Source organism: Aythya marila (genome assembly GCF_965140915.1).
Source record: "Aythya marila genome assembly, chromosome: 5".
NCBI classification, from domain to species: Eukaryota; Metazoa; Chordata; class Aves; order Anseriformes; family Anatidae; genus Aythya; species Aythya marila.
In genome coordinates this window covers 30,438,387-30,582,565 of record NC_139046.1, presented here as the reverse complement: position 1 = coordinate 30,582,565, position 144,179 = coordinate 30,438,387, and positions in this window count along the sequence as shown.

Sequence of the window (144,179 nt, the reverse complement as noted above, 5' to 3'; positions counted from 1 at the left end):
TATCACTTTAAATTCCAGCCAAGGTTTTTTGTTTGTTTGTTTGTTTTTGTTTGTTTTTGTTGTTGTTTGTTTTTGTTTTTGTTTTTGTTTTCGTTTTCCCCCAAAAAACAGTAAAATATGTCTGTTTCTGGCCTCATTGTCTCTCAGATGTACACATTGTGAAGATATTACATAAGGTTGGTTGACTTAATTATTTAATTGTGATGATTAAATGTTCATTTATACCTATAAAGAAAATGTGTGTGTCTTCCAATATATATATACATTTATATATATAGCTCTTGTGTTTGTTTTAATCAAATGATACAATAAAAACTAAAGCATAAACTTCAGCCATCACTTAAAGGACTTAACTGTCAGCTATTGATAAGCTACTGTCAGGGTAAGGTCAGGATGTTGTAAATGGAAGATTTACACTGCCTAACCTCTCTGGGTCCAGTTGGTCAGCTTCCAGTTGCAAAATTAATATAACAAATTATGATCTATTATAAAGTAAGCAAATATGATGACCTACCTTAAACATTTTTTTTTTTTTTTTTGGGGGGGGGGGGGGTATAATATTGTTCTACTGTTCAGATTGGAGTTCTATAGCCATTCTAGTTCTGTAGTTCCTCTGTCAGAACAAAATTCCACTGAACTTTATCTCTCATCAATTATTTCAAAAAGATTTAAAAATAATCTATCTTTAATAAAGAATATATTTCTCTAATAAAGCATGCATAATTCTTCCATGTGACTTGGTAATAGATCAGTCTGAATACCTCAAAATTAATTTTTCATTTTTTACCCCTACCGTGATATTTTGTGGGTTATTTTTAGCTTTAAGAGTTCCAAAAAGGCCATTTAGTACTATTCTCATCAGAGTTTCTCTTTATGACTTTAAAATGTCATAGCTGTGATCATGTGTACTATGTGTAGTAATGAGACCATTTTCTTAACGATGTGTGTTAAACAGCAGGGGGGGACAGCTGATTACTACATTTTTATACATGGGTGTATGTCTATATATATACCTACAAACCCGCACATACCTCTGTGCACACACACGTATATATATATGCATGTAAACTGCTAGATTAGACTTTAGATAAAGGCTGTAATTTCATCTGCGGGTTTACTCCCAAAATTTATGCCATCACTGCCCTCCACTGAAACTAGAGTCTCAAGTTAACATGGTGGTAACATTTGATTTTGCACTTTAGCAGCCAAGATAGCTGGCCCTCAGACAATCTCTTTTTTTTTTTTTCTTCATGTTTACATCAACACCACTGAGATAAATGTATACGTTAGGCCAGTTTTCCTTTTCTCTGGATTATGTTCTAAACCCTTTTTTTTTTTTTTTTTTTTAAAAATCTTATGAGACAAATTTCCACTATTTCAGATTATGTTAATTCACTGCAGCTGAAACTTGAAAGTTTGTAGCAATTTGCACATGCTAATGGTTTATCTCTGACATGCTAATGTTTTATTTATGTTGCTCTTTAAAAAGTGTCCACAAGGTAGAAAATAAGTGAATACAGTCAGCCATTCTGAGACACAAGGAGACAAAAAATAAGGGAATATTTCTGAATGCTCTGTGCAATAAAAATCTAATAAAAACCCAGCCCATATTTACATTGACTTCTGAAAAAAGTTCCAGAAATGTAGCAAAGATGTCTTTAAAAACATTTAATTTAGAGTTTCATCAAGACAGTTCTTTGAAAATAAGTTTTTGTATTCCTACTAATAGGTTTCAAAAGAAGCTGTATGTCCAGAAATTGAAAGCTCATAAATTCACGTTAGAAACCTGAACTGATGCAAACTCTATGACTCTAATATCCAATAAAAATAACCCACCAACCTACCTCAATAACTGAATATCAGCTACTTTGTATTTACTTATAATAAGTATTTTGGACTAAGACCATCTGCAGTTCTGCAGTATATACATACAAATAAATGGATGAATGAGGAAATAAATGAGTAAATACTACTTGCCACATTTGGCAGGCCAAATAGGATTGTTTAAATGTAGGCTGAGAGGCACATCGATTGTGCAAATGTAAGAAAATTTAAGGTTTTGCCAAAATCTAAATAAATTCAGAAGATGATTTGGTTTCAAGTTCACAGGATACACACCAAAATAAGAAGAAAAGGAGGAGGAGAAGGTATTTTCCTTGTGAAGAGCAGGGTTGGTAGCTGTGTCTTCATTATGATTTCAACAAGCCTTCCCTCAAACACCGTGAATCTGGAACAGGTAACAAAATACCATGTGTTGAATTGTCATGGGTTCAACTCATCGTCATCAAGATTATTCTGTGTGAGTTCTACAAAGAGAAAAAGAGGTTTTTAAAACTCTTTCTAGCCTTTTCTAGATATCACTAGGGGATATTGCATATAATGTAACTTTGAAAGCTGAAAAAAGCAGGGGGAGGAGGGAAAGAAATCAAAGACACTTTACACCAATGCAGTGTCAAAGTTAGACTAGGAGTATTAAAAAACTTTTTCCATGAGTAAAAAATAAATTATTTTTATCAGATGAGATATGAAAAGAATAGCAAGATGGTATTTGTTTCTGCAACACACAGCTTTCTCACATCACTGTGTGAATCTTTCAGAGTGATAGATGTGTGCTCACATGTAACAATTAAAACATCGGGGTGTTACCAGCACTCTTCTCATCCTAAGCCAAAACATAGCATTCTACCAGCTACTAGGAAGAAAATTAACTCTGTTCTAACTGAAACCAGGACAATAGTTCTTTCTTTAAGTCTCCTTCAACTTCAGATGAGAGAACAAGCATAGTATTTTTTACTTGAAAAATCTAGGAATACCCCTTTTAGAATTCATTTGGCTTGACAGAATGCTAGTTCCTTCATTGCACAGCCTAGGTTGGTGTGAGAGGAAAGGGGCCAAAGTCAGTAGGATAAGAAGTCAACAGCTCCAATGTACAAAATAGAATTAGCCATCACCAAAACAGTTTTTAAAAATAAATAGCCCAATGTGAACCATATACTAGTTGTCAAGTAAATTTAACCCCCACACTGACAAGTTATGTGTATTTTCACTTGCTAATTTACCCATTCAATTAAAAAATAATAATAACTGAATAGTCCAGTGTGTATCCTTGTCTAGTTCCCAAGCAACTCAACTTACTCAGTGGCAAGTTATGTGAGTTTTACCATTTAAAAGCCTGTTTAGTAGCCCTGGTTTCAAATTACATGCAGAAATAACACAATAAATGACCTCATATGTGTACCATAAATCTTAACTCTGTTTGCCAAAACTGAAGAAAAAGAGAATCAATGCAGAAACTGATCCTTTACATTATGGTTAAATAAAAGCCGTAGACCAAGAACGACAAAACCAGTCCTGCCCACCTCTGAGGAAAAACTGGCACCAGGATGACTTCATAACAACAGTTTGAATATCCATGGGCTTCTCAATTAAGAACATCAGAGACTTCTTTAAAGAAGGATGTAGAAATGTAAAGTTATTAATGTAAAATGCTTCGATCAAGGAAAGAGAAAATCTAAAAGCAGGTTATTTAAGTTAGCCTCTGCTTTCTTTTTCTGTATTTTTTAAATGTTAGAATTGTATTTCAAGCTGGCCCATAGATGAGATATCTATAAATAAATAAATAAAAAATAATGAAAAATTTTGTTCTAAAGAGTTTTTTGTTAATAAAGCAACCCAGAATTATTTTGTAGAAAAGAATACAACTACTAATAAAGCTAAAATACATAATAACAATAAAATGATTACATCAGCTGATTAGTCAGAATGAAAGGAACTGGATCTCCTTTAAGAGATCTCCTTTAAGAGATCCTAAGATAAAGTAGCAACTTAAAGGGAAAAAAAAATCTCCATCCTCTTCTCCATCCTCCCAAAAGAAGAAAAAAAAAAAAGAAAAAGAAAAAAAAAAGAGAGAGAGAAGAGAAGTTAGTAATTAATTTTTTCCATAATACAGAGACCCATCTGTTTTGAACATACACATTTGTCAGGAAGCTTTAGAGAGTGAGGGGTAAGAGTGACTCTTCATGACTCTGGCTCACAGTCATGAAAAAGGGTCAACATATTCAAACATTCTTCTATTCTGATGTCAGTAGGCTGTGAAATACAGGTGATCTGTATAATTAAATTCTGAGATGTTGTTTTCCTCTGAATATGGACATTTACTTATCCTATTTTTTTTTTCCATGAGATATCAATTACTTTTTAGATGCATTATTTTCTTAAGGAAGACCTTATCATTTCTATCAAGATTCCAGGTTCTTCAGTAAAGTGACATCAATACATTAATTACAGGATGTATTTTATTCCCATCAAGACTGCATGATGTACCTGTGAAACACTATTGCTCCCCCCAGAAAGCACTCTGAGTTGTTCCAGAAGACTTTGAAATCAGGACATATTATGCAATTAAAAAATTTTAATAAATAAAATAAAATTGAGCATAATTCAACATAAATAAAAAGTTGTTCCATAATCAATATTAGGTTGTATCTACAAATAAACTAGAAAAAAAAAAAAAAAAAAAAAAAAAAAAAAGTCCAGGTTTACCTACTAAAACAGCTGGATCATGAAAAAGGTGAACCTCGCAGCTCCAAAAAAAAATAAATTCAAGACTTCTGTGTCTTTCTGAAAACTCTCCCTCAGTTAGAACAATAGGGGCATCCTCCTGATTTTAAAAGAAGGTTGGATTTGTTTTTCCTGATGTCTAAATCATGCTAACAACAATGTAACTGTTTTTTCATTACTGGGAAATTTTTGAAAGATGAGGCTCTAAGCAGATGTTCATTCTGTAAATACCTGTAGTGTCTGAAGATAACAACCTTCAGCTTCTTGCTATCTAATCTTCTGTGAGAAATTCTCTTTCTCTCACACTATTGTTGATGGAGAAATGCATGTGAGCACTACTGCTTCAAGTCAGATCTAGATAGTTTACTTAGTTCTGTAACCTATCTAATCCTATTTACACAAAATGTATGTCTTTCAAAGACACTGACTGCTCCAAGAAAGAAGACACTTAACAGAACTAGAACTGTGACAATGACTATTACATGTACCTGTTTCCCCCCACCCCTCCAACCCCAGTAATCTAGTGCTGTTTCTATCATACCTTTTTTGGGGGGGGTTGGATACTATAGGTTTAAGCCAAACTTACATTCATCTTGTTCCAAGGTTATCAGTAAATATGGATCAAATTCAGTAGCTATAGTGATATATTTAAAGAATGTTTGTAATCTCTAACCCTTCTACTGTTAAATATAATTCAGAGGATATGACTCAATGTCTAATTCTTTGTTATGCTACTGTGAGGAAAACCAGGCTGTGTTAAAATCAATAAAATAATGTTACTGACTCATTCTATGTTATGCCATTTCATGTCATTCCAAAGTGACATTGAAATACCACTAATGGAACAGTGAAGCTATTTTGTAATTATAGTAATGGTAACAGCTACTGGTTGGAACAATTTGAGAGAATTTGGAAGGCACTTCTGCAGTTATTAAGCACTGCCACATTCCTTCCAAATAGTGATGATGGTATTAATTTAGTTCTATTCACCTCACAATAATGATATCCAGATAAGCCATTTTCAAGCCCAACAATTCAGGCTCAGCATTTCTGGAAGTAACACTGAAGTGTGGAATGGACTGATTAGGCTGGTCTTGAAACACTTGCAGAAAGAACTAGTTCCATAAATAGGTCTTTTAAAAACAATGTGCTCACATGCTAAACAGATTATCATCAGGAAACATGCATGGGTAGATTGCATTCCAGCTGTCATCTTGACTCTATTTTGGGATAAAGTTTTCTCCTTCTGGACTAATTTCTCATTCTAGAAGTAACTGTGGTTCAATAAACATACATATCACCTAGCCAAAAAGGTCAGTGAAGATACAAGAAATTAGTAGAATTTTGTGCTCTCTGTAGGAAGGACCCAGACTCCAGACAACTGCATTCCAGTCCTATCTTTGCAGCTTCTGTGTCACCATGGCAAGACACATTTCCTGTGTATTGACTGGCATTCACTTACCTTCAAAATGAATTAATTATGCTGACATTATTTGTAAAGAGCTTCAATTTCTGCTTATGAAAATAGTATTCAGCTTGCCAATAGCTATTATAAGTACATACAATGAAATGCTCTGTGGTCACCAGTGTCCTATTAGAAGATTGGTAAGTTTGTCTAAGGACAGATTGCTATCAAGTACTGACATTGTGCATGAAAACTTTGAGTATTTTAGTCACTCTGCTTTGTTTGACACAAGAAATAGGAATATTAAACATAGAATCACAGAATATCCTGAGGATACCATTAGCCCTTTTGACTGCCAGGGCACACTGTTGACTCGTATTCAACTTTCTGTCCACCAAACCCAACATATCTCTTTCTGTGGCGCTGCTCTCCAGCCTCTCATCCCCCATCTGTATGTACAGCTAGAGTTGCGCCTTCCCAGGTGCAGAATTTGGCACTTGCCCTTGCTATACTTCATATTGTTGATGATTGTCAAGTCCTCTATTTTGCCAGGATCTCTCTGCAAGGTCTCTCTACCCTTGAGAGAGTTAACAGCTACTCCCATTTTAGTGACATCCACAAACTTAGTATGCCTTCAAGTCTTGCTTACAAGTGATTTATGAAAACACTAAAGATAACTAGTCCTAAAATTGAAGGCCTGAAAACCCCAATAATAACTGGATGCCAGCCTGATGTAACCCCATTTACTATAACTCTTTGAGCCCAACCCATCAGCCAGATGTTATGTATTTACCTTGTTGTATGCCGTATATTTTGTCAAGAAGGATATTGTGAGAAACAGTATTGAAGACTTTGCTGAAAACCAAAAAGATTACATCAGCTGGCTTCCCTTGGTCAATTAGGTGGGTGACCTTGTCACAGAAGGAAATTATATTTGTTAATCAGGACTTTCCCCTTGTTAACCCACGTTGGCTATGAACAATTACTGCATTGTCTTTCAGGTATTTTTCAATCACTCTCAGAATAATCTTCTATATAATTTTATGAGGCACTGAAGTGAGACTGACAGGCCTGTAATTACCAGGGTCTTCTTTCCTGCACTTCTTGAAAATTGGAATGTTTGTTAGCTTTCAGTGAACTGGGACCTTTCCAGATTCTCAAGACTTTTGCAAAATAATTGAGAGAGGTCTCATGATGACATCAGCCAGGTCGCTGAGTACCCTAAGGTTTGGGCCTCATAGACTTATATGCATCCAGCTGGAGTGGCAAATCCCAAACACAAGTTCAAGGTTGGCTTGAAGTTTATCATTCCCACAGTCAAGGTCCTCATACTCAAGGCTCCAACAGTCTCAGAGTCCACCATCAGTGTTGAAGACAGAGACAAAGAATGTATTAAACATCTCTGCTTTGTCTGTCTGTATTTTTGAAGTGATCATCTTCATCAAGTAATGGACTTTAACAGGACAGGATTAATAGGCAGGTGTATCTTTTCATTCCATAGGTCTTTCTTGGAAAATGTTCATAAGAACTGTTGATGATTAGGTCTTCATCTGCCAAAGTGGCCACTCAGGGCAGGTGGAGTTGGATGTCTGGACACCAGCACCAGCTTAGCTCAAGTCCTTGTTGCACTGCCTGGCTCCTTGCAAAGTTGACCTGTCGTTGATCCTACAGCATCTTCCTACAACATATAACTTAGATTACAGATTAGTTTTCTCTCAATGTCAAATCTCCTTGAGGCACACACTTGATATCCCCATTCTTTTGCATGACCCACCCGGTATACCCTGGTCCTTGGGCGAAGACAATCCCACGAGTAGGTTTGCCTTTTCCCGAGGCAGGAGAAACCCACACTGCCTTCCCCATCGACCTTCCTACATGTACTAAGGGAACTTTAGCTCCTTTCACAGTGTGTAGGGGTTTTGTTTCGGCAGGACCAGCACGGCTGTCAGATCCCCTATTGTTAACTAGCCAAGTGGTTTCTGGTAGATTTGTGTCCCATTGTTTCCACGTCCCAGCACCTAATGCTCGTAACATAGTCTTTAACAGTCCATTGTACCTCTCAACCTTCCCAGAGGCTTGTGGGTGATAAGGGATGTGGTACACCCACTCAATACCATGCCTCTGCCCAGGAGGTAACAAGATTGTTTCAGAAATGACTCCCATTGTCAGACTCAATTCTCTCTGGTGTACCATGACGCCACAATACTTGTCTTTCCAGGCCCAAGATAGTGTTTCGGGCTGTGGCATGGTTTACAGGGTGTTTCCAGCCACCCAGTAGTTGCTTCTACCATGTATCGTTTGCCTTGGCGGGTTTGTGGGAGTGGTCCGATATAGTCAATTTGCCAGGCCTCACCATATTGAAACCCTAGCCATCAACCCCTGTTCCAGGGAGATTTTACTTTCATGGCTTTCTTGATTTCAGCACAGGTCTCACACTCATGGGTAACCTGTGTGATGGCCTCAATGGTCAAGTCCACCCCTCGATCACGAGCCCATCTGTAAGTGGCATCCCTCCCCAGATGTCCTGGTGTTTCATGGGCCCATTGAGCTACAAACAGCTCACCCTTATGTTCCCAGTCTAGGTCCACCTGAGCCACTTCAATTTTTGAAGCTCAATCTACTTCTTTGTTGTTCTGATGTTCTTCAGCACCACAACTCTTGGGCATGTGGGCATCTACATGACGTACTTTAACATCCAGGTTTTCTACCCGGGCAGCAATATCTTGCCACAGGGTAGTAGCCCAGATAGGTTTACCTCTGCGCTGCCAGTTGCTCTGTTTCCATTGCTGCAGCCACCCCCACAGAGCATTTGCCACCATCCATGAGTCAGTATAAAGATACAATGCTGGCCATTTTTCTCTTTCAGCGATCTCTAGGGCTAGTTGTATGGCTTTTACTTCTGCATACTGACTCGACTCACCTTCCCCTTCCATGGCCTCCACAACCCGTCATGTGGCACTCCACACAGCAGCTTTCCATTTCCAATGGCTCCCTACCACACGGCAGGATCCGTCAGTAAACAACACATACTGCTTTCTGTCTTCTGGCAACTCATTGTATGGTGGTGCCTCTTCAGCACGGGTTACCTCTTCTGTTGGCACTCTGAAATCTCTGCCTTCCAGCCAGTCCATAATCTCTTCCAGGATTCTTGGATGATTAGGTTTTCCCATTCAAGCCCGCTGTGTAATTAACGTTATCCACTTACTCCATGTAGCATCAGTTTCATGGTGTGTAGTGGGAATTTTCTCTTTGAACATCTAATGTAACACAGGTAGCCGCGGTGCCAAGAGGAGCTGTGCTTCTGTACCCACAACTTCTGAAGCAGCTCAAACACCCTCATGTGCTGTGAGTATTTCTTTTTCAGTTGGGGTGTAATTGGCTTCTGATCCTCGATAGCCCCGACTCCAGAAGCCCAGAGGTCAACCTCGAGTTTCTTCTGGGGTTTTCTGCCAAAGGCTCCAGGTGAGGCCATGCTCCCCAGCTGCAGTGTAAAGTATGTTTTGCACAGCTGGTCCAGTATGGACAGGCCCAAGGGCTACTGCACGAGCTATTTCTTGTTTGATTTGTTCAAATGCCTGTTGTTGCTCAGGGTGCCACTTGAAATAGTTTCTCTTTCGAGTCACTCGGTATAGAGGACTCACAAGCTGACTATAGCCTGGCACATGCATTCTCCAGAATCCCACGAGGCCTAGGAAAGCTTGCGTTTCTTTTTTGCTAGTTGGCAGAGACATTGCTGTTATTTTATTGATCACATCCATTGGAATATGGCGACGTCCATCCTGCCATTTTACCCCCAAGAACTGGATTTACTGTGCAGGCCCCTTGACCTTGCTCTGTTTAATGGCAAAACCAGCTTTCAGGAGAATTTGGATTACTTTCTTCCCTTTCTCAAAAACTTCTTCTGCTGTGTTGCCCCACGTTGGGCACCAAAAAGGACTGTGGTGGTTTTACCATGCTGGGCAGCTAAACCCCACAACCGCTCTCTCACTCCCCCTCTTTTAGATGAGGAGGGGGAGAAGTAAAGCAAAGAACAACTCACGGGTTGAGATAAGGATAATTTAATTTAAGGGAAATAATAATAATAATTAAATAAAGATTATTATGAACTAAACAATTTAACTAAGGGGAAATAAAAAGGGAAAGGGGAAAAGGGAGGGGAAAAGGGAAAATAAAAAGAAGGGAGGAAAACAAACAAATAAAATAAATGAAGGTTATATGGAAGTGCAGAGGAAAGAAATTACTCTCTACTTCCCACAAATGAGCGATGATTGACCACGTCCTTGAAGCAAGGCCTCAACGCACGTAGCCGGTGTTCGAGAGGAGAAACGACATTTTCCCAACGAGAGCCCACCCCTCCCCTCTTCTTCCTGTTTCCACCTTTTATTGCTGAGTGTGACATCACATGGTATGGAATATCCCTTTGATTGGTTTAGGTCAGCTGCCCTAGTGATGTTTCTCTCCTCACTTTTTGCCCACCCCCTAGGAGGGTTAGAGAGAGGCCTGATGCTGTGCCACTGCTGCTCAGCAGTAGACACAACACTGGTGTGATAACACTGCTGTTCCATCTACAAGTGCAGAGTACGGCACTGTATGGGCTGCTGCAGGTAAAGTTAACATTCCAGCCAGACCCAGTACATGGACAAATGTTGTCTCTGATTCCCCTTTTGCTGTTATTATATTAAAACAAACAAACAAACAAAAAAAACCACCTTTTTATTGTCCCTCACAATTTTGTCTAGTTTCACCTCTAATTGAGCTTTCACCACACAGATTTTGTCCCTACAATAGAAAAACTGTATCTCCATAGTCCTTCCATGTTGCTCAGCCTTGCTTCCAGTTGTCTTATACTTCCTAATTCTGCCCAAAACCCTGGAAGAAGTTCTCTGCTTGGCCAAGCCACACTTGCTTGACTTTCTTCCACACTTACTTGACTTCTGGCATTTTGGAATGGTCTAATCTTTTGTTCTTAACAGAAGGTACTTTTAAGAAAGACCATCACTGATGGACCCCAATGTCTTCAAAAGCAGTTTCCCAGGGGACCTTACAAACAAGTTCCCCAAGCAGCCTGAAGTCTTCTCTCCCCATATCCAGGGTATAAGTTTTGGTGGCAGTTTTCCACCTATAAGCAAAAGTTATAAATTCAACTACTTCATGGTCACTATGGCCAAGACAGCCACTGGTTGACACTTCACCCATGAGACCATCTCTGCTTACAAGCAAAAAATCTAGGAGAGATCCTATTCCTAGTCAGATCCCTTAGTATCTGTACCAAGAAGATATCAAGGTGTTTTAGGAATCTCCTGGAATTGTTTGTATCAATTGTGTGGTATTTCCAGTTTACATCTGGCAAGCTGATGTCCCTCAGAAGGACAAGGGTGGCTGATCTAGAGTTATCCTTAGAGAATAATTCATCAGTGTCATTGTCCTGAATGAGTGGTCTGTAGTAGACTCCCACAGTGATGTCCACTTTATTTGCTTATCCCTTAATCCTTACCCAGAGTCTGAACTGTGTCATTGCCGACTGCAACCTGCTTACAGTCCAGCCCCTCCATTATATATAGTCCCTACACTTCCACCGCTCTCCCCCACTTCTCCTGTTCTACACCTTCTGAAGAGCCTATAACCACCCCTCATAACACATCAGTGACAGGACTCTTCCCACCAGGTTTCGCTTATACCAATGATGTCATAGCTTGGGGACTGAGCCAAGGCTTCTATCTCCTCTTTCTTGTTCTTTTTGCTGTGTGTAATGGTGTAAAAACATTTCAAATGTGTTTCATTGAACCCAGAACCTTCTTAGAGAAGACTGAAGGATCTCACTAGCATGTAGTCCCTCAAATTTTGTCTTGCTCTTCCACAGCTTTTCACCAGCAAGCCTGGTTTTATCCCTTTCTCCCTTCAAATCTAGTTTAAAAATGTATCAAATAGCCCTGCTAACACCTGCACAAAAATACTTTTTCCCCTCTGAGAGAAGTGTATCCTATCAGACTACAGCAGGCCCAGTGTTGCCCATTCCTTCATGAGGAAACTCAAAATTCTGCTGTAGAAACCCACCTTGGGCAGACACATCTTTGATCAGCTGTGTCTGCCTCTTCTTTTCAATATTGTTCCTTGCTACTATCCTTCCTTGTTGGAAGGATAGAGAAAAATACTACTTGTGCCCCTGATCTTTTAACTAATTGTCCCAAGGTTTTGTAATCTCTTTTGATTGCCCTTTTACTTCTCTTTGCTACTTCATAGCTGCTGTTATGAAAAAACTATAATAGATAATAATCAGAAGGTCATACCAGGCTAGTGAGTTTTCTAATGAAGTCTCTTACTCAGACCCCAGGGAGGCAGCAGACTTCCCTATGGGTTGGGTCCAGTTGGAATAGCAGGCCCTCTCTTTCCTCAAAATTGAGTCACCCTTTCTGGACTTTTTTCCACATTATCACTTGCCTGTTCATCAAGTTCCAGAGGCTCATACCTGTTGTGTAAGGGCACATGGGAAGGTGAGTTAGGCAGGAAGGGTATTCACCTGTCACCCTGAGCAGAAATCTACCTGCATTCCACCCTGTCTCTTAGGTCCCCTCCTACTGCCTGGTGACAAGAAGGTAGGGGATCATTCATTTCTTGTGGCTGGCTGACAAATCTGCCTTAGGGATGGTAGAATTTATTTCACCTGTCAATCTTTTTTAATATTTAAACTAGAACATGACATGAAAAATTATTGCATTACTTAAAAACAAAACCAACCAACCAACCAACCAAGTCTATAAATATATAACACTAACATGACATTTTTAGTAGCAATTTTTAATTTTACCTTCTCAGTGTTTCCTGGGACACCATTGTCTATAATCTGATTGTATTTCCCTGGCAAAGGATAATTTTGTGATGAATTATCTGTGCAAGGTTATCATGAAGTAGGAACATAACTTGGAGCATAACAGAAAGTAATGAGTTATATGAGCATGCATCAAAAATTTTGGAGTGAGCAAGTTGGATATCTTAATACAGTTAACAAAATGAGAAAACTACTGCACTCTACTGGCTGAATTCAGACCTGATCAGATGGGTGATATAGTCCTATTAATAAATGAATCTAATCCATCTAAAACCAATCTAATCCATTTAGTGGATCAATACTCCATAGGTTTTTTGTCCTCCAAAAATTGTTCTACTTTATCTTTTATTAGGCACTGGGAGTCCATGATATACAGTTCAATTATTAGTCATAAAGAAAATTTAGTTCAGTTTTGATGTTGATTTATTGTCACACTTTTTTTTTTTTTTTTTTTAATCTTTAGCTCACTCTGTATCTTGTGTATAAATTAGTTGCTCATTCAATAGCTTATGTAAATAATTTTCATTCTACAGAATGTATATAAGCAGTTCATACTATTCCTAGATTGCATTGCAAAAGTTTATTAACTTCATGTCAGGTGTTTTGCTTGTTTCTTTTTGATAAGGACATGGCCATGTTGAACATAAAAATAGCAAAGAGAAAAAAATAATGCAACATAAAGAAATATGAATAGTTTTCTCAAAGATCCTTCAAAATTTCTTCAATGGTACCATTTCTTCAATGGTACCATTTTCTTCAGTGGTACCATTTCAAAGGAAGAGTAGAATTTAGAAGAGTAGAAATATTTAAAATCTAGTGATTTTAAATAGCGATCTCGTTAGAAAATCAGGTCAATGATACCACTGTTGTAATGTGGTCACAAATACTTAGGGGTCCGTCAAATGGTTCTTACTCTTCCTTAGCCTGATTTCACAGTGGATCATAGTCAGTGGAATACATATGCTTCATTGAAAAATAATGAATGTGGGATATATACAGCATAACATTTTACTATTCATATTGTCCTAAGTCTGCATAATTTTATTTATTTATATTTCATTTATTTAATTATTTTTAGCAAAGTAATGTCTTCAAGCATTTTCTCCAGCGACAAATATATAACAAAAGATATATAACATAATCAATTCCATTATAAATACATTATTCCATTATAAATACATTACATTATAAATAGCATAATTGTTATTATATATTATATGTAATATATATTATATTATATATATATCAATATACATTTTATTTTTATATAATATATATAATATTTTATATAATATAAAATTATATATTAATATATAATATATTATATATTTAATTATATATATTATATTTATAATTATATTTAATTAATAATTAATTATATTTAATTAATAATATATATTAAATAAAATTATATAAAATATATAATATTTTAATAATATATAAAATATATAATATTTTAATAATATATAAAATATTATATATTTGCCCTTTGTTTTTCCTTTGTTATGCATCTTTGTTATGCATTTAAAGACAAGCATATTGTTCTTATTGATAGTAGAAATAGGAAACAGAGGAAATCTTTTTCTTCTTGTATCTCTGAAAATTTTTGAATGTAGCTTGATTTCTCGCTATAGGATTTATCTCTTTTTATATTTGAAGTTTATTCACTACTGTCAGAGTCTACGTTGTTCGTTACTTTAAGGTAATATGGTAATCTACTTAACACAGGCTCTGTAGCAACTCTCTCCATGAAAAGGGTCAGTGTAATCAATATAACTATTTGAAGTGGAAACCATTCCTTTGAAAGTATTAAAGTAGCAAAAAACAGTCCTTATTTAAAATCCTGTCTAGGTGTGTTCTTAGCATGCTCTAGTGTCAAGCCAATCACACAGATAAAAGCATTGTTGCAATAGGTTTAACAAAGCATTTAATAACATAAATTATTTGTTCTGTCCCCAAAGAATTAGCACTTAATCCTTTACAAACTCTGCAATCACAGAAATCATGTAATCTGTCATGTGCATGGCATAATACATTCTGTAAAAATGACTTCACATTCCTTCATGTTCATTTGAGAATGACCAATGATTATGGACTACATGCACAGAAAATTAATAATCAGTCTTTATTTTCACTGTTGATATCTATGATAGTCATAGCCAAATAAATCATGTGTACTCAGCTCTATGTATACCTAGGAAATCAAATGGACTGAACTCACTTAATGTGCTACAAAAACTTCCTTATGTATGCATATCAACTGTATAGACTATTAATCTTTCATGCACAGTTGTCATTTTTCCTACCGGTTGCTGAAGATTTTAAAACAAGCAGTTTTCATGAAAATATAGGCATAGCTGTATCCTATTAATAGAGTGACTGCATCAGTTGACAAGGGAAGGCTGACCAATATCATCTATCTGGACTTCTGTAAGGCCTTTGACACTGTTGACATGACATTCTGATCTCCAAATTGAAGATATATCAATTTGATGAGTACACCATTCAGTGGATAAGGAATTGGCTGAAGGCTGCACCCAGAGACATGTGGTCAATGGTATTGTGTCTAGATGAAAGCTGGTGACAAGTGCTGTCCCTCAGGGGTCTTGTTCTGGGACCAGTACAGTTTATTATCTTTATCAACAACATAGACAGTGGGATCGAGTACACCCTCAGCAAGTTTGCAGATGACATCAAGCTGCGTGGTGTAGTTGATACAACAGAAAGAAGTGATGCCATTCAAGGGGACCTGGAAAAGCTTGAGAGTGGTCCCATGTGACCTTAATGTGACCTCATGTGACCTCAACAAGTCCAAGTGCAAGGTGCTACACCCGGGTCAAGACAACTCCAGAGGAGAGTATAGACTGGGAAAAGAACTCATTGAGAGGAGCCCTGCAGTGAAGGACTTGGAGTTCTGGTGGGTGAAACACTTGACATAAACCAGAAGTGTGTGCTTGCAGCTCAGAAGGCCAACTGCATCCTGAGCTGCATCAAAAAAGGAGTGTCCAACAGGTCACTCAGTTTAAATCTTCAGTTTAGAATTTATGGTGAGAGAAGGAGCCTGCCACCAAAACTTCAGCCCCAGATATGGGGAAAGCAGACTTCAGCCTGATCAGGGAACTAGTCAGCAAGGTCCCCTGTTGTTTTTGAAGGCATTGGCGTCCATCAGTGCTGGTCAAACTTTAAGCACTGCCTCCTAAAAGCACAAGATCAGGCAATTCCAAAATATTGGAAGGCAGGCAGAAGGGGCAGAAGGTCAGCCTGGCTGACCAGGTATCTTCTACTGGAGCTTAGATGGAAAAAGAAAGTGTATGGCTGCTGGAAGGAGTGTCAGGCGACAAGGAAAGAATACAGGGATGCTGTTCGTGTTTGCAGGGAGAAAATTCATGGGGCCAAAGCCCAACTAGAGTTGAAGCTGGCCTTTTCTGTGAGAGACAATAAAAAAGTGTTTTTTTAGATATGTTAACAGAAAAAGGAGAACCAAAGAAAACATAGGTATGCTACTTGACGGAGAAGGTCTCACAGACAATGACATAGGCAAAGCAGAGACGTTTCGTACCTTCTTTACCTCTGACTTCAATACTGATGATGGGCTTTGGGACTCTGGATGCCCTGAGCAGGAGGACCATGATGGTGGGAATGACAAACTCCCAAGTGACCCTGAACATGTGTGGGATTTGCTGATCCACCTGGATCCATACAAGTCCATGGGTCTGGATGGGATCCATCCCAGGGTGCTTAAAGAGCTGGCTGATGTCATCACAGGATCTCTCTCAATTATTTTTCAACAATCTTAGCAATCTGGAGAGGTCCCAGTAGGCTGGAAGCTGGCAAATGTTGTCCCAATTTTCAAGAAGGGTAAGAAAGAAGACCCTAGCAATTACAGGCCTGTCAGTCTCATGTCAGTGCCTGGTAGAAGATGATTCTTGAGGTTATTGAGACGCACCTGGGGGACAATGCAGTCATTGGTCCCAGCCAACATGGGTTCATGAAGGGTAGGTCCTGCCTAACAAATTTGGTTTCCTTTTGTGATAAGATCACCCATCTAGTTGACCAAGGGAAGCCAGCTGATATGATCTTTTTGGACTTCAGCAAGGCTTTTGACACGGTTTCCCATAGGATCCTACTGGACAAAATGTCCAGCATACAACTTAATAAAAATATCATATGATGGGCGAGCAACTGCCTGATGGGCAGGGCTCAAAGGATTGTGGCTAATGGGGTCACATCTGGCTGGCGGATGGTCACTAGTGGGGTCCCTCAAGGCTCCATTTTAGGGCCAGTCCTCTTCAACGTCTTTATAAATGATTTGGATGTAAGACTAGAAGGTGTTCTGGGCAAATTTGCCAACGACACCAAACTTGAAGGAGTTGTGGACTCTGATGAGGGTGGAAAGGCCTTGCAGAGAGATCTGGACAGATTGGAGAACTGGGCAATAACCAACCGCATGAAGTTTAACAAAGGCAAGTGCCGGGTCCTGCACCTGGGATGGGGCAACCCTGACTATATGTACAGACCAGGCAACAAGATGCTGGAGAGCAGCCCCGTAGAGAGGGATCTGGGGGTTGTGGTTGACCGTAAGTTGAATATGAGCCAGCAGTGTGCCCTGGCAGCCAGGAAGGCCAACCTTATTTTGGGATGCATCAAGAATGGCATTGGTAGTCAGTCGAGGGAGGTGATTGTCCCACTCTACTCTGTGCTGGTGTGGCCTCACCTCGAGTACTGTGTGCAGTTCTGGGCACCACAGTACAAAAAGGACATTAAACTGTTGGAGAGTGTCCAGAGGAGGGCGACAAAGATGGTGAAGGGCCTAGAGGGGAAGACGTATGAGGTGTGGCTGAGGTTACTTGGCCTGTTCAGCCTGGAAAAGAGGAGGCTGAGGGGGGACCTCATTGCGGTCTACAACTTCCTCGCGAAGGGGAGTGGAGAGGCAGGTGGCCTATTCTCTGTAAACACCAGTGATAGGGCCTGCGGGAATGGTGTTAAGCTGAGGCAGGGGAAGTTTAGGCTTGACATCAGGAAGAGGTTCTTCACTGAGAGGGTGGTTGCACGCTGGAAAAAGCTCCCCAGGGACGGAGTCACTGCAAAAAGCCTGTCTGAATTTAAAAAGCAATTGGAATGTGCACTTAGTCACATGGTCTAAACTTTTGGGCAGACCTGTGTGGTGCCAGGAGTTGGACTTGATGATCCTTATGGGTCCCTTCCAACTCGGGATATTCTTTGATTCTATGGTTCTATGATAAGATCAAGGGAGGGAATTGTGCCCCTCTACTCTGTTCTTGTGAGTCCCCACTTGTAGTACTGCATCCAGGTCTGGGGCCCACTGCACAAGAAGGATGTTGATCTGTTAGAATGGGTCCATGTTGGTGATATGTACAGTAGCATTGAGTGCCTCCTCAGCAGATTTGCTGATGACACCAAGCTGTGTGGTGAGGTTGACATGACAGAGGGAAGGGATGCCATCCAGAGGAACCTTGATAGGCTTGACAGCTGTGTCTGTACAAACCTCATGAAATTCAACAAAGCCAAGTGGAAGGTCCAAGTGAAAAAAAAGGAAAAGGCTTTGCCTAGTGGTGAGATCCAGGAAGAAAGATGCAAGATTGAGTTAATCTGGGTTTAGGCAAACAAAAAAAGTTACTGTAGGGAGGTAACAACTCTCTGTATGGTTTTACACTGTAATATCAGCTACTCTGAACTGAGAGCAAAATATCACAAGTTATGATCATTTTCTGGGGAATTCACTATAAGTAAATGAATCACCTAAAGTTCATATTGACTTAGCTTAAACTTGTTTGCAAGATAATACTGTAAATGAACCTTCAACCCCAAGTGCGACATTTTAAATCACTTTTTTTATATTTCTAGTTAATTAAAAGGTTTTGTGTCAGTATTTTATTAATGGGAAATGGACTAAAGTCCACCAGCGAAAGAATTATAGAGCTTGCACTGGTGTTACTAAAAGCTTTAATTTATTACAGGTGATTATTTATTTATTTATTTATTTGGTCTTTTCAAATCAAATATGTTACAGATATTTCTGTTGTTCACAGAAACTAGTAGAAATACTTTTTTGTTCTTGTTTTGTATTGTGTTTTTCAAAGAAACATGGTCTAGAAATTTGTTGCTTGATATTGCACATTTGGAACTTTGTTATCCATTGTTTTAATCCTGAAATATATTTTAACGGAATGAAAATGATTTACAGGGCAATACACACTGGTAATTTTATATTTTTTCATTTATGGCTCTACCTGATAGACCTTGAAAATTACATAGCATCCATAAAATGGTAAAATTTTCTTTAACTTGAATTCAACCTTACCAACAAAAAAACTGTGCAAAATAAAGCCTTGAAAAAAGAGCTGTTAAATTAATCATATGAATATAGAATAATAAACTGATTAGCATGATTGCATTATTTCCTCAAATGCAACAACTAAAACTTCCATTATGGTGGTGTTTTTTTTGCTTGTTTGTTTGTTTTAATGGCCAGATATTAGCACATTTAGACTTCTATTTTACAAGAAATGACTGGAGTCTGCTTAGTCAAAGACTAACATGCACACTAATGTAGAGTAATTAGTATTATAAGTACTAACGTAATACTAATTTATTCTTGTTTTTGATGATTTAATATGATTTAGTAAAAAAAAAAAAAAAAGAAAAAAGAAAGACAAGAATGACACATCAGGGTTAATACAATAATTTTTAATAATAAGAGTGCATTTCTCTGGTGAAAAGAAATATAAAGAAATAAAATTATCGTTTTTACTAAAAAAATATCCAATATTATTAAAGCTTCTCAGGCAATTACAAGGAGATACATGGATCCAAAATCAGCATCTTCTCTTCTATTCTTTATATGATATTAGCTGTTCCTTTTTTACTAAAAAAAAAAATAATTAGCAGTAAGTAAGAATTATTAACCCTACTCTTTCATACATGCCAAGAAATAATTAATCCTCTATTTTAGTTTTATTTGGTATATAAAGAGAATGTAAATTTTCTTGCAGAAAATAGTGTTACTATTTAGTAGTAACCACGTTTTTAGTGGTAACCACTACTGCCATAGATTACTAACACACCTACCGTATCTTCCATAATGGTCCAAAATTAAGACTTATTTCCAGATTTATAACTAGTCCTATGTGTAAGATCTTATATACACATGTATAAGTATATATACATATATACTTATATATAAATATGTAATATGCATATATGTATATATACATATATATATGTGTAAGATTTTACGTATGTGATATACAAATATACACATGGATATGTGTGTTCCAAGGCTGTACTCTTTTACAGGATTTTTATTTTATTTTTTTTTGGTATATTCTTCTTATTTTTCATACATTCTGTGATCCCATTCAGTTATCGTTTCAGTGACAGTGTTTAAAAAAATAAAAAAATAATAAAAAAAATGTTTATTTATCTACTTACTTACTTATGCTTGAAAGATTCGCTTGTGGCCAGACTAATGTCATGCAAATGGAGATTCAAAGAGAGCAAATTTAGGTGTGGCTGAAGCATGCAGGACTGAATGTGGCTAACCCGTTGGGCTGCCATTGCAAAATGATATGTACAGCCTATCTTCAGTCAGTACACAATTAGTAGATGTAATGAAAACATCAGGGATAGGAAGATGTGCTTAAAACTGCTCCAGAGCCTCTTCACTCAGCACTGGATTTCTAGTACAGAATTTCCCAAACAGAACATTTAATCAACTTTTTATTCCTAAGTGATTTTTAGTATGACTAAATTAAAATGTTCATTCATCTGTGACCTTTTTTCTCCCCATCATTTAAGTTCTGTACTCTCTGTGCACTCTACATACCTAGGCTCAGAGCAGTCCATCATACAAGCCCTAAAAAAGACCTTACATTCACACTTAGATTACTGATATAATATCAACTAATATTGGGCAGCAATAATATTATCAGTCCACAATAATCGTTAAGAACAACCTATAAATCTGTGTGCTGATAATTTTAATCTCCAAAACATATCTGCAATGCAGATTTTAAAATGAGTATGTCATTAAATCAAATGGATTTGAAGGTTGTATTTTCACATTACAATCATATCTCAGTACCTATTTTTGAGACTATAATCTCACCCAAGAAATCTGACAAATTATGAAGAATATTTTTATATAATTTCTTGCAAAATCTTCCTTGCACATATCTATAAACTGGTAATAAACTGATTGTCCTTTCATTTTGGTTCTTTCAGTGACTCAGTGAAAAAATGGGTGAAACTGAAGTCACATGTACATAGATTTTGTTGTTTAAATACATCACATGGTATTATCAATATTAAGAATTTAAGTCTGCAGAAAGTAGGTTTGCTCACATTGGTTCTCCATTTTCTCATGAGATTCATTAGATTTTTCCCTGAGATGGGACATTCCAGCCTTTTATTTGTAAATCATGTAAATGTTGATCATAATGAAGCAGCATGGCTGGTGAATTTCTGGTACACATTGCCAGCAGAGTCATTAAAACTTGCAAAATAGTAGTAAGTCCTTAGATGAACAAGAAGTGAAAACACTGGGAGGTAATTTTCATGGGTTCATGAATTATTGGCTTCTGTAGATAAAAATGTAATAGGAAAGTTGGCACATTATTACACGTATTTCAAAGTTTAAGAAAATAAAGAAATTGCCTTGCCAAATTTGTTTATATAGAGATTTTCTCCTCAGTGTGTCCCCATGGATAAAACTTGGGGATAAAAAGAAGTTAAATCAAGACCTGTTGATGTTGCATTTTATACATTATGTTTCAGAAATATTTTTTCAGGTCCTTTGTAATCATTCAGAAATTATTCTGAACACATTATTTAAACTGTTGTTTTTTTGTTTGTTTTTCTCTTATTATTGCCAATGTATCTTCAGGCAGACTTTGTTTAAACTCTGTACAAAGGTGGCATAAGGGGAAAACAGTGCTTATTCTGTGCTCCTGCCTGGGATTGCCATTACCCAGGTGCAGCACCTTGCACTTGGACTTGCTGAGCTTCATTAGAGTCACATGGGCCCACTTCTCAAGCTTGTCCAGGTAAAGAGTATGTCTTCAAAAGCTCACACATAGAGCAAAACTGCACTACAGGTTTCACTGCACTATTATGAATGGCATTCAAGGATAGTATCGTCCAATTGGAGTTGTTTTTCAGAACCATGGAAAATAGTGCAAATATAATCACTTGACCCCACTGAAAAAGTCTTTTATAAGAAAAGCAAGTCTTCTGTAGTCTACCTTCCAGAAGTGTTTGCTGCGAAATAGGAAAAGAAACATTGTATTTTAGGTTTGCCGATGATAAAGAGTTATCAGATATGATTGTCTCATAATAGCAAGGAAATACACCAAAAGAGTATTACTGCATCCCAAATCTTTGTTCCAAAAGAAGAAACTTTTACTAACACTTGTAACTATGTTTAGTCTAATGGAGTCAGCCCAGAGAAAATAAAGAAAATGGGATGGCAGTTATGCAAGAATTATGTGATACATTCTATGTATTTTGGATTTTCTGCTTTCACTAATATAATAATTCAAAATAAAATAAAACAAAACAAAATAAAATAAAATAAAATGAAAACCAATTGCGTGGAGAAAGTAGAAAAGAAGGAGAGATGATTTCAGGATTTTCAAGGAAGACAGCTCTAAAACAGAAGCAATCTCTATGAATAAGTATTTTAAATAACTACATTTAGCATGAATCCTACTAAATGTGTATTTCTTGCAATTGTCTCTTGAAAGGGAGTAAAATCATTTTTTTCCAATCACTGCTGTTGAGCAGCACATTATTCTAGTTGTCACCTTTCATTAGTCATTCATTGCTTATTTCAACATCAATGGCAGCAAATCTGTCCAGATGAAAGACTGCAGTGTAGTCTTTAATTTAACTAGACTTCACAAAGATGTTCCTGTCTGCTCTGCCTGTATGCCCATCTAAAACCTAAAATACAGCTTCCATCATTTGCCTTCCATTGTTTATCTCAGCCATTTACTTTCCACAATCCATAACATACAGAAGATAAAAACATATTTAATAATATGCAGATCATGAAACCGTTAGAAAGGTTACATGGAGACAGTTTCATATTTATCTGGGCCTAAAAATCAATTAGTTAAGATTCCTGAAAAACATTTGTGTTGTTGTAGAACTCTGAGCCTGAACACATCTAACAGTCAGCTTCCAGGCTAATTGATATGTTTGTCCTCATGCTGTGTCTGAATATTAAGAATGAAAGATGGACAGCTTCCGTGATTCCTTTTTACATTGCATACATGGACTGTGGTAAAAGCATCAGGCCAGTTACTGATTACTCTTGTCAATTTCATTCTACAGGATGATGAAGTTGCCCAGAGACTGCCGTTCATACTGTTATTTGGAAAAATGGAAACTGGGACTGGAGTGTGAGTCAAGACACACCCACTTCTCCATGTTATCCACAAAATGCTTTGTTTGTCTGGTTTAGCTTTTGCATTGAATCAAATCACCAGCAATTGTGGTGTACTGTACTTTATATTCATACTTCTGTGTTGAGAAATCTAAAAATGCACAGGCAGTTCTACAATACAAGTGCCAAGGGAAAACAATAATTGCTCTTCTGTGAATGCCAATTAAAAAACAGTTCAAGGCAAATATTTAAAATATTTTTACTTTGCTCAAAGCATATAATAATTTCACTAGTTACCTTATTTGGAGCTTCAAGAAATGGGAGCAAATTGCCAGTAAGAACTAGACTTGATTCTTTTTCCCCAATTTTTGTTTTAATAATTAATATTATCAATGAAAGAAAATAAGAATATAATTGCTGTGCAATTATATTCTTTTTACTGAAAATCCAATATAATAAAATATTTTCTACAGATGTTGTGGGTAAGTACTTATTTAGAACAAATTCTCTCCTCTCAAAGTGAAGAGTTACTCTTGAGGCCAAAAGAAAATTAAAAGCTTTTAGTCAACAAGAGCTGTACCAGGAATATACTTACACAAGTAATCCATTTGAATCAATAAAGCAATTTGTTTATGTACATTTGTAATACATTTAATTCATTGTATTAAAAGACTGTAGAAATTTATCCAAAAATAGTTTCCAAAGATGTCCTCTATTTAGTTTGTTAGGTAAATACTAATAAGAATTGGGAGAATTCATATATCCCCGTCACCAGTTGAATGATATTTTAGTAATATTTTCAAATGGTTTCAGACAAGTACAAGAAATGCAGCAATGGGAATCAGCAAGATTGCATTCCATACTTCCAATGGCATAAATGCATTTGGCAGTCTCACTAACTTTTTTTTTTTTTTTTTTTTTCTGTCTGTGAACTTAGTTCTAGATTCAGAAAATATAAGGAAATTCCTTTCTATAACATATATTAATCATTCGTCTAAGTTCTTGCCTGAGTCATCTGAAATCTTGTTCTGTCTTAAGAAAATTGAACTCTCATGTCTCATTTAACAAAAGACCTTAACAGTCAGCAGTCCATAGGAAATTTATTTATAAGACATGAAAAAAAAAAAAAAAAGAAATCAGGAAAGGCAAAAGGAGAAAAGAAAAAGAAAAAGAAAAAGAAAAAGAAAAAGAAAAAGAAAAAGAAAAAGAAAAAGAAAAAGAAAAAGAAAAAGAAAAAGAAAAAGGAGAAAAGAAAAATAAAAGAAAAAGGAGAAAAGAAATAGAAAAAGAAAAAAAGAAAAAGAAAAAGAGAAAAAGAAATAGAAATAGAATAAGAGAAAAAGAAGAAAAAGAAAAAGAAGAAGAAGAAGAAGAAGAAAAGGAAAAGGAAAAGGAGAAGGAGAAGGAGAAGGAGAAGGAGAAGGAGAAGGAGAAGGAGAAGGAGAAGGAGAAGGAGAAGGAAAAGGAAAAGGAAAAGGAAAAGGAAAAGGAAAAGGAAATACTACTATTAACAATTCCATAAATGTTGGAATGGGATGCAGAGAAATGTAGTGCTGTCCCTTTCCTTGGAGATTTTCAATACACAGCTGGACCATGAGTAGCCTGGTCTGGTTCTATGCTGCTGCTGCTGCTGTGAAGTTGATTGAGAGGTATTAAAGGTATTAACAATAATTTTAATTATTCTGTTCAAATAATTATAATCCTAATTCTAATTTTATTCATCCATAATCTGCAATGTATAAATTGTCATTTGGAAGACAGAATAAACATTTTTTAATCCATATACAGATACAATTCTCATCTGGGAGGCCTGTATTTTAGTCCCAACTTCATTAGGTATTTATCATAGCAAAACATGAACAAAACACTTTAGTTTCGACACTTATTCTGAAGAAAACCACTAATTTTGGGCTGCTCTTGAGAGGTGTAACATGAGGATTTAAATACGCTCATACATTTTCTGTACATCTTCAGTATTTGGAGAAAATGCAGTTTCCTGTCCAGAGGACTTGTTGGGGAAAATATTAGCAGCAGTCACACTTATAGGGGATCAAAAATAAAACACAGACTTTAGTAACCAAGAATTTGTTGTGCACTTCTTTTCATTATAAAAATGAAAACCAAAATTTCACTTCATCTGACATGATTGCTGGTTTTTACCCTAATTGCATCTTGAACTGTTTGGAAAATTTGATTTAGAAGGTGTTCACTTATGAAAGATGTATTTTCTGCAAAGTCTTATTTATCTCCAATAGTTAAATCAAAATAATATATTTTGTTTCACATCAGGAAACTTTGAATTGAGATGTCTTCTTAGGGAATAATCAAGCACTAATCTGCAGTGATGTTTCAAAGGAGTTTGAAAAGTAGATGCTTCATAAGTGTTGCTTCATCTTATTGTCTCCTCTATTTTGGGCATCATCAGTTTCTTATTCTCTTATGACGGAGCTGTGTTAATAAAACTTATGACTCTTATATATTCTAGGAGATATAGCAGTCTGAAATTTCATCCTATATTAGAAATGAGAAAATAAGGTATCATTATTTCAGCTTTTGTAAAGCAATAATATAAACAATATGCAAAACAACTTCATGGTGAGGGTGATGGAGCACTGAAACAGGCTGCCCAGAGAGGTTGTGGAGTCTCCTTCTCTGGAGATAGTCAAGACCCGTCTGCATGCCTACCTGTGCAACCTGCTCTAGGGAACCTGCTTGGGCAGGGAGGTTGGTCCCAATGGTCTCTTGTGGTCCCTTCTACCTGTACAATTCTATGATTCTGTAATCTAAGCCAATACCTCAATCTTATATCAAATTGAAAACGTACATTAAAGCCCTGTTAAAATTGTCAAGATTTCTGTACTATAACTACTTCTATTAAAAAAAAATAATCATATGCAATATTTTTTTTTCTTCTCAGTTTGGCTAGGAAGCCTGGAAATATTAGAAATTTCTAAAAAATACAAAAAATTCTAAAAAATACAATTTTAAAAATTCTCACAGGAAGGTAAAAAGAGAAATCATGTGCCTAGAAAGTTAGCTTTCTGGGAAAATTTCACCAGTGGAAGTAAAGAACTATGGAAAGAAAGAGGACTTTGCAACAGTTATAAAAGCTAAGCAATAATTTTCAGGCTTGTAACTTTGCCAGTACTCATTTTAATAGTAAAGTGTTCTTACACCCTAAATGTCCTTGCATTAGTCTTTATCTTGTAACAGCATTGACTGTCTTCTCTCTACTCTTCTAGTGACATTCTTACACTAAACCTTTATAAGTTTCTAGAAGTCAAAGACACTGTCAACTACTGGAGGCATTAGAAAATGGTGTAAGTGTCTTGCAAATCAATGATTTAAAATCCATTTAGACTATCATCATTATGTTAATGAGGAAAATCTTTATAATTCAATTATTAAATGTTATTTTTTTCTTCTCATTTCCAAATTCTGTACAGAACAACACAGCAGGAATTGTTCCTCAACCAAAAGGTACTTAATTATATTATGCATAGAAGAAAGAAACTGACAAGACAAAACAAAACAAATTAAGAAATTCTCCATCCCTATATAACTCATTCACCAGATAAAGTTCAAGTCTGTACTGAAAATACATTGTGCTGACACAAACTTTCAGTAAATAACCTTTTATGAGAGAAGATAACAGCTTCTGTATCTGCCTCTTAAATTCCAGTTTCTCCCCCACTAATTATAGAAAATTGATCTCCTGACCCATGTGTGGATAGTCACTTCATCAGCAGTTAAATCTGTTTACAAATGTTTTTCATCACCCTTGGAAAATCTGTAGCAGAGTTGTAGTGCATAGTTGGGTAGAAAAAGCAAAGGTTGAACAATAATTGAAGTCTTCTCGTCTCCCCCTCAGTTGTTCTATTCAACTGTAGAAGAGGTGATAATTCCATACAGTCTACAGCCCACTCAAGCTGAAAATGCTAGTAGTGAATAAAACTTCTGAAGATCACTATCAACTACTTTGAATAATGTGGAAAGAGGATGGTGTGAAAACATCAAATGTCGGTCCAGACAGTATGACTTTTCTGTAGCTCTTTCTGTACAGCATGCAAAGGTGAAATATTAAGTACTCAAAGGTTACAATAATATTGAACCATTTAAGAAAAGGTTAAAGTCAATTCCACGTCTGTAGGATGTGTCAGATCAACTGTTCTGCAGATCAAAGTAAATTTTTGAATTGCTGCCACCAGAGCAACTACCTAGTTCTGGTGAAATGCCCAGTTCAAAACCATAAGGCTCACTTCTTTAGTGACAAGCATTAGGTGAAAACATGCAGTGTATGGCTGAGACACAGGCTATTTACACAGGCTGTTAAATTGTCCAGTTTTCTGAGCCTGACATGTAATGTTTATCTGCAGGTAATTGCACAATAATCCCAATAGCAATCTTACAGACAACCTTGATGAGTGATAGACTACGATGAAGTACTTATGAAGTGATACAAGAAAAATATTGGAGGGAAGAAATGGTGCAATTAAGACTATAAATTGTAAGGACTATTTCTTAAATGAAAAATTCCCTAATATCTATGTTGTGTAAGGTTTTGTTTTTGATTTGTTTTGTTTTGTTTTGTTTTGTTTTAAGCGAACATCTTCCAGTACATATGGAGGTTGCATTTCTTCAACACCTAGTATTTTTTCTCTTAACTGAGAGACAGAAGAGTTTGCTGAGGTCAGGGGCAAAATTGTACAATCGGCTTCTGAGATTTGAGTATAGGAATATGCTTTCCTCATGTGAAAAAGAGAAGAATCACCAGAAATGGTCAGAGATACTTCTTTCTAGCCAGAAGGGAAACACTGGATGAGAGCCCTCAGCACAGAATCAGCTCTCTGTGACTGTCTTTTGTTTATGAACAATTTGTTAGATGAATTCTCAGTAATTGATCAAGTGGAAACATGTGATGCCTGTTCAGTTTAAAATCCATTCTGCTCTATTAAGCCAGACAGAAGTCTAAACGTACCTGGTGTTTAATTAATTTTGCTTTCTTTCTGGAGAGTGAGCCTGAAGAAACAGTGTTCTGAATAATTAGAGAGGCACACCAAAATAGAAGCAAAATGGAGGGCTGGAGTAAAACTAATTAAATATTGCTCTCTTCTATGAATTCTTGTGACACGTATAATAAAACCTGTTATTTTGATATTATCTTTAACTCTCTGTTCTAATGACAAATAATAACAGGACACATACTTGTAACTGATTTTCAAGTAGTTGTGTTGCTTTTAATATTTTCAGGAAAATATCGTCAATCATATGTCCCTATCATAAGGTAAACAAGTAAAATAAAAAATAAAAAAAAAAAATACCCTGTGAGAATATGTTTTAACACTTCCTGAGTTAGAGATAGCTTGCTACTTGCATCCCCCATTTCACATTAAACATTTCTCATTAGAACAACCTGTGATCACAGGGCAAACATGCTATATCAAACTCTAAATGCAGAGACACAATGATACTTTTTCTATCTACAAGCAAAAGGGAGGGAGCAGGGCAGTGGCAAAAATCTCTAGAGAGGAACTTGTAAGGGTGTAAGGGGGACTTATGTCATTCCTTCTTGCCATCAGAATCTGCAGTCTGAGCAGATCTTGCAACAATTACATGATGTGGAGATTCTGTCTCTATGTTAAGGAAAAAGAAAGTGTTTACCTAAAAATTCACGTTTAGGATTTTCTGTGAAAACTCTGCAACTTGTACATCACAAATTCAATGACAGCTAGCAGCAGAAGCATGTTAGCAAGGCTGTATAAACTGAGTAGATAATGAGAATCCTGTCTAGAATCCCAAGGGACATATCAATGAGGTATATCACTGAGATAAATCAGGAATTCATGAGAAGAATGTAGTCCCTGCTTTGTGTCTGAACAAACATTTCTTCCCTGTAATATGCGTGGCTTGCTGCACTGCCTTCTTCCCACCACTTGCTCCTTCTTATTTCCTTCTCTCTGCAGGCTACAGAAGTGTATGCTTATAGCCTTGCCATTGCAAGCTCTGACTTTTCAAATATGTTGGTAGACCAGAAAGCTCCAGTTCTGTTGTAGTCACAACATAGAAAAAAATAAAAATAAAAAAATCCTGAAAGATAATAAAGTTATCCTGCTGTCGTGGTTCCGCTCAAGTGGGCAGCTGAGCTCCACCACAGCCGCTCTCTCACTCCCCCTCCTCAAAGAGGAATGGGGAGAAAATATGTGAAAAGGGCTCAAGGGTTGAGATAAGGACGAGAAAATCATGCAATAATTATTGTAACGGGCAAAACAGACTCAGCATAAGAAGATAGTAAGATTTATTGCTCATTACTAACAAGCTAGAGAAGTGAGAAACAAAGGAAAGAAACCAAAAGCACCTTCTCCCCCCATCCACCCTCTTCCACCTCCTCCCCCCGAGCGGCGCAGGGGAACGGGGGAATGGGGGTTATGGTCAGTCTACAGCACTTCTTCTCTGCTGCTCCTTCTCGGTCACTCTCGTCCCCTGTGCTGTGGGGTCCCACCCACGGGATGCAGTCCTTGATGAACTGATCCAGCGTGGGCTTCCCACAGGCAGCAGAACTGCTCCAGATATGGGTCCGTACCACGGGGTCCATCCCTCAGGAGCAAACTGCTCCAATCTGGCTCCCCTACGGGCAGCAGCTCCTGCCAGGTCACCTGCTCCTGCATGGTCTCCTCTCCACGGGCTACAGGTCCGGCCTGGAATCTGCTCCGGCAGGGGTCTTCCACAGGTGGCAGCCTCCGTTGGTGCAGGGCCACCTGCTCCACCGTGGTCTCCTCCACGGGCTGCAGCGTGGAACCCTGCTCCACCGTGGTACTCCATGGGCTGCAGGGGGACATCCTGCTTCACCATGGTCCTCACCACAGGCCGCAGGGGACTTCTGCTCTGGCGCCTGGAGCACCTCTCCCCCTCCTTCCTCACTGACCTTGGTGCCTGCAAGGCTGTTTTCTCACTCCCTTCACTCTCCCGGCTGCTGTGTGGCCCAGCGTTTTTTTTCCCTGTCTTAAATATGCTCTCACAGAGGCGCAAAACAACATCGCTTATTGGCTCAGATCTGGAAAACAATGGGGCCCTTCCCAAACATGGGGCAGCTTCTAGATCTTTCTCACAGAAACCACCCCTATGGCTCCCTGCTACCAAAACCTTGCCACGTAAACCCACTACACCTGCCTCATACTGGAGGACACCTATGAACTAAGTAATATACATACAACATATATAGTGTTGTCATTTTATTCACAAGAACAAGAAGAACAACAAAATAGTTTTCTCTCTATATATATATATTTCTTTTTAAAGGAGTGATACCTACAAGAGTTAGTCTAATATTTGGCATGTTTGATGTGTTAGGAAGACTAAGACAGCTATGTTTTTCTTTTAAAATATCTCCAGTGACGGTATGAAGGTATTTTAACAAAATGGTTTGATCTTGACCAAACCTTTCTTACAACAGTCATCAGCCTTTCCTATATTATATCACAGAAAAGTTACTAATTAACAAAAAGGGAAGAAAAAAGGACAAAAGTATGCATTCATGCCTCCTCAGAGCACAAAACCTAATTGAGCCTTTGGCACATCAGAAATATACACACTACATTTCTGCAAGGAACATAAGATAGTTAAACCTTTGTTAACCTTTGTTTAAAATTCCACTCACTTGACATTTGCTACTGAGATCAAAAGATGAAGCAACATGATTTCTAAGTAACATTACACATTTGAACACGATTACTTTATATTAACATATATCAAAAATAGATTTATCTATATGTTCCTTTATCCACCTCACCGAAGGAAGAAATCTAGCTCTTACCCAGGTGCATAACGAAGAGAGAATAAATAAATTCTTGAGTTACTTTTATCTACATCTCACCCTGGCAGACATGAAAGCTGAAAAAAAAATAAATCCAGAACTTATTATTATTATTATTTTTCTAAACACAAGCTCCTGTGCTGACACTAATATCAAGCAACTATGAAATTAAACATCTAGAAACCTCTAACCCTAAGACCTCCTTTTCCAAGGAAAGGCAAACAAGATTCTGAGTATCTTTATGAAAACATCCTGCCATTAATTTCTATGTAGGAGGTGGTCAGACATAATATGACTAATCCGTTCATTCAGGAGTTAGGAAAGAAACACTAGTACCAAATTAGTAAAACTAAATTGCTGTCAAAGTAATACTTTTCTAACAGGTTATTCAAACAATTATTATATAAATTATTCTGTTTTACCATTAAATTGAAATGCAGAGTTTTGTTTTGTTTTGTTTTTGTTTTTCTATTATCCTCTTAGTATATACTTTTGGGACATAAAATCAGAAAGTTAATTGAACAAACAGCTCTCTGAACAGACACTTATCAGTAGTTCAGAAGCACTTCATTTTGACTTCATTTCGAAATCCCTTTATGAAAAGTCCTCATACCTGTTTGCATCTATCTGTGGTTGTTGGCCTTCCCAAGTACAGTGATTAGTTTGATTGTGTTACCACAGCAAGAAGAATACCCAAAGAAAGTTATCACAACAGTTCACCCAAAGATGAATGGAATGTTCATCTCCGAGTTTGCAAAAAATGATGTGACACTAAACTTTATGTAAAGTAAAAGATATAAAAATACAATTCTGTACTTATCTGTTTCCTGTTTTACGTCTGTGATCCAATACTTCTGATTTTATCAATACTACTATTATTGTATAAATATACTTTTGTGGTTTTATGGAAGCTAATACTTTTTTTTTTTTTTTTTTTCTTTTTTTCTCCTAACATAGAGATGTAGCAAAAATCATCATTATAGCTGTATACATCATTCAGCTGTATACAATACATACATGTATTTTAATTCACGTATGTCAACCTGCAATTGACCAGCTAATTAAAAATAGTTACTTAAAAACAAGTTTTGAAAGGATTAGAGGGTTTCTCTTGCTCAATATAGGAACAAGAATTTCAAGAAAAAGGAGTTGAACTAATGATTCCAAAGACAACGAGAACTTTTATATAAACATTTTCCAATCAATCACTTTCCAACTAAACCCAAAAGGCTTGAATCCATATCTTTCTTAGAGTTCTACAGTTGTATTTTTTTTTATTTTTTTTTTCTCTAGATTCTTAATAGTTTTCTAGATTTCTAGACTTTTCACAGTTTAAAAGTATATGTTGGTACAAACCATACAACATCTTACAGTTGATCATATAAATGATTTTTTTTTTTTTAATTGGAAAATCTCATGGAAATGAAGGAGAATCTAAAGATTTTCTGGTGAACTTTGTCAGCCTTTGGTTTATATTTCTGAAAAAAAAAATAAAATAGCGTTAGTGAAATTGAAGAAGCAGAAATCTAACAAAACAAACAAACAAACAAACAAAAAAATACAACAGCACAGGGCAGCTGATTACCAAGGAGTGATGATATGCAGCAGTGATGTCAGAAATTCAAATTCGATTTCTATTCTAACAGTTAAAATTAAAGTCCTCATTCTTTCAGCAAGTGAAAGCCATGTCTTCTGTGGTTGGAAAGAGACCATTTATTTCACGTTGCAATTCAAACAATATAGCTAACAATGCAGCTATTTGATAAAACAATATTTCATGGAGAGGTTAAGATTTATTTCTGGATATTTTTGTTATGGACAGTTGAAATCTGGCTTTCCTCTCAACTCTGAATCCTTTTATAAAAAGAAAAACAAACAAACAACAACAACAACAAAACAACAAAAACAAAAACAAAAACAAAAGAGATAAATTGAAAAATCACAGAGCAGCTAAAAAAAAACAAACCACTGTATGTTGAAGAGTAAGGGGCAATGAGAGGCTCACTGTACTCATGTACTCATCAGAGTACTCATGTACTTTCAGACATAGTTTGATGTTGAATTTTAGGGAAAAAAACTAGTCAAATCATGCTAGCTTGACTGACAAAATTGGGTTGGAATCCTTTAATAAGTGCTTTCACAAAGTTTTACAAATATATTTTTTGGCTTGAACATGCTCTAATTTATTCTTACCACAACTAATTCAGAAAATAGGTATGAAATCATGTTACTTCTATTAGTCCTTAACAAGGCTGAAATGGCTAGCTCCTAAAGTTCTAGGTTTAACAACAGACAGAATGTTCCAGATATTTCCAGCATTGTCTTTTTCTTCTACTATATATGCCTTCATTTTTTTGTTTTCATTTTAATTTATTGCTTATACTTCAGACTATATAGCTCATTATTTAAGCACTAAAAGGAGCTTTGATTTTTATCCATAGATGAACATATTTGTTTTGTTTTGTGTGTCACTTTGTTCAAAAAAAATGTTTCTTCTTCAAATGGAATTAGTGTTCCAGTATGATGGTGGTTACTCTTGTGGTTACTCAGGTGATCATCTCTTCACAGCTAGTAGTGAAAAGTTGCTCTGAACCTTCCTGTGTCTTCGTTTGTCTTGTTTTCCTCTATGCAACACAACTTTCAGACAAGCCTTGAAGGAGGTAATAAACTGAAATAGGGATCTAACACTGAAGTGATATAGTGATAAGTGATATAGAATACCAGTAACAGAAATAGGAAGGAATTAATCTAATTCATGTCAAAATATCTAGAAAGGGAGGTCTGTCTGAAGGAATTACATCCTGCATAGCAATTTAGAAAGAAAAACTACATAAGCATCATGAGAAGTTGGATAACTCTGAGAATTTGAGATTGTAATTTGAATTATACCTAAAATCAGTTCTGTGTTTAGATCCTATTTCATCACCTAGAAAAGTAGACATTTCTGCAAACTAAAACATGTTTGAATCTAAAGAAGAAAACACTTTTTATTCATAGGGGAGTGTTGTTGGTTTTTTTTGTTTTGTTTTGTTTTGTTTTTTGTTTTAATTGTAATCAATCTGAAAAAAAAAAAAAAAAAAAAAAAAAAAAGGAAGAAATCTTATAAATTGCCTTTCCAGAATATTTTTGAGGGAAGCATTTTTCAATAATTTTCCTTATTTTTGAGACTCATTACAGAATTACACAGCTAAGTGAATTTTACCAAATTAAAATTTTTAGAAGCAGAAGTTATCCACATTCTGAATAGTTTTGAAAGTCGTCTTGACATATGATTGGTTGGCAGTGGGATAATTACATAAATGTTAGATTAATCCAGGTGTCTATATCTCATTGAATTTATATATGGTAAGGGATTTTGGAATATAGCTACTTCCTGGGACAGTTATTTATATTAATGAATGTGGGATCCCTGGAAATATTATTTACATGCAGCATGAATTCTTCAATAAATATTTTATGATGAAGACCCTTACAAATGAGTCTTTATTTTTCCTCAGCAGAACTTAATTTGTTTTTAGAAATCATACAAGCCATCAAGAACTCCTAGCATTTCTGTGGATATACTGCTTGTAGTTCTACAGGAAAAACTAAAATGAGAGTTGTATGTTAAAGTTTAGACTAGAAGAGTAGCTATCAGTTTTTTCTGTTTCCATATTTAATTATTTTTAAAGCATAATGCAAGGTAAAGTGTTTTAAATCTTAAGTGAAGCTGCTAGTGTTGATAACTCTCTAGGAATATAAAAAATAATCAATGAGAAAATTTTACATAGGGAACAAAATCACAAGAATGTTTACCAAATCCCTGTTGTATTAAAATTTACTTTTCACATGAGCATGCTAAAGATGCCAAGTTAAATTACAGACTTCAGACTGAGATGAATCTAATTGGAAATACTTTTTCAGAATAGCCTTATGGGATCCAAAATTTTTTATTCTGTTTAAATCAATATGAATCACAGGAAATGTTCATCACAAGTCATTTTCTGATCTGTGAATCACTTTCTGATCTGTGAATCATGAGGAATAAAAATACTATCTTCTCTGGAAATCAATAAGCACTGAAAGATATTATGTTAAAATCCATCTTAAAAACTATTAAGAAACAGCTATGCATTGAGAATATGCAGTGCTTATATATGTAGAAACAAAGCAGAAATAAAGTAAATCTTACACAAATAGTTTTATAGAAGTAAAATAAAATAAAACAACATTCAAGACTTCATCCACTCTCTGATGTTTATGATTGGAAGACAGGAATTCTTGTAAAATTGCATCAGTGCCATTCTCCTACTTAAAGACCCTGACAAACACAGCTATGTTGCATTTTCATTTTCTGTTGGTATTTTCATTTGCATTTAGTTCTAACAAGTATTCTCAGTGTCATGACAATTTATAACTCTCTGGGTAGTTGAAGTGTGGGTATAGTGAGCCAAAGAGAAAGAGATGGCATGGATGTGCCATGCCATCTCTTGCGCATGCATGTGAAAGATAGAGAAAAAATGAGATATGGAACGAAAAGGAAAAGAAGGATGAGATATCTTCATCAGTGACATCGACGATAGGATTGAGTGCAAATTCAGCAGGTTGACAGATGACATCAAGCTGAGTGGTGCAGTTGATAAAACCAAAGGAAGAGATGACATTCAAAGGGACCTGGACAGGAGGGAGAAATGGGTCTATGTGAACTGCATGAGGTTCAACAAGTCCAAGTGCTGCATCTGGGTCAGGGCAATCCCAGACAGGATATAGACTGGGAGAATAACTCATTGAGAGCAGCCCTGCGGAGAGAGACTAGGGGGTTCTGGTGAATGAAAGTCTTTACATAAGCCAGAAGTGCATGCTCGAGGCCCAGAAGGCCAACTTCAACCTGGGCTGCAACAAAATAGGTGTGACCAGCAGGTTGAGGAAGGTGATTGTTCCCCTCTATTCTGCCCTTGTGAGGCTCCACTTGGAGTACTGCATCCAGGTCTGGGGCCCTCAGCACAAGAAGGATGTTGACCTGTCCAGAGGTGGGATACAAAGATGAACAGAGGAATGGAGCATCCCTCCTACAAAGAAAGGCTGAAAGAACTGGGGATGTTCTTCTTTTCTCCCTGAAGAAAAGAAGGCTCCAGGGAGATCTCATTGCTACCTATAAATGCTTAAAGGGGTCTTATAAAAAAAATGGAGATGGACTCTTTACTTGGGTACATAATGATAGGATAAGGGGGAATGGTCTTAAACAAAAAGAGAATAGATTTAGACTAGACATTAGGTGGAAATTCACGGTAAGGGTAGTGAGGCACTGGAACAGGTTGCCAAGAGAAGTTGTGGATGCCCCATGCCCAGACATGTTCAAGGCCAGGTTGGATGAGACCTTGGAAGATCTCATATAGTGGAGAGCATCCCTGTCTAAGGCAGACGGGTTAGAGTTAGATGATTTTTAAGGTCCCTTCCAAGCCAAGCCTTTATATGATTCTATGATATGCAAGGGACTGAGACACGTTGGATTTATTTGGAATATAGAATAGAATATAAAATATGCTGAATTATAAGGGACCCAAAAGGATCATTGAGTCGAACTCCTGGCTTCACACGGGACTACCTAAAAATTAAACTATTTCTGAGAGCTTTGTCCAAATGATTCTTGAACTCCATCAGGCTTTGTGTCATGACCACTTCCCTAGGAAGCCTGTTCAGTGCTGGCCCACCCTTTCTGTGGAAAAGCTTTTCCTAATATCCAAATCATTTTAAGACATTTATCACTCTTGCCTTTCTCCTCTGCATTTTTTCCAGTTTATCTGCTTGTTGTCATAAAACCACATACCACTTGAAGAATAAATCCTTCTGAGTTGCATTCTTATTCTTATTCTTATTCTTATTCTTATTCTTATTCTTATTCTTATTCTTATTCTTATTCTTATTCTTATTCTTATTCTTATTCTTATTCTTATTCTTATTCTTATTCTTATTCTTATTCTTATTCTTATTCTTATTCTTATTCTTATTCTTATTCTTATTCTGCATACTTATTATATAATTATAATATTGCTTCCTTCCTCTCGTTAGAAGTTCTTTCCATGGAGCCCATCTGCCTGGCTGAAATTTGTATCACAGAATCACAGAATCATCTAGGTTGGAAGAGACCTCCAAGATCACTTAGTCCAACCTCTGACCTAACACTTTAGTCCTCCACTAAACCATAGCACTAAGCTCTACATCTAAATGTCTTTTAAAGACCTCCAGGGATGGTGACTCAATCACTTCCCTGGGCAAGTCATTACAATGCCTAACAACCTTTTCGGTAAAGAAGTTTTTCCTAATATCCAACCTAAAACACCCCTGGTGCAACTTTAGCCCATTCCCCCTCATCCTGTCACCAGGCACGTGGGAGAATAGACCAACCCCCACCTCGCTACAGCCTCTTTAAATGTACTTATAAAGGGCGATAAGGTCACCCCTGAGCCTCCTTTTCTCCAGGCTGAACAATCCCAGCTCCCTCAGCTGCTCCTTGTAAGACTTGTTCTCCAGACCCCTCACCAGCTTTGTTGCCCTTCTTTGGACTCTCTTGAGCACCTCCATGTTCTTCTTGTAGTGACGGGTGTATTTTTAATCCATTGCTATTATTTTTCTCCACTTGAACATTAATTTACAGAGAATTATTAATTTGATATTTTTGACAGTCTTACTCATTTACAAATGTTTCCTTCAGTTGACTCAGAAGCATCTTGCAGATGTCATAGCCTAAGGTTTTTTGTTATTTTTTTTAGTGTTCTTTTTAAAAAACTCAAAATTTCTTCCAAAACTTACTGGTAAACTGTGCCTGTTTATAATGCTCATTTGCCTTTTACCAGCAGGCCATGTCTTTCATGTATTAGACGTCTGAAATTAGGTGCATTGGTCTTATTCTCTCCTACTGTAATACTAATTTGTTTTATTCCCCTTTTTGTCTTTATTTACAGGCTTTTAATAGGTCTTTTTCTGACATCTTTCTGAGCTTCAGAGAAAACATAAAGATTTTTGTTGTACTGTAAAAGCCTTCTTTTCTTCCTACCCATCTTTTTGTACCTCTGATATAGGTTTCTAAGTCTCTGAGAGGCTAATTAAGGTTTGTTTACATACTGAGAGTTTTAGTCATTACCATTTGTTCTTGATACACTTTGCAGATACGTAATATATTTAGCAAGTTTCCCCATTATCCTTTTTTCCTTTGAGCTACCTAATCATGACAAAAATATTATTATATTAAAATATGGAAGAACTTACCATTTCTAACAAAGCAACCAGTAGTCTGATACAATCAAAATTCCTTGCATGTGTTCTATCTTTTGTATTTTGCATCTTTGTATTGTGTAACTTTTCACCATAAAACTGTTTGCTTCATGTTAAAACAATCCCTTATATTTCAGTCTCCTTGAAACACGTCAAACCCCCAGATGCTGTTTTGGTAGGACAGTAATATATACGTGTGCTTAAGCATGTGTGCTTTCCTATGTAATGAACTTACAGAGATATTACTTAATAACTTAATGATGTATTACTTGTGCTACAGATATTTAATTACCTTTCACTCAAATTGGTTTCTTTATGAAATGTTTAACCATTAAAGCAGTAATGTAGTCTCTAGTCAGCCCTAAAGATACGCATGACAAGTATAAATTTGATTTGATGTCTTCAAATATCCCTAGTATCACTACCATGTGTCATATCTCAGTATGTCTTTTGAACATTCGGTATTTTAAAGTATCACATTTGCCTGAACTTCTGTTCTTTTTTTTTTTTTTTTTTTTACCTCATAACTTACTGCATATATCTTGTCTTTATTATCTGTCATCTCCATCTTCTGTTCTATCCTTTTGTGCAGACTCTCTACAATTCTGTTTCTGCAGTATATTAATTCTGAGAAAAAGAAAAAAGAAAAAAAAAAAGCTTTTGTTTCTATTAGGACATGGTGAATGCTGAAAAGCATTTTCCACAGATACTCAGTTTTACAAAGAAGTTTTATTTGTCTGTACCTCTGCTTGTTCCTGACGTGAATTCCCCCAAAATATCCATGGCCCTTGCCAAGCCAGGCCCATCTGCAGGCCCATATCCCTCCCCGGCCTTATCAATTCCCACCCCAGGTGCTAGGGAAGTGCCTGGTGCCTTGTGCTGGGGTGTCCCAGTGCTCCCTGCTTCCCCACTGGTTGAGGAGGTGGAATGGGTACTGGCCACTGTGGGCAGTCCCCATGGCCCACAGGGAGACCTGACACTTTCCCCTCAGGTGCTGACAGTCCCCCTAAGGTAACTTCAGGAAATATTCCCGTTTTTTTTACTCCAGTCACTGTGTTGACTCTTTCCTTTGTACATATATCCTGTTCATGAGGGTGAAGAAGTAAACAATCTCTTTCCTATTGCTAGAGAAATATGTACCTACAGGAAGGAAATTGTTTCAATCCTCAGGCTCCAAGAATGTTGATTTCGAAGAAAGCTGTTTTTTCATGGACTTTGTAAACCACAGTAAGCAGACCATGCTAAGGTTCTGCTGTCTGGCTGAGAGGTTGATGCAGACAGACTTCTGGGCAGGCACAGAAGTACTTCAGGACAACTTCAATGGCACAGTACAGTCCCGAAGAACAATCTCATCTGTGGCATTTTAACATAGCTGTTCCTGTAATTCCACATAGCTGTGACCAGCATATCTAATGCTTCTGCAAAACTAATAAAAAGGACCATGAAGAATTTTTGAACAGTGCATCTAACTTCTGCAATGGGTCACTCATTTCACTGGCTTTAGCACTGTTACAGGTGGTCCATTTTCTTTTTTCTTTCCTTTTTTTTATATATGTATTTTTTTTCATGAGCAAACTGATCTGAAGCAATTTCTCTGTTTCACTGGCCTTTTGAAAGCTTTCTTTCATACTATATATGAGAGTGAATTATGTCTGAATTATATCTTTCAAAAAATATAATTAATATTATATGAACAAAGATGGGAAGGAATGAAAGAAGGGGATGAAAACTCCTGTTCAAATTTTGTTTTATTTCTCTGAATAACTTTATTGCAGTGAGGTTTTTCTATCTTATCTCCTTCTCATTTATTAAGAAGGAGAAGTAGAGGGTGTAGAGGAAACAAATGCTTGAGAGGACCTTCACTGACTGCTTTTTTCTAACACAAAAGAATTTGGAGGTGAGAGTCAGGTGCAGTTGCAGACATCCCCAAAATTCCCCTTTGCCTTTCCAAGAACTCAGGGGGTTGCAGCTGGAGACCTGTGCAGGTCCCAGTATTAAGACCAGTTTGCACGGTTAAAGGCAGATTTAGACAGAAAGTAACAGATATTCAATCTCACATATTGAATAAATAATCTGTCTCTATTTGTCAGAAATACTATTGTATAAAAAGGTTAAATTTAGTCTGGAAAATTGTCCTGTATTAAAGGAATGGATATATTTCTTTTCAGAAGGAATTACCAATCTTAATTTAGTTTAAAGATAAGCTGTGAAATGTTTTTTTTTTTTCTTCTTATTTTTTTTTTTTTCTGTCATAATTTAATAGTAAGTAGTGCCTTCTGCTATCTCAATCCTATTAAACAAAGCTTCTACTAGTATCCATTCTACTCCTTTTAAAATCTCTAAGGCCCAAAGCAAAATTTGTATGTTCCCTTTCTTTCCTTGTAGATGGTTAACCAAACACTCCTGGCTCATGGTTCTTTCTCTCACATGTGCATCTTGTTCCATTTGTGCATTCCTGTGGTTTTTGTTTCATCATCTTTCTATTGCAAATGAGCAGCCTTTTCTTGCAATTAAAATCTTTATCCACTAATATTTCACTGTTCCCTCTCACCATTATATTATTTTCTTTCCTTACAATAAGCTTTCACTGTGATGAAATGTTACCTTAACAAAGCAGTTTTAACATTGGCACAGGTTATGTTTGGAAATTTTGTATACTCTGTGGAGGAAGTACTACATTTTTCAGACTTTTAGATTAAATTACTTGTTTCCTAGAATTACCTTAGGCTCATAGCTGTCTGGTGATCATTTCCAAACCTTTCTGCATTCTGACTGTCAGGTCTTGGAGTGTGTCCACCCTCTTTTTTTTTACAATTTTTGGTGTCCAGTTCCCTCCAAGGTATTTGGCCTATAATAGGAAAGAATCATACTAAAAACCTTTCTGAAGTTCAAGATTAGATCTACCTCAGATATGTCTTCTAGAGCACAGTTCTGCTTGTTTGTGAGTTTTTAAAAAGACAGGAATGTTCTTGCACCTCACTAAGTCATGTTTAAGAAATTGTATCTACTTCAATAATTTCTGGGAGACACTACAAAAAATCAAAGACACAGAGGTGGAATGAAAAGAGGTTTTGTAGAGGCTTGAAAACCAGAAGATTTACAAACTTTGTAAAGCTAATACAATTTTTCCTTTGTAGGGCTAAAGTGTTAAAAACAAACAACAACAACAAACAAAAGAAAACAAAGCAAACAAAAAAACCCACACCTTATTTTAGTTGAAGTGTACTTCATACTTAGTTATCATGAAATCAAGTGTTCATATCAGTTTTGTATTTTCCATAACTTGGGGGTGACTTACATATTTGGAAAATATTTATGTCTCATACCTTAGAATCAAAGAAGTGATGTTTGAGAGGTACAAACTGTTTCTCTAACTTTTTGCACATGTACTTCAAATTCTTTCAATGCTGAATAGGGTTTTTCAAAAGTAGAGAGTTGGAATTGCCCCAATATTACTCTAAGGACTGAGTGGAACAAAACACCTCTTTCACCATTGCTCACTCTGGCCTAAATTGTCCACAAACTGTTAAAACTATGTTACCCATCACTTCTGAATGTCAGTTATGATTTTGATTGCTCTCTATCATAGTGCTCAGTACTTAGAATCTCTCCTGTACCTATCACATTGCCTTATAGATCTGTGGATTTTCTGGGGAAAAAAAAAAAAAAAAAAAAAAAAAAAAAGTGACGCTTAAACCTTGCTCCAGAGAAAACATGTTTGACTTAATACGTAATAATCGATTATGTATGTTGGAAGAAGTGTAATATACCTAAAGCGAAGCAGACAATCATCCAGGTACTTGAATGGTACTCTTGAGATACAAGAGTTCTAGTTCTGGCCCCTGGCTGAGCAACAGATTTCATATCTGATCTTGCACAAACAGAGGTTCTCATCTTCAAGGTGAAGGTAATATTTCTCTGGCTCACAGAAGGAGGGATTTTAGATACATTAAAGCACTTATTATAGTAGTATGGGTATTTTAAGCAGGAGAGAGATTAGCCCCTTGCACCTTTCAACTTCTTTCTTATGTAGGAACAAGCTTGACTGAACCGAGCAGTAAAGCTAATTATTACTGTCACACAAGAAACGTCCATTAAAAAAAAAAAAAAAATCTTGTCCTCATTATTTATAATTCACATGGAACTACTTATGTGAGGGAACTGAGAGCCGAGGAAGACAGCACCTACACAGATGTGTAAAATAATATATTTGTCATGGTTGAAACAACCTACGGATAAATGAAATTACTAACCAGCAGTGGTTGTCTGAACTGTATCCATCAAAATGTCAAACTAGATATAGGTAGAAAGCAAGGATGCACCCTAGAAAAAATAATCTCTGATACTGCTTCATGCTGTTTCAAATAATTGTGATATAATATACCTTGAAATACTGCACACATCACCAGAAAAAAAAAATCTAAGATTGATTAAAAGCAACATTAGTTCATTACTTGCTTGTTTTTAAAGCAGATATCCTATTAGCTACAAAATGATCTATTGTCACATTGTATTGAAAACAGTTTGGAATAAACGAGTGTTTTGTGATAGATTTTTTACTCTGAACTCTTTGCATTGAATAGTTCTGTAGAATTTAACTACACAAATAATAACAAATAAAGAATTTTAGCCAGCCTAAAATATTAAGATAAAAGTCATAGCCCTACTCTAAAATTATAAAGAAAATTAAATATATTTTAAAAAAATCATTTTAAAGGGTCTTATTTTTCAGCAAATATAAATTATATTTGAATATATATATGAATTATAAATTATTTCTGTAATAGTCTATTATTGTTTGCAAAGTTATTTTGGTTTAATATATTCTGTAGGGCTTTTCCCTAAATGAGTGTTACTAACAGGAAATACCAATATCTTTAGATAACCAGCATTAGATCCTTACCTTCAACAAAAAAGCACACTATAAAGCCCAAACTGAACTCTTTCCTGGTTGCCTTTATTGGTAATTCAAAATATAATGTCTAGATATCGTATAAAGTCCAACTTTTTCCAGAGATTTTTGTCTCCAAACTGTATAAATAAAAAACATTCACAAATTTTCATCCACAGTTTTACCACACGGAATCTTAAATGTATGCATTTTCAAGGCTGTCATTAAAGTTCCAGTATCTGAGATACTACCTGACTGTCAGAGATTATGGGATTCAACAGAAAACTTTCCTTTTACTTCAGTGAAACAAGGCTCAAAGTCTTTATCTCGTGTATCTTTATCTTTATCTCATCCCTGCTACCTACTAGAATAAATTTATGTAAAAAGGAATATTTTCATATTTATGAGGTCTGACATTTAGTTAAGAGTCTGGAATAAGAGAGTTAAACTATAAGTAATCCATGAGCATTATAGAGATGTGGGAAGGAGAATACCATTAAAATTTTAATTCTTACTACTTTTATAGCATGTCAGCCTTCTTGACTTTAGAAATCCCATTTCATCAGATTAAACTCCATTTGAGATGACTTTTTAAAAATCCAATTCTAAATGTTTTCTGCACAGCACATTATTTTTCTGCTTTTATATTTTAATCTGTCTGATTTTTATACTTTCTGCTATTATGTTTTAGTTTGATGATTTTGTATTGTATGTAAAAGACAACAATGTACAGACACTGAAAAAGCAAAATTAAGCCTTTTGTGGCTATTTAAAATCAGAAGTCCATTAAAATAAATATTAAAGACTGAAAAGTAGAGGTACCATATACTGCACATAAATTTATTTCCTAATGTCTTTGCCAGATTTTAAAATAGTGTTCCTTTTAATATCAGTAATTTGGGACTGAAATGAAATGACAAAATTTAAGTTACATAAGAGCCTTTTTGACAATAAAGCACGAAATGATTTCAGGAGGTTGTATGTATAGTTCTGACTGTGGATCTATGTAGGTCTCTTTTTCATTCTCTCATGAGTAACTGGACATCTATCTTATAGTCATGGATAATGTATTGAAAGTTTTTTGAATTTTGACTATATTTAGCTTGGTATGAAAATCTCATCTAACATTCATTATACAGCATTGGTTAGTCTTATAAATTTTTAGCCATCTAGTCAGGGAGCAGAAACAACGCCATTAAGCTTAGGTGATCTGTTGCATGCTATGAATAGCAAATACCAAAAAAAATAATACAAAGCCAGTGGTTTACAAATGAGCTCCAGTGAAAATTGTTCCTTCATACGTCTCAGTGAGTATCCCTGAATGACAAAGATAATAGAAAAAAGTCCAAATCAGCTTATGAAGGATTCTATATTAATATATTAATATAGATAATAAATAATGTAAATATGAATAATACCAATAATAAGTACTTCAAATATTTCTGGTTACCTTTTGCACACAGATCATGATTCCCATGCTGTCTGACTGTAGATTCTAATTCCTCTACTCTGTAGTAGAATGGAATGATTCTACTGCTTTCAGTTGGTTCCAATACTACAGTGGTACACAGCAGAATTTAATAAATTTAATAGGGCTCCTTCCCTTACAGAATATTTTTTCCAGGAGTTATGACCTAAAAAGCCTTGCACTTCATCACAAAGAAGGCAGAGGAACAAAATATATGATGTAAGAAGAAAAAAAAAATTTAAATTGGGAATGAATTCTATGGCCCAAAGGACTCTTTGCTTGAATTAACCACCTTGTAATCTGCAGGGAAAAAAAAAAATAATAAAAATAATAATCAGGCAAACAAATAGACCACATAATATTAATAAACTATTACAGATGTCTTCACACTTGGTTGCCTAAAGAAATCAATACAAAGGGAGAGATCTAGTTAAGACTGGGATGAAAATCTAGTGCTTTATCTTTAAAGCAAGTCAAAACATAACAATTCAACTTTATTATGTACAGTGTGGTTAATACAAATTGCATCCCAAAGGCTTTACAGAGGTAGATAATACTCTTCCAGAGTAACATAATAATATAACAGAAACAGAGAAGTGATATCCACAAGTCCTTCTTTCAGTGGTGTAAATTGAAACTAACACCACTGAAATCAGTATTCTTTAAACCAATATAAAATTACTCAGAGGTTAGACTCACACCCTGGTTAGGTAACAGAGAAACTATATATTTTCTTTTGAGAATTGCAATGGAATGGTAAGTCAATGAGGCAGAGAAACAGGAAGGAGGTTTTCAGATAACATGAAACTTAAGAAAGAAATAAAGCATAAAGACACAAAGAAGCAATATGGAACAAGTGCATTACAGTTTTAAAAGTCAAGAGGAACAAATTGAAAAGTGACTTGAAACAACAGTTAGAAGGATATATGTAACGTTCTCACCTTGACACTGTAGAACTCAATGGTAGTTTTTCATCAGCTTCAGAATTTTGTCCTCTGTATCACAAATCAGGGACCTCTTGCCAGGGTACAGAGAGTGCTCAGGGCAGCAGAAAAAGAAATAGACAAGAAGTGCAAAAAGTTAACTCAAGATTTTAGCTGAGATAATGCTGAATTACTTCATAGAATTAAACAAAATTAGAAAGGCATAAAATATTTCTTCAGCACACTGAAGTGATACTAAACTTTTTTATTCTATGAATTTCCTTTATCAAAAAAAAAAAAAAAAAAAAAAAAAAAAAAGAGCAAAAAGGTAGTACCTTATTTCTGGAATAGCAGAGTCATTTTGAAATATTGGGGGTTGAAATAGCACTACCTTCTCCTACCAGCTGATGACAGACTTCTTGCTGGCACACTGTTATTGTTATGCAACTCTTTATTCTGATGTGGCCACCAGAACTAATCCATCAGGTCTGATGACAGATTCAGCTTCACCACATCCTATTCAGACATATAAGTACACAACACACAGTGTATATATATATATATATATATATATATATGTATGTATATTTATATTTCCTCTACAGAATAATAGCTTCTTCTCTTTGGGCAGTGACTGATTTTTTTTTAAGTTCAGGTCAGCTGATTCTTATTCTAACCATTGGCTAAGGAAAGAAACATTATCAAATTGCAATGAGCTTTTTGTCATTTATTTCCAGAAGTCCATGTTGTTTTTGTTAAAAAATAAAATAAAAAATAAAATATTGTAAGTTTAAAAGTACTTTCTATCTCTTGCTCAAGGTGGAAAAGACACTAAAGGAGTCTTAAAACCTAACAACTACATGCTGTGCATTTTACACAGCATCTACAGTTCTAGCAGTGCAAAAAGCCTGTCTCTGATGAGTTTATGATTCTAAAAAGTCTCTGCAGCATTCCCTTAAGAAAGGATGTGTTTTAGGAGATCAATACTTTTGCCTGTTGGCCTTGTTGAACATAAACCAATGCATGTACAAAATCAGCTCAGCAGATGTGATTGTGAAGGCTACCAGGCTATTACACAGAGAGAAGGATGCCTAATTGGACTGACTATTTGTAGAGCTCTAAGGTGGGCCGTTGAGCACTTCACTTTCCTCACACTGGGGTTGCGATACCTCAGGCTGTGCAGTGGTAATCTGTGTTGATTTTTTGCAAATCTATGTTGCTCATGAGAAGTTGGGATACTTTAGCTATTATATCTTCTACTCCTCATCCACAATGGAGTGTTAATCAAATGAAGATGACAGCTATACCCTGCTCAGAGAATTCTACTGGCCACCCTGCAAAGGCTTAATGTATGATAAAACTTTGTGAACATTTGTCACGTTGGTGATGTTGTCTGGCCTGTTTTCTTATGTAGATGGTACTGTCAGTGTTCCTGCTGGAGTTGGAGATGCTATTTAATTTCACTGCACAAGGAGATAAATCCACTAGTGTTCATAGCCTGTCAGTGAAGATTGTGTCACTAGCAAACTAAACTGCAAATGTGCCAGATTGCTCAGCAGAAACTGAGGTGGCAGGAGACTGTAAGGTAATAGGACTGTATGAAATTCATCCTATTTATTCCTCATGGAAAGCTGCCTCCCTTGAGGAAAAATCACAAAATTCAAACACTTCTCCACAGCAATCTTTGAAAGTATATGAAAAGATTATGCTCATATAGAGCAAAAGCACAATACTTGAGACAGATTGTCAAAGGGAATTTAGACACTAAACTATCTACATGAAAGTCAAAATGCCCACTATATTACTATCTCAAAAGATACTGCTTCCCTAAGCACCTGCATTTCTGCTGCTGGCTATGTACAGAACTGTGTATCATTTAAGACTTGCATTACATCTAGTCCTGGCATAATTTGCAAAGCAGGTATTTCCCTGCCAGATCCAATGCAGTAGCCATACTGTGAAAACATCTGACAATGGACAAAGAAAATGGTTTGCACAGTTTATTCAATTCTATGAGATCAAAGTTCTAGCTTATGATACAAAGGAAGAATTTAAGTTTGGCTTTTCAGTGTTTTTCAAATACCATTCTCAAATAATTGAGTAGCTGGGATCCTGGGATGGGGTTCTTCTTCTCTTTCTTCCCCATTGAAACAAATCTGCTTTGTCCAACGTTTTAAATATTCAGTAGGTGATGGCAGAAGGGAAAGAACATACAGCATAGATTGCTGTAAAGGCATGCATGTGGAAGAGTTAGTTGCAGAAAGCAAAGCATCTTCAGTGGGAGCAACTGACAGAGAGCTGCCTGAGAGCATTTTAATAGTCCCCCTGCAAAAACCATTTTCCTCACAGACAGCAGAGTATAAATACATACTGCAGATCTGCAAAGAGGAAATTGAAACTGATTTTCTATACTCCAGATGATTGTGCTAGCCATTGAAATGTTTGGTAAAGGGCTGCCAGAACATTTTTATGTTTTTAAGAAAGAAATGACCTCACATAGGTTGCTAACTCTGTAATATTGTTTCTTGCTGTGAATCCTAAATGTGAGAGGCATTTTTCCACCCTGATAGGTCCTAATTCCTTTGGGGAATGAAACCACAACACTTCCCACAGTTTCATCAGCATTTCTCACAGAACATGCTTCTATCTGCTCAACATGTTGCCAGTCAATACCTAGCTGTGTTTGTGCATGTTTAGCAAGCACAGATCGTGTAGTCAAAGACTAATGACTATGTGCGACCTACTTCATTCCACTCTTTCCAACACCAGGTTAGCACCTCTGGATTGCAGGTTTTCTGAGACATTCTTAAGTTTAGATGCCATAGCAGTCTGACAAAGTACAGCCCAAAGTACCTAATTAGGTGTTGGGAATTCAACTATCAAGTAGGAAATCTAAATTATGCCACTGTAAGGCTGAACAAAAACCGTTCTAGAAAATATATCTTAATATCCCTTGAAGAAATTGTTGGCATTGCAAGACTTACTTCACAAGGTTGTATCAAATTATACCTCTTTTTCCATGTTTAGATTCTAGAAAATATAATTAAATATGAGTTTCTGATACTGTTATTATCTCACAGAGAGCATTTCAATAAGATTCCTCAGGATGGAAAGCTGAATCTGACCCTTTACAGTATGATATAATATTTGATCTTTTGATTACTGCAGCTCTTACACTTCTCTACCCCTCCAGATTTTTAAACTCTTAGTGCAGAAGACCTATTGTAGTGGGTTGAAGTCCACTAATGAAAATGTGAATATATTAGCTCATTTACTACTATTTCAAGTATTCAAAATGACATTAAGATGATAATATATTACTGGACATTCTGGCTAAGTCTAAGCACGGATGTAGAAAATAGTGGACACATGAATTAATTAATGTGGCAGCAGCCTGCAGGTATTAAATTAGAATGCCTTTAAGATGGGCTTAAGTTACTGCAATTTGCACTGTCCCAGAACTCACCATTTTTTTTTCCTAATGTTAATACATTATATTGCATTTTTAGCTAGCATTTTTCTAAATCACCATCCTGCCAATACTAATGCTAATCATTGTTTATTTTACTTTTTTGTTTATATGCACACGCATGCTTCTCCTTCATTTTTTTCTCCCTCTTAAAAACACATACACGTAAGTACAGACACCCATAATCTTTACACATGGAATTTTACTACCAGGAGATACAAGTACAAATCTATACTAATGGCAAGCACCCATTGCAAGTCACTGTCTCCATGATACATCTTACTAAGAACTCTGGCATATCCCCCGATGGATCATTCCTGAGCTCTTTTGTCTGAGAAGTCAGGGCCAGCCCTCTCCCCAGCAAACGTACCAGAGATATTCTTTGTTCTGCTAGAGAAGACCCAGTGAGATGCTCCAAAACTGGTTAACAGCACGTGTTTCAACTTAATTTATCAATATGTAGCTTAATGCATGAAAGACTCCCTTTCAATGTTTTCCTTGGCTCACATTTCCTTTTCAGCTACTTATTTTTGCACTATTTAGTCAAATTCCCTACCATCTCCTAAATTTGAGTCCTAGGTTGATTAAAGTTAATCTCTTTGGTCTTCTCTGAGAGTTCAGAAATGTTCTTTTCAGTCACAACAAAGTTTCCCTTTTCCAACAAAAGTAAAGCTAGCCTCTTTCCCCTCTTTCTGAATCCAATTTTAAATTATCTCCTTGCTTCTAATTTTCAAAGTGGGATTAGCAGTCCTTGTTGTGAGCTCACCAACTATTAGTTACTTGGAAAATGAAAGAGATACAAATTCTGATAAATATGATAGACTTCTCAAGCTAAATTTAACAAAGTACGGTGATGCTAAAGTACAGCTTTAGTACTAACTTAGTACTAAGTTCAAATTTAAGATTTCCAAAACCTTATCACCTGATGTAAACTTTGAAGATGCCAAGTGTTTATGTGTGGAGTGCTGACCTGAGTTTTCACAGTGATTCACAGTGTGGTGACAATTCGAAATTAATTCCCCTGGTATGAACAAATTAAGAGCTTTTTTATTGCATCAGAGGTAGCTCTGTGTTGTAAACATTTTCACACCAATGCATCTCAGCCCTGTACAAATGATGTGTATAGTCCTTCCCCCAGACTCACTTTCATTATTCTGTCAATCTTTTGCTTTTCTGACTGGAACTGATTACCTGTTTCTATTCTTGTCAATACTTGTCTCATTATTTAATCATAATAAATAATCACCTAAACTGGGACTTAGATTTTTTCAGTTAGCTTAAGACCAAGACAACGACTCCATCCATCCAGACTGTCTGTTTCTATATGTGTGTCTATTCAACAGGTGCCCCTTTATTTAACCTGGGTTCTCCACTTCAGTTTTCTATGTACAAAAATGTCTATTCTGGAGAGATAATTGGAAGTCTTCACTTAGTGTAATCCTGTCTAACTGGACAGTCACCCAAGTTCTTAAATGCTACATAGTACAAAAAGCTGGGACTACATGGAACTTGATCTGATGATGTCATGATGAGGACAACTTTTTTAAAATAATTAAATAAACAAACAAACAAACAAACAAATAAAATTTATGTATTAGAAACTCCAAGAAATTAGAGACTGAGATTCTAGACATAGATATCTGAATGAAACATTTAGGGCTAGTATACTAATTCCTATAAGATCAAAAGGATTTGATGAACTCCTTAAAAAAAAAATACAGCCACTGTACAGTCAGAAATTGAAGAATCATGAGATTAGGCAGAAGAAAGTCTAGAGAAAACTTGGTTCTATCCCAGAAATTAGGACAGTATTTGGGAATGGGTTTTATATGTAGAATTTGTATCATCAGTCCCTAGATAGTTCAAGTAATCTTTTAGAATAAACAACATGAAGAAACAATAAGATACCACAAGTTATAAAAAAAAAAAAAAAAAAAAAAAAAAAAAGAACATTTAAGAGAATATAATACAGCTATCTAGATAAGGTTCACTGCTGTGTTGTGGCTGTGGCTGCAGGTTGGAATTCCTGTGTTAAAGAAGAAAGGAACCTGTTTTAATAAATTTCATTCTGCTTGCACAGGATAATGGGATAAATTAAGAAAAAGAATGAACAGAAGTAAGAGCCCTGGCATACCGTGTGTATTAAAAACATGCTCTAATATGATATTTTCTCTCAGCCTAATTACAATTCTGTCTTCTTATTTTCTTTTTGTTAGGTGGCAGAGGTCTGGAATGAAAGTGTTAGGGGGAGCAGGTGATAATACAAGAGACTCTTAACCTTGAAACTTTTTGAATAATTTGCTTTTCACTCTTGGCTGCTTAACATTAGTGCAGTACAATTATGAAGATGTAAACATTGCAAGGTCACATGGCACACAGCCTGTCACAATGAGTTAAACTTGAGTACCAAATTCCCCAAGCAACCACGGAGAGAGAATGAGCAGCCTCATCAGGAATTCAATTGTGTCAGTTTAGGGAGAACACAGGATGGGAGGGGTTGATCTATCAAGATCAGATATGACCCTAACCAGCCTTCTGTTTTCCACTTTCATTCAGGCAGTGGAAGCAGAGTCAGATGACCTCAGTAAGAGAGAGCATGGAACATACATTGATGTACACATAAATATTATTGAAATACTTTTTTGCTGCATTTTGCTTGTTTTAAATGGCTATCAATTACTGAAAGAAGCAACTTGGCTGGAGAACAGAGCATTTAATTATTTTGTTTTCAAACCATTAGCAAATTTGAGGTGAGGTATACTGCAAATTTGATGGACCACTAAGCTGTGTGCATTCAGGGTACTTCATTACCATGTTAACCTTGCTTCTCCTTTTTCTCTGACAGAAGACAAGGATTTTTAACTGAGAGAGAATAGGTAGTACCGATGAGTAAAAGTAATTTGGACTTTCAGTGATATTTCTGTATTATAATTTAAGAATCTATGTAATGAGCACTTTGCTGAATATACTTAAGTACACAGAAACTGTACCAGATATTTTGAGCAATTCTTTCAGTCTACCTCTTAATTAATTTGTAAGTATGTTTTCAAGTATATATTAGAAATAGTGTCTTTCTTACCTTGTTTGAGAAAAAAATGATTCTCATCTCATTTAATGTTGGTACCATGTCAAGGTAACTTCAGTGACTTCATTAAGGTCTCATTAAAGACAGTGGTATGCAAATAACACATTAGTAAAAATAAAATAATAATTAAAACAGAAAAATGCTTGGGTGGGGGGATGACATTTTTTCATTACTGCTTTTAAAATGCTTTTTCCTATCTAGATTATTTCAGCATAGCACACACACACACTCCTTCTTTCCCTCTCCATTTGTCTCTTTATTTATATGCCTGTACATATATTGTCAGCATATACATAACCTGGCTAGCTATAGCTTAAAATTGCCATTTTGCCTGAGCTATCCAACTCACAAAACAGCAATAAATCTTGTATAAACATGTCATGAAAATATGCAGTCATAATGGTAAGCATCTTGGTAAAGTAAGCTGAAATTTTATGTTGCATCTATTGTTATATTTGTTCTAATTTTATTGTGGCTTACAAAGTAAAGCAAATTTTTAGACTATAAAAATCAAAATTCAGCCATAATTTCTGAATAAAAGGGTACTTACTTCCTTAGTTTAATAATTTTCAATATAATCAAACTGCTGTTTGGAGATATTTAAGAGGTGACAAAATGTCAGATGAAAGCCTCTCAAAACAGCAAGTAATCATACTTAAGAAGGTGTGTGTTTCTCCTTTAATTAACAAGAGTTGGGTTTATTGTGTTTTGTAGTACCTCTGCAACTGAACTGTGCATTGTTCTAGGAATAAAATGCAATTACTGCTAGTGAGAGTGAACATGAAGCTGGATAAAAGATAGAGGAGAGGAGAGGAGAGGAGAGGAGAGGAGAGGAGAGGAGAGGAGAGGAGAGGAGAGGAGAGGAGAGGAGAGGAGAGGAGAGGAGAGGAGAGGAGAGGAGAGGAGAGGAGAGGAGAGGAGAGGAGAGGAGAGGAGAGGAGAGGAGAGGAGAGGAGAGGAGAGGAGAGGAGAGGAGAGGAGAGGAATTTCAAAATTATTACCTATATTATTGTAAGAAAATAATAAACAGCCAGAGTAACAGAAGTGAATCAGCTGAGTAGTTCTACTTGTTTTTTACTCAATAGTGTTTTCTGGGGGGAAAAAAAAAGTCATAACATTGTGTTGTGAAAATTGTCTGTTACCTTAGCATCATTACTGCAGTTAGAGTATGTAGTATATCTTCTGGTAAAGTGAAGCTCCATCACACACACAAAAAAAGACATTTTTTAAAGTGAAATGTTAATGCACTCAAACATCTTGAGGTCCCTTCCAACCCCTACAGTTCTGTGATTCTGTGATCTTGGCTCCATGAAGTTTATGTTCACTTCCAGAGAGATTTCCAAAGGGATACAATTTTCTGTCTTGATAATCCAGGCAAATCAGCTTCATCTCTGTGCCATGATGTTTCTAAGATCACTGGATCTGGAATGGAGCCAACAAGCAGTGGTACATAGAAGACAAGAGATCTTCACTGAACAAAGATACTGAACAAGTTATCAAAGGGGTCTGCATTAAATCTAGGGATCATGGAAACCCACAAAATCCAAGCCTGAGTGGTTCATATGGCAGCCTTTGTCATTTTTTGGCATGATGATAAGAGAGAAGAGCAGGGAAGAAGGGAAAGCTGATGCAGAGTGAAATTGGTATGTTTGTCACTTTCAAAGCATGTCAGCCATGATTCTGAAGAGAAAGTCAGCTGCAGAGCCTGGGCAGCCCATTACTTACCAGAAATGTCCAGCCCTGGTGTTTTTATGCCAATTTTTATTAGTATTTCTATTCAGAAGGAATTACAATTTGGGGAATTTTCTTCCTGTGGGGACAAACATGAGGCCCTGAACACCAATAAATAAAATGCTCCCCTTTATCTTTCACAAACTGGAAACTTCACTTTTCAGCAAGCTATCATTATGATTGTTACATAGCCATGATGGTTCTAGTGATGCTTTTTTATCTTCCACAGCAAGCCACTATAGAGACAGGCAAGTGGAAGAAAAAGGTTATTTTCCATCAATTTACTGTTGTTCAGAAGAACACTAAAACAGCTTCAGCTGTCCAGAAATGTCCAGAAAAATGCATGTGAATTTTATCATTACAAATTAATTATTTTTTCTAAGACACTTCAGACAAATGAATTTCTTGTAGTCTATGGAATCACATATATATGTATATATAGATATATATGAAACAAAACTAAACTTTAGCTTCTGAATTCTGTAATAATTTGGGCTCTCTTCCAGACTTGATGTACTAACACTTAACATTGCCTTTCTTGGTGCATTGCTGCTATGTTTTGTGTGTGGTGTTTTTATATTTATTTTTTTATTATTATTTTTTTAAAGTCTTCTTACTTGATTTTCTTACTTATGCTGTGCCTGGCTATACCATCAATTTTGAAGTGTTATGGTCATAATTTTTAGGAATAGAAGTTCCACTGCTTTTAATAACAGTGACCATTTTATGCACGGAATTATATGTAATTCACATAACATCAGCAATAATCAAAGTATCAATAGTCTATATGGGAAAGTAAGTCCAATTGTTCACAGTGAGTAGCTGACTTTAATTGATAGATATGTTAACATAATTTATGATTAATCAGTCATATCACTTATTCCAAACATTTATTGACTAAAAAGCATGGAACTTTTGTGAAAAATAGATATTCAGGTTTAACTTTGCAGACATTTTACAAACAAATTAATGGTTTAATCTGTTCACTGGTCCAGAGAAAGTGAGGGGATGTTTTCTGCTTTAAAGAAAGTAACACTTTTATTCACAAGCCTGCTTAAGGAATAAATTGATGCTTTTAGACTGAATTAAATATAACTTTTAGTTTGGATTTTACCATAATAAACTTGGTAAGTATTACTGTTAGGACAGGAGGACTTAAACTATACTTCTGAGAGCATTCCACCTCCCCTTTTAATAAAACTGTATTTTGTGAGTTTAATGTGAGAAAAGAGGAGAGAGAATAGGAAATATACATTTTATAATATATGGCATTCAAAAGATAAACTGGCTTAAATGGCTCAGAACTACAACTTTGTGTAAGACCAGAAGGAAGCAATGCATTTTTAATGTACTTTTGATGCTATACTCTATACATCAACTTTTAAGCTTTTATTTATTGTTTATTTATTTATTCTAGCAAATGAGGGAAAATGTTCCCTTAAGTTATATGAGGAACCACTAAAACATATTCAGCCTTGGAATACTCTAAAAAAAAAAAAAAAAAAAAAAAAAAGTACTGGGTTATAACAGAGCAGTTTCCAAGCCAAGGCCTGACTAATACTCTAATACTTACCTAATGGAATATGCTGTGTTCATACTATTTTTACTGAAAAAAAGACAGCTCACTGCTCAATCCTACCATCTCTCTGGTAAGTCTATTTCACATATCGCATAAAAGATGTTGATAGAGATTCTTCTAATGTCTATTTATTCCTAATTTATTAATTTAAACACCTCTTTTCTAGTTCTAACCTAAAATAGACCATCCAGTTTAATTTTAAACTAAACCTTAACCAGTTTAAATGATTCAGTCACATCAGAAACCTGTTCCTGTAATAGGTGCAGAACCAGTTTTGAGGTCCAAACCCCCTTGGGATGATCTTATACTTCTGATAACTTGCTTGTACTACTGTGAAATAAAACAAAGGCAAGAACCTTTATATTTCATAGGACAGATTGCTCTGGGACTGGACACTGTCACAGAGGAGTGACAGGGAGTGTGAGCTCTTGGTCAGCAGCTACCAGGATCTCATTATACTGCCTGGGCCCCCAGCAAGCAATTGTACAGTTCTGTGGAGTTAAGAAGACTCAAAATGTACCCCATATAGACCTAAAGACTGGTGCTGATATCAAGGAGTGGTCATTGCAATTTTCTAATTGTACTGGATCAGGTATAAGGACAGTCTCTGAGTGCAGTTACTTTTGTCACTTTGTCACTGACTTATTAGTGCCTAATATACCTAATGTGTCTTGGTAGGAGCTGACCAGATCCAAGTAAGACCAGTGGTCAAAGAAGCTTGCACTGTTCTCAACCTACGTTCCTAAAGGGAAGTAGCATTCCTAAAGTTACAGTGGCTTTGTAACGGAAAGTACAGGAAGAGTGCAATGGAAAGGTAAAGGTCACAGCCAGAGACTCAATGCTTTTCAGATGAATCATTGAGATATAGAATGTAATAATATTTCTTATTCTGCATTTTCTCCCTGTCCCTCCTGCATTTCACAGACTGTAATGAAGAAGCAGTAAGGCCTCTCATATTTTTGCCTTTAATCAGGTACAGAAGGCATACTTTTCTGTAAAAAAAAAAAAAAAAAATCACAAATCTAGGCTCCAGAGGTTAAGAAGTTTTATTTATTTATTTATTTATTTATTTATTTATTTATTTTGGATCAATAAACATATTCTAACCAGTGGGAGGCACAATGTCACCTTATTTCAGACTGACTCATCATCTTAGACATTACTGTGTATAAATGTTGCTGTATGGCTTGGAGATTGAAACTGTTGTCACGTCTAATCAGCATGAAATGAAGGCAGGGGAGTTCGCATCAATGTACTTGCATATCCAAATATTACTCAAAGGAGTCTGAATCCAGACAGCCATCTCTTGTTTGGGTGGACAAGAATACCTTTTGCTTTTCTTTGAAGCTAATGTAAGCAACTAAAAAATGTTTGGTCTTTTCTGAGTATTTCACTATCTAGCTGCAAGTTACACCTTACACTAAGACATGGGCTTTTCTAGTAAGTTCTGGTGGACTTACAGGCAGACATTATCATTTTTGATTTCAAGCTTTATTAATTGTGGGTTCTACTATAGGTTTTTAACAACTGATCTCAAGCTAAATCAAGTAGTTCAATTTGTTTCCTCTACAGTTTATTGTTATAAATTTCTCAATAAGAAAGTGTTGCTATATATATTATTTTAATAGTCCCTGTTACTTGTCCAAATGCTTTCTTTGAAAGGACTGTGAGGTTTTAGGCATCAAGAAATCTAGGAGCAAATGGACTTTATCCAGTTTCTAGATTGATTATAACAATATAACAATATATTGTTATCTGAAGGGTCTTTAGCCTTTCTGTCAGCTCTTGATTTCTGCATATCTTTTCATGAGTCTTAAAACCCTTATAGATGAATATTTTCCAAAAATAGATTCCTAATTGTAGTCACTGAATGATATGTATCAGTGTTCCCAGGAAGAAAGCGCAGGACTGTAGGTTTGGTGTTGCAATAGCATTATAAATGTTATTGGCTATTGCCCAGTTTTTCTCTAGTCTGGTTATTTCATGCAGTAAAGGTTGTCTTGTTCTGTAAATGCAGTCAGACACAAATAAAATTGCCAAACCAGCTATGGTTTACGTCGATGCTTTGAATTTGCTTCTATCACTATTCACTAACAATGTAACAGTAGCTGAGACCAGATGCTCAAATAAAGAAGTGGCAAAGAACAGCTCATAAGTTATTTCAGACTTGATTAGTTTACATTCATCTTCTTGCTGAAATCCTTTGGGCTTCATCTGCTTATATCTAATTAAAGAAAAAGGAACTGACTAGGAGAATGAGGTTTGGGAGGTGGTTTAGTTTAAAATTATAATTACCACCAATGCTAGCTTCATATTACTTAGCTAAGATTAATTGACATTTCCTGGGGCCATTTACACTATAGGCTTAATTCTGATGCTAAGCTTTTCTCTAAGCTTGTCTCTAGCTTGCCAAAATTACCCAGTATGTTAGCTCAAATTCAGGCTACTTCTCCATGTTTGTTTCACTATCTAGCTCAAGGTGCAGTTTCAGATAACAAGAAACTTTTCCTGTGTTTGAAACTATATATTTTTGCAAGAACACTTAAGTAATACTGAAAAAATGGTGATAAAATTTTTCAGAGAAATGTTTCTGATATAGCTCATCAATGCTTAATTTACAAAGAAACCACTACTTAGCCAGCCACTTAAGTAACTTGCTTTTCAAATTCTAAGCAGTCATATTACGTTTGATTAGTACAGTATACTGTCAATAAATAACTTGAAATATAACTTTATAGAGCAATAAAATTCTATCCAAAATTCCATAGCACATGAGAAAGCTCCTAAAACTACATAGCCATTTTACCTGAAGAGATCTCAGTTTAACTTGCTGCTTTTCAGATAAGTGAGTTTCAGTTTTATCATTTTCAGTGTTTTCTTAGGATTAGGGAGGCAGGTCCAAACAGCCACCAGTAGCAACACTTCACTGATTTGATTCCAGGAATTAACCTAACTATTAGAGTTTCATCAACATTTAAAGCAGATTTTTATCTTCACAGTCAAAAAGAATTTGCAAGTATCCTAAAAATACTGTATTGTGTTCCATTATCACTACTTTCAATTCTGTAATGACTGAAGGCTATAGCATTTCTAATATCTTTTTTTTTTTTTTTTTTTTTTTTTTTAATGAACAATGTTTTCAATTTGCCTTTTTCATTCTCTATTTTTCTCTCTCTATTTTTGGGGGTATCCATGTGTTATTTAATTTCTGCTTACATTTATTTTATTCTAGTTAGAATTTATTTTGAGTTTGGTCAAACATATCTTTATCTTGAAGCCAGCAATTAGTTGTATAGATTATCTTTTTGTTCTTCTCTTTGTATGCTTTGATACAACATGCAGTGAGGAATCTGTCAGCAAGCAGTCATCTCTGACATATATTTTTCTTTTTTTCTGAGAAAGATCAATTTTGTTATTGGCTTTATTTTCCATATATAAGCACTTTCTTTTCTTTGGTGATATATCTTACTTATCTATTAATATTTTTCCAGTCAAAATTCCTTTGACTTGAGTTATAAAGATTTTCAATGCTATATAAACAAAGGTGATTTTGGTGTATAGAAGTGCATGTATATGTTTCTGGTTTAGAGGTGATTAAGTATAAATAACAAAATAGTTTCTTTTGTTACTTTTGAGATTCTTTGGATTATATACCAAAAAAAAAAAAAAAAAAGCAATTTGAAACTATGTTCTCAACTCATTTACTGAGAGGCAGCAACATTAATTCTTGTTCTAATAACATCTTTTCAAAAGAAATGCATTTGCTTTTTGAGTATGCTGAGTTCAAAAAGGAAGCTTCTCAGAAAGAAATTTTGTTTAGCAAATTAGAATTTCTGCATACTTGAAGTCCTTTTTAAACATCGCTGAAAGGTGCATAGGTGAAAGGTCCATACCTTTACTTCCTTTTTCTATTTTCTCCTACAATCAAAATCGCTTATTTATGTCTATACGTGATTATGAGGTTTTCAACATCAAATATACTTTTAATGCTCTGATGACTCAGTATTTCCAGCCACGGAAAACTATGCTAATATGAGACACAATCTAAATAATGTATTGACTTTTATTTACCTGAATGTCCTGCGTTATCTACAATAACATTTTTTTTTTTTCTCTAGTCAAATGCTCATAGTTTGAACATAATTCAAAATTCAAATTACATTTATATAAAACAGTCCTAGATCAAGAATAACATTGGACACTGTTAAAGGAACCAGAATTAGAATAGAAGATTTGACTAAAATACAATACAATTTGAACAAGCTGTAAAATCAGGACAGGTCTTTATAACAGAATAGCGTGAACAGAGCATACACACTCAGAGATAAAGAATAATGATTGAGATGGGTAAAGGAAGCAATTTTGGCAAAGAGATACCTTATTTCCACAGGCATAAAAGTTCACCATCTTGCCAAACTGGGGAAGCCAAAGTAAATTACAGTAAATTCTCTGATATTCTTTCTATCCAGATATTTACCTAAAATCAAAGACTGTGATGTCCTATTTTTTTCTCCTCCACACATTATATCTGCTTTTCAGAGAGAGGGAGTCCCCCAAATTATATCACTTTTATCTCCCTGTTCTTTCTCTATAATAAGTCACCCACATTACTTGTTAGGAATTCAACCTAATGTATTCAGCAAAGTTTCCATGACAAATATGTATATCATATCAGCCTTGAAAGCTTGGGAAAGGATTTGATGATGTTGTTGTTATTATGCTTTGTTTTAAATAAAACAGTGTTAATCATGAACCTTTTAATCTCTTTCTGATTTAGAAGTGTCTCAGTGAGAATTATCAGGGGATGGTATACTTATTTCAAGTCCAAACCACAGTTGGGAACAAAGAAAATACTTTTGACTATATCCTTTAATAAAATAAATTCTTTAGTCCATTCAATTGTTTTCTTATCTTAAAATGAAAGGCTTGTGTTCAACAAGGTTCATCTGGCTTACACCTATACATCAGTTTAAACCTGGTTGAAATGTGCTATCATGTTTCCAGGGCTGCTTGAGTTGCCTTAGGACAAAAAGTTCCAGCAATCCAGACAGCCTGTGAAAATGTAGTCTTAAAAGTATGCTAAATAATGGATTACTTCAAATTTTATAGCAATATGACAGATATTTGGAGTGCTCTCCACTTTGGCACACTTTTAAGTTGTGCCAAAGCGTCCTATGTTTTCCTTTTTTTTTCCTAATGTAACAGTTATTTTCAGAAATAAATTTTTTTTTAAATTATAGTATTCATGCTGCTTGACAGGTGCTACAAAAAAAAAAAAAAAGGAGAAAAGGATGTGTCTTGCTAAGAAAAGATAAGTCTTTTCTTAAATGCATTACTTATACACTTAAAAGTATTCTGCTTCCTTCTAGCCCGATTACATCATCCACATCTACATCATCTCCGCACATATGTTATTTAATTATTTTGTTGATTTTCTCTGCCATCCTCTAATTTTGTACTCTTCCAAGTATTTAAATACCTAGCTCTAAATGTGGCAGTTTTAGTAGGATCAGCAGAGCCAAAGCTAAGCTAAAACAAAACAAACAAAAAGAGCCTTGCAAGATTCAATTACTTTTCTCACAGATACCACACTTTTGTTCATACACTGTTAAAATCTGCTCAGCCCATTGACTATAACTGGTATTGTCATGTCAAAGACAAAAGTAAGATGCAGTTGTGCAGAAATTGTATGTTCTGCTACAATTGTATGGGTCATTTCTTATCCATATGTATACTTTCAGCACCTGGGAAAAATGTGAAAAAATGGACTCTATACCTAAGATGACAGAATGTAAAAAACAGACTCCTTTTAAAAGAAGGGAGAAGAAATAAACGAGGATATAGTTTCAGTCTGTGGAAGCCAGGAACTACAAGCAGTCCTCTTAAATAAAGAAAAGAGATTGTCCTGATTGCAATTTCATATATAGGAGAAACAACTAAAACAGATCACTAATGCATCAATTTCTTTTGGAAGTATCACTCAAAATCTTATACAGGTGATATGATGTGTTTTGTTTTTTTTTTCTACTGACTATGGAATAACTTGAGAAATCTGCAAAATTATACAGCTTTTTCTAGAAGATCACAAACTGAATCAGTTGTTTTTATGTCAAGTTCCAGGATTTTAATGTGTGTGCGTGTAGGTTTGTTCTTCAGTGAGATATCCACAAGATACCAGGTAGTTAAAATTCAGAAGGCAAGAGCCTAAGGGCTATTTGAAATTCCCAGATGAAGCCTCCATGAGTATTAAAGGGATCTAAAAAAACTACCCTGTCTCATAATTCTTTTGTTTTTGAAATATTTCTAGGTAGCAAGTATCCGGAGGATCTGGATAGGCTGCACCGATGGGCTGAGGTCAACTGCATGAAGTTTAACAAGACCAAATGCCAGGTCCTCCACCTGGGATGTAATAACCCCAAGCAGAGCTACAGGCTGGGAGATGAGTGGCTGGAGAGCTGCCAGGCAGAGAAGGACCTGGGAGTGATGGTGGATAGTCGGCTGAATATGAGCCAGCAGTGTGCTCAGGTGGCCAAGAAGGCCAACAGCATCCTGGCTTGCATATGACACAGTGTGACCAGCAGGGCTAGGGAAGTGATTGTCCCCCTGTACTCGGCTCCGGTGAGGCCGCACCTCGAGTACTGTGTTCAGTTTTGGGCCCCTCGCTACAAGAAGGACATGGAGGTGCTTGAGCGGGTCCAGAGAAGGGCGACAAAGCTGGTGAGGGGCCTGGAGAACAAGTCCTACGAGGAGCGGCTGAGGGAGCTGGGCTTGTTCAGCCTGGAGAAAAGGAGGCTCGGGGCAACCTTATTGCTCTTTACAGATACCTTAAAGGAGGCTGTAGAGAGGTGGGTGTTGGTCTGTTCTCCCACGTGCCTGGTGACAGGACGAGGGGGAATGGGCTTAAGTTGCTCCAGGGGAGTTTTAGGTTGGATCTTAGGAAGAACTTCTTTACCGAAAGGGTTGTTAGACATTGGAACAGGCTGCCCAGGGAAGTGGTGGAGTCACCATCCATAGAAGTCTTTAAAAGACGTTTAGATGTAGAGCTTAGGGATATGGTTTAGTGGGGACTGTTAGCGTTAGGTCAGAGGTTGGACTCGATGATCTTGAGGTCTCTTCCAACCTAGAAATTCTGTGATTCTGTGATTCTGTGATCTTTTAAAAAGGCTGGGGGCTTTTTTTCATGCGGTGATCAGATGAATTAAAAAATATATCATAAGATTTTATCATATCACTCATGTCCTGGTCAGATGTTGGTTTTGAAGGTAAAATAAAATGTTTTTAAAATTAAATGAAAACTGTTTTAAATCCCTCGTCACTGCTAGAATGTATGAGCATTGATCTGAAAGAAAAGCAACCTTATTATATAGAAATAGTTTAATAATGTGTTTAAATGCACAGAATATGACCTTGTGGCCTTGTGGGTAAGTTTATCTTCAAATCAACAGCATACAGAATTATATCTTTGAGTAAAAGCAAGTACTGACAGTCCAGTAACTCACAAGCAGAGGGCAAGAAGGCTTCCAAACTCCTCCAGAACTATGTTACTGAGAAGCTTGGTGTGGAGAATATGTCTTTCCTCCATAATCTCACTTTGATGGTATCAAATATGGTTTGGATTGCTTAAAATGAGCCTCTGACAACATTCTGTTTACAAATACCTTGAATCTAAGGATGTTTAAAGATGTGTGGGCATAACTTTCAGTTGTAAGATGAATTCAGAGGCAAAATCCAAATGCCATAATATAGGGGACTTATTTTACCTAACTCCAAATAATCATAGGCAGCTGCTTATGTCCTATTGAAATCTGTATTTATATAACCATTAAAGACCTCTAAGAAAGCTGCCTCTTAATAATCTTCCATCTGCAGAACCATAATACAGATACTGAAAGCTGTATCACACAAGACCTGTTGACATTACTTGCAGCCACAGCACATTAAAAATTCACTAATAACTTGCTGTTATGGTTTTACCTGACTTGAGGGCAAAGTGTGATGCTGTTCTCAGCATTGATGCTAATGAATTATTTTTGGGAAAAAAGTCTTAATCTATAAATCATAATGATATCAGCTAAAAGTCCACAAGCAGGATAAGTCTGAGTTTTGGGGAGATCATGAGATCAGAAGCAGAGATTTTCCCAGAAGACTACTAAGATCTAAGAACTCAAAAACTGCACAGGACCTATGGGGCTGATGGAGAGAGACTGTTACATACCTAGGAAGAGGGTAGTTGCTACTGGACAGCAACTGAGAACAATCATTGTTTTTATTTATTTTTTAATAACAGCCTGATAATAGCAGGCCAAACAAACCGTTCTTTATCTAATTGCCTGCACTGGTAAAATAGGATTTGAACTGTAGCCATTAGATTGCTGAAATTTGGTGTTTGGCAACTGAATGAGTAGGAAGCTCTAATAAAAAATATGGTCTCTTAAACAAAAATAATTTCTGAAAGGTTTTTTGTAGAAGAAAAAACAGGGAACTACTGACAAATACTTTATTCTGATCCATGCTACATATGGAAAACAGCTTTTTATCATCGTATACTGTCTGTGTAAGATCACGTTAACATATTTCAGTTGTGTTTCTCATCTGAATCTCTGTTTAAAGTAAATGTCAGCATCTGCTGTTGACTTTATTGCTAGTTAGGGCTAAATTTATTTATTTATTTATTTATTTTCCTTGCTCTGAAAAAATAAAATAAAATTAACCTTTTATTGTAAGCAATTTTGTTTGTCTGATTGAAGAAAGTTCTAGACTTCCCAGATGTGCACAAAGCTGACGTTTTTTTGGTTGTTTGTTTGTTTTGGTGATTTTTAGTGATTAATCTTCAACCTAGCAAATTCAATTTCCTAATTTCAAGCAAATCTGCATTTATTGAATGTAAATAGTCAAACCACTGTAAACACAGTAAGAATTGTTCAGGATTTTGTTTCCTCTATTTCAACTGGCTGTGATAGAAATTTTGCTTTTTTGAAGCTATGGGCTTGAATGGGTTTTCTAATCTAGTGTCCAACTCCTGTCTAACTTCTTGACAGTAATTTTTTGTTTGAATCCATCCAAATTTATAGTAAGAGCATGACCATTGTAAAGTTTATTTTTTTTTATTATTATTATTTTTATTTTTATTTTTTTGTAATATTTCTTAGGATCATTGGTCTTGGAATAAAACCCCATTGGTGTCCAAACAAACAGACAAAAGGTAGATTTTTCTATATCCTGGAAAGATTATGCTTCTACATTTGTGTCCTTATCTTGAACACTGTCTGAATTTCTTGTCCTTCCTAGTTTTAAGAAAGAGCTGTTCAGCCTGGAAAAGGGATAGTTAAGCAAGTAATGGATCTCTATAAAATCATGAATAATATAATGAGATATAATATAGATCAACACTCACTGCCTACTCAAATAAAAGAGCTAGAACATATTGAAAGAAAAAAAAAAAATGTCAAGGTAAAGGTGGAAAAAGCAGGTTGTGTGGTATGTGTAGTTAGGCTATGAGTGATGTTGTAGTGATGTTTGACTATTTCAAAAACATGAGAAAGAAAAGCATGAGAAAAAATATCACTTAGGGTTATTGAACACAACAGTGAATAACTGTGAGCACTATGACACCCCACCCATTATGGACTTTGCAACTCACCAGCTGCTGTGGGGATATTGAAAGAAATATTGCTACAGCCTATCTACTCTTCCTGAGGTATCTATTATTATTAATTTTCCTGTTGGAAAAAGAAGATATAGCTAGATGGACCTTTTTGATCTGACCTGGAATAGCTGTCCTTTTATATCATTTTCTATTTATATTATGCTGTATCATCATATAGTTAAGCACTTTGTTGATAAAACAATCCAGTATTGGTTAGCATCATGCATAGATGATCTCTCTCTAGAAATATATGAGTAAATGTGCCACAGTCTACTGTTGATGTAGATATATGGGCACATTGAGTAAACTGTGCTTTGCCAATTGCCAGTAAGTAGCACTGGATCATGAGAATAAGAAGCATTTGTTCTCCTTCATAGTTCCCACATCCATATTACAACTCTATCCAAAAAAAAAATATTGTCTCATTTCAACTACAGTGTTAATGGGTTCCTTTTTCCTCACAATATTGGATTAATCTCACTGAAATGCAGTCATATTAATATGAAAATCACACTAGCCTTTTGAGAGGCTAGTACAACATCTCGGGTAGTACAACAATTTCTGTTCCATATATGTTTAGGATGAAGGCCTTTATAATACAACATTTTCCTCCTTGTGTATGTAATATACTGTAGCTGACTGGGAAATATTTATGCATGTGATAAACAGATCTGGTTGCCTGCATGTATATCTGTTGAAGACCTATGAAGTTTATGAAGTGCTGTTAGCAAAAGGGTAATTACAACACTGTTTTCTTTTACAGGCTTGTTTTAAAAAGTATTAAATCTCAACACATTTCATAATGGAAGAAAAAGATAAAGTTTCATTCCTTTATGGAGAAAAGGGATATTTTTTCTAGAGCAACTCTTTTCAAGTTTATCTTCACAAAGGGTATATGTAACTTTCTGTGTAGAGGAACTTATGTACTCAGCTGTTTTGCATAGCCAATACCATATATACCCATAGATGCATTAAATTATAGGAAATTTTTGGAATAATGAACTACTCTGGGTATTTGGTTTATAAACTGGAATCATTTGCTTGGGTACTAACAGGCTATATTGTACTGAAATCAAGCCATGTGTTTTGAATAAACTTATGGTAACTGGGCTGTTTTCATGGCACCTATCTAGTCATGAATATATTTGTAATTGTCATAAGTCTTTTCCCACAGCTGAAACTGTAGTCATTTAAATCAGATAGGTATGTCCCTTCTGCAATCTGAAGCACTTCATTATTACAGAAGAAAAATAGCAGGGAGTAGTGATTGCAGTATCCAGTCAAAATTCTATTTTTCCACTTCTATTTAATATATATTTTCTCCCCCAAAAAAAAAAAAAAAAAAAAAAAGATTGTCTCAGGACTTAGTAGCAGCCTTTTTCAATCCATGCACAACAATGTTAGAGAGTTTCTTGTGCCTTGTTTGTTAGCAGAAATCTGAGGACTTTCCAGATATGAATGCATTTGTTCCATCTATTTGCAGTAATATTGCCTCATAGCATGAGGAAGATAATTAGCGACATGGGAAGAATAAAGCCAAAAGAAAAAAATGTCTGTGTGTTTGCCTGTACATTATCCTCTGAGGATGAGTTCAGTTGCATTTACATCAATATATCTATCCACATACAGCAGAATAGTCATAAATACTCAGCCAAGAATAATAATGTTCAAAGAAAACGTTAAAGAAAAGAAGGAAACATGAAATTCCAGGAGAAAGACTTTTTCCTCTAAACTTGTACCCCTTTTTGCCACTGAGCACATTTATTTATGGGCCTTTGGACCACGGTACTCCTGCATTAGGATCACATGAAAGCTTTGCAGTTTGCATTGTGTTATCTTAGCTTTTGATGTGGCTAACGTGATAATGTGATACACCAAAATAAAATAAAAATAAAAATAAAATAAAAAAATAATATATATATAATATAAAAAATGAAGATTGCTGAACAGACAAAAGATGAATACAAAATCTCCCTTTGTGCCTTCAACACTGTCCTATTTCAAAAGCTATCTTAACTTTTCTCATATTTGAAGAAAATCTTTCATCTTTCTGAAATTCCTGTTACAGTCTAAATAAGAAAAAGAAATAAATAAGAAAAAAATTCCTAATGAGAATATGTAAAATGTAATAAATGTAATTTTCTGGCAGAATATTCTACTTTTATGTTACTGAAACAAGCTTATGGATTTTTTTATTGGTAACTACTTTGGAGATTTGAGGAGGAACTAAAAGATTTTAAGACCTAAAGACAGATAACTGTACTCTTAAAGATCCACAGAAAATCCCAGCCTATATATCATTTTCTATGATATATATAAATATATCCATATATCTTTTACTCCTTCTCTATAATTATATTCAAGTCAAAGAAGAGACTGCACAGGGGTTCATGAGAAAGTGTTAAGTATACGCCTGTTTCTATAAACAACTGAGGCAAAACATTGCTCGAATCTGGCTGGGAAATAAGTATCAGCTTATCTTTGAATCTTGGAGCTACATCTACCAGTGCAACCCAGACCTCTTCTATCATTCTGATGATATTCTGTCCATAAAACTCTTTCAGAATTAGTCTGGTGGAATAGAAGTCTGATTCTGGCACAAAATTTGGCAGGACTAGCTCTGGCAGCATCAGAAAATCTTCCCCAATCATACTGGAGAAAAACAAAACAAAACAAACAAACAAAAAAACATATGTGATATAAATTGAGAACAGATTAACTGCAAGTTAAATACACGTGTCAGCAAGTGACATTTCTTAACTTGAAAAGTTGTGCAGCTGGCAGTACAAGCCCTATATTTGAGCTATATTTTATTAATGCTAATGACATTCTTGAATAGCTAGGGCTATGAATTATAAAATCCAGAATGCTTGTGCATTAACCAAAACTAATAACACCTCTGATATTAGCCAGATATTCTATCTATTCAGAAGAACACTTGCAGCTGAAGATGGAAATGCTTGCATAGATCCATAGAAAAACAAAAATTAATATTTAGCATGGGAAAAGGAAATGGAACTGTATAATGAATTACCACATGTGTAATAAAATGTACTGGAATATATACTGCACAGGACAATACAGCTAACAGTTTGGTTTAAATTAAAACTGCTGGGTAACTAGACTTCACTGTACTGATGCCTTAACAAATGTGTACCTAGCATTTTCCCATTTGCTGTTTTATCTCAATAAATTAAATCAACATTATGATTTTGATGTAAAGTATAGTTTTTGGTTTAAGGGTCTAGGTTGCCTGTATAAAAGGCAAACTTTTGCAGAGTTTCTGATGAATGACAGAATCACAGAACTGTAGGGGGTTGGAAGGCACCTCAAGAGATCATTGGGTCCAACCCCTCTGCCAAAGCAGGCTCCTCAGAGCAGGCAGCCCAGGTAGGCGTCCAGACAGGCATTGAATATCTCCAGAGAAGGAGACTCCACAACCTCCCCCGTCAGCTTGTTCCAGTGCTCTGTCACCCTCACCATGAAGAAGTTCTTTCACATGTTGCTGTGGAACTTCCTGTGTTCTAGCTTGCAGCCATTGCCCCTCATTGTGTCCCCAACAAAGAGTATGGGAATATCCAGTAAGGGATGGAAAAGAGTAGAGGATTTTTATGATGATCCCTCCCATACATACATTATTCTCTGATGTAAAGTCTGTGCAATGAGTGTGCATGATTTATTTCAGGATTTATAGAATCAAGTAATCTGGAAGGAACTTCCAGAAGCCATACAGGCCAACCTCCTGTTCAAAGGGTCTTAAAACGTTACTCATGGCCTTGTCGAGTTGAGTTCTTAATATCTACACCAATGGAGATTTGACAGTCTTTCCAGGCAATCTGTTCCAATGACTGACTATCACTGGGGGCACTGTGGTGAAGGAATTCCTAATTTGTACTCAGAATTTACTTTCTTGCAACTTTTGTCCATTGCTTCTCATGGTGTCATTGTTCATCTCTGAGAAAGGTTTGTGTCTGCCGTCTCCACACTATTCCATTAAATAGCTGTAGACTTCCTTGAACCTTCTGCTCTTAAGTCTGAGCAATGGCAGTTCCCTTGGCCTTCCTTGTGTGCCAAGAGCTTCAGGTCCCTGTCCATCCTGGCAGTCCTGTTGTAGGGTATTCTTGTCAAGACTATGTCTTGTGGGGTTTGGGAATATTTTCTAACTCCTAACACTGGATATGCACTCTGGTGCCACCATAATAAAACATGAAGGCAAGACATGGGCATAACCTCATCTTTCTCTCCCTCTTTCTGCAGTAACAAACCTTGATGTAGATGTCAGGAAGAAATTGCTGTGTGTTTGAGCAGGGTGGTATTACAGTTTTCATTATAGGAAACAGCTGCACAAAAATCTAGCTGTACCTGTCTCAATTAAAGTTGTAACAGTTTATTTTGTCAAGAATACTTCTGAAGCTTAATTTTACTCCTATTAACTATGTGATTTTCATAATTCTTATGCCCAAAGTACACATTTAATTTAAGAACGTGAAATGTTTTGTTGGTCTTAACATTGTATACATATGTATATATATTATTTTATTTTATTTTATTTTATTTTATTTTATTTTATTTTATTTTATTTTATTTTATTTATTTATTTTTTTTTTTTCCTAAATGGGCACTAAGAAATTCAAGGATTATTGATTTAGAACTTTAAGGTTTACCCAAAATGTGCTGCACTATAATTTAGCCATGCATAACTCCTAATGAACTTAAATGTGATCAAACCACATTTCAGATTTTTGTGCATCTTTGCCTTCAGATACTTTGCTGTTGCAAGTACTCGGAGATTTCAAATAACAGATACTAAAATCCCAGGTGTAATTTGCATTTTGTCATTTTCCTTCATATTTTGCTTATTGGGCTTGAAAAAAATAATCAATCTGCATGGAATCCTTCTGAAAGCAAATTATTCTGTCTAAAAGTAATGAAAAGAGTCTTTAAATGGTTTCTGGTGGTTTTTTGTTTGGTTGGTTGGTTTTTGTTGTTGTTTTTTTTTTGTTTTGTTTTGTTTTGTTTTTTTTAGAAATGTCTCTCATTTTTCAATAAGTATTTGTTTGTTTGTTTTTAATAGAAGAAAAATAAGAGCCATTTGCCTCAGTAGATGTAACTATATAGAGGAAATATACACAACTCATTAGGATGAGGAAATAAATTATTATTTTTTTCTATCATTACTATTAAGAGTACTGTAATTATAGTATATATATATGTATATGTAATAATAGAAGTATTAACCCATGCCTGTTGAAGGCTCTTACACATATTTGGCAAAGAATGGTTGGTTAGGGGAGAAGATACATAACAATTATGTATCTTCTAGCGTTTGCAAAAATGACAACTTCAGAAGATTCTTTTTGTGGGAGCAAGAGTAACTAGTAACTATTTCCTAGATTTAGGATTTCCATCATCAAGAATCCTACTTCAGCTTCAGTCCAGATCCCATGAGAGCTTTTCTATCTGGGACTGTCTGGAACAATAACAACTAGTCCCATAAAATGTATGTTTTAGGTCTTTTCTAACCATCTCTACAACACTTGTCAGTTTCAAAGAAGCAAGGGACATGCTCTGCTATTTCCATGAACCTCTGTACTTCTTGCTCAGTTTTTTTGATGACAGAAGCTATGCGACAATTCAGTAGTGTGAAATATGTACTTGTGACAGGTAAAATAAGTATCATGAATTGATTCTTAGTGAGATTCAGCTGGATACAAAAAGTGTGAGGACTTTTCTACTCAAGTAGAAGAAAAGATTTCCAAAAACTGTGCGGGATGATGTTTACAGCACAGCTCTTTTGAATAGACTTTGAGACCTCTTGGGAGTCAATTGGGTCTTTAGGGGAATACTGTATATGCAGAGTGGAGTTCTGTATATCATTTAATGTAAACATTTAATTTCTGATTCAGGTCACATTCATGAGTTTTTCCTGGGGCAACAGCACACATATTAGGGTTACTGATCTAAAAGTTAGTCGTCTGGGCAGAAACCAAAGGTACACTTCTGTTGAACATCAACAGTTAAGACATACCACCTTCACTTGTACCTGTGTACCTGTCCCCAAGAGAAACTGTAGTCTTGCCACCTTCTGGCTGAAACATAAGATATTATTGAGAGATGTGAACAGATTTGTCTCATCTGGACAGTGTATTGTTATGTTATGTGATAAGCTGTTCAGAGACAGGTTCTAAATGGAGGATATTGAAAACATGCCACAGGATGCTCCTCAACATAATACATATTTAAAAAATAATAATCTTGAAGACAAGTCCTAATGGACAAACAAAATATACACACGTATGCTGCCAAAGAATATGCGTATATATATATATATATATATATATTCATTTATTTATTTATTTTTCACGTGCTTCTCCCAGCCTCCTTCTCCCACATGTGTAAAACTTAAATGTTACCGTTTTGGCATTTTGCCCAAAGAAGCATGACCCATCACCCACAACGCATGCAGAAAATCATGAAAACTGAATCATAGCATTCTTTTTCCTGATGCAACTGCCAATAAGGACATTGGCAACTTAAAAAAACTTCTGAAGGTAAGTTCAAGATTAAGAAACATAGCAATTATATTCAGATGAAATAAATTAACAGAATTTGTTGAAAAAAAAAATCTAAACATATTTTATATCATATAGCCATAAAAAGGAAACAATGAGTAGGGGGCCTCCCATTGTAATACGGAATGATGAAGAAATTCCTTTGTACCACTAAAAATGTAATCATATAGGTGAATCTAGCTGTCCATGTATTAAAAGAATTATCTCAATATCTTTTCCTGCCAAAAGTTTCATTTCGGCAACTGATCTGGGTCCAAGTTTACCATCACATGTAGTTTGGATTACTGCTCTATAGCAATGGGTCATCCTTTATTTTCTTTTGCTATAGCTTCTTCTATTGAGTATTTACTTTAAACTTACTTATTTCTAGTTAGTAAGTCACAGTTTATGTGCTGCTTAAAATCATTGAAGATGGGCAGCTCATGCATGAGTAACCAGATGAATAACACCCACAAAATCATAAAGAAAAAATGCTGTGCAGGTATGATACTTATTCTTCAAATGCCTACCATATTTAAATGCCTGTTTTAGGATCCTTGAAACAACATAAAATTAGATTTGTCTAGGGGATGTATACAGTAAGACATATATCTTAGTAAAGTTATCCAGAAAAATCTCTTTATCCCCAGATTAGGATACACAAATGTGTGAATTTATTTGAAAATCTAAATTATGTATGCTTATCATAACTCTGATTTCTTCCTAATACACAAAAGATATTACGTAATAAAGTTTTGTATTTTCTCCAAGAGACATCAGCCAAATATTTTTAAATTATGTATGCTGTTCATTCTTATCTAATTTATTTTCTCTTCCAGTTAACTTGGCCTGTTTCTGACAAGTTCCAGAGCTGTGACGGTGTCTGTCTATCAGAAGGCTGATTCTTATATCCTATCAGCAACATGTAGTAACCTTGGCCCACAGTCTTCCCATCACTATATACATGCACATAATATGCCTAATATCTTATCATTAAATAACCAGTCCTAAATTGGATGTATTGTTGCTCCAGGTTCTGTTCAACAGGAAGAATGAGGAACATTCAGAGCATGACTTAGATCTAACCAGTAAGCTGCCATCTGAATCTGCTCATTTCTCTCCATTAAGAATGCAGACAGCCTACAGCAATTGTGCTCTTAATTTAGTCATGTACATTAAAGCAGCTAAGTAGAATGAATCTAGGCCATGATGTCTAAGTCCCTACATACTTCATTAATGTTCTACACACAGGGGAACATTTACAATTTCACCCTTTAAATTACAAATCCATGTTAAAAAAGAGAGAAAATATAGTTTGCTTATGAATGTGGGATTTGTATGCATGCTTATTTCTAGGAAATAGCTCTCATATACATAAAAAACAAGCATATCACTTTATGATTACACCTGTAGATACAAGTTAAGGAAACTAATGTTGTAACTACATTATGTTGCGCTCAAGGGACATTCACACTTACATGGAATTTTTTGATCTTCAATTAAAATTTATCTCCTCAATGTATATAAATATCTGAGGGGTGGGGGACAGAAGAATGTAGCCAACCTCTTCTCAGTGGTTTGTGGGGATAGGAAAAGGGGCAATGGCTGCAAGTTAGAGCACAGGAAGTTCCGCACTGACATATGAAAGAACTTCTTTGCGGTGAGGGTGACGGAGCATTGGAACAGGTTGCCTAGGGAGGTTGTGGAGTCTCCTTCTCTGGAGATATTCAAGGCCTGTCTGGATGCCTACCTGGGCAGCCTGCTCTGAGAAACGTGCTTTGGCAGGGGGGTTGGACTTGATGATCTTTCGAGGTCCCTTCCAACCCCTACAGTTCTGTGATTCTGTGATTCTGTGATTCTGTGAAAAGATCATGCTATCTAAGATGAGCTCTATTTATTTTACAGCTGACCATAACTAAAAACTAAAAGCCAATATTTATATATCAAATGCTTAATATTTTCATACTCCATGGACTAAGACATTTACATATGTCTTAAAACATATAAGCCATGGAGAGATGATCCAAGGTCAAAGTAACACAAAATATAGGTTACATGCCTCTGTTTATCACAGGAGATCACAATAGGAGTCGTTTATTAGTAACACTTGTTTTGAGCTTTTATTGATTGACCCATATATCAGTGAGATGTATAAAGTCATCATCAATGTGTTTATAAGGCTGTATAAATGCATGCAAAAATACCTGCTGCTGCTTCTTGTCTGGTGTTTGCCCCAGTATGTTAATAGATTAATCAGTCCATTCTGCATATATTAAAGGCTTTACTGCAATTATCCTAAGTGTCATTTTAGGGTTGGATGAGAAATTTCATAGAATCTGTGAGAAATCAAGCCAAGCAGCATGTCTGACTGTCATGAAAGTTCGCAACTATCACAGAAAATGCCTTGATATTCTGTCATGGATTTCTCCTGTTAATTAAAATGCTCAGCTAAATATTCTATAGAGTCTGACCTGGTTGAGGTTTTGTTTAACTCTTCATTCAGTCAAATGACATTTGGAAGATTTGCTTCTGGGTTATGCTTTGGGTTTCAATGTAAGGGATGGAAGCATCCATATATTTAGGACGTGACTGGTATCAAATCACTTAAGTGTTAAAAAACTTTTTGAAATCAAGTGATGGAAATACTACATGGTAACATATCTCATAGTCATCATCATCTCTCAGAAGTATTAGCAGTTCAGCAAATCATAAAAAGATTGAAATTATCTCTTGGGAAACAGCTAAATACTGAATCTCTTTTTGGTCAGTCTGGCCTGATTTAATAGTCTTTTAAGTTCATGTCAAACCTGTTGGTGGGGATGTTTTCAGTCATGTGTTCATGAGAGACAATGAGAGATACAAGTACTGGAAAAAAGAATATGTGGACGCAACTGGCAACTGTGAAACAATGCCAGCAATTGCTGTGCAGCTGAAGATTTACAAGCCCTACTCTAACAACAGAAGTCCTATGCACCTAGATCTTGAGTTTCCTAGCTCTTGAGCTCCTGATCAAGAAATGTCAAAGTTATACTGCTACCACTTAGACTACTGTTTTCTATGTACCCAGATCAATGGTGAAAGAACTTAATTCTCTAGAGCTGTCTTGTTTCTTTTTGCCTGAAAAATAAACAAGATGATGCACTGTAGAATTTGAACACAGTGCTCAACTACCAGAAAGTGACATCTAATCATTTGACAGCAATGTGTGCAAGCCAGCAATAGTGTGTATCACTAGCGAAATGCTGCTAAGCATTATGACCTAGACAATTGATTCTCTGACTTTTTAACTGAGCTTTCTTTCCTGTAATAACTTGATTTTCCTAAATAGACATGAAATAGGCATGATCCTTACCGCCCTTACCCCTTCCATTGCAGGCCAAACACATCACCACTCTCAGTCATTGTCCTGTTCCTGCAATTCAGATTCCAGTTACTTTGAATATAATACTCTTCTTGGTTGATTTTTTCTCTTTTTCCAACATCTGCACCTCAAATCCTCACATCCCAAGTTTCTTACACTGCAGCTCTCACTGCTGATAGCCTTTGTACCCTCATCGTTTGCTGTTCACTCTCTCAACTAGATCCTTGTATCCACAGCCAGTCATCCCTTAAGCTGTCCTTTCATCTTTACGTTGTTGTTCCAACATCTTCATGCATGTTAACTAACAACAATGGTCCATTCATCATACCTGAGCTTTTTCAAGTGCATTCACTGAAATCTGTTTCTCATAAATTAACCTGGCTTAAAACTGTCTTTAGAGAGGAGGCAGTCAGAAGGAGGAGAATCCTACCTAGCTGACAGCAACAATATGCATACTGTGAACTGAAGGCAAATTTTGTCCCCACTCCCCTCCTGTACTTTCTCTGGGTCATTCTTCATGTACTCACCTAGGAGGTGAAGGAAGAGACAAAGGCTATTTGGAGTTTTTCTTACAACGCTTTCCTTTCTTTCTTACCTCCCAATGAGGGAAGTTCCTGATCCTCTCAAAGTCTTTTATTTTCTCATGCATTTCTTTGTGAACAGGGCACTGGGCAACTATAGTATCTCTGAATTTTTAAGACAGAAATTTCACATACTCTTCTGTCTGTTTCCCTTCCCTGTGCTTGGGGCTATTAGCACTTTAGACACATGGTATTTAGAAAGACTTGCTTTATTCTATGCTTTTAGAACAATAGGGCTCAAGTCCCATACAAGGGTTTAGGTGAAGTACAAATAACAAGTGATGATATTGTCACAATATTTTAGAATGATCTAATTACTGGTGAACAAGAAAAGATTAAGTTAAGGGCTAGCTACTGTTTTTTTTCACATTATTCTTAGAAATTATATGAACACAGAAAAAATCACTACTTTAACCAGGATAACAAGGATAATCAGCCACTTCAGATGCTTTCATTGTATCCTCTTTGCTGTTTTTTTTGTTGTTGTTGTTGTTGTTGTTTTTTCTTTTTTTTTTTTTTTCCTTCTGTATGGATACTTTGGTGCCTCAAATCCTCTTTTTTCACTACTAAACAATGTAAAGGCTGGCTTTTTACTTTAAAGGAGAAGAGAAAACAAAGCAGCTTTTTTGTGCTCATAAAAACCATTGCAGAAGTGAGTAGATAGCAGCAGTATTTATGGCTACTGTAGGTTGGAAATTCCAAGGGAGACATATCAAGAGAACAAAGACTGTAAGAATACTATCAGCAGCATGTCTAAAAAGCAGCAGGAAGTTTCCCGTGCACCAGAGCTCACAATGACAACTAGCTATCTAATGAAGAAGTTGAGAACACAACAGTTATTTTCTGTCCTCCTGGGAATTTTCTACTTTCTAATTCTATTCAGGTATCAAGCTAAGATGAGGGAGAGGTTGCAATGTAGGGTTGGAAATTAATGAAAATTGGTGTAGGGTTGGAAAGGACCTCAAAAGAAAGAAGAATGATATTTCAACAGAGTACAAATTGTGATTTTGCTCAGCCTTGTTGTATTTAATATATACATACAAACAAAATGTGCTTTGTGAGGTGGAGTATTAAAGGTGTTGTAGGACCTTGCCTTTATTTCTTAGAATCTGTTACCTTGAATTTTTCATACAACATTCCTGACAGACAAGCAAAGCAATGCATTATTCCTTACAGAATGCTGTAATGCTGGAAACCAACAGTCATCTTATTGTTGATTTCTGTATGTTTTGTTTTGTTCTGTTCTGGTTTTATAGAGGTAGAAAAAGAAGAAACAGAGAACTACAGGCCAGTCAATCTCACCTCTGTTCCCAGTAAGATCATGGAGCAGATCCTCCTGAAAACTGTGCAAAGGCACATGGAAAACAAAGAGGCAATTGGTGACAGCCAACATGGCTTCACTAAGGGCAAATTGTGCCTGACAAATTTGGTGGCCTCCTATGAGGGGGTTACAGCACTGGTGGATAAGTGAAGAGTAACTGATGTCATCTACCTGGACTTTAACAGAGTCTTTCACACTATCCTGCACAACATAGTTGTCTCTAAACAGGAAAGACATGGATTTGATGGATGGATCACACTCAGTGAGTAAGCAATTGGCAGAATGGCACTCAAAGTGTTGCGGTCAATGGCCCAATGTTCAGGTGGACACTAGCGAGTAATGTTGTTCGTAAGGGGTCAGAAATGAGTGCTATTTAACTTTCTTGTCGGTGACATAGATGGGGCATTGAATGCACCCTCAGCAACTCTGCTGATGACACTAAGCTGTGTAATGTGACATGCTGGAGGGAAGATAAATAAAATTATCTTCAGAAGCCTAGGTTTAAAGAATAGCAATACCATTTACTTGGGTAAGTGAGCAAGAGTTCAAAAACAATGTGAAAATTTTAATATAGTAAATACCATCTGAGAAATAAATCTAAACTGAGATTTATTTCAACTGTGTATTTCACAATCTTTCACAGTCAATTCTACAGTGTAAAGAAAGAAAGAAAGACTGCTTCACACAACACCTAAGCAACAGAATGCTCTTTATTAATGAAAAGCTGAAGATCATGCCCAGATTCCTTGTTGTAAATTGCTAAAGGTCTTGATGTTTTGGGCACAAATGTAGAGGATTTATCTGCTGATGTGGCCAAGGAGACTCTTAACTTCTGTGACACATAAAATTGTATGATGAATTTGATGGGTTTCTTCTGACTCGGTGCTGTTTTTAAGATTCCAAAGGCTGCAGATGGAAGACTTGTACTTTCATATTGATTTAAGCTCTTTCTATTGGTGTTTATGACTGCCTGCTGTTTTACAGCTATGTTACACTCAAACTATTAAAGAGAAATAAAAGGTCCTCTTTTCTCACAGTTGTTCTCTCAGTATCCATTTTAACATTACATTTACGTTCATTTTTATAGAGGAAGAATATTCAATCATTCATTCACTCATTTATGTTTAAATTCATTTTTATGAATTTTTTTTTTTTTTTTTTTTCCTGAGTGGTCCTGTGTTCAGGCAGGTGCTTCACTTCAGATGAGCTGGAATTAGAATCAGTTTTCAAAATACTGTAGATTCCAGCTTGTGCAGTCTTTTTCTCTAGTAGTTAGAAAAACAAAACAAACCAAACAAACAAACAAACAAAAACAGGTTGAGATTTCCAGTATTCCTTAACTATTTCTCCTGTTCACTCCATAAAAATGGAGGTAGGAGAACAGAATAAGTTTCAGAACCTTCAGGAAAGGAGTGTTTTATTCATGGAAGAAATTAGTTCTTGGAAAAAGTGGAGACTTCAAGGTTTTTCCCTTTTCAGTTAGTATTGAACCTCTGGTTCCCCAGCGTCCAAGCAAGTACATCCTTTCCACAAGATCAGTGATGATGATTTTAGATATTTTTTGCTGCTTCTGTACTGTTTTGCCCTATTTGGTACCAGTGGTGGGATCATTAACCAGGCATTATCCTATGTCTCCATTTATCATTCTAAAAGTGGAACTTTTGAATGGAATTAATTCATTAGGCTACTTTTCAGATGCTGATGAAGAATATTTTGGTACCTGTGAAAATGTTATTATGTTACCACTTAATTAGATATAAAAATCAGTAAGAGACCTTTTTGAACTGTAGGCATATTCTTTCAGTTTCTTTTAGAAAGCACCCATTCATTTACTCTACTGGGAGTGAAAAAAACTTTTTCAGTCTCTTTAGTCAAAAATTGTGAAGAAGCTTCAGAAGACAAAATAGTACCTTGAGTCTCTATATTCTTCCAGCAGTCAAGACTGTTGTCACTTGAAAACAGTTTCTGAGCTGCAGGAAACATAGATGTTGCTGTTCTTACAGAAGCAATTTGAAAATGTTTGCATGCTTCCCTTAAATTCTTTTGTTTCTCTTAATTGTTGTGAATCACATACAGTTTGAACAAAGGCATTCAAGAAGAAGGAAACGCGTGCCTTCTTAAAAAAAAAAAAAAAATTGAACCCAATTGCCTATTTTTCACACAACTCTCAAAAATTTAGTTAACTATTTTATCTTTGGAGGGGTTATTTATGGCAGAAACTGTAAACTACAGCCTTCACATCTCTCCAAGAAGAGAAATAGGATGCCTTATGCTCCCTCTAAACAAAAAAAAAATGTTCTCAAGGAGATCAGCAATTCAAAATATTGTTAATTCAAAAAAAATGTGATGATTAGGAACAGCACATTAAATCTGAACCTTTTTAGCTATGCCCATCATTAATGTATAATGGAAAAGTCAGTCAGGTAATGATGACAAAATATTATAGCTATGGATAAAAGGTAAGCTATTCATCACCACTACGGTGCAGGAGGCTCATTTGTATTATTTAAACAGAGTCTTGGGCAGGCAGTACTGAGGAGGTGCTTTGCCCTGGAGCATGAGTAAGCTGGTGTGTCAGAAAACATACAATGATACAATCAGCTTTCTGTAGCATGATTCCACCCTAATTATTGATACAGCTGAGGAGAAGTTATTTTCTTTCAGTTTCCCCCTTAATTGCACAGAATACTAGACACCTACCATAAGCTGATGTAGAAAATACGCTGCATTGCAAATTACAGATTTATTTGCCAATGCACCATTTGGTGCATCTGGATTTACAGCAAGTACTCAAGTATTAGGGGCCAGACACTATGGCCTACAAAAGAATGTGAAGCTGACTTCTTTTGCCAGTCTAATAATGGTCTTCATGATCCAATTACAATCTTATTAAGACTCGCTGATAGAAGACATTATGTAGTAGGAAAAACTTCTACACTGAGAGGATGGTCAGACACTAGAACAGGCTCCTCAGGGAAGGGGTCATAGCACCAAGCCGAGCAGAGTTCAAGAAGCATTTAGACAATGCTCACTGAATTCCGCAGTCCTGGCCATCAGGGGAGGTCCTAGTCAACTGGCGGCTAGTAAAACGCCCATCTACAAGAAGGGCCGGAGGGCAGACCTGGGAAACTATAGGCCTGTCAGTTTGACCTCAGTGCCAGGGAAGCAGATTATTTTGAGTGTCATCACATGGCACTTGCAGGGCAATCAGGTGATCAGGCCCAGTCAGCATGGGTTTATGAAAGGCAGGTCCTGCTTGATGCACCTGATCTCCTTCTGTGACAAAGAGACGTGCTTGGTGGATGTGTTGGGTCTGTCTGAGCTGGAGTCACCTTTCCCTGCAGCAGCCTGCAGTGCTGTACTCTGCACTCGTAGCTGGAACAGCACTGATATCACTCCAGTGTTGTGTCTATTGCTGCGTAGTGCTGGCACAGCATCAGGACTCCTTCTGAGCCCCCAAGAGCCAGCAGGCTGGGGGTGGGCAAGTGATGGGGAGGGGACATTGCCGGGGCAGCTGACCTAAACCAACCAAAGGGATATTCCATAACACCTGATGTCACACTCAGCAATAAAAGGGGGGGCTCTCATGGGGGAGGGGGCTGTTCCTCCTGAACAACCACTACGCATTTGAGGCCCTGCTTCCCAGGACGTGGCCGAACATCACTCATTGATGGGAAGTAGAGAATAATTTTTTCTCTCTCTGTGCTTCCGCACGGACTGATTGCTTCTTTTGTCTCAGTTTTTTCCTCCCATTCCCTTTCCCTTTAATTAAACCTTTCTTATCTCAAACCTTGAGTTCTCTGTGTTGGATTTTCTCCCCCTTCCTCTTTGAGGAGAGGGGGAGTGAGAGAGCGGTTGTGGTGGAGCTCGGCTGCCCACCTGAGTAAAACCACCACAGTCCAGAGTACAGCACTGTGCAGGCTGCTGCAGGGAAAAGGTGACTCCAGCTCAGACAGACCCAACACAGTGGATGACGGAAAGGCTGTGGATGTGGTCTACCTTGACTTCAGCAAGGCTTTTGACACTGTTTCCCACAGCATTCTCCTCAAGAAACTGGCTGCTCATGGCTTGGACTGGCATACGCTTCATTGGGTCAAAAACTGGCTGGATAGCCGGGCCCAAAGAGTCATGGTGTAAGGAGTCAAATCCAGTTGGAGGCCGGTCACTAGTGGCGTTCCCCAGGGCTTGGTAATGGGGCCGGTCCTCTTTAATATCTTCATCGATGATCTGGACGAGGGCATTGAGTGCACCCTCAGTATGTTTGCAGATGACACCAAGCTATGCGCGTGTGTCGATCTGCTCGAGGGTAGGAAAACTCTGCAGGAGGATCTGGATAGGCTGCACCGATGGGCTGAGGTCAACTGCATGAAGTTCAACAAGGCCAAGTGCCGGGTCCTCCACCTGGGGCGCAATAACCCCAAGCAGAGCTACAGGCTGGGAGATGAGTGGTTGGAGAGCTGCCAGGCAGAGAAGGACCTGGGAGTACTGGTGGATAGTTGGCTGAATATGAGCCAGCAGTGTGCTCAGGTGGCCAAGAAGGCCAACGGCATCCTGGCTTGCATAAGAAGCAGTGTCGCCAGCAGGTCTAGGGAAGTGATTGTCCCCCTGTACTTGGCTCTGGTGAGGCCGCACCTTGAGTACTGTGTTCAGTTTTGGACCCCTCGCTACAAGAAGGACATTGAGGTGCTCGAAAGAGTCCAGAGAAGGACGACGAAGCTGGTGAGGGGTCTGGAGAACAAGTCGTACGAGGAGCGGCTGAGGGAGCTGGGCTTGTTCAGCCTGGAGAAAAGGAGGCTCAGGGGCAACCTTATCGCTCTTTATAAGTACATTAAAGGAGGCTGTAGCGAGGTGGGGGTTGGTCTATTCTCCCACATGCCTGGTGACAGGATCTTGGAGATCTCTTCCAACCTAGATGATCCTGTGATTTTGTGATTCTGGGACATACAGTTTAAGTTTTAGGCAGACCTCTGTGAAGCCATAAGTTGGACTTGATGACCCTTATGGGTCTCTTCCAACTTGTGATATTCTATGATTCTACAATTGTAAGACATTTAGTCCGAAGTATTGTTTGGATGTACAAGGTTTATGGAAATGGACTTGTTCAACTGTGGGAAGAGAAGGCTTAGGGGAGTTTTCATTTCTGTCTTCAACTATTTAAAATGCAGGTACAGAGAAGGCTGAGACAGATTTTTGTCAGATGTTCCAAACTTTCCAGTATTTACTTCTTTTCTAGCATATGCCTACCCTTCTCCTCTCCCTTAAATCCTAAAACCAGGGGATCAATGTTCTTTGAAGAGAAGCAGGATAATTTAATTACCATAAGTTCTTAGGACCTAAAGTTCTTCTGTGGGAGGATGACTGAAGCTGATGCTTCCTCCTCACTCTGGCTGTACTTGGGGCTCTTTTACGTATTTGTTATCAGAATGTGTTCTTTCCTCACTATTTCACAATTTGATGGTACACACAAATTTGCAGTGTAAGGTAAGCTTCACATATGTGTGGTACTTGTTCTTAGTTTTCTTTTTAATCCCTTAAACAAGCTTTACTCAGCTCTCAGGTTCCAGTTTCTTAATGACCAGGAAATGAACATTTATAATCTGTGTTAAGGGACCTGGCACCTCTAGCACTGCTTTTTGCTTGCACTTTTCACACCCCTGCAATTATCCTGTACTTGAACTTTTGGGGAGTCTCTGTTAAAGTCCCATGTTTTTCTTCAGCATCCTTCAAGCTGTGGTTTCCTGACAGCATAGCTAGTGTTTTATTAGCACAGCCTCATCACACATAAAAAAGAACCAAAGACATATGTATCTACAGATACATGTAGATATAAAGCTTTGGTAACTACCTGCAATATGGCATACCGACACTATTCAACATATTTATGTCCAAGTATTACCTCAGAATAATTTTAAGTCAAGATAATAAAAATAAATAAATGGAACCTGTAGCAATTCAAAAACATACAAATTTTGTGAAATTATTTAATGACTTACCTTTAGTTATTTGCTTAGCTATGTATTATTCATACTTTCCCAAAACATGTATATAAATAGGCAATGTGCTGTATGTAAAGCTGTATGCAAAACACTTAGAGGGACCTCTGACTGTGTTGGCCAGTTTAGCATGGGTATCCTAACCTACTCCTCTACCCGTATATTAGGTAGTCAAGTACCTTGTAGTGAATGCGGTGATAGAAAAGCCTAGGAGGTATTATGGTAATAAGAATGAAAATTGGATGACTTTAAATTGTAAGTCTGGAACAACCTAGCAGAAATATTGAGAGAAGCCAACAACACTGAATTTGAGATACATCTGGTTCAGTCTCAGCAACATTACATGATACGATTACAGAAACTGTCAGAATACTATTTATTGATCAGTTAAGCAGATATGAATTAAGCAGATATGAAATACTGTAACAGATTGAAATACATACCAGAGGATAAGACCAATACAAGACTGACACTTTCCACAAATTATATTCAACAGATTACAGGACTCCTGAATCTTCAGGTCACTACTTCTAGATGTTTATACTCCTGATTTTCCCCTTAGGGTCTAACTGAATTATTTACAATAATTCTCATGATGCAGGCATATGAAATTTTTGATTGTAAGTCAAAATTTGAACTTCTGGTCTTAAAAAGTGTGTATCCTAGTTAGCATCTTAAGGACGACAGCATAATCAGCAGCAGATTTTCTTTTTCTCTGGTGTAGAGTCTGTGAATACAAAATTTCTCAACTCTCAACTGATCATTTTCTCATCGGTATGTATTGTGAGTTACTCTTACAGCTGCTCCCTAATTTAAACACATTATAAAGTTATGAATAAATTAAATAAAAATAACGTTTCATGGAACTCCAGAGTCAACACAGCTAAAGAAACAAAGTATACTAGCATATTAGCTATCTTTTGGCCAGGTGGCCCAAACCTAGGGTTATCTGACCCACCTCTGTTTTTAGAAATCTCAGAACATTTCCAGAATTCTGCTTTACTGTTCATAGATATTATGTTTTACTGAAGGAAGAGTTTTAATAACCTTCAAAGCTACCAGTCTCTGGTGTACAATATTCAGAAAGTTTAACATAAAATACCTAAAGAACATGTGTTTTCTTGTGATCCTAGCTTCTGATTCCTGAGCCTTCAGGACTCTGAAATCTTATGTTAGAATCACTTGTGTTAGAATAACTTAAGAACCATGTTTGTGGGAGAGATGGTAATGATACTGCCTTTGGGGCAAATAAATTATGATAAATGACTTTAAAAAATGAAGGCACAAATATATGTACTCACTTATTAGATTAGTGACCCCAAACACCTTCATGAAATTCATTGCAAGATTTTTAACAAAATGTGCAAATCAAAGGTGCTCTTTAGACATTCTGAAATAAATAAATAAATGAGATATGCTTATGGAATCTTTAACAGTTGATGCAAAATATTTTATTACTTTTAGTAATTTAATTGCTTTAATGAAAAGCTAAGTATTATGTTTGACTATAAGTATACCTTAGATGCTTCAAGATTTATTTGTCCAAATAGGTAGCCTAAGCTCCTCATCCTAGACGCTTTTACATACAGCAAATAGCTGAGCCTGACTTGGAGCAGAATGCATGACTACCTCACATCTGAAGGTCCCTTCCAGTCCTTTTTTCTACAGTTCTGTGATTAGGACAACATCCCTAAGTATTACTGAAACTATGAAGATGTTACTGTGAAAATTACTTCCTCATGAAATGTACTGGAACATCCACTCTTTCATGTATTGTAAGACTACTGATAATAGAAATGTAAATACAACATGATGTTCAGATACTATTCTTTGAACAGCCAGCATTGCATCTGGGTGAACCAGTTTTGTTTTTTGTTTTTCTTGCCTGCCAGCATGGAAGCTGGAACATCAGAAAATTACAAAAGAGACAAAGACAGAAAAAAAGGCAGGAACTCAATAATGCTTGACCAGGGGCATACAAATGGAGGAAGCCCCAGAATAATACATGTATATATAAGTTTTTTGTTTGTTTGTTTTGTTTTGGTTTGGTTTGTTTTTTTTTGACATGAATAAGGAGATTCGTGAGCTTTAGAAGGCAATCTGAACAGGAAAGATTCGTGACACAAAAAAAGGCATCATGACTTGTAGAAAGACGAATTTGGATTATATGAAACACCTAGCTCACTACAGAAGTGCTTCTGAGAGCTGATTGTAAGACAATAGTTTTGTTTAGAGTTGTAGATTAGATGAATTTGAATCCTGTATAAAATCTGCTATTATGATAAATGAAACTAGGATGTACAGATACTCAGTAACATCCTACTTTCCCTAAAAGGCAATCTATTCTTGTAGTAAGATACTAAATCCAGTGCTTGAAAAATGCTCATACGATCTAAATGCATAACTTATCTTACCACATCTCATAGTATTTATATAGCCACATTCCTCATGCACATGTAGCTGTAAAATACAGTCCTTGAAATCTTTGAGGCTGGAAAATTTGTACTGAAGCTTCTGTTACATACTTGGAGTTTACATGGATCCTAGAAACCTTTAATAATACAGGCTGAAATTCAATTTTTCTGCACAGCAGAGATTATCACAAGGCAGAGTTAAACACTTCAGTTCTCCAAGCAAAACAGATATAGACAGGTAGTGGTTCATAGAAGACTAAATGTTAATTACAGACCCTTACTGGCTAACAGAATGCACCTAAGAGAGATGCATGGCTTAAATTCTTGTAAACGTGTAAATCTTATCTGTCAGATGGCACCAGCTTTGTTCAAGATTGATAATGCTGTGTAATCTCCAGGAGATATGCAACTAATCCTTTCAATCAAAAGCAAAAATGAGGAATAAGTTCTCTTTAAAAAGGGTGAAGGAAAGAAAAATGAGGAAGCCAAGTAACTCAAAGGTAAAAGAGATCTGAGAGACCTTGAATGCAATTCTTACACTTTCTCCTATTGTCACAGAGACACCAGGCTTGCAGCCAGGTGTTAAAATGCTGGATGTGTCTACTTCTGCCTGAGCCTTTTCCCCTTGCTGGAAGGACTGAGGAGACACCACCTGGGCTCCCCTGCCTTCCACCATCATCCCATGGGTCTGGAAGTCACTCTTAACATTCTCTGGGGACTCCTAGCATTATTGGTAGTGTCCACGCAGAAGGGCAGCAAAGGGTAACAATCAGAGGACCTAGAAAACCTGCATGGTCTCAGTGCAATATCCCAGTTGCTGGACTCTGGTGAGCAACAAACATCCTGAGGCACCAGGTCAGATCAACAGATTGCTGCCACCATTCCCTGGTGAAGGGAGAATCCTGAAACCATCATTCAACTTTTCCCTTCCATGTGGACATTAGGTTCCTCATACGGTCCTGTTGAATCCCCATCTGGTCTTGCTTGTTCTCCCTAGTGCCCAGCACTAAGGCTGTCCTGTGGTGGTGGGTATGAGGATGAATCATGAACCTTCCTCCTGCTGCCAGGAGTCAACAGCTTCCAGCCTTCACCATGCCAGCTGCCCTCTGCTACCCATGTGACTACAGACAGCAGTGTACCTCCTCCCTTGTTTTATATGGCTCAGCCTCTCCTCTCTGTGTATCTCACAAAGACTCTCTTAATCTCTCCTTTGCCTGCTAGTGCGCACCCCATTCTCCTCTCCCTGTGACTCAGGACTTCAATCAGAGCAGACCCCACAGGAGAGGCCCAGCATGACCCATAGCCCTGGGCTTGGGCAGTGGTGTCTTCCCTAGGGCTCCTAGGGTCCAGGTACTGCTGTGCCCGGAGCACCAGCCCTATTCTGTGCTGCGTGGCTGTGGAAAGCACCAACACGTCATCCTTGAATCCACTGGGGATCTAACTGGTGTGCGCCTTGTGGGGGCCCTGCCTACAGCCCCCTCTGCCTGTGTCTCTGTGGTGTGAAGGCACTGTCCCCTGCAGCAGCTGATCTCCAGTGCCCCACACTGCTCACTCTGGAGCTGCCTCATAGCAAGTGGTCACCATGGCGTGGCCCATTTATGCCCTTCCCAACTTGCTGCTGAGAGGCCCTCTGAGAAGAAAATAGTATTATGGCATAATGGATGGCAGCTCCCCCAGATCACCTGCTCCTGCATGGGCTCCTCTCCATGGGCTGCAGCTCTGGTCTGGGGCCTGCTCCTGCGAGGGCTCTCCATGGGCCGCAGCCTCCTCCAGGCCACATCCACCTGCTGCACCAGGGGCTCCTCCACAGGCTGCAGCGTGGAGATCTGCTCCATGTGAGACACATGGGCTGCAGCGGGAGAGCCTGCTCCACCAGGGGCCTCTCCACAGGCTGCAGGGGAAGTTCTGCTCTGTGCCTGGAGCACCGGAGCACCTCCTGCCCTCTTTCTGTTCTGACCTTGGTGTTTGCAGGCCTGTTTCTCACTCCTCTCTCCCAGCTACTGTTGTGCTTTTTTTTTTTTTTTCCTTTCTTTCCTTCCCTTTCTTAAATGTGCTCTCACGGAGGGCACAAACATCGCTTATTGGATCGACCCTGGCCAGTGGCTGGTCCATTTGGAGCCAGCTGAAACTGACCCTTATCTAACAGCTTCTAGACTTTTCTCACATAGGCCACTGCTGCAGGTCCCTGCTACCAACATCTTTCCACATAAACCCAATATATATATACATCCTAATAATCAGTCATGAACTTATCTGCTATTTTTATGTATTTTTAAAATTGTTTGCCCTCTGTAGTACATTTGCCCCAAAGTAAAGGAAGGTTGCTAGGCTATTAAAAGTGGCAATAAATTTTACTTGGTCTATATGACACTGTCTATGTTTTTTACTTCGAAATTTAGCTATAAGAATAAAAAGGAGAGAAAGCTTCTTTACTGGTATTTTCCTGTTTTAAAGCGAACAGCCTTTTACACAGTGGATGGAATTATGGTAAGTTTCAAGCAGTGACAGAAGAATTCAAAGGAAACAAAGCACATAAATCCATGGTAAGATAAATGTATGCATAAAAAATTATTTTCATGTAATCAGGCACTATACGAAAAAGGTTATCTGTTATTTGTTGACACCAATGTATCTTCAAAGAGTGCTTGAATGTTCTGAGCAGTTAATTTGGTAATCTGGTCTTTGAAAAGTGTTTTTTCAATATTTTTCCCCTCGTGATTTTTTATCTGTTATGTACACCTCCAAGTTACCAAAATGTTGTTTCTGCAGGCATCGGAACATATAAATCAGCCTATATGTCCCTTTAGGAAGTAATGGTCAGATGAAACTGTCAGGAAATGTGCATGTTTTCTAATGCTAGAAGTCTCTGTCTTCTAACTGGCAAGGAAAGGATAATTATAGTGACTGCTTTGGTGAAGTGCTTTTTAGGCCATTGGATTTAAAATGCTATATAGGTATACACTTTTATCATTTAGTTTCAGATCCTGCCCAGAATAAAGAATTAATAGCCGGTGAAAATTGAAAACAGTGGTTGAAATAAAGTTAGTGCAGCAACCTCTAAAATGCAAAAATGTTCAGATTCTGCTCACTATGATTTTCAGAGTAAATGCAAAGTCATTTTTGTTCTATCCAAACCAATTTGTCTATCTTTAGTTATTGCTGTTGCTTTTACTGCATACTTTTTTTTTGTCCATCTTGCTTTTTCTCTGTCTGAAGCATTTTTTATTTTTTTTTAATGTACATCATGGGACATAGTACTATGCTGGAAGAGAAGTATCATCCAAATGAATAAATGATGATCATTTACAGATATAAGGATTTCGAGATGCACTAGCAATGCAAGACATAAGAAGAAATGTTGCATTTACTATTTTTAGTCTTGTATACATACACAATTCAACACACATAATCATTATGAAAAGGCTTGAATTCTAAATTTGTTCTGTGTTCTTTGAAAGAATTTTCCAAGCCCTAGTGACCTAAATACACAAAGCTACACCTTATATTTTAATTGCCAATATAATTCAGAAATTTTCTATCCATTTTAAGAAACTGGACAAATTCTAACCATAGACCTGTTAACAGCATTATTATTATTATTTTTTAATTTTGATAGATTCATTTGATTCCACTGGTGTAACTCAGACCATGGGACTACTAATGGTTATATCCATTATCCTGCTGTATCAATGCAATATAATTGGGGAGGGTTGAAATAGAACATAAGCGAAATAGTTCCTTAAGCTAGTTGCATATAGTTAACTGCTGAGACTAGATAGCTCAGAGAAGAAAGTATTGTTTGCATAACTCAGTTAAACTGAATTACTTTGTTCTCATATTTTGTATAAACCTCCATTTTTCCTATGTTGTTGAGAAGCCCTAGTGTTCTCCACCTGGAATCATGGCTTAGTTAACATTGTCGTCGAATTTTAACAAAAGTCGTCGAATCTAGCCAGGAATTATGCCCTCTGTATGATGTTCTCCACAGACAGCTTGTGTTAGTAGTCCTTGATGTAAGTGTGCAGGCCTCATCTTCAATTCAGTACTTGAGGAGAAGTCTGAAGCCAGTTTTGAAATTAATTTTAAACATTTTGCATAAATCTGGGTAGCAAATAAAATCACATTCATTTCCCTCTGTCGTGGTTTAACCCGACCGGCAGCTAAACACCACGCAGCCGTTCGCTCACCCTCCCCCCTCCCTCTCTGGGACGGGGGAGAGAAGTGGAAAGTGAAGCCCTTGAGTTGAGATAAAGACAGTTTAATAAGACAGGAAAAAAAAATAACAAAATAATAATAACAATAATAATAATGATGATACAATGGTGATAATACGAAAGTAATAATAGTATGTACAAACAAGTGATGCACAATGCAATTGCTCACCACCCGCTGACCGATGCCCAGCCTAACCCCGAGCAGTCCGGCCCCCTCCCCCCGGCTAGCCACCCCTATATATTGTTTAACATGACGTCAGATGGTATGGAATACCCCTTTGGCTAGTTTGGGTCACCTGTCCTGGGTCTGTCCCCTCCCAGCTCTTACTGCACCCCCCAGCCTGCCCGTTGGCAGGACAGAGCAAAGGCTGAGATGTCCTTGGCTTAGTATAAGCACTGCTCTGCAACAATTAAAGCATCGGGGTGTTATCAGCACTCTTCTCATTCTAAGCCAAAACACAGCATTCCACCAGCTACTAGGAAGAAAATTAATTCTGTGCTAACTGAAACCAGGACACCCTCCATCAAGATAATGATAGCTATGGAAGTGCTACATTGCCCCCCACTCAGATTAAAGATTATTTTTTAAATGAGTACATTTATAAAACTAATACTTTTAAGATTTGCAGGCCTGACCTTGCCTTGAAGCCTTCTGTCTGAATGCTTATGAGAAGACAGAGTTTTTTTTCTTGTCTTAAATCTCTAAGAGAGAAGCCCATTGGCTTAGGCAGACTGATTTTCGCACTTTGCTCCCACACACTGACAGGCATGCATACACAGAAGATTGGACAAGTTTGTTATGTTTAGAAGCATTAGGAAACGTATAGTGTCTGATAGTTTAAAAAACATACCTTCCTATATTCATAACTGAAGCTTAGATATTCCTATACATGTAGACCTTGATGTGTCTTCTGAGATCCTACTTCAATCATTCCATCATTAGAAAAATATTTTCCAGGCAACTGCTTGTGAGATAATGGTACAGCAACAGCATTAACCCAATACAACAGAGCTTTAGGGAAAGGAAACATTTTGTCTGAATGTGTGAGGCAAAAGTAATATTGCTTCAGTGTCAGGGAATCTTTGCAAGCAGGAAAAAAAACAACTAAAGCTCAACTTTTACAGATGCATCTTAGAGATGCATTAGACATACAAAACACTGCAAGGACACACACAGACCAAACATTGAGATGCATATTTGAATGAAAAACTTTCAGGTTTTGGCCTGAAGGTGTTTGGCTCGTGTTTTTGTTTCACAGTTCTCCAGTAAAGCTCATTTTTCCTTGCTTTAGAAATGCAAAGGACTTAGGTGAAATAGCTGGGATTGGAAGTTCTGGCTCCACTGAGCATGAATGCTTAACTCTGAGGCTGAAACAATCTCCTCCTCAATGCAAGATCTTAAATTAAGAATAATTTGAATCATTTTTAATGGTTAAAACTCAATTTATTCTTTTAATTTAATCATCAGTTTTCTTTAGAAAGATGAACTGCAAAGAATAGAAGGCTTTTGGGGGGAGATGGGATTGAATTTAAAATTACTGCTTAAGCATTAAAAAAAAAAAATAATTCTTAAAACAATGGGCTAGATTCTGCAGCCATGACAATATTAAAGAAGTGCATAAGAATATGGTGTAACTGCTTGTAGAGAGAACAAGTTAAGCTGTAAATTAGACATAAAGGAATTCTTAGACAACATTGGTTTGGTTTGGTTTGTGCAATAAGACCATGAAGAAAATGTTCCAAAATTATTCTTACACTTCTTAACATATGCTTCTTTCTGCTCTTTAATATTTGGTTTAGGTGGCATTAAATCAAAATTCAGCTGTACTTAAAAAAAAGTGTAGGTTCACTAATGTGCCTACAGATTTACAGGAAAATTTAAATGCAGGTTGATTAAATTACTTTTTTATATGAAGTGCAGCACCTTTTGCATAGTGTTAAGTATCTCATGAAATACAGCAGCTTTAAATAAAACTAAACTGACAAAGCCCCTGAGGAAATATACTAAATGGAACAAACTCACTTTGTCAGGATTTGGGGAACTGCATAGGGAAAAAAAAAAAAAAAAAAAAAAAAGGCTTTGGGTCTTTTAATTCTTTGGATCTGGTGAGAGAAATTTAGAAGGGTTAACCAAAGGTTGAACTTAGTCCTACAAGCCTTTCAGAATAGCATTCAGCTGCTCATGTGATAAGGTTAACTACAAAGTTCTGCTGCCGTTCTCAGGCTGCTCAATTAATGTTCATAATTTAAAACTAAAGAGGCATAAAGGAAAGATATAAATTATCATTTAGATGACAAATTATAAAATAAACTTAATGGGGATTTAATAATTTCAAGTACCAATTGGAGGTTAAACATGTTGAACAAACGTTATTCTCTAAGACACACCATACTCCATTAAAAACATAAAATGAAGAAATGAAGACTAGTGACGGCTTTGAAATTATTGAATGACATATGCTAATCCTTTTTAATCCTAAACTTTCCTACTAAGAAATGTGGCCAGTTTAATTAATATTCACAAAGCAGGTTTCATCTGCTTAGAGCTGGTTAATGGACCAAAAGCTGATGATAGGGTACATCTACTCCTCATCTTTCTGTCTGTATGCTCCCTCCCCTTTAAAGAACTGGTCAGCTACAGATGTCAAAGACAGCAAACTACACCCTCCTAAGCTTCAAGACAAATTTTTAGGAGACATTTTAGAGCAAAGTTTGATCTAAAAAGATTTTTTTTTTGTTTTGTTTTCTAAATCATCCTATTACACAATCATGATGATGATCAATGAGATGTTACCTGGTTGCCCTACTGCTGTCTTTTCACTTCTACAAAAAAATAAAATCCTGATAGTCCTTGTATTTTTAAAGGAGTAAATATTTATTTTCAAAATTTCAGTCTCAGTACTTAATGTGTAAACTGATACAAATCTTCTGAAATACATGTATTTCAATTGAAAAACTAATTGAAAAGAGACCTTAAAAATGTTATGATTTTTTAAGTTATAAAATATTATATTATCTTGGAAATCCTGAAAATATATATTTTTAAATGGCCAATCTATCCACTGTCTAAGTAATATATTATTTATGAACACCTCCTCCTGTATTTTCTCGTCCTGTATTTCTGTAGTGTCCTTTAGTCTGAGTAGCTGACCTGCATTCTATGTACCATTAAATAATAAATCAGTTAGTAATATTTCCCTTATCACTCATCATATTCCAGGTCACACAATGCGACATTTCTAAGGATTCTCATTAAGTGTTGTGGATTACTAAACTGGAAATAGACTGTCTCATTGAAATGAAGGAAAAAGTTGTAAAGAGGAAGATCTCCTTCGTGGCTTCCAGCTCTTAGAGCATGAAGACTTAGTCCTGAAAGAGATTAGCAACATTTCATTTTGGAATTGTAGAGTTTCTCTTCATATGCTAGTGGTATTTTACAATGTGTTTGCTTTTACTACGTTAAACATACACTGAGTTATCTTTTTTTGTTGTTAATCTTTTCTGAGAGCAGAAGGAGAGAAGCAGAGGGGAATAACTTTTTTTGGACATTTCTTGGTGTGGTGGTTTTACTGTGCTAGGCAGCTAAACACCACAACCGCTCTCTCACTCCCCCTCCTTAGATGATGAGGGAAAGAAATAAAGGAAAGAACAACTCACGGGTTGAGATAAGGATATTTTAATTAAAGGAAAAAAAGAAATAGTTATTAAGGAAATATTATTATTAATTAAACAATTCAACTAAAGGGAAAATAAAAGGAAAGGGGAAAAGGGTGGGGGAAAGGGGAAAAAAAAAAAAAAACAACACACACACACACACAAAAAAAAAGGCTATGTGGAAGTGCAGAGGAAAGAAATTACTCTCTACTTCCCACAAATGAGCGATGCTTGACCATGTCCTTGAAGCAGGGCCTCAACGCACATAGCTGGTGTTCAGGAGGAGGACCAACGTTTTCACAACTAGAGCCCACCCCTCTCCTCTTCTTTCTTTTTCCACCTTTTATTGCTGAGTGTGACATCATATGGTATGGAATATCCCTTTGGTTGGTTTAGGTCATCTGCTCTGGTGATGTTTCTGTTCTCACTTTTTTGCTCACCCGTAGGAGGGTTAGAGAGAGTCCTGATGCTGTGCCAGCACTGCTCAGCAGCAGACACAACAGTGGTGTGATAGCTACAGTGCTATTCTAGCTAAAGTGCTGTTCTAGCTACAAGTGCAGAGTACAGCACTGTATGGGCTGCTGCAGGTAAAGTTAACATCCCAGCAAGACCCAGTACACTTGGCAACAGCTGACAGTGGTCACCCTCACATATGTGATCTTGAATGGTGTGAAACACTATAGAACCACTGATTCTGGTACAATTTCCATTCTGTCAGGAAAAGAAAAAAAGAGTAGGAAAAGAAGGAAAAAAAATAAAGAACCATTTTTCATCAGAAGAAAAGCAGTTTAGGAGAAACACATTACTTTCATATTTCCTGTACTTGCTACTAATTCAGGCTAAATACTTCTTCGGTTTGCCCCCTTTGTGTCGTGAAAAGGCATTCATTACTTTAAATGCAGTTTCAGGCTTTGTGTCAGCTTGTAACAGTACAGTTTATCACCACAGCAAGAGTGAAAAGCACAGAAAAATTAGGTTAATCAATACCACTGCAGTGTGTTTGACATTACATTCAGGAAAAGTTTAGCATGTCATTCCTAACTACCGGCCATAAACTGCCTGAGGTCTGTGTATGTACTTGACATGAATGCTAGTTCTTCATGCAGATCGAGGGCAGAATATAGCCTTGAGCTTTTGCTAATAATGTACCCCCTGTAGACCACTAGCACCTTGGATTGTAAAATACATGGCACTTCTGCTTGCAATAGTCCTCTGCCTTAAAAAAAACTTTGAAAGTTTCCGAGTCTTGAGTTGGCACACCAAGTCAAAATCTGTATCCAAATGTTCTGTTTCAAACCTGTACTTCCAAGCAATCCTTTTTATTTATTTTTTAACATTGGTTGTTGAGGATTATTGTTCAGGTTTTTATGAGCATTCTGTTGCCTTTACACTGGATCAATATGAGAAACGAGAAACTGACAGTGTAGAAAGTGTTTTTGTGGCACTTCATTAGCATGGGATAGGTTGTAGCTCAATACACTTACAAACAAGGAATTTAGAGGGAAAAACGACAATCATGTGAATCACCTTATTTATGGAAATAGCATGCTTTCTTATGCTGAATGGGAACTTGAGCAAATGCTAGTAAAGGCTGTGACAGTGACAAGCTTATGACAACTTTTTGTTCCAAACTGCCTTTCATCTAAAAATGTCCCATAGGCTTGTGTGTTGCAATCCCCCGGAAAGTAAGTAGTTTACATTTTTCATTTATTTGTTGAAAGCCATGAATTTGCTTGAAGTTTGCTCGGAGCAAGGACTAAACATCATGGGTTTTAACATTGTGCAAAGCACTGGAATAGTTTGAAATATATTTTTTTATCAGTTACTTCAAATAAGATGTTGAAGATATGTCCTCATTTATTGTAAACCCTCAGTAAAATCTGCTTTTAAAAGATACTGTGTAAAGTATGGACAATTAATAGTCTGAGATAAGGTTCAAACACTCAAGGATAAATATCACAAATTTCCAGAAACCTGTAGTTCAGATCCTTAGCAGGCTTAAAGAGACATTACTTCACTGAAGTCAGTGGAGCTATACAGACTTACTAACTCAGAATGCGTTTTGGAATGTTTATCTAAAGCTTATTTAAACATCTTTCATCTCAAAATTGAGTTAAGTAGTTCATAAATATAGGCTTTTCTACAAGAGTTTTAATATGAGTGGGATTTTTACTTGAATGAAGACAAAAGGGCTACTCTCAGCATAAATTAAGGATAAAACAGGAATAGGAGAAAGGAAAAATCAAAAAGATTGCACTGGTCAGCTGATAAGGCTTGACTACAAGTGAGATATGCTCAGTGAATTAACCCTAAGCTCTTTTAGACTAAGTGGAGTTTTGATGTGACATTAAAATTTCACAGCCTAAGGTTTATTTCTGATGTCATTGTTTACTTACACTTGTATATGCTAAAAAGCCCTCTCCCCACCTCTAGATTAATTTATTTTAAAGTCAGAAGGGGATCATTCTGATCATTTTGTTGGAACATTTTTATAATGCCAGGACATGTTTTGAAGAAAGCAAGGACTATTTTCTCCATTCTTGTTATGCTGTTTTGTTGTTGTTGTATCATAATATTTCTGCAAAGGGAGATGCGGCACAGTGTTTCACCCTATGATTTAACCTGGCAACAACAGGTATCTGTCCCTGCTATTTTTTAATCTCTGACTATTATTTTTTTATTTTTTGGGGGAGCGGTGTTGGTCTTCTAAAGCCTTCCAGTGCTTGTACATGTATCTTACCTGCTAGGTCATTTGATTCGTGGTACTGTAAATATTTATTCCAAAGTGTGTTTATTCCGAAGTGCTTAAAGACTTCTTTGTAAGAGTAGGTCTAAAGGAACTCCTATTGATTTTTATTTATTTTTTTAAATTTGGTATTTTAAACGATTTACTTGTTATTTTGTCATTTACTACTATTATTATCATAGTATTTAATCATGGTAGAATACTTATTTCTGAAAAACTGGAGGGCAAAGCTCAGGCTTCCAACTCTGAAACTTACTCCTTATAGCCAATTCCTTGTATTGTTTTGCTATATTAGTGTGTCATTTGACAGAAGAGGAAGGACAGCAGCAGACTCCCTAGTCAACCATATATATTAGGATACTTCTCCTAAAGGAAGCAGTGTTATTCACACTTGCGGGCCCAAGTACATTATTCTCATTATAAATGCAAACTCAAGAAGGAGTCCAGCTGTGATTCTGGATGAAATTATCCAAAGGAATTTTGTAGTTGTAAGCCAAATGTCAAATTCAGTGAGAGTCCAAGGGGATAGTAATACAGCAAGGGTGGCAATAAAGGTGCTTTGGACCACAGAGTGATTCACCTAGTCCTGGGGCCCCTTCAAGTGCTGGCAATGGTGCAGTGGATGCTTGTAGGCAGACCAATGTCTTTGAGTATGTTATTCTGGCAGCTAATAATAAATCCACTGTGTATTTTATCAGCTCTGATATTCTCTGGATAATGGCCAAAGAGAAAAGCATTTATCTACCATGTGCATCTACTTAAAAGCTGGAACAAATCTTCATTTTTATTAAACAAGTCGCTCACTCATGGCCTTCGCTTTTGCATAGCAAGTGCAAATGATTTTCTGGAGCATTTCTGTGCAATTATGCTCTTTCCTGAAAAATCTACATTAGGAAGGAGATACTGTATTAATATCAAATGAAATGTTGTTAACCACCTAAAAGCCAAAACTGAATGAGGTATTGTAACCATTCCTCTATTTTAAATTTAGCGTATATGTCACCTTTTTTGTGCCCTTTATATCATCCAATTTCAATCAAATGAATTTTATAGTGCCATATATTATGATGAACTAAATAAGAGGAACAGGTGATGGTCATCATGACTGGCTAAGTACAAAGATTGGAAAATCGAGATTGGACCCATTTGCTAAAATTTACTGTTGCTTTTTATAGTAATCATAATTTTACTGAGTTTTCAAGTGATTTATTATCTGGGGAAAACAAACAAACAAACAACAAAACAAACAAAAAAATGATAAAATTCAGAAATGCAAAGTACTATGATATTATCAGGCATTATTATGTGGGGGAAAAAAAGTGCTATGAATATGAAGGCTTTTGGAACCCAATGTTGGGTGTATGAAAAGTTATTACCAGAGTTGTATGACATTTTTGCATGGTGTACCAAGTGTATATTGATCATTTCGAAACATGGCAATTTTGATTTGTAGAGATTCATATGAAACTCTAGTTAAACTTGGTTCACATCTGCTCACATCATCTAACAACTCCATGAATGATGAAGAACAGTTCTTTACAGTTTATTAACACAATACGTGAAGAGAATGTTTCTGAATATTGGTTAGTAGAGGACTGCTTGACAAACATGTAGGAAGACAGAAGTAGGAAGACAAAACTGCAGACAAGCACTTCAATGGGCTTATTAAAAATGTGTTTTGAGCTGCTAGTATATATTAACAGAGTATAAGGAAGATTATACTTGTATGGCTAGAAATTTGGAAGAACAGTATTTGGAAATAACAGGCTGAAAACATAAAAGGATCTTCCCATGCCACAGCAAAGTCTTCTGGGTATTTAAAACAGATCATTGCAAAGATCTCTGCTCTCCTTTGCTTGAGATATAAAGTAAAAAACTTATCTGAGCATAGATTATTATTTTAGTGTTAAGTATTTTTTCTTCCTACTATTAGGTTTAAGTAATATTTTAGTTTAAGAAAACTGCTTTAAAGCCCAGTTTTGCTGTAATGTTGGGTACCTCAGCCTTGCCAATCGACTGCATCAGATGGTTTCTTTTTAGATGCAAATGTGTAGATTTTTAGGTTGAATTATTTTCCTGGAGTATTTGCCAGGACCTAAGGCGTAACTCCTCTGGGGTACTATCGCGAGCACCTCACATGCACAATGGGCATAAGGTACTGTCCGTGGAAAGAAAGCACATTTTCTCTGAGATCCTCTACCAACTTGTTCTTTGTGCATGCACAAGTTTATAATAGCAATGCTACAACAATCAGAGATACAGAAATTTGTTTCACATTAAGTATAGTTATACTTGCCTCTGTAGGACCAGCAACTGGTGAAAGCATCATTGCTAGTAAACAAACAGTTAGATGTTTGGTGCTAGAATCATACCAGACTGCAACACACAAAACCCTGAACCTTTGTATTATACAAGCTGCTAACGTAGATGACAATTAGTAAATTGATGTCCAAACTCATCTTACTAGATGAAGTATGATTGACACAAAGATTTCTATAACTGAGCACTTAACCTTGTTAGTGGAAAATAATCATAGGCTTCAAGCGTAGGAAAGGTTGGATGTTAAGGAAGCATTTTCAGACAAAGGGTCCCAGGCTGCAGTGTCCAGTACAAAATGTTCACTACACCCTAAATTTTTAAAGTACTTTGTTGCTATGGTTCCGCTTTCTCTTACAAGCTGTTTTGTCTGTAGCCTAATATGTTGGATTCATTTTTGCCTCTCTTTCTGCATTTTTTCCATTAGCAGGTATCTTTGCTGCATCCCTCTATAAGCATTCAACAAACTGAAAGAGTCAGCTAACATCTACTGCTGTATTATTAAAAACATGGTTTCCACGGTTCTTTGTCACAACATCTACAGGTAGCCAAAACATGGCATTTGATTTTCTCTTGGGATATCTTGCACAATATTGTCTAACTGTAATATATTCAAATAACTCATTTTACTCTATACCCGTTACAATAGAAATTACAACTACAATAAACAGAAAGATGTTTTCTGAATCTTTATCAATATATGGATAGCATATTATTGTTAATATATTCTACTAGACGATATATGAAATAATACATCTGTGAAGGGGAAATATAAGAAATAAAGAGAACAAGTATTAGAAGTATTACAGAACAGCATTTTGTAAAAGGCTTGAAACTTCCTGCAATGTCCTACAGCTCCTGCTCTGGTTAGTGTTGAGGGCATATGACATATGATGGGATGATTCTAATTATGATATCAATTCTAAACAAAGTACTGGGGGTTGTGCTGTGCCAGAATGAATGATCTTCTTTGAGGAAATGGATATATGTGAAATCAGCTGCTACAGCAATGTGTCAATACTCAAGTTTGAAAAGGGCTATGCTTTAGTCTTCATTTGTTTTTAACCATCTTTTATTCTTTTTTTCTTCCTTATGGGGTCAGTACCCACTGTGATTTTCTACTTGACCAAGACAGCTTTAACTAGCATCTTCTACAGAAGAATTCTCTTTTATATTCACCCATTTGCTCAGGCACTGTGAGAAAGGTTTATAAGCTCTAGCACTGCATTAACAATGAGACCTACTTAGTGCTGATTCGTATATATCTGGCTGCAGTCAAACACAAAATGAGCTTACATCTGCTTGCAAAAGATTATGTAGATGTGCCATTATAATACTAATGGTAATCCATGCCACTATAAAAATAAAAAAGAGATTACTTCAAATTCTTAACATGAACTACTAAGATTTTTTTTCTTTATATCTTGAAAATAATGTGGTGTTTTCATTTTCTCCCAATGACAGAGCCAAAGAGGATCTGCTGGAAGATGGGGATCCTCAAGTCATATACCAATTTGGCTTTGCCATTTTCAGGGAACATAAACTGTCATGTGATCTTGATCTTAACTCTGCAGACTTTGCCACAGTACTTTCCATGAGAGGGTAATTCGCCATTCTTCATAAAGGCATCTTGCCTGGGAAGCATCAGTTCTTCATTGACTATGGAAAGACATTACAGATGCAACTTGATCAGGATCTCACCTTTTGAAAACTAAATCACAATGAGATCAATCCCACTTTTGATGACTTCCTCAAAACCTTTTTTTAAAAAAACAAAACAAAGCAAAACAACTCCTGGTAGAGCTTACTTTTACTATACTCTTTTCTAAGATAAGGACTTGAAAAGTGCCAAATGATAAAAGTTGTGGAACAATGACATTGTGGAAACTATGGAAGCATTGCCATGGACAGAATGTAAGATGTAAAATGAAGCAGTTTCCAAAGCATTATGAATAGAATTCGTGTCTTCACAATTTTGCACTGGTATCACATGGTTCGTTAGTTCACCTGTGTGCTATTGGTACTGTAGATCATTGTTCTAACTTCCTGTTAAGTAATAAGATATGTGATAGGTGCACTTGTAAGTGCATATGCTTTGTATATGAAATTCTATATCTATATATCTCAGAAGAGGAACATGCCATCTTTCATTAAACATGTGTGATCAAGACTTTTAAGCACAGTACAACAAATTTTTTTTAAAGTACTGCAATCATATATATGAATATTTATATTTATACAGTACTTAAACATCTTAATTTAATCACAGCTGTTCCATTTGGTGTGCAGATGTACTTGCATTTTAATCTGCAAAATGTCAAGTTTGTGGAAACCTTGACTGGTGACTATATGAAAAGCATATTTCAAGGTTTTATTTTCCATTTGCTTAAGAAATGCTGTGAAACGTGATGTGAGACATGGAATGTTCCATGAAATTGAATAAGTAAGTGAAAACATTTGTCCTTTTGATCGCCTTGAACCATGTAAATGTTGTCAGGATAAAATGGCTGTAAGGAAAATGGAACATAATTAAACCTGACTTATTCTAAATACCCTCCACATAACTAAATATGAGGAATCTTAATATTTAAGAGGAGGCAATTAGGACAGCAGTCTTTTTGCTTAACATTTCTCCTTAGTGTTTCTCTGTCAAAGAGTTTGGATTGTTTATATTCAGTGTAGCTTCTGTATATAACATGACAGTAAATGCTGGCAGTTGCTGGGGCACTGGTAGTTTAATGTGACCGGTACTATGAGAAAAAAGGCCTGCAATAACTTTGCTGCTCCTCTAAAAAGAGCTCTAGATCAACAAATGGTTTTCATTCATTTTTTTGCTTGAGTGTAAGTTGCTAACAGTTCATAAGTTTGGGATTTCATTTATTGAATCATTATAAACAAAAAGAGAAATACATTAATCAATACAAAAATGAATGTAAACAACAACAACAACATTTACACATTTAAATTCGAATTTCCATTTTTTTTTTTTTTTTTTTTCTTTTTTTTGAGGAAGAGGAGGAGGGGGGGGGGAGGAAAGGCAGGGGAGGCAGGGCCTGTAGCTTGTGTAGCCTGATGGGGCAAAAAGCTTTATACAGTGCGTGGAACCTGCAAGAACCTGCTATGGAGGTTTTCTTTCTGCTACTTAAGTAAAACTGGAAATTTGTTTATCTGTTTTAAGCAAATACTATACAATATATCTTCATGTCAATTATGCTGAAGCTGTCAAAATACTGAAAGTAAAATTTATTTATTTATTTATGATTGGACAGGTTATTTGATAGACCAGTAAATTTGAAATAAAATAAAAATAGAATTATCTCAAAACAGCCTGTATATGAATACAAACCACTTTACCATATCTCAAAGTCTGAGGGAAAAAAATGGGATTCACTCCATCTTACATGCTCATATTCAATTTATATCTGTGATTTATTATGAAGTTCTAGAATGTAATCAGCAGTATGTAAGATGTTGTGTTTAATTATAGTTTCTATATCACAGCTCAAATTATGGCTATTGTTATTTTAAAGTCAAACTGTGGGGAAACATGATGATTCTTATCTAAGTTTAGAATTTCCTTAAACATTTGTAAATCAAATCATGTACAGACTACTTCCTCTAAACTTATCCACAGACACACTTCTTCTTGTACATTTCACCTAAAGTGTAGTTATTTAAGTTTGGAACTGAACAGTTTCATTACAGTGAGCATTTTGTGCAATTTTTAATTTCTCCACTTCGCCACTTGTCTCAAACTCCTTACTACAAGTTTTTCATTTGCATCCAAACTTGTTAGCCAAAAGTAAGCTCAGTTCTACTTGAATACATCATGTTACTGTGTGGATGGAAGCATCATGCATAAGGCACCAAAACTAGCAGAAGTCGCCCATCAGAACAGACAGACTTAAAGGCTTAACTGTACAATACTTGACAGTTATGACAGCCATCTTTACTGAGTGTTGCTAAGCAAAATAAAACAACATAAAATATGAAAGATTTATTGGTGTATTTGTGTATTTTTGTCCTTTGGAATGACAAGCATGTTCATGAAAGAAACTTTTTGTGAGCTCTGGTGGCTAAGTTTCTCTGTGCTACCAAAAGAATATCTAGTCCTGTATCAGAGTAGTAAACTTCACTATGCTGCCTACTATGCCCTTGATTTTGCTTTATTGGAACTAAGTGTAGAACTGATAGAATACTGAAGTTGCAGGTATATCCACTTTTTTTTTTTTTTTTTTTTTTTTTTTAACTGGGACAAAATAAACAGAGGATGTGGAAGGAAGTGTAAAATTAAACTTGGTTCCAATTACTTCCCATATACACTTACTTCCCTGAAATACACTTAACAAAGGACATGTGCAGTGCATTTATGCAAACAGTAACAAGGTAGTGATATAGGTGGATAGTAACCACTTCTGTATTAAGGAGGGAGCAGTGATGTAGAGCTCAAAAATTAGAAATAGTAAGGTCTGTCAGAATTATATGGTGGTATGTTGATGATATTGATGATACATGTATCTTGGTGATACTGACTTGTTGAGGCGATCGGCTCCGGGGCAGATGCGTTCTGCAGCTGAGCGGGGGGTCAGACAGACAGGGCTAATTTTTCCGGCACCGAGCCCACTCGAGGGAGCCACCAGCTCGAGGGAGGTGAATGAGGCGAGAACGAGGCATAGGCGGAGCCAGCAGTGCCCCCTCCCCAGCCGTTCATAAGCTGCCCCTAAGGAGCACAGGCAACAAGGCGTGTGGTGAACAGGATGGGCAAACAGGGCGTGGCATGTCAGAAGGGTGTGGCTCATCAGAAGGGCGTGGTGCGGCAGTTCGCGCAGGCAGGGTGAGCAGGAAGGGCAGAGTGCTTCCCCCTGCCCATACGAACACCTTTAACGGCGGTTTACTGCTAGCTCAGCTGCAATGGTGTACACCAGGCACAGTGCGCTCTCCAGGAAGTCTGTACACACCCAGACCGACTGCCCGATCAAAACTGTGGCAGTTCAGGTCTCTGGGTGCATTGAGTGCCTGAGCCTGTTGCTACCACCTGCGGGGGGCAAAGAGACTGTGTGCGTGAGGTGCGAGCAGGTGGATGACCTGGTCCGCCTCGTGGCAGAACTCAAGGAGGAGGTCGAGAGGTCGAGGGATATCAGGGAGTGTGAGCGGGAGACAAACTTGTGGAGTGACTCCCTGCGTGGCCTGAAGGGCAGGCACAGGGGTGAGACACCCCAAATGGGGGTGGACCTCCTGCCCTGTTGCTGTCGGGCAGAGACAGGGGACCTAGGAGTTGAGGAGGAATGGAAACAGGTCCCTGCTCAACATCGTAGGCGATGCCCCCCCCAACCAGCCCCACCTTCCCAGGTGCCCTTATGCAACAGTTTTGAGGCCCTGGAGCTTGAGAGACCAGTAGCTGAGGAAGAGGTAGAAAGTCTACCCAGGAGGATGCCTAGGGCAAGGAAATCGACTCCACGCCTCAGGACTGCCTCCACCAGGACAGAAAGAAGGGTGATTGTTGTGAGCAACTCTCTTCTCAGGGGAACAGAGGGCCCTATTTGTCAGCCTGACCCTACCCATAGGGAAGTCTGCTGCCTCCCTGAGGCCAGGGACAGGGACATTGCCAGAAAGCTTCCCAACCTGGTTCGTCCCTCTTACTATTACCCTCTTTTAATAGTCCAGGCTGGCAGTGATGACATTTAAGAGAGAAGCCTGAAAACCATCAAACAAGACTTTAGGGGACTGGGACAATTAGTGGATAGAGTGGGAGTACAGGTGGTGTTTTCGTCCATCCCTACGGTGGCAGGGAGGGGTACAGAGAGGACAAGGAAAGCCCACCTGATAAACACGTGGCTCAGAGGCTGGTGCCAACACAGAAATATATTTTTTTTGACCATGGGGCGCTTTACTTAGCACCCCTTTACTTAGGAAGTGGTGGAGTCACCATCCCTGGAGGTCTTTAAAAGACGTTTACATGTTGAACTTAGTGTTATGGTTTAGTGGAGGACTTGTTAGTGTTAGGTCAGAGGTTGGACCAATGATCTTCAGATCTTTTCCAACCTAGACAATTCTGTGATTCTGTGATTCTTTAATTAACTAGAGGTCAATAAATTATATACTCAGGATCTATATTAGCAATAAAAGAAAGAAAACAACAGATAAACTAGACAGATGTTACAATAGAACAGCAAATTTGTAAACATCCTTCTATAACTAATACCAAAAAGTTTTAACCCCAGAAAACCACACACACCCATACCCACCTTTCCTTCACAGTATGTGTGAGTTACAAGAATGCATACATTCCAGGGAGTGGTGTTCCCCTCTTGTTCAAGATGCAGATACTCCAACTTCATGTGTACCCATGCCCCATGCCAAACCCTACAGTCTTCTAATGCTCACAGTGGTGAGAAGGGCCTCTTACAAGATGACCTGTGTATACCCTGAGCTGTTAGTGCATGTCCCGGATGCTGACTGTTCCCGACATCCTTTGATGACACCCACAGAAGTACACCCTTTTTGGCCAAGACAGGGTTGTGATGTTGGCAGGGAAACTCTTGGTAGCTGCTGTTTCCATCTTTCAGTTCCAGTCTTTTCCCACTGTTAAAAATACTTGTACTTCTATAATTCATTTACAGATGACTCTTCCTTTTCTCCATAGGCTTGTGGCAACACTGTTTTCTGTTTAATCAGGCTAATTTTTAAGATGGTCATCTTAAGCAAATTTCATCATTGTTGATTTCCTAATATCATTATTGGTTTGGCATAAAATCCTCTTCCTCAGAGGTGGATAGAGTAGTTTCTTTGCATCCACACTCATCCTTTATTACCTGTTGTTATCCAGACCATACTACCAAGAGGTATCCACATGGACATCCCTACAGTAGTAACCTCCCCAAGTATTGATAGATATTCTGTTCTGATCTTTCAATACAGGTCCCATTATGTCCCATTGACATTACAATTGTATTTGTCACCATAAAACCTTATAAACTATGCTGTAGGTTTATTTGATACTGTAAGCCAGAAGACATCCTCCATTGAGAGTATTGTTCTTCTTGTTTGTTTGTATTTTGTTTTGTTTTGTTTTGTTTCCCCCCTCCTATCTTAGGCTAGAACCTCATTAGCATTGGTCCTATGTTATTATTTTTAATTTGCATGGAGAAAACAGAAAATTGAAAATTTAGTACTTCAAAATAATCAGTAAAACTGCAGTGAAATAAAACACACCCTTTCCTGAGTCAGAAATTAATAAAAAGCAGAAATGGTATTATATGTTTTGCCAGTGCCAAGGGATTTATGTTCAAAAGATTTCACTGATGTCATGTAGGTCTTGAACTGACATCGCACACTTGCAGTGACAGAGAAGCCACAGTACATCAATGTCTTTATTGACAGCAGTGACATATCTTGGATGAAGAGTCTCCCATGTTTATCCTTAAGGTTGTCAGCTTTATTTCTGCATTTCTAAGTGCTCGGGCTTGTTTGTGGGTTAGAAGAGCAATATCTGCAACTGCACAAATAGTCCTTTAAACTCAGGGACACAGGATTACAAGAGAGATCCTGGGTTACTAAATCTTGCTCCCCGATGTTGGGAATATGCACACAATCTAGCTTTTTTCATACATCAGTAAGGCTCCTTCTTAAAGTTAGTTAGGTTCTCATTCACTGCATTGACTAATAAAACATGGTTGTTTTCCTTTCCAGATTCTTACTTCCCTCATTTTAATTACTATTTTAGTTTACAAACTGAACGTAACATCATCATCAGTTTATATCCATTTCTTTTTATATCACCATTTTTTCAGCTAAGTGAAATCAGTTTGTTTGTTTGTTTGTTTTTTTCCTTTCTGGCACACACTTACTCGATGCATTTTTAAGGTGCAAATACTTTTTTTTTTTTTCTACATAATCTTATTTTTTTCTATTTTTCCTTGTTCACTAAGACAAATGTTCCAGCCTCTTGGTTACCAATGTAAACCTTATAAAACTGACTACTAAATGAAAGCAGTAGCTCTGATTTCATTTAGCTCTTCAGAATGGCGGAAGGATTGTACATGAAGTTCTGTGTAGTGTCTCGTTGGTGCACTGTGCTGGTATCTACTGGAAATAATGTCTCTGGTTCAAGGGTCATACAGGAAATTTCCATGGCCCTTTCAGTGGCTTATGCTCATGTTGTGATTAATTAAATATTTTCTTTTCATCAGATATGGCTTCAGGCTGACAAATTGTCAGCTTTAATAGAAATTTCTCTTTGATACAAATCTTATGTCTTTCTTTGTGGCAGGTGGCTTATGGAAAACAGGCACTTCCAAAGCATGATACTTTATGATAGCATTCCTATTGATTGATTGTTGTTGTTTGTAATTTTCTGTTTTAGTAAAACAGCTTGTTGAATGTTTTTGACAAAATATCCTTGATCATATAGCTCTGCTTTCTTGATGTTGACGTAAAATTGTCTTTTTTATTTTCTGCTTTCTTTCCTTCTTGTGACCATCATATACTTTCTTTTATGATAACCTTTTAATGCTTTTTTTTTCTTTTTCTTTGAACTCCAGTCTTACATCTTACCAGCTATTTCATTCATTTTTCTTCTTCTCCGTCAGAACCTTGAACTATTTTATGCATACCATATCACCTTCAGTTCTCATATCTTCCCTGCTGCAAACTTTCACAGGTGAATGCTTGTGCTTAAATGAGCTCAGTCAGAGGTAACTGTTGAGGGCAACTCCTTCATTGCACTCTGCAGATTCTGCTGCTAGGTCATCTCACTGTCTTCTGTCCTCTTCAGCCCACCTGGTTCAGTAGCTGTCTTTGTTTAAACAACATCAATCAAGGAAGATGTCCTCTGTGCGCTGTTCTGTACTTCCTCATCAGGTTGATGTCTAGTTGTTTTTCTATCTTTTCTTAGTTCGGTTGTGTCCTCATTTTGTTTGTCATTAATTGTTCTTCATTTGTCACTAAAGGCAGAGACCTCTGCTCCATCCAGTGCTGTATATTAGCATTCCCCAGATGCCTAGCTGTGGTGAATGACAAACATTGTCATAAGCACACAAACTTAGAAGAGGAAGTTCAAAAACCAGAAAGAAAATAATATATATATATATATTCAATTCTAATACCTCATGCACCAAGAGGTTAATTTCATGCTTTTGAAGGTCAGTCTCTAATTTTGATTCAGGGAATATTTATTTCTTGGCAAACTGCTGTTATAGAAGCAAAATGCTTTATAATAATTCATAATGAATGCAGATATTCCCATCTGAGAAGATTTGCAGAGAACTGCAAAGACTTGCAGAAAACTTATTTTACATTTTATAACAGAAGATCCAACTTGGCAGCATTTTTAAGAAAGATTCTAAGTACTGTCAAATTATTGCTTACTAAACTGGATTACTAAATACAGTATTGACTGCAGTCTTTCCTCGGTATTCCATAAGTCAGGTAAAGTGTAGCTGTACTTGCTCTGAATGAAAAGCCTCCCAGCTTCCAGATACTTTGAATTCGTACATTTCCATTAATTTGGACAGAATCTGTTCAGGAGATTGGATAAGGCATCTTTAGAATTTCACTATTTTACAGAATCACAGAATTTCTAGGTTGGAAGAGACCTCAAGATCATCGAGTCCAACCTCTGACCTTTTTTTGCTTCTTATCTCACACAGAACAACAAAAGTAACTGGTCTCAGAAACCTGAAGTTTTTCAGTATAGAACAAGTATTTTCAGCTTAGTCACAAAGCCAATTCACACAGAGTTTTTAAATATTTTGCTTCTTATACTTCACTAGTATAAGAAAGAAAGAAAAAAAAAAAAAAAAAAAAAAAAGCTGCCCATGATGTGGAGATGGCATTTGAACCCATATTTTACATTCCTTAGAGTACAGCCTATGCAATGAATATATCTGTCTAGATTCATTTACACACCTCGTGCTTTTGTGCTTTATGCTGGAGGAAGAGCATAAGAACCACCTGTCAAACACTGAGTAAATTTGAGATAAAGAACACAAACTCAAACAAAGAAACACCTTCAGTTTAATTTCACCTTAGCAAGACACTGTAAACATCTGTGGACAAAGTTAATTTGTCAGGAATGCAATTACAAACATCATGAATAGGTACATTGGTTTTATAAAATGGATGCATTCTTCCAGATCATCCACTCCTGAAGAGACCATAAAATGAGAGGATGGCTTGCAGCGTTTCCTCCCATTCTTCAAGTGCTGTTATGTTGCTTATCTTTGTAATCTTTTGTTTCTCAGTGTCTGTGGAAACATCCTTCTCAGGTGTGCATATATCAGTCTAGCCAAATATTGCTGGGGTGTCCTCACTGCCACATCATGATTCTTGTCTCGCTGAAGCATTTCAGGGTATAAGCTTTAGGGGGATACCATGCCAAAAGCTGCAGGTGGCATTAAGATATGCAAAAAATGGGATTCTAAAGCAAACATTGAGTTTTCTATTCATTTTGGCGTCAATATATGAGAGTAAAAGAAAAAATAATTCACACATACAAAACCAAAACCAAAAACAAGTAGCTTTGTCTCTCTGTGGATTTAAAAAACAATTACAAAAATAATAATTGAGTTTGTCACATAGAATTATTTCTTATAATCTTTGTCTATTGCTCAGAAATCAGCACAGCTTTAGAATGAATGCATATTGCTATCTGTATTTGGTGTGCTCCCTGAGAATTTCATTTATATGTCATTCAGTAATTTGTTCCCATGACTGCAATTTCAGATTACCTCAAAATCCCCTGTGCATGATAAAAACAACTACTTTATTAATTTATTAAGAGACCTCAAGATCATTGAGTCCAACCTCTGACCTAACACTAACACCTTTTTATATATCTTCTGAGCTAGTTCCATTTAGATTAGGTACTTCGTTATTATTAATTTTACTATTCTACTTATTTTTTTTTCTCCCCACTGACTTCAAATATATGACTCCTAGTCAGATCAAGCCTTAAGAGGTATTACTTCCCTTAGCCATTTGGCCACAGCCTGGACAATACTTGAAGTTCAACTTGAATTTTAACTTGTAGAATTAATTAAATCAGCGTTAGCAGCAGCCCATGAGGAACGTGTCTACCTAGTAATTCATTATCACCACCCTGTCTTTAATTTGCCTGTATGCATGGTACCCCTACAGTAGTGTGAGAGAGGAAACAGATCATTTATATAAATTAGAATCAGTGGGGGGCTGAGTACTGAGCCCAGGAGAATACCCTCTAGGCAAGTGGAAATTTTAGGGACTAAGGACTTAATCTTAGCTGCTTGGCTTCTTTCATCAAGGTAAGATTTAAAAAGATTAATTATAATTTATGGAATATTAATAGCTAGAAAGCCTTTGAGTGAAGATATATTGCTGCAGAGTCAAAATGAAGGCTTCTACAGGTTTCAAAGTACTGTATCAACAAGCTGAACATTTGCAGCTTTAGCAAGCTCTTTATTTTCTATTTCACTACAGGGGATTTTTTCTCTTCCATTGAATATTTTTTGAGGGGAAACCTAAATTTATTATTCAGAAGTATCATTTCTGATATCTTTGATATGTACTTCTTGCTCCAAAAGCAGAAGGGAAAGTGATTTTCATACACACTTCCCTTACAATGCAACTTCATCATTTCTTTATGTGTAAAATTTGGGAAATTCATTCTGTCCTTGACTTTAGTAGGAGCTCTGGTTCTCAGGGCTATAGCTTACAATAGGTGACAATATGGCTCAAAACTCTTATGAAAATATTTATATAGCAGATATTTATGTCATTCAGAGTTTGCACCCGTATGAAGGACTAAAAAGTCACTAATATTGTAACGGTTACAGCACTGCATTTCACAGAGTGCATAATGAGATCTGGAGATGTTGAGTGACTTATTTAAAGTCATTCAGCAGGCAAATGGTAGAGTCCCAAAGCCCTGTGCTGTCATCATTAGACAGAAAACACTGCTTTTCTCGATGGGTTAAACTTGAGGGGTAATTAAAAATATAATTTCTTAAACAGCGTGCAGATAGTAATTCATGCTAAAATCTAAATGTTAGTTTCAAGATATTACCCTCCCACAGAATTATATTATCATTTAATTCATTCTTTTCTGCCTTGACATCTTGTACTTTAGTCTTGTTTACGATTCTGTATATTTTCATTTAACCTAGACTGTAAATGCTGTGGGAATGTATCTTTATTGATATTGTGAAGTGCACTGCTTATCTATTGTGTAGTATGGGTAATACATAATGAGACAATCTGTGTCTTGTAAATCTAAATTAAATGTAGTTCTGGGAATCCTGGTATTATATATTGAATATTTTCCATGCCTTGCTTTTATCAAGCAGCAGTTATCTGGAAAATAATTATATGGATGTGACCAATAAGCAATTGCTAAACAGATACTGCTGTACTGCTGTCTCATTTAAAGTATTTTGTTCTGACTTGAGCACAACTTTTCCTTTCTGTACTTTGTTTCTAAGGATACAATCGTCAACACGGACCATTTTCCTCAGGAGCTCATCAGTTCCTGCTGCTTATCCCTCACCTGAAGTCATAATCTTTTGTTTGTTGCTATAATCAGCTCTGCAGAAACTAATTGTGATGTCACAGGCAGAAGATTATGACTTCAGGGACAGAAGAATCAGCAGAAGCAGGTGACCTCTAAAACATGAGGCATCTCTTCCCAATACAAAGATCATCTGAATGAAAAATGAGAGTGAAGAGAAACATGCCTATCTCCGTTGAGAAGAAAACATTCAGTTAATTTGAAGTGAATTTCTCTGTTATATCAAGGAGAGAGAATATATCCAGTATCAGTTGCATTATTAAAATTGGTTTCTAGTTTCTCATTTGATTAAATGACAAATAAAGCTACTGATGAAATCAGCTACTCCTCTACCTTTTCACATAAAGACAGAAGCATGTAACAACTCATTTCCTCTCTAGCATTTAAAATGGTTCAAATTAAATGGGTCAGAATAAAATGGTTATAAAATGGGTCAAATCTTTTAATGCTTCCACTTTCTGCTTTTCTCTTCAGGTATTGAACTGATCATAGGGATCAGTATTTAACAGCTTTCTAAGGGAATGTTTGGATGAATTCACAGCATATAGCAATTCACAATAGCAGCATTAAAGAATTGGAGGGCATTTATTTGTTTATATGTGGAATAGTCAGAAGTCTGATAGTGCAATATTGGTTATACTAACCAGGTGTTGTTTGTTTGTTTGTTTGTTTGTTTGTTTGTTTCTAAAAAATTGTGACTCTGAGGGCTTACTTAGTGTGGAACAGTGAGAACTAGAATAAATTAAACAAGCTTTTTAAAGTTTCATAGGAATGCTTCTCAATTCCATTGAAAATACCTACTTAGGGCACATTAATATTGAGATTAGGAGTACAAATGTGGTTTCATCATCATGATGGCTTGATTAACCCACAGATAGCAGATCTGTGTTCCTTTTGAAAGGACTATACCAATCAACCCGTCAGTTTTGATGCTCTAGGTATCAGGGGGCTGAGTGAAAAAAGACACCTATTTAAGACAGGTGTTATATTTTATTTTTGGGACACGACCAGTTGTAAAGAATTTCTTTTTTGCTATAATATGACTGTTTTGTCCAAGTAAATGTCACTCTGGGAATCATGCCTTTTTCTTTCACTTCACAATAAGATTATGTTCCTGAAGTAGGACTTTCTCTTTAGACATCTTTTATCCTGATATTTTATTTGTGAACAGCTTCACACCTACTTCGATCAGAGATGTGATCTTTACTTAGATGTCTGCCTTTAAAAAATAAAGTGGCTACTGACAAAAACTGATTGTGTATTGAACAATAATCCTCTCATGAATTTTGTTCTCAGAGATGCTAGCCACCAACAGGTTTCAATTTTAAGATGTTTTTTTGTTAAGGATACCTTCAAGAAAATTATGGGTCTGCTCTGTGAGCTCACATAAGCTCTTCTATGTATCAGTTAGGTGATCTGTAAGTTATCTTTTTTTTTTTTTTTTTTTTTTTTTTAAGTCTGCAGCTACAAAAGTACCAGCAAATAATCATAACAAGTAGATCAGTATTGCAAAGTTACAGAAAGTTACAGTATACTCTATTAACTTATTTTCAAATGCCATTTACCATTTAAAAGCAGAACTATGTAATTTGTATGTGCAGTCAGGATCACTGCCTCAACAAATTAATGTATAACTAATTTATACTTTAAGTTTTGAAAAACAAACAAAAAGAAAAAACACACCACAAAACAACTCAAAGCAAATCAAAAGAAGGATATATGTTTCTTAAAATAGAAGGGATTTTTTTTTCTTTTTTTTTAAGCAGGAGTTTATAGTATATGGTTAAATTTTGGGGAAAAAAAAATCACTTTTATCATCACAGCATTTTGCCAGACAGCACTAAAAAAGCAGGAAAGGATGACAAAGGATGGAAGGCAATTGAAGGTAAACCTCTGTCTCTCACAGGTACTGAAAGTGACAGATGGTATTAGAGTTTTCTTGAGGAGTATGAGACAGTTGTAATAAAAACCTGTATTCCTTTATGGCACATAAATTAATGACAGCCTTTTTAAAGATTTAACATGCAAACATATTTCTTTTGATAAATGTATTATTTTTTTTCCCCTGTCATGATCCAACCTATTTTGTACCCTGGTGGAGAGTAAAATTCTCCCAGCATTTCCCCTGACCTTTACAAGTTCTAAAATTACTGCTAACAAAAATGTTTCCAATTTAATCTCACTAATTATGATTATTCCAGGGCAGAGCACTGTAGACATAATGCTCACTGACATAATAGAACAGAAGAGCTGAAAAAGAATGCATCTAACAACATTACTTGGAACAAAACTACCTCTCTTTATGTCCCTATTTTTACATGCAAAGAAAAACAGCATTGTAAGGATTTTAAAGTTTTTATCATTATGTACACAGTAAATGCCTTTATGGAAAATCTTATTAAACAAATTCCAGCCTGCAAGGAGAGAATAAAAACATAATTTAGGTCCCTATTCTACCACTGCTTTGGTAAAACTTCAGCTGAGTGGTGCCTTTCCTGTAGAGCAAAAAAAATGTAGCTTTGCATGTCTCTAAGAATGGCATCATTAAAACCTTCAAACAAGTCTGCTACAGGACCAACAAAAATTTGAATATCATGGAAAACATAAAAAGTTTATTTTGTACTTCATATTTTTTATCATGTCTAGACCTTAGCACTAACTATTAGACTTTAGCCTTAACTATTTGAAATCAGAAAAAAAAAATCCTATCAATGTGCACAGCAGAAATGTTTTATTATTTATGATATTTAAAGAGTTAGTAAATTTCTTTGATAAATTATTAGAAGATGCAATATCAAATATTTTTATATACTCCTTTATGTTGTAAAGCAAATTACTCCAGGGCAAAGGGCATAACCCAGCTGCAGAATAACCACTGTGGGAGAAAATAAAAATAATAACAAAAAAAAAGGTTTTAGAAGCTTCCAATTTTATTACTGTTCTTATAATAAATTTTTCATGCTATTTACTAGCTCACTATAAGTTATAAATATTTAAAACTAGGCTTCACTTATCAGAGCAAATAAAGAAAATATATTTTGTGATGTATTATTATTATTATTATTTTTTTTTTTTATTAAGCTACTTCTCAAATTTGGTAAATTGCAATGGGTTTCATGACCATAAATATGATTCACTTCCTGATGTGTTAGGGATTATATTAGATACACTTGTACACATCTTTTTAACATATTACAGACACAGCTTTCAAGTCTCCCTTTTTACAAGAGAATTGTTCAGCTTTATAAAATATGATTAGGGATTGCTCCATAGATTTATTTTGCTAAGCAGTGACCTTTGAAATGCCCTCTTGTTCATTACAGAGCTGTTTAATTTAAAAGTGTTGTATCTTTTATTTAACTTTTTCAGGAGCCAAGAAATCCAGAAGAAAATTAAGACAGCAGAAGCAGAACTTCAGCGAGGGTGGCTTGAGACTAGAGAGCAGCTGGTCACAGACATTCAGAAGATGGGAATTCTGTAAATTCCCAATTGTCTGGGAGTCTGATCTGATTTTTAGAAAGATGATGGGAATTGCCTAAGTGTTAGGGTCGACTAGACAAACATTCTTCTGTTTCTCTAATATATGGGACTTGATCTTCAATTTGGAAGGTGAGAGAGCAGCACACAATCCCTGCCAGTCTATTGTGGTCAAGTCAAAGGAGGTTCAGAGAGTCAGAATCAAAAGTATTGAAAACAACGTGTAATTTTGGGTACATAAAGATGCTTTTGAATAACTTCCCAAACTATATTTTTTCCTCTTCTTTATGTATTTATTTTCTAAAATAAAAAGACATATATTCTTTTTTAACCATCAAGTTGCTACAGATATACTTGTTTCCTCAAGGGTAGAAAAAAGTCAAAATGATCCTCCAGTTAGTATATAGAAAATGTATAGGCATAACATTCAGTAAGGGAGAACATTCAGTAGTAGAGAGCACCAGATAGAGCACTTTGGATGGAGAGCACCAGAGCACTTTGAATGTCTAGGTAAGACATTCAAAGGTAAGTCCCTTTGAATGGACTACCTCAAAAAAAATAATTAATTAATTAATTAATTAAAAAAAAAAAATCTCTACTTAGCTATCTCCATTGAGCATTTAGAGCTTCTTACCCTTTTGTATATTCAGCCAGCAGAACAGTCACATCTCTTCACCAATATTAATAGTTTACTCCTTGCTAACTTCTATTTGCCAATATATGGAAAGAGTGTGTTGGTCCTAATGTATTTACAACCATTACATTTCTAACCTGTGACAAACCCCCAGTTTATGTTGTTCTTTAGTTACAATTTTGTTTATAATATGAGAACAAACGTTCATACAGCCAGAGGTGGTAAGGTAGAAAACTGCCTTTGATTAATTTCTGTTAAACTAAAGAAGTCTTACTAATTTTACTCAAAATATGCACTTTTTAATATTTTAAATGCTTTCATTTCCAAGAACCCTGCCAATACGCACCTATCTCAGAGGTTTAAAAACAAAAACTGAAATATTACTTTAGAATCCAATGTTTGGACACAAAAAGTTACCAAAGATAACTATTTTTATTTGTTATCAGTGTCATAATATGATACTGTCTCTGCTGTGAAGTATTTTACTTACATTAGTTACCTCCTATGAAGGTGTTTTGTCCTGGACGCACTTTTTCTGTATAAAATGCAAACTTAAATGGATTAGTGTGCCTTAAGAAATGCATGGGGGTCATTCAAACTCATTAACCTCTAAGCTTAACCTTTCAGTATGTTGTATTCAGTTCTAAAGCATTTTGTAGCTTATAAGTTACATATTATTAACAACTTTGCATTGGATGATTTTAAGCCCATATAATTATTAGAAAGGTCATTAGGACAAATTAAATTTTCAAAGTTTCTCATAAAGTTTTGAAACAGAACAATAGCACAGTGTCTTGTCATCTGTTACATTTCAAACTCTTTGCCTAAATATCTTAATATATAATTTTTTTAAACAAGATATTCTGTTAGGTGAACAAGAACACAGTAAATGGATCTAGTATACACATTCATTTTTCTTTTTGACATATGAAATGCAAAACAGGTCACACTAATTAATCAACCTTTTTAGCATCTTTTTTTCTTTCTCTTTTTCTATTTCTCTTTCCTTTTTTCTTCTTTTTTCTTTTTTTTCTTTTTTTCTTATTTTCTTTCTCTCTTTTTTTTTTCTTTTGTTTTCCCTCCTCTTGATGATCACTGCTCAGACATATGACATGCAATTTACATTCTTGGAGTAACAAATCTGATTAGAAAATCATATTAGTCATCTTCTCTTAGAGGATAAATGCAGACAAAGAGACTGGAAGTCTGAGTTCTTTATAAAGTACAGTCCAAAAAGTTTGTATTTGCCTCGATTAACTCTTTAGATTGGTAATATATATTGGATTACAGCCACTTTTAATAATGAATCTACATTAAATCAGTACAATCAAGAACAGGAGGATTGCAGTCTATGGCATGTGTATTTATTCACCTAATAAAACTGTTCATTTGATGAGGTTATTGAAATTTCAAAATGACTACTATGGTCTCTACAGATTATATAATGATGACCTAATCCAGTGGCAACTAAATGGGGGGAAAAAAAAAAAGAAACACAGACACACACATACATGAATGACTACAAGCATAAAATATATTTTAATCACTGCTGTTCATGTAACTAGGAAGACATAGGGAGAACATAAGGAGAAGTCCTATGGGACATACAAGCTATGCACCACCTTGACAAACAGAGGAAAGAGGGAAGTCAGGGAAGCTTGCTCAGAGTGACCTTTTCCTTTTTTTTGCCTTAAATTTGTGGAAACATATCCATCTGCTTTTCATACGTCTTGTTTATCATATGCCGTTCTGGTTTTTTTTTGGTTGCTTTTGTTTGTTTGTTTTTGTTTTTTTTTGTAACAGTACTACTATAAAATATATATATATATTATAAATTATAAAATTCTTTATATACTTGTGCAAAGCAAAATCATACAAACATCTTATATCCACCAAATGAAAGGAATTCCAACCTAGAAAATTCTGTGATTCTGTGATTCTGTGAATGGTCCATTCAAAATAAAAACAAGACCATTGGAATAGATACTCCAGCAAAGTAGTTTGATGTAAGATGGAGTTCAAACACAGTTGTAGTCAGAAGGGCTATATTTTCTCTACTTGTTATTACATCTTACTTAAATTAAATTCCCAGTAATCTGAGACAAACCCACTAATATTTGGCAATAAATTGGACTGTTAGAACAGCACTGAACATTGCATTATTTTCTTAATGCATGGCAATTACACTCTAAATAGCATGGTGCTAATGCACTGTGAACATTGAGTGCTCAGTAATCTTAGCAGTTCCCCATTTCCATAAACACATTTTTATCTTTCTTTTCTATAGCTAGAACTTAAAAAAAAAAAAAAAAAAAAAAGACCAAGTAAGAATCCCTCATTACATGAATAGTTCCACATTTATTTTTACTTTAATCACCATAGCTGATTAAAATAATTTACAACTTCCAATTGCCAAATCCTTTTTGTTCAAACACAACATTTGAAACTAAGGTCTAAGAGTATCTACGGTATCTTAGAGTATTTTCAAATGTCTAACAGTATTCACTTTGAAATTCTTTCCCTTAGAAATATTTAAGTATTCTTGTGAAATTTGTCCTATATGTTCTCTCTCTCTATATATATTTATATAATATATATACACACATGCACACACATATAGTTTGTTTGAGGCTCATATGTTAGTGGTGAAGACATGTATGAGGGCACCAGAAAGAACTCTTGAGGGGATGATGTAAATTTCTTCTGGGTTCCACAGAACAGTGTGTTGAATATTTTGGCAATGTTGCTCAGCAAGGTGATGCAGAATCATAGCATACATGACTTCCAGAAAAATGTTGTGATCCTAATACCATGTCTACTGTCTTGGCTGCTCCTTGTGCTTCCAGGCAGAAGCAGATCTTCCCCATTGGCCCTTTGCACCCAGTACTGTAATGAAGTACAAGAATTCCCAATCAGTTCTTATGACAGCTAGTAACCAGGGTTAAACCTCTTACAGATAGATACATGGATGCTCGTAAGGAGTTAATACAGAAAGTGCCAGTAGATGGTGCTCAAGGCTGCTTAGCAGAAACTGTGGCTCCTGCAAGACATATAAACCTATTACTGCTTGTGTGCTTCAAAGTGCTTTCTGGTGCAAATTCTTAAAAACAAAAAAAGGGTTGCAGTTCAGATGCTTGTGAATTTGATAACCCTGAAATTTTCAAACCCTATAGATCTGTCTGATTCCTAGGGATTAATCTCAACTACAAAATTTAGCATCTGTATTTTCACCGTATTTTCATTCATATTTTCAAAGTCTGGACTTCGTGGCTTATGTAGAGCTCAGTCATGTGAAGTTAATTCCTTATTCCCTTATATTATGTTTATTTTTTCTTTTGGTATTTAATCAACTTCCTTGACAGTGGTATGTGGTCTCTCCTCTGGAATAGTCCATGTGTGGAAAGGAGGAATAGGACTTTCAAGTTTCAAGCAGGAGCTAGAAGGATGAAAAAGTTGCTGAAGATAACGGTTGCTGCTATTATGAGGAAAAGCTCACCAAAACCGTATCATAGTTAAAAGTTCCAGGAAAGGGAATCATAAACTATTGTGATTACTATAAATAGTTATCATTCAGTAGACTTTTCTTCATCTAAAGATTCCTAGTTTAGTCAGTCTCTTGAAAGCTGTTTTATACCTTACATGAGGATGCAGGGCAACTGTGAGACAGGTCTGGAAGTATGTCCAGTGTAAACCTAGAGAAAACAATATCCCACAGAATGGGATTTATTCATTTACTTCCATGGGATTAAAATAATAATAATAATAATAATAATAATAATAATAATAATAATAATAATAATAATAGTTACTGCCAATAAACGCCAATGACATTTAGTTTAATTAAAACACAGTATGTTTGTGTCTAGTTCCATCTAAGGGAGATATGAAACTCAAATTTCCATTTCCTGTTTTATATAATCATATCCGATCACTGCCTAGTGAATCCCCAAGCAGAATGAACACTCAAAACCTATCGATACACACCATCTATTCTTTGTCTCATTCTCCTTTTCCCCATCTGTCGTCTATCCTTGAATGGTTAAAGGGATATGGATATTCATCTTTATGGGGGTGGACATTTCAGATGAAATAGCTCACCCCTTTACCACCTACTCCACCTATTCTCGTCTCTCTTTTTACAAGGTTGGTATTCCTGAGCTGTTTGTTATTCTCTATTTATAGGACTATCCTTCTCAAGTCTTTTTTTTTTTTTTTTAATTTTTTTTTAAATCTGTGTCAAGACGAGTCAGAAAGAAAGGTGTCATCCTCAAAATGCTAATGTTAACTTTAAACATTTGATACCTGATGTGCCTGGATTCATGGGCATTTTTTATTTTTATTTTTTTTTCTTTTTTACTTCTTTATTTATTTGGATAGGTATAGATGTATTTCTTATATAACAAGAATCACTCATATGGCACTGATTGCATAGCCCTGCACTTGGTAACATACCTTGATAACATCATCAGTTAAGTTAAGAATGAGGTAAGAATGAGTGTGAACAGCATGAGTGAATAGGGATGCTATTGGAAAAAAAAAAAAAAAAAAAAGTTGTGCATGCACAACAAAACCTGTGTATGAACAACCTTCTGTGAGATGGTAGTACACATGTATACATGAACTGCATGCATGCACTTGTGTGAGTGTGTATGTGTGCGTGCAGAACTCTGGGGATTAGTAACAGAAATCTTCCTAAGAAATGTTTTGATACCAATTTGGTTTTAACTCACATGAATTGAACAGACTCTCCCTGCAACTAGTGCCACTACTGTCACTTCTGTTTTGTCCCAGGCAACTGACAGTGGTTTTTGATATTTTGATTTGCGAAATTCTGTGCCTCTGTCACTCAGTACTAGTAAAAGTCATCTCAGTTCAAGTAACTTATGTGAAAAAAAAAAAAAAAATTACATGGGCTAGTATCTTTTGAAGACTAGTGTAAGTACCTCTACATAGTTGATAAAATAATAGGTGTTAAAATCCCCACTTCAGTCAATCCCACTTGTATGCCTGCAGAGAAAATTCTGCTTATTTCTTTCATATGAGACAGACACAAAATAACATATGTTCAATTACTAGTTTCTAATGTTCCTGTCTTAAATGAAAGAATGATATGCCTCAGATGATACATAAAAGGAACAGCCCCAATCTGCTGAAATAAAGTCTATTTTTCACATGATACAGAATTAAGCAATGACATGAATTACAAATTTATGTTGAAGCCAAGGTCTGTGCTATATCCAGTGAGTCAATATGCACATACATGTAGATATAGCTAAGAATATTTATAATTAGAAATTACTAAAAAACGAGGTCTGTGAGGGAAACAAAAATCTCTTCAGTAGGATGTGTCTTAACTCAGAGATCTGGCAAAGATTTCACTAGGGAAGTTGATCCTCTGCCCTTTGCAAGGTCTTGTGCACCTTCCTATAATCATTTTCCACTGTGAAAGGCTCATCAGCATGCTACAGAATTAATAGTTCTGACTAGGAGTAGCAAGTCTGATTAAAACGAAAATAAAGAAGATAATTTAATAAAGGGAGTAAGCAAGAGTATAAGACAAGATCCTAAGTGAGCTTCTCTGGTTTCAAGAAAATCCTAAGTACTGCTCAAAAGATCAGGAGAATAGTATCATTACACAGTTTCTTCTCATTTGTATTTCATAAAAAATGATTCAGAATATAAACTTGCTCAAGTGTTCCATAATCTCTTTAAGGAAGATACAGTGATGTGAAGTCACCATCAGTGAAAGAAACATCAGCTAAAGACATAAATATTATTCATTTCAACAGCCATCTGTTTATATTCTATAGATGGCTGTTTGCTAGATGTTACAAGATATTACATCTTGACACTTCCTGGTTGAAAAGTTTTGTGTAATTGATAACTAATACATTTTTAACCTGGTAAATGGATTTAAATATGGAGAACTATCTAGCTTGACTGTGGGAGATTTTCATTTGTTTGTTACTTTTTTTTCACAGTTCCAGAAGGGAACTAGAATAAGTTCAAAGTTGGAAACACTTTTTCTTCCCATTGAAAGAAATAAAAATTAAAAAAATAAAAACACTTATTTAACACCTTAGTGTAGCACGGGCAGTTCTTATGTTGGTTCCATGCAAATCTACATATGGATTTCTATACACAAATCTGCACACTAATTTCTCTATAACAACTTCATCTCCAATCACTCGGCTTTCTGGAGTTGCTGGAAGCCCAGGAATCTGAAACAGCTATGCATCAAATCCTAACTTTCCAAAGTCTGTATAAAATCTTAGAAATGTAGTTTACATACAAAGAGAAATTTTAGACTGTATACATCTTAACCTAGGGCTGAATCTCAATCGTTTGTGATAACCTTCAGCCTTCTAATTAATTTAAGTATTTTTGAGCTATACATTTTCCATAAAGTCTCTTACTAACTTTATTACTTTGTATATGTGTATGCTTTCATCTGTATTATATTGATTTTTCAAGTCCACACTGAAAACACTTCAGAAATTTATCATTCTTTTGCTATTAAATGAAGAAAGAATATAATACTATGAAGCAAGGTCAGCAACATTTAAAAAGCCTACACTGTCTCAAGTATAACCACTGTAATACCTACATAGTCAAATACAATTCTATGACATCATTTCAGAAGGCTGTGTTCAAGAAAACATGCAAGGGATATTTTTTCCTTTACTGATAGACCATTGCTACAAATGAATTTAGGTTTCAGCTAGGTGTCTTTGGCAGGTCCTCAGTTAGTTCTTAATAGTATTATATTCTACAGGAAAGATAGTACAAGAGAACATTTGCCATATGATACATACAGTAGAAGACAAAAAAAAAAAAAAAAAAGTACATACAATTTAATATTGTGAAGATATACAGGACATTATATTCAAATCTATTAGAATAGAGGGTGACAAAAAATATTTCATTGGCTTATTGTGAGAAAGAAGAAATAAGTATTCAGATCAGAACTACTTTCACGACATTCAGTCATCAAGAAAATGCAGAAGAAGAAATATGGTTAGGGGCCTATCTAATGGCCCAGTTACACTGCTGCAGTGCAGAGCAGTATTACAGACACCTGATGAAGATTTGGATATAGCAGTGCAAAATCATACAGAATTAATAACTCAAGTCCCAGAAGCATAATAGATATGACTGTATTATTTCCATCTGCAGACCTCACTTACTTGAGAGACCTCACGTAAGCCAGGACACCTCTGTAAGATTTAGAGATACTGTGAACATTCAATGAATATCCCAAGTTGGAAGTGACTCATACAGATCACTGAGTCCAACTCCTGGCTCCACACAGGACTACACAAAAATCAGCCCATACGTCTGAGCTCATTGTCCAAAGGCTTCTTCAGAAAGGCAGCCTCACTGCTGTGACCACTGCCCTGGGGAGCCTGTCCCAGTGCCCAACCACCCTCCCTGACCCTCCCTTGAAACCCTCTCCATGCTCTTCCCACGGGACCAGTCAAGGGAAGTTTTAGGAAGGGCTGGCACATCTTTTTCTCTTCCCTTCAGGAAAACGACAGACCGAGGAGAATCCGCCCGCAAGAACCACGCGGGGAAGCAGACACTAGCGCCCCTCTTGGCACTCCAGGGGCCCAGAACGCCCCTCGGGGGCTCTCCCTCCTTCCCTCCCTCGCGCGCGAGCAGGGCCGGGCCGGGACCCGAAGCGCTGCCGCCCTTTGGCCAGAGCCGCCGTCCCGCCCCGCGGCCATGTGGGGGCAGGCCTCAGCCGTGACCGGGCCGCCTCTGTGGCCCACGGCCGCCTTTCGGGCCCTCGCCACCCACCGGTCTGGAGCCGGGTGTATTCTGTACTGAGTCTGGATAATACGTTTAAATGACCTTCCAGTATCTTCATTTCTCCGTCCGTTTAAATTATAATGATGATATTTATATATGATTCGAAAGAGACCTGAATCACTGAAGCATAAAACCCTTTAAGAACTGTAGCTATGAGTGCTGTGTAATTACTTAGTAATTCCAAAGAAAATGTTGACAAAATGACAAAAGAAAAGTAGAGGAAGCAAAAGTAGGAATGAATAAGGAAGTTGTATAGAAGAGTTCGTTTATTTATTTATTTATTTATTTATTTCAATAATCCAAGAATATTTTTGCTCTGATAGGGAGCTCGCAGTTCTGCTTAACATTAGAAACAGTCACAGGTGATTGTAAACTTCAGTGCTACTTTCCACTCTGTTTAGATAATTCCACCTCTACGTTTTCTTTAATTTTTACCGTAGTTTGAACATTTAAGTAATTAAAATGTCTCATAATTCAGCACCTTCTTCCTGGATGTCCCAGCATTCCCACAGTGAAATTACTTTGTGCTCATGGGAAGAAGCTGTTTTCATGATGAGAAGAACACAATTGACATTACATTTCTGGACAGGTTTTTCACAGAAAACAAAAAGACTGACTTAACACATTACAACTGAGTAATACGTTTGGGGTCTTGTTAATTTTCACTGTGCAAAAAGCCAACGCAGATTGGAGAAACCTCCAGTAATACAGGGAACAGAGCATATTAAGAAGTGACACCTGGGAAGGAATAACCATGTGTTTTCAGACTGGGATGTGACTGAGATGGATGAACCAGCAGCAGAGGTGACAATCCATGACTGCTCAGAAATGTAGGACTGGTCAGACAGAGACATTAAGTATTGACATCAATTGAGAGTACAAGCCACTATGAATGTTTGAGGTAGACATTCTGACATTGCACAAATGTGTTAAGAGTGTAAGTGATTGGTTAGGTCACTGAGCTCAGTCCCCCACAATCAGTAAAAATGTTTAGTTCAGATAAATCTAGAGAACCTTTAAGTTGTATGAAGATGAGACACCTTACCTGAGACCCTTACTGTGGCATGACTAGTTTTTTGTGTCTGTCTACTACTAATGTTCAGCAAAGGGTTGCTTTTATTCTGAATAGTTCCCCAACCTATACAGAGGTTACAAGTGACTTCTATACTGATAAAAAGCATGGATGTAGCCACAAAGAAGTTCTTATCATAAGATCTATTTTCCTGCAAGTTGATCTTTTAAGAGAGGTGTTGGAACCTCTGACACTTGAGGTATTTAAAACTGCACTGAACAAAATGCTGAGGAGAATATTGAAAAGAGCAATACTATAGTGATAGATAAATGGAGAAGGTGACCTATTAAATCTTTTTAAGCCTCATTGCTACTAAGTAGCTTTTTTTTTTATTATTTTTTATTTTTTATTTTTTTATTTATTTAAATAAATCCTGTACATCCAAGTTCCAGTTGAAAGAAACATTGGATTTGAAAATATCTGAATTGTTGAATCGGGAATTGCTGAATCTAATATCTTGCTCTTGCAGGAAATAAAGTCAAATGAGCTCTTACCATTCAAAGTTTATCCAAGGCTATAACAACAGTTATTTAATAACTATAGGGAAATTGTTTTATTTCATTGGAGATAATAGGTTTTCTTTCATACTCAAAATACACTGATCAAAACTGAAATGGTAATTCTGTGTACTTGCTGAGAGTGACATTACTTCAGAGATACTGATATGTAACTTGCAGTGAGTATATCAGCACAATTTCACAGAATCACAGAATTTTCTAGGTTGGAAGAGACCTCAAGATCATCGAGTCCAAACTCTGACCTAACGCTAACAGTCCCCACTAAACCATTTCCTTAAGCTCTACATCTAAACGTCTTTTAAAGACTTCCAGGGATGGTGACTCCACCACTTCCCTGGGCAGCCTGTTCCAGTGCCTCACAACCCTTTCAGTGAAGAAGTTCTTCCTAACATCTAACCTAAAACTCCCCTGGCTAAACTTAAGCCCATTCCCCCTCGTCCTGTCACCAGGCACGTGGGAGAACAGGCCAACCCCCACCTCGCTACAGCCTCCCTTGAGGTACCCATAGAGAGCGATAAGGTCGCCCCTGAGCCTCCTCTTCTCCAGGCTGAACAAGCCCAGCTCCCTCAGCCGCTCCTCGTAGGACTTGTTCTCCAGGCCCCTCACCAGCTTCGTTGCCCTTCTCTGCACCCGCTCAAGCACCTCCATGTCCTTCTTGTAGCAAGGGGCCCAAAACTAAACACAGTACTCGAGGTGCGGCCTCACCAGAGCTGAGTACAGGGGGACGATCACCTCCCTAGCCCTGCTGGTCACACTGTTCCTGATACAAGCCAGGATGCCGTTGGCCTTCTTGGCCACCTGAGCACACTGCTGGCTCATATTCAGCCAACTATCCACCATCACTCCCAGGTCCTTCTCTGCCTGGCAGCTCTCCAACCATTCCTCTCCCAGCCTGTAGCTCTGCTTGGGGTTATTGCACCCTAGGTGGAGGACCCGGCACTTGGCCTTGTTGAACTTCATGCAGTTGACCTCAGCCCATCGGTGCAGCCTATCCAGATCCTCCTGCAGAGCTTTCCTACCCTCGAGCAGATCGACACACGTGCATAGCTTGGTGTCATCTGCGAACTTACTGAGGGTGCACTCGATGCCCTCATCCAGATCATCAATGAAGATATTAAAGAGGACCGGCCCCAGCACCGAGCCCTGGGGGACGCCACTAGTGACTGGCCTCCAACTGGACTTGGCTCCATTCACCACGACTCTTTGGGCCCGGCTATCCAGCCAGTTTCTAACCCAACGAAGCGTGCGCCAGTCCAAGCCAAGAGCAGACAGTTTCTTGAGGAGAATGCTGTGGGAGACGGTGTCAAAAGCCTTGCTGAAGTCAAGGTAGACCACATCCACAGCCTTTCCCTCGTCCACCCAGCGCGTCACTTTGTCATAGAAGGAGATCAGGTTTGTCAAGCATGACCTGCCTTTCATAAAGCCATGCTGACTGGGCCTGATCGCCTGCTGGCCCTGCAAGTGCTGCATGATGACTCTCAGGAGGATCTGCTCCATGAGCTTCCCTGGTACTGAGGTCAAACTGACAGGCCTATAGTTTCCTGGGTCTGCCCTCCGGCCCTTCTTGTAGATGGGCGTCACATTTGCTAGCCGCCAGTCAACTGGGACCTCCCCTGATAGCCAGGACTGCTGATAAATGATGGATAGTGGCTTGGCCAGCTCCTCTGCCAGTTCCCTCAGTACCCTTGGGTGGATCCCATCTGGCCCCATCGACTTGTGCACATCTAAGTGCCGTAGCAGGTCACCAACCAGTTCTTCATGGATAATGAGGGCCACATCCTGCTCCCCATCCCCTTCCACCAGCTCAGGGTACTGAGTATCCAGAGAACATCTGGTATTGCCGCTAAAGACTGAGGCAAAGAAGGCATTGAGCACCTCCGCCTTTTCCTCATCTCTTGTAACTAAGTTTCCCCCTGCATCCAGTAAAGGATGGAGATTCTCCTTAGTCCTCCTTTTTGTGTTGATGTATTTATAGAAACGTTTTTTGTTATCTTTAACGGCAGTAGCCAGATTGAGCTCCAGATGAGCTTTGGCCTTCCTAATTTTGTCCCTGCACAGCCTCGCTACTTCTTTAAAGTCCTCCTTAGTGGCCTGCCCACTTTTCCAAAGCTTATAAACCCTCTTTTTCCTCCTAAGATCAAGCCACAATTCTCTGTTGAGCCAGGCCGGTCTTCTTCCCCGCCAGCTCGTCTTTGGGCACGTGGGGACAGACCGTTCCTGCGCCATTAAGACTTCCCTCTTGAAGAGCGCCCAGCCTTCCTGGACTCCTCTGCCCTTCAGAACCGCCTCCCAAGGGACTCCACCAACCAGTGTCCTGAGCAGCTCAAAGTCAGCCCTCCGAAAGTCCAATACAGCGGTTTTACTGGTCCCCTTCCTGGCCTCGCCAAGAATAGTGAACTCCACCATTGCGTGGTCACTCTGCCCAAGACAGCTCCCGACAATCACATCCTCCACCAGTCCTTCTCTGTTTGTGAAGAGAAGGTCTAGCGGGGCACCACCCCTGGTAGGTTCACTAACCAGCTGCGTCAGGAAGCTATCTTCCACGCTCTCCAGAAACCTCCTAGACTGCTTTCTCAGGGCTGTGTTGTGCTTCCTGGATATGTCAGGGAAGTTGAAGTCCCCCACGAGTACAAGAGCTGACGATTTTGCAACCTCTGTCAGCTGCCTGTAGAATTCCTCATCCGTCTCCTCATCCTGGTTCGGCGGTCTATAGCAGACCCCGACCAGGACACTAGCCTTGTTGTCCCTGCCGATCCTAACCCAAAGGGACTTGACCTTGTCATTCCCAACCTCGAGTTCTACAACCTCGAAAGACTCTCTAATATAGAGAGCCACACCACCACCCCTTCTATGCTGCCTGTCCCTTCTATAGAGCTTATAGCCAGGCATTGCAGCACTCCAGTCATGAGACTGGTCCCACCACGTCTCCGTGATGGCAACCAAGTCGTAGCCTGCCTGCCGCACGATGGCTTCCAGCTCCTCCTGTTTGTTACCCATGCTGCGTGCATTGGTGTAGATGCACTTCAGCTGGGCCATTGCCTTATCCTCCGGCCTTGCCATTGTTCCCCCTAGCACAGCCCCAACAATCCTAGCCTCAGCCCCATCCCCCTTCCTACCTAGTTTAAAGCCCTCTCAATGAGCCCTGCCAGCTCCTGGCCCAGGATCCTTTTTCCCCTAAAAGATAGGGACCCGTCTGCGGCCATCAGGCCAGGTGCTGAGTAAAGTGCCCCATGATCAAAAAACCCAAAATTTCTGCGTTGGCACCAGTCCCGGAGCCACGTGTTTAACAGGTAGGCTTTCCGTGTCCTCTCTGAACCCCTCCCTGCCACCGTAGGGATGGACGAAAACACCACCTGCACTCCCGCTCCATCCACTAACCGACCCAGTCCCCTAAAGTCCCTTTTGATAGCCTTGAGGCTTCTCTCTTCGATGTTATCACTGCCCGCCTGGACTATCAAAAGGGGGTAATAGTCAGAGGGGCGTACCAGGTTAGGAAGCTAATTTGATTAAACACATAAGCACAATATGATTAAACACATAAGCTCACATTCAAAACTTTGTCAAACCACCAGTTGCACCCCTAATGCACCCCTTTTCTACCTCATAACCAGTGCCTTTTTTTTTTTTTTTTTTTTTTTCATTTCAGTCAGGTTTATTTTTCAACTGAAGCAGCTACAGAAAGAAAATCTAATTTATAAACTATAGGAATACATCTAGTCTATCACACTGGAAGTCTAGTCGGTAATTTCTAATTGGTAATTTTCTATGGTTTTGGCTTCTAAAATATAGATACTGAACTATTTTGCAGCTATGACAGTGGCAAGGTCTGTTGCTATTCTATTAACAGATGGGAAGGACAGAATATGTATCTTATGTACCGTCTTACAAGATGTCATGAACTGTGCAATATTTCTTCCTCTCTCTTGTATATTAATGTTTAACGGAATACAAGAATGGAATGGAATGGAACGGAACAGAATGGAATAGAGTAATTCAGTTGGAAGGAACTTACAAAGATCTTCAAATCTAACTGCCTGACTACCAGGGCTAACCAAAATTTAAAGCATATTATTAAGGGCATTATGCAAGTATTCCTTGAACACTGACAGGCATGGAGAATCAACCACCTCTCTAGGAAAAGAAATTTTTCCTTATGTCTGGTCTGAACCTCCCCTGGAGAAAGTTTGTGGTGCTCTGTGTGTACTATAATCAGTTACCTGGGAGAAGAGACTGACACCTCCCTCTCCATATACCCTCCTCAGGAAGTTGTAAAGATCAAGTGTCCTCAGCTTCTCCTCCATAGAACATGCCTTCCAGCTCTTTTACCAGCTTTGTTGCCCTCTTCTGGATGCATCCAAGTATCTCAAGTATCTTTTTAAATTGTAGGGCCCAGAACTACACATCACATTCAAGGTGAGGCTGCACCAACACTAAATATAGCTGAAAAATTACCTCTTCTGACTGGTGGGCTATACTGTGTTTAACGAACCCCAAAATGCATTTTGCCCTCTTCACTACCAGGGCACACTGCTAGCTCAAGTTGAGCCTGAAAGAAAATCGTAAATCTCAGTTGACTTTCAAGGTTTACCACCTCCAAGCTCAAGAACAGGCCTTTCAAACATGCAGCAAGTCAAGCAAAAGTCTCAGGATGCACTGATAAGCAAGGATCTCATGACTAAACTCACACATAAAAAGGAAGAGGTACAAGAGGTGGAAGTAGGGGAGCATGGCCCAGAAAGGATTTAGTGTGCAGGTATGGGATCAGGAAACTCAAAAGTTGTCTGGAACTGAACGTCATAGGAATCAGCAGAAGAAAATGCAAAGGCCTACTTCTGGAGGAATAAGCCCATGTGCCAATGTAGATTGGGGCCAGATGGATGGAAAGCAGCTTGACAGAGAGGGATTCAGTGATTCTAGCAGATAATAAGGTGATTATGAGCCAGGTACGTACCCTTGTGACCAACAAAGGAGGCCAACATTATCCTGAGCTTTGTTCAGAACATTGTCAGAGGCTGTGAGAGGTGATCTTTCATCTCCGCTCAGCACTGGTGATACTCCACCTGGACTGCTGTTCCCCAGTACAGGAGGAACATAGATGTACTGGAGCAGACCCATTAAAGGACTACAAGGATTATTTTTCATATTAGGACAGGCTGAGAGAGGTTGTTTGTAGTTGTTATTGTTTGTTTTTCTGCTTGGACAAGAAAGCCTTCATGAGGATCTTATGAATGTGAATAAATATCTGGGGAGAGGGGGGGAGATAAGACAATGCCGGCTCTTTTCAGTGTTGTTCAGTGACAGGACAAGAGGCAAGGGTCACAAGCTGAAATATAGAAATTCCATTTAAGCATATTAAAATAAATCATTTCAAGGGCAATTGAACCCTAGATCAGATTGTTTGGAGAGGTTATGAGGTCTCCATCCTCAGAGATATGCAAAACTCGTCTGGATGTGGTTTTGAGAAAGCTGGTGAAGCTGGCTGTACTTAGAGCAGGAGTGGTGGTGGACAAAACTATTTCCAGAGCTCCCTTGCAGCTCAGCTATGCTCTAATGCTCTTATTCAATGAAATCTAAAAAAAAAAAAAAAAAAAAAAAAAAAAAAAAAAAAAAGTCCCTCAGTATATATTTAGAAAATTATCCAATCTGTTTTAGGAATATTAATCATCACTACATACAGGACAGATGTTCTACAGATCTTGCTTATTCTGAAAAGTTGGTTCTTTATGTCTATGTCTATGAATCCTGTTAAAAATATTTGTATTCCTATAGATAGTATAAAAGCTGAGGAAGTGCAACATCCTGGTTTTAGTACCAGATGATAATTTTGCTTGAATGCAATATCTAACCCTTACTTACAAGCCTGCTAAACACAGATTTGAAAACAAATATTGCTAAACAGCAGTGAGGGAATAGAAGATTCTTAATTTTCTTTGGGTGACATTCAAACCTGTAATGACAAAGAATGTTCAGAATGTTAGACATACAGCCTTGAGTACAAGCCATTGTGAACTTGCACTGAAAAATGCCTGCAATTCCTTCAATTCTTCCATGCACAAGAACTAGGACAAAAACTGTTGTTAGTATATACACAGTTTCTGTCTTGGAGCCTGCTATGAGTTCCTGCTTGCCTTTGTGGAGGCACTTATTCCACAAGTAAGCAACTTCACAAATGGTTTGTACCAGCTAGCTGTAGGGGATTCAGTAAAACTGCAGACAGATTGGATGCCTGATTTTTAGGAAAAAGGGAGGTTGGTGGTGTCATTACCTTGTATCCTAGTATAAAACCATAAGGCAGCAAAACCCAAATAGAAGAGAAAGGAGAATGTACAGCAATTGCCTCTTCCACTGAAGAGCTGAGTTATTTGATAAACTAGGACTGGGACTGATTATTGCCACCAATATTGTCAGCTGTCAATGCCGGTAAATGAAGAGACAGAATTTAAACCCACACTGTCTTCTTCTTGCCCATGCAACTGCCAGTTAGAGGACCCAGTTAGAGGACTGAATCTTCATCTTTTTTAGAGTTATAATTCTAGTCTATAGAGGCATACGTGGAAGTGGATGAAACTTAACTCATCCATTATGTCAGAAGGGAGATGCAGCCTACTTATTTCTTATTATCCTGAAAGCTAAAGAGTACTTCTTACCCATTCAAAAGAAGGTATAGAAAAAAAAGAAGCTTTATTCCTTTGACTCATTCTGAATATTTTTCATGAGCAAACCTATTTTAATTCATAATGTTGCTAGCAAAACTAGAAAGCCTCAACTTGCTTCCATCATTTCATTTTCCTCCTAAGACATCTGTGGAAGGCAGTCCATTCACAGAATAATTGCATTAATGTGAACACTGCCATGAATGCAAAGTCAGTATTTCATTGGTGTCTAAAGTCAACAGCCACAAAAACAGTATTGTATTTTCTTCCTTATGCCAATGTGTGTTCTAGCATTACATGTTCATGATTGTTCCAACTGAAATGTTAGCATCATGTTTTTGTAACCCTCATACATTTGTGTGTTCATAGTGTGTTCAACAGGTTAGCTTAATTGAACTGAAAATGGGATTCTGCCAGGAAAGAGAATAAATACAGAAACTCGCAGTGAGCTATTTGTCTTTTTTCTGATAAAAATAGCTTATTCAGAAAATACAGCTTGAAACGCATTTACTGTTTCACTTTGTGAACATGTAGGATAAATAAATATGCTGTGAGTCTTACATTTTTGTTATAACTTTTCTTTATTCTGCTACAGCCTTTTTTCTTATTTTTCTTCTACACTACACTTATTATCGTTACTTCCACCAGTGCCAATGGCAATAGATATTCATACATTAGTTATTGCACTTATAAAAAGTCTGCTAAGCATACACATTTTGGCAGATTTCCTTGTGCAGTCAACTTATCATTAGGGGATCATTTATTTCCTCTGAATTTTGAATCTGTCCTGGATGAATCTTTTACCAAATTTGAATCTGGGACTGCAGATAAGTAGAACAGAATTATTATGAATCAAATGAGAAAGAATCGAGAGAAGAAAGAAAGAAAGAAAGAAAGAAAGAAAGAAAGAAAGAAAGAAAGAAAGAAAGAAAGAAAGAAAGAAAGAAAGAAAGAAAGAAAGAAAGAAAGAAAGAAAGAAAAAAAAAAAAAGAAATGTCAAAACGTATTGGGTTCTGAAACCTATTGAGAATTACTTAATTTATGGATCTAATACCTAGTTAGTTGTTAAATGATATTAAAAAAAAAAAAAAAAAACATCTCAGTACTAATCTGTTTGCTTTTAAGAACATAATTATTGCTACATAGGAGACTATGCTACCTAGTGAAAAAATACAATGCCTTAGAGATTTCAGAGATGTTTTATTTCTTTTCTTCCTGATCTCCTTTTCTTGCTATAAATAATGATATTGTTATTCTAACAAATATCACAAAGTAGTTAAAAGAACATAAAGACATAACATAAAGGATATGGAAAGAGGTAAAGAGGGCAAATGTTTAAATCTTTATCCCTTAACTCTGGAGTATAGTTCAAGAGTGAGATCGTCTCTGAATCTTTTTCCTTAAAACTGTATCAGTACAATTAGTAAGAAATGCAGCTGTAGGGCAGGTTCTAAAAGATTCAATTTAAACCTCATTTTGGGTAAGATGATGCAAGGGGGGCTCAACGTAAATCTTTTTCAATGAGTTTGTTTATCTTAACTATAGAGTGAAATAAGCAAAGTTCTTGCCTGTTAACTGACTTTTCAAAACCTGGCAAAAAGCATTCAGGAAGAGGATTTACTATACATTTCACTGGGACCAAGCTGAAGCAGTTTGCGAATTTTGGGAAACAAATCTATTTTTGCTGAACAGCTATTATAATCAAATAGGTCTACCAGGATGTTTCAATTGTGTGGAAAGTAGTGTTGGGAGTGGAGGGAATTATCTTGTCCTATTAGTACTTCATTTTCTCATTTTTTGTTAAGTTCCCATTATCATCTTTCTATTTTTTTGTTTGTTAGTTTGTTTATCTGCTGTTCCTTATATTATAGGAAATAAAATAATCATAAGAGTTATAGAGGGAACCCCACAGTTTTCTGTTATTTTTCAAGCAAATAGAAAACAATTTTATTTTATTTTCATGCATTATTCTATCATTCTGGAGTGAACTTTCCTAAAAGGTGATTATAATGGTATTTTTAGGAAACTGCTTTAAAATTATGATTGATTTTTTATGACCAACATAAATGAAACCAATATTATGTGAAGCTGACTTGTTTTCTTTGCTTGATTGCTTAATTTGAATCCAAAGCAATTTGCTAAAGGAGAGGTAAGAGATCCAAAGTTAACATTACATGTATATATTGAAATTTGAAGAAAATGCACAATGCATAAACAGAGTAGATAAGAATAAAGACAGTGTAATTTGAATAAAGCCATTTCAAAACTTAAAGATTGGTAGCATATTCTAATTACTGTATCAGGACTTCTGAAGAACATTCAGTAGATTTTCATGATATATATGTCCAATGCAAAGACAATGTAAAAGTAACGTAGTTGCACTGCCATAGTTATCTTTATGAGTGGAATCTTGAGGCAATAATGACAATTTTATTGAATGAAATACCCCAAATCTTATATTTATCTTGAATAATTCTCATTCAAGAACACTTTCCAGCAATACATACTAGCATCTTGATCATACAAGCATGTCCAAGGACACCCAGAAGCACAGAAATGATTGGGAGATCTTTCCATAAACTGAAGTTTGAACTTGTGAACTTATGAAATAGAGTTTTGTTTCATTGACTGAGCAATGGAAAGATGGTGACGCCATGGAGTGATGGGTATTTTTATAAAAAGGAAGATTATGGGTCAAAAACAGAATAGGAAGTTAGTTCAGGGACCCTTGCTTCTCAGAAAGAGTAATCAGGCATTGGAACAGGTTGCCCAGGTAGGTAGTGGAGTCACCATCCCTGGAGATGTTTAAGGAAAGGTGTTTAGGGACCTGGTGCTTAGGGACATGGTTTAGTGGGTGACAGTAGTAGTAGTGTGATGATTAGACCAGATGGTCTTGAAGTTCTTTTCCAACCTTAATGATTGTATGATTCTGTGATCTATTCTTAAACAGTATATAACAGGATGAAGTTTCTGCCAGGAATGCATTTCTAGTGGGAAAGCTGGTCTACAAAAATACTGACATGGAGTACAGCTCTTTGTGTTTTAGTAACTTAATAATTATTTAATAATAATATGTGAGTTATTTGAATTTAATAATTTAGGATAAAGGACTAGCCAGAGACTATTCAAAATATTCCAGGAATTCATGGGTTGTCATCAGCTTGAACAGAAAATAGAAGCATAGAAAGCATGTCTTTAGTTTTAAACCTAACCCTGATTTCTCTTTCTTACAGAGTTTTACAGTGACTACTTTTGAAAATTGTTGCCATACATTCATATTGATTACAAAGGAAAATCCCCTTACCCTAGAAACTGAAATAAATCTGGATGAATCAATTGTCGATTCACTATAGAAAGCAATCTTCTACCTATCATACATGTCACTTATCTGTCTTTAAATAGGCAGTGATTCAAATGTGGCATTGTCCTTCTTTTGTCTGGTGCAGGACTTCCAAAACCTTTTCCTTATGAACATCGTTTATCATTCTGTCTTCTTTAAAGAATGCCAAATGCAAGTTAATTTGGAATAAGAAACTTGCTTATTTGTTCAGTTTTCTGGAAGCTGATAGAACATTTTGGCTTCATGTGGATCTGTCCTTCTATCAACACTCATGAATTTATCCTACAAGTTAATCTTGTGTCTCATATTATTTATATGAAAGCACAGCCTGTCAACACTTATTCATTGATAGTAACATTGAAGTGGCCTGCAACCATGGGAAATTAGTTTCCTCTGTATGATGTGCATGAATTATGCAAGGTAGATGTATTTGTTGTTTATTTTATTTTATTTGTCCAGTCTTTCAATCAAACTATATGGCCTAAGAGTTCAGTTAGGAAAGATATAACTGTGGTTCTTTGCATACTACTGGTATAACTACTAACTTTCTGTAACTCAACAGTTTATTACCTAATCATACACATGCATTTATCAAGCAACTCTGGAGCTTTTTGTGTCCTTTGTTTTCTCTCCTCTCTAATGAATCGTCTGTTGCATTCAGACCTACAGAGCATGAAGGGAGTCAAGGAGGGGGACTTAATATATAATGGATATAATTAATAATGTAGTAATATGTATATAATTCCATGCTGCTTACTATACTATTTCAGCTTTGATTTATTATGTAATCTTATACAGGACAGGTAAGTTCTAATTTCATTGATCATCTACCTGCAAAATGATGTTGACAACAATGTGGGACTATGAAGAGAATTAGTTAGGTAGAGACATCAATTGTAATTTTTGGAGATTGTTGTTGTTTCTTTTTAAAGCCTATTCCTATGAACAGGGTGTATCACACTTAAGTGTAATGGGGTGCTTTTAAACCATCTTCTCAGGAATTTCTGACTATTAATGGTCCTTCATTCTGCATCCGTTATCTACAAGATAAATTGAGATTCATAAGTGTTTATCCAACCTGCTTAAAACATTGTGATCTTTCTTTGATGCTGTGTAGAGTTATCCATACCTCTTAAAGCTGCAGATTTCATTGCTACTTTGTTTTATGCTTAGCACTGTTCTGGAGATCTACTTATGCTATTATAAATTCAATTGATCTCTTTTCTTAGTGGAATACATCAGGGCCTATGTATTGAATGTGATGTATGAATACATCAGGGCCTAAATGGGCTTGTCTGTTTCATTGTGTAAAATGCCACATTAGTTCTAACCCACTATTACATTTTCTCTGCTGTTTGATGAGCTTTTCAGAGATTTGTGCAGTGTTACAATAAAAAGTAATCCACCCAACCTATTCTAGAAATATAGCTGTTGATTTTGCTAATCTTTAAGGTCTAGACAATTACATACTACCATTCCATGCATTTTGGATTGACGGCTCATGTCCCAACTTCTGTCCCATGATTGGTGCAGTTCATGGTATGGGTGTTAACTGTGGCACTTCTCTATGTATTTTGATTTTGAACAGTCATAAATATGAGCTAAATGTTCAGTTCCATGAACACTTTTGAGAATGTGCAGAAATACATCTATTGATAGACAGGCTGAGAACTTTATTGGGTAAATGAATATTTATTTCCATTTATGGTGCTTAGAGCAGAGGGTCCCAGAACCTCACCTACAGAATTTAAGTCCTTTTTAGAATCTAACATTTCCTTGCCTAATAAAGGTTTGGTGCCAGCAATGAAACCAGACATACTGCAAGAAAGTGTTGTGTAAGACCACACAGCACCATCAGTACCTCTCAATCCAATTTGTACCTATTCCAGTTCTTTAACCACCTTTTAGTGTTCAGCCCACTAAACAAAAATTGAATTATGTCAGAATAATGGAAAGCTGGTAAAGAGGCACGGTCATTACTGGCTGGAAGCACCAAATGAATTTGCACCCGTCTCCCATATACCATGCTGAAAGATGAAAAGTCAATACATTAAATCACTGCACAATTAAGGACCTTTCTTGATCTATAACAGTTGAAAAGTTGACTAGCATATTAGCAGAACAAATACAATTCAGGTTCAAAATTTAACATTCGACATTTGGCTTGAAAAAAGATGGGCCAGAATGTTGAACTGAGTGGCCATAGAGAGGCCATAACAATTTAGCAAATCACGTGGGACAAACAGTTTGCATGGTCATTTCCAGTGGGGTGTCCATGGATTTTCCGAATGGCCTCAGACATCAGAAATACAGACATATGAAGCTGCAGCTCTGAATAGAAATTTAAGAAAAAGAGACCATATTGCACATTTTTTTTTTTTTCCTCCAGTGTCATTGTATTACAACTTGTCCTGGCATGATATTCTGTGATTCTGTTGTGCTCTAGGTTCTATGTGATCCTGTTTGGTAGGGGGTTGGACTAGATGTTCTTCAGAGGTCTCTTCCAACCTCAACCATTCTGTGAGTCTGTGATATAATCATAGTTAGAGCATGAAAGTTAAACACCGAGGTGGGCGCATCAATCAATCAATAAATTATTATTATTATTATTATTATTATTATTATTAATGTATAATGATATTAATAATAATATCATTATTATTAAAATAATAATAGTAATAGTAATAATGATTATAATGATGGTAATAATAATAATAATAATACCTGTATTTGTTTACTTGGGCCTTATAAACTTAGTTTATATAACCTATAGTTTGTAACTATAGGTTATAAACTACACAGAATAATCTGTAGTTCTGTTGTGGCCCATGATGGTAGCTCAGCTTTGTTCACAATTGCAAGAAATTGTCTATTAAGCATGCACAACATTTGCTTAGAAATGGATGGAATTTTCATGAGGAGAGAGTAAAAACTTGTCTTGAGCATTATTTTGGTTCACAACTTTGTGGTGTTTTCCAGCTAATGGGTTTAATGTTAGTCTCCAGCATTGTAAATGAACACAAAAGTTGTTTTATTATTGACTCCCTGTCCCATAGTGGAAATGTCAATAAAGTGCTGACCTGGAGGAAGGGCATGGTTGCAGAAATGTTGAACTGCTGACCACATGAAGTCAATAGGGACTAGCAATTCAGCATGCTCAAACAGAAATCATGGGGGTGAAATTTTGACCCCTGTGAACATAAAACTTCAAGGGACCTCAGTGAAACCAAGATTTCATGCGTAATCTCAGAAAGTAGGTACCCAAGATGGAAAGTGCCTAAACTAAGAGGCCCCTTTGGAAAACCTGCTTTTGAATGACATACTAGAACTCACACAAAGAGTCATTGTCAGAGCTGAGATGAGCTCATGATTTCCTGGCTCTTACTGATTGAAATTACTTCTTAGAACTGGCTAGCATGGCAATAAAAGCAAATTTTGTACTGTAATCATTTCTGATACTGTGTTCAACTTTATAAAATATGTTCCTTGGGGGTGAAATTAATGAGCTATACATAAAGACTGCTTATTCACACTTTGTGCAGCTGGACTTATGAGAGGATTGGGAAAGATGAAATCCAGCCTCAACACAGGGCCATGTTGTGATGTGGCCAGACTTTCAGGGGTTTGTGGCTTTCATTTAACCTCATAGACTGGAATAATAGCTGCTGAATCTCTGCATGTTATTCATAAGGATTCCAAATGACTTGATCTCCTTGATCTGGCATTTTGTAGCTCTTTGCAAAGCACATTCCTAAACACTTTGCCCCAACTCTGTATGAAGCAAAGTCATGTCTTCTTCCACAGCTTTCATGGAAGAAAGTCTAGACAGGAGGAATATAATCCTTGTTTTCATAATTCATTTATCAGCAGCTCCTCTGTACGATCTTACTGTGCTTGTGTTCAGTTGATGACTTCAGGTAGGTTATGGGCAATCTACAGAAAATGACTCAAAAAATATTTCCTCTGGTGCTGTCTATATTGTCTGGGTAATAGTGAGCTTTAATATAGTGCTGTACCCCATCACTCACAGCCCAGGCTGTAACATATATAAGGCGTATCAGCTAAATGCAAGCTGTGAAGAACAACCAAGTATCAGTGAAGGCTATAATACTGACCTGGATGCCTGCCTTGTTTCTGGACTGTAGTTTTTGTGCTGCACAAAAGAAAAGAAAAAAGGGAAGGGGAAGGGGAAGGGGAAGGGGAAGGGGAAGGGGAAGGGGAAGGGGAAGGGGAAGGGGAAGGGGAAGGGGAAGGGGAAGGGGAAGGGGAAGGGGAAGGGGAAGGGGAAGGGGAAGGAGAGAAAAAAGAAAAGAAAAAGAAAAAGAAAAAAGGAAAAGGAAAAGGAAAAGGAAAAGAACAAGAGAAGAGAAGAGAAGAGAAGAGAAGAGAAGAGAAGAGAAGAGAAGAGAAGAGAAGAGAAGAGAAGAGAAGAGAAAAGAAAAGAAAAGAAAAGAAAAGAAAAGAAAAGAAAAGAAAAGAAAAGAAAAGAAAAGAAAAGAAAAGAAAAGAAAAGAAAAGAAGTTAAAAGAAAAGAAGAAAAGATAGAAAAGAAGAAAGAAGAAAGAGAAGAAAGAAAAAAGAAGAAGGAAGGAAGGAAGGAAGGAAGGAAGGAAGGAAGGAAGGAAGGAAGGAAGGAAGGAAGGAAGGAAGGAAGGAAGGAAGGAAGGAAGGAAGGAAGGAAGGAAGGAAGGAAAGAAACCTCTTCTTTGTTGAAGAAGTGAAATTAATCCTTATACTTCCTCCTCTTCCCTGTTTATGCCCTTTCCAACATGAAGCCTTCCTGTTGATGAGGGGGTATATTGAACAATAAAACATAATATTATTGTTTCTCAAGTGATTTGTGAGATTTTTGTCAATCAATATTTATTTATTCAGATGTTGCCCTCTTTCTTATCAAAGACATGGACAGATGCTTGTGTAACAGGCAATACTGAAGTTGTAACAACACCAAGATAAGCTGAAGAAAAATATTGGTAATCAAAGGTTAAAAAATCAAAAAAGGAAATTCATAGCAGAGCAATCTGAATTTTGGATATATCTACAAGCCAAATTTCTGTCTCTTCCTAGTATCCTGTAGCATTACATGGCAAAGAAGGTCTAGTAGAAATTTATGGCTTTCATGTGTAGTTGTGTTCTCAGGTCTCTCTACATTAATAAGAAATGGGGTTGAAATGCTGATTCAAATCCCAGGGCACTTTGTTAAGATCTATAAATGGACAAACCTTAATTCATATATATATGAATTCAGTTCAGAACTTCATCCTATGCAGAGAAGTGGGCTAAGGATCTGTTGCAGTTCTAAAATCTCTACAAAGCCAGAGGACTGCATAGTTTGCAATCAAAGTTAGCATGCAATCAAAGTTAGCATGCTTATCAAAATGTATCTCTGTTCCTTCCATGTGGTATGGATCCTTAACTCCCAATTCAACATGGCCTTTTTCTGTCCCACTAGTTTTCAATAATTTATTGAATCTGGACAGATCTTTTAAAGGAAAGACTGATATACAAATGCAAGCAAAGAAAAAAAGTCTGTTCTCCAAAAATCATATCCAAAGATCTAATTCAAAGAAATGCATAAATAGAATATATTAAAAAATGGCCAAGATTTGGAAACAGAGGACAATTTATCTAATGGTTTTGCAGTTTTATTTATTTGCTGGATATATTTGTATATGCTTTTTCTTTTGTATTTCTGGAAGAAAGAGAAAGTGAAGACTTAACAGAAAATGCATTTTAAATTGTGAGGATCCAATAACATTTGATGAGAGTTGACAAACTATGAAAAGGTAAATTTCAGACTGAAAATTCTCCTTAATTGTAAGAATTCCCTGACTAGAAACTTCACAAATGGATGTTGATCACAGCTGATCACAGCTGATGTAGCATTGACATTATTCTTCTAAACAGCTTCAAGTACAATGGGTTATTATTTGTATTTATAACAAACATATCAATACACCTTGGTGGCTTTGGACCTAAAAAATCTGCATTTCTAACTTGCTGATCCCCATAATAATCATATATAGAAACACTGGCAATCCTTTTTTGCCTATTCATTTTTGTGGGTGCTTATTTATCTGTGTGGATTGGAAAACTGTCATGTCAGACCTAAGCGGACTTCATAAATTTGAAGCAGAATGTTGTTTATAATTCACTCTCTTAAGGGAGTGAAATCTTGTCTGGTTGCTCTTTATGTAATAATTTTGTCTGTTCTTGGGAAATGTCTTTTCATTGATGACTATTGTCAGTCTAAATGACATCACTGTTAAATAAGATTTTTCTATCAGATACTTGAATTTATGTGAGTTAATCAACTATAGATATTTATACTTCATGCTGCACAAAACCATAACACTCCAAAATCTGTATTTTCCTTTGAAATCATAAAATTTATTTACCCATGTGGCTGCAAAATTGATCTTCAGCTTATGGACTAAATATGTTTCACACAGCACAATCTCTTCTCTTCTCTTCTCTTCTCTTCTCTTCTCTTCTCTTCTCTTCTCTTCTCTTCTCTTCTCTTCTCTTCTCTTCTCTTCTCTTCTCTTCTCTTCTCTTCTCTTCTCTTCTCTTCTCTTCTCTTCTCTTCTCTTCTCTTCTCTTCTCTTCTCTTCTCTTCTCTTCTCTTCTCTTCTCTTCTCTTCTCTTCTCTTCTCTTCTCTTTTCTCTCCTCTCCTCTCCTCTCCTCTCCTCTCCTCTCCTCTCCTCTCCTCTCCTCTCCTCTCCTCTCCTCTCCTCTCCTCTCCTCTCCTCTCCTCTCCTCTCCTCTCCTCTCCTCTCCTCTCCTCTCCTCTCCTCTCCTCTCCTCTCCTCTCCTCTCCTCTCCTCTCCTCTCCTTTCCTTTCAACTTTGCAATGTTCTTTTCCTTTCTATAAAGATGAATTACAGATGACAGGAAATCAATAAAAAACATATGCCATTTAGCATGGTAGGCTATGTGTAATGAGAATAAATGTTGATTTCTTGTCTTATAAGAGTCCACCCATAATCTTCAGTCATTATAAATTAGAATAGAAATTCAGTTAAATAAAATCCTTATGATATTTAAAGTATACATTCTGAGAATTTTAGAGAAGTTTTCAGATAAAATTGAGTATTTTCCATTACAATTGCTCTTAGCAAGATAAACAAGTCTCCACCTTTTATGCCGCTTCCCTTCAAATGCTCACAGAAGTTAATCATATACCCATAATTGTTATTTATCCAGGATAATCATATACCCATAATAATTTATTTTTCTAACTATTTGTGGTAGCTTAAACAGAACAGAGCATACAGGATACACTCCAACAAAAGTATATAGAAACAGACCATAAACTATCAAATATGTAATTAGGAGACAAAAATACCTCTTGCCAACATTGAGGATTCCAATGCATTACACAGTTGTGTAAAAAAGTTATCTTTCTGATTTAGTGCATATATGTCCTTTATATTGAGTGTAATAGAAGAATCTATTTTAGTCATTAATATCATGCAGCCTAATATAGACCAAATACTGTCCTTGATCTGTTGCTGAAAGGCCTGCAGAAGATAAAAATGTTTCATGCAGATGTCAAGGTGGCCACGTCACTGATGGCTTGCCCAGTAAGTAGTAGGATAAAATAGGGTAATTATTGTTAGTTTTCTTTGAGTACAGTTGTTAATAATGTCCCCAAAGTAAATCCTACCACTTTTCAACAAAATAAAAACCGATTAATAACAGATCTGAAAAACTAACTCTTCTGAGTTTCATTGGACTAGGGCGTTAGTATAAACACATGTAGATTAATTTAATAGAGTAAACTTAGTTAATTTGAGAGTTTTATTATAAAATCATAGAATATTCTGACTTGGTAAGGACCCACAAGGATCATAGAATCATTAAGGATTATAGGATCATCAAGTCCAATTCTTGACTCCACACAGGACGACTTAAAAATTAAACCATATGTCTGAAAGCATTGTCCAAACATTTCTTGAGATCTGTCAAGCTTGTTGTCATGACCACTTCCCCAGGGAGCCTGTTCCAACCACCCTCTCTGTGAAGAACTCTTTCCTAATTTCCAACTTGAACTTTCCCTGATGCAGTTTCATGTTATTCCCTTGGGTCCTATTGCTGGGAACCAGAGAGAAAAGATCAGTGCTTGCCCCTCTGCTCCCCATCGTGAGGAAGCTGTAGGCCACCATGAGGTCTCCCCTCGGTCTCCTCTTCTCTAGCAAGTGTCTCTGTTCAGTGCCTCTGAACAAAGCAAGTGTCCTCAGCCTTCCTCCTATGTCTTGCTCTCTAGACCATTCACCATCTTTGAAACCCTCTTCTGGGCACTCTCTAATAGTTTTATATCCTTCTTATATTGTAGCACACACAACTACACGCAGTACTCAAGGTGAGGCCACACCACTTCAGAGCTGAGTGGGACAATCCTTTCCCTCAACCAGCTGGCAATGCTGTGCTTGATGCACCCCAGTTGGCGCTTTGGGCTGCCAGGGCACACTGCTGACTCATATTCAACTATCAGCCAAAACCCCCAGATCCCTTTCCGATGAGCAGCTCTGCAGCCTGTCATGCCCTAGTCAGGGCTGCTCTGTCCGAAGTGCAGAATCCAACACTTGCTCTTTCATAAAATCGGCTTTTGCCCAGCCCTCTAATTTGTCAAGAACACCCTGCAAGGCCTCTCTACGTTCAAGGGAGTCATCAGCTCCTACCAATTTAGTATAATTGGAAAACTTTCTTAGTATGCATTTAAGTCCTGTATTCAGATCATTTATAAAAAAATTAGAGAGATCTGGTCCTAGAGTGGAGCCCTGGGGAAACCATCTAGTGACTGGTTGCCAGCCTGGCATAACCCCATTTATTTTAAACCTTTGAGCCCAACCCATCAGTGAATGTATTATGTATTTGTCTCATTGTATGCTGGAATTTTGTTCTGAAGGATAAAGTCGGAAACAGTATTGAAATCTTTGCTGAAATCCAAAAAGATTACATCTACTGGCTTCTGTTGGGCTACTAGGTGGGTAATTGTCATAAAAGAAAATTAATCTAATTAAACCTTACCCTCATGAACCTGTGTTGGATATGACCAATGACTGCAAGCTCTTTCAAGCATTTTTTCATTAAGTCACAAAATAATTTTCTCCATAATTTTATCAGACACTGAAGTGAGACTGACGGTCATCTAATTACCAGGTTCCTCTTTGTCTTCTTGAAAACTGGGACAATATTTGCTCCAAGCTGTAATACTGGAAGCTTTTTAGAAATTTCTAAAAGGTGGCATTTGGGATTACATCCAAATTTTCAACTTGATTTATAAAGTTTTTAACTAAAGAAAAGTTATTTGGAGCCATAGAGTAAGGAGAAATGATAATTATTATTTCACTGAAGGTCAGCTCTGCACGAGTATGTTTCTTACTCCTGAAAATAATCTTCAAGTGAGAATTAGGTATGGCTTGGAATGAAAGTGACAAGTATCAAATTTCAGGTGGCTCACAAGAATTTATTTCTGAGATAACAGCCAAAAAATAAAATCAAGTGTTTGTGTTTGCTTGCAGTCCTGGAAGAAGTCAGCCTTATCTCCAAAAATGAAATTCCAGATAGAGAAAGTCTTAGGCTGGTCTGCTAAATTTATCTGAATTTTGCCCTTTACAGGTAATCGAGATTGATAGACAAATGCATACATGAGTTGTAGGAATAATACAAGCTTTGTGTGGAATCAGGTCTTATGCCCTTAGCAGCCCTTTCATGTTAGACGCGTCTTTCATTTAAGTTGTGCTACTGTAGGCACATCTTGCTCACTGTGGAATATGGAACACAGCAGCCAGTGAAAATACTTCTGAGTGAATGGGGACATCAGATGAAGATGGTCAGGCCAATAGCATTAGTTGGTTTGGAATAGAGAAGAGATTATGTTTATTTTGCAGAAATGTTCATTCTATTGTCTCAATTTCAATTT